This window comes from Schistocerca serialis, chromosome 4, assembly GCF_023864345.2.
Source record: "Schistocerca serialis cubense isolate TAMUIC-IGC-003099 chromosome 4, iqSchSeri2.2, whole genome shotgun sequence".
In the NCBI taxonomy this organism is placed as follows: domain Eukaryota; kingdom Metazoa; phylum Arthropoda; class Insecta; order Orthoptera; family Acrididae; genus Schistocerca; species Schistocerca serialis.
In genome coordinates, this window is record NC_064641.1 from 266,345,092 (window position 1) to 266,489,270 (window position 144,179).

The 144,179-nt window shown below is 41.6% G+C and overlaps 1 protein-coding gene across 1 annotated transcript; it reads right to left on the reverse strand.

Moving 5' to 3' along the window:
• Nucleotides 1-25,298: 25,298 nt before the first annotated feature.
• Nucleotides 25,299-71,064, reverse strand: LOC126473795 (uncharacterized). Its single transcript, XM_050101072.1, has 6 exons — nt 70,985-71,064; nt 58,374-58,509; nt 56,286-56,423; nt 45,967-46,077; nt 34,430-34,588; nt 25,299-25,774 (listed from the first exon to the last, which is right to left on the reverse strand). Exons 2-6 carry the CDS (start codon nt 58,506-58,508, stop codon nt 25,502-25,504), a joined length of 816 nt encoding a protein of 271 aa, XP_049957029.1. The 5' UTR covers nt 58,509; nt 70,985-71,064; the 3' UTR covers nt 25,299-25,501.
• Between the last annotated feature and the right edge of the window lie 73,115 nt (nt 71,065-144,179).

Below are 144,179 nucleotides of genomic sequence, written 5' to 3' on the forward strand. Positions count from 1 at the left end.
ACCGAACGATTTGCAGCGGCGGCACATTTAAAAAATTGTTCCGCTAAGAATAATTAACCAAACCCGTAAATCGGGAGCAGATAAAAATTAGCAGTGAATTAAGAAAACGTTTTTCTTTTACAGCGATCCTGAGACTGACGGAATTTATTACTAGTTTCACATTTGTGCATTCATAGGCGGACAGTTAACGTTGAAATTTAACAATTTGTTGGTTCTTTCAAATAACTTAAATGTATAGTGAAGTGTGTTTTATCAATGATAATTAAACGTCAACTTGGCAATATTTAACCATTTTCTGCTAATAGAGACAGTCTTGTGTTCCATAGCTAACGCCGGGAAAGAATTCAGTAAATATTTAAAAAAAAAAACCACTGCATTTAGAAAATGTGTGCCAAGGCCGAATTATGTAAAGGATTTAATTCTCAACTAAATATTCTTAGTCAGTTAATATGAATTTATCAGCATGAGAGGGTTCATTAAGTTCACGTAATTTTAAATGTACTTAATTCTGTCTAAATTAATTTTTGTTACCACACGTAAATAAGGGGTTCTACAACAAAGTTCGTACTGAAAGAAAGAAGGAAATAATAAAAAAAACATTATAAAAAAGGTAACAATTTAAATTTTTTTTAAAATTTAATTTCATTAAATTGGCGCCCAATGACATGGGGCCCGAATATGCAGTGGCCACAAAATACTCATGAGATAACTAGGGAATTATTGTAGTCGAACTTTGTTGGAGAACAATTAATAATTTTTTCATGTATTGTATGTATTGCCTAACCAATATTGTGTGGTAATACCTGTATATGATTTTTTGCATGAGAACGCTATATACCCAGAGGCAAGCTGAAGAAGAGAGCTCATTATGTCAAAAAATTAATTACCTACCACAATACCAGGGGGCAGCTGCACCCAAGATAGATCACCAAAAGGTAAAGCTACAGTGTAGTTGTCCTGTGGGTAGTAAAGAAGCCTCAGTGCAGTGTTCTCGGATCATTAGTAGTGTGCTTGTTGTTAGTGTTCTTTTTTTTAAAAAAATAACAGGACATTTGAGTAGTTAGTCATTGTAGTATATAATAGGTGTGTTTCAACAAATGACCATTTCTTGTGTGATTATGTCAGTGAAACCTGAGTGTTAGGATATTTAGTTCAGATTTTGTTTCTTTTGTTGACTATGGTTAGATTGCGTAGTCAGAAAGATATAAACATGGATAATGAGCAACAGTTAGCAAGCAGTGATACCGAGTTAGAAAGTGGGGCACAAAGAAATGTTAGTGGCGTAGTTCAGGAAGTACAATGTGAGAATCTGGGGGCAGAAGGGCAAGAAGTGTTGCCACTGCCAGCCAGTGATTCAGTTGATAGTAGAAATACTGTACCACCCACAAGCTCTAGACATGGACCAGAGAGTGGTGAGGTGTTAGAAGTGCAGTCATTAAGGGTTATGTTCGAGCGCATGCTCAATTTCCAAGCTGAATTTGCACGTATGCAAGCAGAACGCGAAAGAGAACGTGATGCTAAACAAGCAGAGCGTGATCGACGCCAGCATGAGAGAGATTTGCAGTTAATGCAATCTTTGGAAGCTATGCAAAGTGAGATTGTTAGTTTGAGACAAAACTATGAAACCATACCCAAAGCGGTGAAAGAACTGAGCGAAAGAGTAGATAATATCCAAGTGGTTAACGCCAGTATCGTGTGTGAAATCAGTGTACTGGCTAACAGGATGGAACAATTAGAAATTGACACAAGCCAAATAATTGATCAGAAAATGTCGGAACAAGTGCACTTAATTGAAAACGAATTTTTAAATCAATAGCCGAGAGGGTGCACGCCGCGATTGAAGCCAAAGACGTGGGCTCCAATGCGGAGGTGCAGGGCCTAAGGGGGGCGGTGCACACCGACATTCCGCTGTGGCAGCGGGATGTCAACCGTAGTCTTGCGGATCTGGAAAACAGCTGGCTGCACAGCGATGCACAGGCATGTGCCACGCCAGCCAGGTGCAACAATGATAGGCTTATAACTACATCAGTGAAAAGTTGCGACTGCGAGACAGAACAGGCAACCAATGTTAGCGAAACAAACAAATGTCACTCCAAAATAGTGATTGAAGAAAGCCTGATTAAAAACCGACAGTTTCAGATCTTTACAACGGAGAAGAAATCTGTTCACCCTGTAGTGTTTATTAAGGGATTTAGAAACATTTTGCCTAGCGTTTGGAGTCATACACAGAAAATACAGTTCGTTATGTCTTACATACAAGGAGATGCTGCATTATGGGCAACCGAAGCAGCTGACAGTTGCGACACATATGAGCAATTTGAAAAGTCATTCTTGGCCAAATATTGGTCAACATGTATTCAGGAGAGATTACGGAAAGAGGTATATAATCCAGAGCCGTATTCTCCACGATTAGGCAATTTGCGAAAATATTTTGAGAGATACATTAATACGACCCGTTACTGGGACGAGCAGATTTCATCCCGGGATTTGATCAGACTTTTGAAATGACACTTGCCGATACACGTAAAGGAAAAACTTATACACGTACCGGAGAACGACATGGAACATTTCTTGTCTGTTCTGGACTCAATTGACCTGATTCAGGAGGATGTTAAGGCAGCCTCTGAACAGGCTAGAAGTAACGGAAACGGTTACAGAAATGGTCGAAACAACACGCCTCCACCAAATAATGGAAACGGCGGAGGTAACAACAGGAGACAAGATTATGTACAAAACGGGAATAGAGGTAGGGACCGGAACGGCAATAGTCCGCCGGTGAATAATGACCGGAAAAGGAGGTCTGATGACCGATATGAAACAGACCCACCAAGCAATAGTAGATGGAAAATGCCAGGGGGCCGTGGAACACTAATACCTATAACGATGCAATCCGAACTTGACCACAGAACCAGAGGCCCAGTCCGGACCGGCAAAACAGTGAAAGATATGACAATAACCGACCGCCACCACAAAATGCGCCAATTGCGCAACCGTGGCGGCCGACGCAACACAACTTACACATAGTGGAGGTCAGCGAAACAAAGCAGCCACACCCATCCACCAGTAATAATCCAACAAACTAGATTCAGCCGAGATACGCTCTCCATAGTCGGCTGAGGTTTGGAGTGAGAGCAGCTCGACACCGAACAATACATCGGGAATCTGTATCCTCAGGTATAATGACGGGGTACAGATGGGACATGAATTAATAACTGAACCACCCACGTGCATAAAGGAGCACAAACACAAAGTACAAGCGATAATAGAGATCAAAATTAACAATATTGATGTGCAAGCAATCGTAGATACATGTGCCACTGTCAGTGTCATGAGTATGGACTTATTCAGAGTACTGGGGAAAGAAAAGCGTATGCTGACTTTTCCTGTGAACAATTGCAAAGTCACTGGAGCCATCAGTGCACAGCGACAAATAATTAAACTCCAAGTGCGGGTAGAGATGTATATAGGGGGAGAAGCCATAGCGTGCTCATTCCTGGTAGTAAAGGGTTTAAAAGTAGCCTGCATTTTGGGGGTAGATTTTTTGAGAGAAAGGGACGCAGTAATCGACCTTTCTCGGGGAAAATTAAGTTTGATGAACGCGGCTAGGAGGATAGAATTGTCCATGCTCAGATCTGAAGAGGTACCTGTGCCTAATTGTAATGCTATTAACATTAAATGTAGGAATCAGTGGATACTACATTTAGACAATCATTCTCTAGGACAAAATCTCTATTATCCAGACCTACAAAGTGATCAATTAAAAGGAAATGTGGACGCACTTGTGAACAAAGTATCACAGTCCGAAAATTTGAACTCAATGCAACAGCAGGATTTGGTACAGTTATTATCTAACTATGCAGATGTATTTTCAGAACGACCAGGAATTGTTAAGAGGTATCAATACAGTATCGAAGTGAAGCCTCACTAAACCTACTGTCGAGCCTCATACTCCATTCCTTAGTCCAAGAAGGAAATAGTAGCTATCTCTTAGCAGATCCCCACTCAGGGAGAGTACGGGGACTGTATCCGCGTAAGGATGTGAAAATATTCCTACAGTAAATGACTAATAGTCCTATGTGTTATGTGTAAAAAAAAGGGACACCATTCTTTTGAAAATGAATGAACATTAATGATGTGTGATCTGTAGAGATAATGTACTAGTGTAGAAGTATTTAGTTATAAGAATATGATTGACTTTCTCTTTTGTTTATGAATATTTGTGTTATGTCTTCTTTTAATTAGTGTTAGCTTATACATGCTCTAAATGTCTGCACAGATAACCTGATTAGTGCAATTATTTATAGCGTTAAACTGTGACAGAGATCAGTCAGAAGGAACATTTTAGTAGTGATTAGTTTGCGTACTGCATAATATTCTATATGTGTGTCAAACTTGAAATATTTCTTGGTACAATCTTTTCTATTGTATATATATATATATATATATATATATATATATATATATATATATATATATATGTGTGTGTGTGTGTGTGTGTGTGTGTGTGTGTGTGTGTGTGTGTAGCTGTCAGATTGACAGATTCGAACCTAGAATAATATCAAGAATATGAGACCCTGAGAACTTTATTTTCAAACCAGTGTTATCAAAGAGAATAATGCACCCAGTAGTGACCCGAGGGCACCTTGGGAGGCAAACTTATTGCAAATTTAAGTAGCGCAAGGTTACGCACAAAGACGCTTCAATTGAAGCATGTGCAGATCCAATCAGTAAAAAGGAGCTAGCCTGATACAGTCCAAGTCAATTTTAGCCTACAGAGACTACACTGTAGTAACGTAGGACCCTGCAAGTAAAGTGAGACATAATTTCAAAGGAGTTATTGAACAATACGCCTGAATCCGGCTGGAATGCACAAATAAAATCTACTCGAACATAAATATAGATGATTTTTGGGCAAACTAATGCGAAATTTTAATATTTGTTACCATGTGCGCAAATATCACACACCTTGGTAAAGAGCGAACAAAGAAGTTACGAATGTGCTGTTACAAAAATTGCACAACGGACATTGTAAATGAAAAAACTTAAACAAAAGTGCAGTATTGTGTGGCAGAAACAGACAGTGACTGTTAAACCTGCAGCAATACGTCACGAGGTTGTTTTGAACAAGCAATAAGAAACTGTATCATCGCCGTGTGTGCAAGTGGACAAGGAACTAGCACGACACGAACAATGAGCCGATAACAGACGGTGGACCAAGTTAGTGTCAAACTATAACTCTTTGTGTGCCAAGGGACGCTAGGAAAGCGCATTGACTACAGAGATACGTTTTGTCCTATGGCGAAAACTTGCGTGTGACTAATGACAAGTCATGACATGGTGAAAAAATATTGTGTGCCCATAAAACGTGTTACTGTGACAACGAAACATTGTGCAAACCAGACTAGTGAAGGCCTACTGAATAATAACTGCCAATAACTGTATGCGTTCTTTCCCACAGCAGGAAAAATGCCCATAAGTATAGTACACTGTTTGTGAACTTGTTGCATGTTTGCTGGAGCACTGCAAGAAGATGTCTCACGGGCGAGCTGATATACAACGCGCATCCGGCTACCTCAGCCATGCAGCGGCCGCAGCATCCCGTAGCAGGCCAGACAGCCACACGCCTCTCCGCGCCGTAGCTGTCAACACCGTGGTCGGTGACCTACACGGAGCCGACGCGCAGCGCCGAGCGCCGCTCAACAATCACTCCGCACCGCCCACCATCTACAGCATTATTGACATATTCCAAAATATTTACACAAACTGCATAACATGTCAATGAACTCGATTTTTGATAAACATTGAACATTTATTATGTATACCCGTAAATTGACAAGAGAAAATGAACACTAACAAGTGTAGGAGATGGATTTGTAACACGTAGGTAGTGGGAACATTATGAAAAGTGACGTTGTGCTAAATGATTTCAAAAAACTAAGTGATATATCCTAGGACAAGTGACCTTGCAGTATATCGCAAAAATAATAATAACGAGTTGTTAATCACACACAACAAACTTTCGTTGAACTGTATGTGACTGTGATATTATGTAACCGTTGATAACAAACTGCTAAATCAATTCAAAAGAATGACTGTTAAAGAGACAAGATTAATCATGAACCAACTGGGATGGCTGGGCTCCGGCACAGTTTTGCCCAGGTTTCCTGTCTGCCTTCGCCCAAATGGGGGAGCCATGAACATATATAACCCTGGGACTAATTAAAAGAGCCATTCCATAAAAAAATACAGAATTGTAAAGAACGTTACTGGCACCATTGTGTCAAAGTATAGAAACTCTTTGCCAAATGCTGCCAGGTGGCAATTTAACGTTCCCTGTCAACACTCACACTATTAATAAACTAAAATATAATTGTACTATATACGCCGCTATGGAGCAATTTGTATATACTGTAATTATTTAACAGAAAATATTATTTAATTTTGTGTAAAGGACATTCGTTATTATTGTAATATTTTCTGTAGTAATATTCTCGATGTATTTATGATTGTAATATTTCTATACTCATAATGTAATTGCGAAATGTGTCAATATCTGCGATAGCAAAAATGTAAAATTCAGCCACAGAGGAAAATAATGTTGTAAGATTACAAAGAGATGTTAATGGTCAGCAATAATACAAATAACACTGCATGGTGTGCGTTCTTTGTCGTCTTCCTCGAGAGCTGAGAGAGAGAGGAACCTGTAGCGTAGCATTTTATGAATGGGTAGACTTCATTTGTCTGTATCTAGATTTAGCCGCCATTAGAGGAGAAATTACAAACCAATGTAAGTTGAATTATTGTTGTGGTCTAAATACATTATAATTTATCAAAAGTGTGTATTACTAATGTAAATTAGCTTGCCCATGTGATCTATAATATTTCTTTAAAGAATTTTCAGCATTTTTAGCAATGATCGCTGGTGTGGCTGGACAGTGCCGCGACCGAACGATTTGCAGCGGCGGCACATTTAAAAAATTGTTCCGCTCAGAAAAATTAACCAAACCCGTAAATCGGGAGCAGATAAAAATTAGCAGTGAATTAAGAAAACGTTTTTCTTTTACAGCGATCCTGAGACTGACGGAATTTATTACTAGTTTCAGATTTGTGCATTCATAGGCGGATAGTTAACGTTGAAATTTAACAATTTGTTGGTTCTTTCAAATAACTTAAATGTATAGTGAAGTGTGTTTTATCAATGATAATTAAACGTCGGCTTGGCAATATTTAACCATTTTCTGCTAATAGAGACAGTCTTGTGTTCCATAGCTAACGCTGGGAAAGAATTCAGTAAATATTAAAAAAAAACACTGCATTTAGAAAATGTGTACCAAGGCCGAATTATGTAAAGGATTTAATTCTCAACTAAATATTCTTAATCAGTTAATATGAATTTATCAGTATGAGAGGGTTCAGTAAGTTCACGTAATTTTAAATGTACTTAATTCTGTCTAAATGAATTTTTATTACCACACGTAAATAAGGGGTTCTACAACAAAGTTCGTACTGAAAGAAAGAAGGAAATAAAAAAAAATTATAAAAAAAGGTAACTATTTACTTTATTTTTTTAATTTAATTTCATTAAAGACGGAAAGTCATCGAGTAAAACAGAGGTAATATCCGGCGTTCCCCAAAGAAGTGTTATACGCCCTCTATTGTTCGTGATCTATATCAACGACATAGGAAACAATCTGAGTAACCGTCTTAGATTGATTGCAGATGATGCTGTCATTTTTCTTCTTGTAAAGTCATCAGATGATCAAAACGACTTGCAAAATGATTTAGATAAAATATCTGTATGGTTCGAAAAGTGCAATTGACCCTGAATAACGAAAAGTGTGAAGTTATTCACATGAGTACTAAAAGAAATCAGCTAAATTTCTATTACTGGGTAAGTCACACAAATCTGAAGACTGTAAATTCAACTAAATACTTAGGGATTACAATTACAAATAACTTGAATTGTAAAGGTCAAATATATAATATTGTGGGTAGAGCAAACCAAAGACTGCGATTCATTGGCAGAAGACTTGGAAGGTGCAACAGGTCTACTAAAGAGACTACCTACATCACGCTTGTGCGCCCTATTCTGGAGTATTGCTGAGCGGTGGGACTGACGGATGACATCGAAAAAATACAAAGAATGGCAGCTCGTTTTGTATTATCGCGAAATAGGGGAGATAGTGGCACAGATATGATACGTGAATTGGAGTGACAATCATTAAAACAAAGGCGTTTCTCGTTGCGACGGAATCTTCCCATGAAATTTCAATCACCAGTTTTCTCCTCCGATTGCGAAAACATTCTGTTGGCACCCACCTACATAGGAAGAAATGATCATCACGATAAAATAAGAGAAATCAGGGCTCGCACAGAAAAAATTAAGTGCTCGTTTTTCCCGCATGCCGTTCGAGAGTGGAACGGTAAAGACAGTTTGAAGGTGGTTCATTGAACCCTCTGCCAGACACTTTATTGTGAATAGCAGAGGAATCACGTAGATGTAGATGTAGACAGATAATATTTAAGTAATTTTTATTTTGCTTTTACTCAGAGACATTACACGATCAGGCAAGCATCTTCAATGAAAGGTGTCCTACAGAATCTCTCCTTACGAACTCGGCCACACAAATCATGTGGTCTATGCTGAAGCAGTGAAAAGGCTTCAAGTCACATCTCGTTGGCAGATTTGCTTATACTTCTCTGTTTTCAAAACTACAGAAAGAAATGATAAGATGACTGAAACATCGACTGTAAAAAATTATTTATTTACTAGGATTAAAACTGTCTTCCAGTGCAGTTTCGTCGTCATAGTCTTCTTCGATATCCGATGTGAATATGATAATGTACAGATTCCTGTACATGACATCCTCGCTCTTATATTTTCACATAAAGGGCTCCATACTCTATGGGAATAAACTCGACGGAGAAGCGAGGACATGAGACCACTCAATGGCTTTCTCAAGCGATGGCCCTCAGCCCACTGTTCTATACTGTGTATACTGCTGAGACTGACACCTTACAGCCACCTATTTCTGAAGTAGCACACTATTCACATAAAATGGACCTCTACTAAGAGTCCATCTTTTTGAGAAATACACCAGACCTTGCTTTCACAGTGCTGGACTGTCAGCTGTTAAAAAAAAGACTGACAAGCCAAAACATTATGACCACTGCCAACCGCGACGTTGGATGCCGCCTGCTGGCTTTTCGGGCACGTGACGTGGTAACAAAAGTTAGTAAGCGGCGCAGACACGGACGGGGGATCATCTTAGCGAAAATACGGGCTGCAAATGGGGAAATCTATTGAGGGAAACTACTTTGACAAAGGGAAGCTGGTCGACTGTTCTATGAAGTACTGTCAGCGGGCCATTTATGTGTGAAAACGTGTCTGCCAGGCGGGAATTAAAAGTCACTCAAAATATTATAGTACATTTGAACTCTTCTTTTGTTAGTCCGTGTCTGCGAAAACAAAAAAATCTGGGATTGTGGGTTTCCCTGGTGCAAAACACTTTTTGTCTTTTTTTTTAAATTCCACCGTCTTCAGCGAGTTTCTTTATTCTAAAGCATGAAAAACAAACAGTAAAACATATAATAACGCTTTTCGAAATGTCGTGTAACGATGCAAATTTTTCATATTTTAGAGTAAAGAAACCCACTGAAGACAGTAATAATCCACAAAAGCTAGTTTGGGAATTTAAAAAACAGAATTTGCATCAAGGTGGAAGCTAACTGTCATACTGAACGTGAAAAGTTTTCACATCGATGACGGCCTTTCAGCCCAGAAGTGTCAACTGAAGTGAAGCCTATAACATGAATCCACAACACACGAAAGTATTCAGCAGTGGCAGTGGGAAACATGGTATCTCTGAAGTTTTCTCAGAATACTTGGAATGTACGAGAACCTAGGCGTACTGTCGCCTCTAAGACAGTCCTTTAATGTGGTAGGACTGCTACGTTCGTCTTACGATCACAATGTAAAAAGTGTTTCAGTTACAGTGATATGTTTGATATCGTTCAGAAGAACGATGTACCATGGCAGTGTTGGTACCTTGCGATGTATCCGTAAGTGAGTCAAGACGCTGCCAGAAACAACACGACCAGGAGACTTTCCATACGCCACCGCATCATCTCTCTCACTTACGTCCGAGCGCGGTGCCGATCAGCCCATTCAGCAATCATCGCCGAAGACGACAGCATCGTATCTCTACCGAGCCAGCACTACTAAAATTACATTAGAGCTATGCATAAAAGTTTACCGTCAGTTGTACTCTACAGTAGGAGACTAGTATATTATTCAGTACCAAGTGATACGCTAATGTTCAGGAACATGAATAAATACTTACTACATACCTATGGACATGGAATGTTACAAAGTTAAGTATTTATCCAAGTTGTAACGACTCGATTTGATGTTTTATATGTCGGAGTGTCAGCTCAACACCTCCATGAGTAAATCTAAGAACCCACCATTTTACTGACGAGTGTTATTTCGTTCGGTACAACGGTAAGTAATTTCAGACTTCTTCAGGGTTACAGCTGTTTAAAATATCCAGTAGAGTGAGTACATGGATCTCCCCAAAAGGAGCAAAATGCACTCCGGTCACTTTATTAACCCGTTTTGGATCCATTGTTCGTGCCATCAGTTCACATTTTTACAGACCGGAAAAGCATCTGGCAGGACTTGAAGCTTTCTGGCAGATTAAGACTGTGCGTGGGTTGGGTTTGAAACCGGGGTCGTTTGGGTTTCACGGACAAGTGTTCTGTTGACTGAGTTATACAGGAACGTCTGACGGCTCAAATGGCTCTGAGCACTATGGGACTTAACATCTGAGGTCATCAGTCCCCTAGAACTAAGACCTCCTTAAACCTAACTAACCTAAGGACATCGCACATAACCATGCCCGAGGCAGGATTCGAACCTGCGACCATAACAGTCACACGGTTCCGGACTGAAACGCCTAGAACCGCTCGGCCACCGCGGCCGGGTCAGACGACTCGCCCTAACAGCTTCACTTCCGCCAGTTTCCCAATTTCCTTAAGCGTATACTGTGCCGCAGAATGAAAATACTTTCTGGAATCAATGCCCTAGTCTACGGCTCAGCCATTTCACCACAGTATTCTTTATTCCAGGAATCCTAGTCCCGCAAGGTATGCAGGAGAACTTCTGTGAAGTTCTGGAGGGAGGAGGTGAGATGATGGGGGAAGTGAAGCTGTGAGTTCTGGTTGTGAGGCTCGTCGGTGCAGTACTTGCCCGTGAAAATCGACGGCACTAAACTCGAATCGCAACCACATCCTCAGTTGTAATCTTCCAGGTGGATTCAAATCACCGCACACTCCGATGCAGAATGAAAATTCAATACGTGACTTGGATGGGATGTTGTTGGCATCATGTGTTAATTCGTGGGATATAGGTCAAAGTAACAGCAATGAACGAGATGTCGCTTTTGACAGAAGTGTCTGTAGAAAAAAAGTTGGATCTCTTAGCCAAAAGCTACTGGACAACACAATTAAACCATCACTTTTTCGAAACCATCTAACTCTATCCCATTAGGAACCCCAAGTTTGAAATTAGGCTCAAAGGTGCCTCGTGCCTCCCTCTATAATGGTACAAAAGCGTGGAAGACATATGGAATCGGAGTATGTCTAGCAGTTGTCTGTGGTCTGTGAGCAGGCACCTATAACTACTTTGCAGACTGTCTCTGTAAAGGCATATTTTTAAAGTTCTTAATAAAGGTGGACGGTTGCAACCGAGGGTGTTGGCGACACAAGGGAGGGTTCTTCGAGGGATCCTTTGATGTTTTATACAAGCATGTGTCACTCAAATAATATCTTTCAACCCCCCTTCCTCGTAATGACCTCACAGGAGTGCCGAAAATGCCTAAGCATCCTTTGCTGCTTTGGGTCACGTTCATAATACGTCAAATGGTTTTGATTGGTCCCTAATGGTTACAGCCCGTACACGATAGTAAAAATTACGGTCACGCTGCACCCAAAAGAGGTACTATCACATTCAATGGGACGCAACCCCTCAATGTTGTTAGAGAAGGGTTGAAACGTCTCCGGGTGTCAGAAGTTTCACACATTGTCAAGAATGTCTTCCTGTTGCTCACAACACTGCCAACTGTCGTTTGTGATCGCGAAATGTGTGGGAATCAACACCCCAAGGAAAAGGAAGGTTTCATTGATGCCATTTACGTCATCCTCTGAGATCTGTTTTGTGTCCATTCTGTGAGGCGGTGTGTCTGAAATGTTTTCCTCGGCCACACATACGAAAATAGCGTTATTTCAACGTAGGGCGTCGTGGTTTTGATATCCACATCAAAGGCTTCAAAACAAGGAGTGAAATATGGATAAGAGAGCCAATGTGATATCATTGTCCCGTCTTACAGGTCAGATGAACTTCACAGTTGTAGTCCCCATTTTTTTTTTTTTTTTTTTTTTTTTTTTACCGACACTGCTGTTTCAAGCGCTGTCGTGTCTGTGGGTGACGTCGCAGGGTGCCACACTTTTGCACCTTTACAGTGGGAGGTTACTGTAACCTTTAATAAAATTTCAAACTTCTATGTCGCAAAGGAAAGTAGCTACGGCGTTCCGAAAAAGTGATCCTTTAATTTGTTGCTCAGTGTATTTCCCACCTGTTATTGGCACGTTTTTCTGTTATAACATACCGAAGTGGTATTTTTTGTATTGCGACACGTATTATCAGGTGACATGTGGCACAGCAATCGATTCCAAACTATAGCCAGCCTCCACAGTGCATTATGAAGAACAAGCTCTGTACTCCAGGACGTTTCGTCCGTCTTGTTTACTGCATTTAAAATATCTTCTTCAAATGGCTTCAGGCTACTTCTACAGGGAGCTTACAATTAAACTTTCGCCGTTTGAGAGGACCCCCACGAAACACGAGAGATCGTAGGACAATGAAACTTAGCCGAAACACTTGTAAGGACGTGGGGAAGAGAAATAACGAATGAACCATTCAAAGGATCACATTTTAATTTCTACGTGAGAGCAATATTTTTTCGTTGCGTAATGTGATTAAGTTCCAGGTTACAACAACTGGTCAAAGTGACGACCACCTCCATCCACGACAGCCTGTAATGGCACTACAGATCGTTCTTCGTTTGCCGAAAACATCTCAGTTCCTTCCTCTTAATGCATACCTTCAACCACCAACATGAACTAGTCTCCAGTTGATAAATTCTGTCCTTCCGGTAACGGCACGTACAGAAATCACTCAGGCTCAAATCTGGAGACATTGGTGCCCATGCAGTTTTGAATGATCGGCCAATGAATTGGTTTTCTCCAAATGTGCTACGGAGTAACCGAGTGACCTCACGAGTGATGCGTCGATACTCGCGCAGAGCAGGAGCGCTGGTGCTTTTGTTTTGATAAAACAGCTTCATGAGTAAAGTTCATCTTTCCCAGACTCATGTGGGCTGTCTTCAGTGTAATGGGCACTGAAGCTTGTGTCTTATCCCCACGTCGCCAAACCAACAGCAGGGCCTAACAGCAAATCATGGCACTCGCACTACTAACAACGCAAATCCTGCACCACACCAGACTACACGACAGACGGAAAATAAGCAAATAACAGTCGTAAGACCGACAGTGAAACTAAACTTTTCTCTACGTCCAGAGGCACAGAATGGGAGGACAGATAGCGAGTTTTCATGTAATCACTGCTCGAATTACGTTCCTGTTCTTTCACTCATGTTGTTTTCACTGTTTCCTTCCTTGTCTACAGTAGCCATCGGAGCGAACTGCACCAGATCCGTCACTGAATACGAATTTTTGATTGAGGCACATGGGTAACAGCAGGTATTAAGAAGTCCTCCCAAACACATGAGTAGCTCAGTTCCATGAAAAAGAGGCGCAGTGATCCAGAATTCTTAAATTTCCATCATAGATACAAAAAGATTTATAGGCAGGTGATGATTGCTGCAAAAAAGTTATTTAATGACAAAATAATATATAATGCAGAGAATAAAAGCGAAGCAGTCTGAAACGTTATAACAGAAGGAAACGGGGAGAGGCAAACAAACGCAGAATAACATATTGCTAAGGCAGGGTGATAAGGTAATAAATGATCCACAGCATTTAGTAAACTATGTAAACGAGCATTTTTCAAGAATTGCAGAGAAGTTCCAGCAAAAATTCACCAAATCAAATGTAACACCTGAAAATAATGCTGCAATAAATACAGTGATGTTACTTCTAATCACAGAGAATGAAATCAAAAAAACTGTTCAAAAAATAAAAAGTCAGCAGGCTTAGATGAAGTACCAATATGTGTACTGAAACAATTCATAGAGATTATATAAGGCCCCTTTAACAAGTATAATAAATGAATCCTTCACATCAGGGACTTTTCCAGGGCAGTTAGAACAGGCAAGCGTTGTGCCTTTACTTAAGAACGGTAATGCAGAAAACATAGAAAATTACCAGCCCATTTGCCTGCTGTCACCAGCCTCAAAAAAAAAAAATAGAAGCAATTATGAAAGACAGACTAATGAATTACCTGAATAACTACAATCTTTTAAGCGAATAACAGTTTGGTTTCCAAAGTGGCAAAAATACGGTGTCCGCTATAGTAAAATTCACAAAAGTTGTGCTTGATGGTCATGGCAAAGATGAGTGTGTCACAGGCATATTTTGCTACCTTTCTAAGGCCTTTAATACATACGTTCACAAGATTCCATTAAATATATTAAAACCATTAAGAATAAGAGGGGTAGCCAATGACTGGTTTCGATCATACCTAGGATAAAGGGCACAAAGGGTAGAGATAATACTTCAAATAGATATGAACATTTAGTAAAAGATTTATCAGAACCAAAATACATTAATGTAGGGGTTCATCACGGTAGCATATTAGGACCAATACCGTTACTAATATACATCAATGGCTTTCCCAGTAGTGTTACTCATGGTGAAAAAAGTCTCTTCGCTGATGACAGCAATATTATAGTCACTGAGAAAACAAGAGAACTCCTTGCAGAGAAAGCAAATGAAGCTCTCAAGGAAGTTTACGACTGGTCAATAAGCAATAAAGTGACACTGAACATAAAGAAAACTAATGCCATGAATTTCAGTTTGAAGAGGGAAAATGACAATCTTAAATTAAATGTAGATGGCATCTCTATAGAGTGTGTAGAAAGTGCAAAATTTCTCGGAATCAATATTTCTTTTCCGTTGGAGTGGTGTGAACACGCATAGGTACTTGCAAACGCAATGTCATCAGCATGTTATGCCCCTAGAATCCTATCATCAGTGTGAAACATGCAATGTATGCTATGTACATACTATTCATATGCACACTCAATTCTTAGCTATGGCATTCTGCTTTGGGGAACAAATGCACAAAATATGTATCTAATTTTCAAACTCCAGAAAAGAGCCATGAGAATAATAAACAAAAATAGTAGTTGAGCTTATTGTAACGATCTGTTCAAAACACTGGGGATACATTTACGAGTCAGCTGTACACATCAAAAATAACATTGGTAATTACTACACAAACAGCTCTATCCATAATGAGATTTTCACTCTGCAGCGGAGTGTGCGCTGATATGAAACTTCCCGGCAGATTAAAATTGTGTGCGCACACTCCGCTGCAGAGTGAAAATCTCATTCTAGAAACATCCCCCAGGCTGTGGCTAAGCCATGTCTCCGCAATATCCGTTCTTTCAGGAGTGCTAGTTCTGCAAGGTTCGCAGGAGAGCTTCTGTAAAGTTTGGAAGGTAGGAGACGAGGTACTGGCAGAAGTAAAGCTGTGAGCACGGGGCATGAGTCGTGCTTGGGTAGCTCAGTTGGTAGAGCACTTGCCCGCGAAAGGCAAAGGTCCCGAGTTCGAGTCTCGGTCCGGCACACAGTTTTCATCTGCCAGGAAGTTTCAGCTCTATCCATGATAGTGGGATAAGAGCTAGACTCAACTTACATTTGCCAAGAAAAAATAAACATAAAACTCAAAACAGCATTTTCTACCAATAAATAAAACTGTACAATAAATTACCAAAAGAGATAGAAGAAATTGCAAAAATACACTTACTTAAAAAGGCAACAAAGAGTACCTGTTATGCAATACATTTTATACATTGAAGAATTGCTTAGATAAAGCAGAGTAGGGGTTTGGTAAAAAAAGTGTTACACAAATAAATAATAATAATGATTATAAAACATCTAAAATTCCACATAACACCTTCAGACTATGTTTTTTCCATATTTTTTCCTTTTTCGAAAAAGGGTACGCGTAGCACAACACTAACACTTCTTCCTCTTTCTGAGCCCAACGTCTCACTCATTATAGAGGGATGCTGACTCAGTTTTTCAGGATAACAAATAGAAAACTGTGGTACAGAAAATGGCCCAAAGATCACCAGTGTGTGTAGTGTGTGTGTGTGTGTGTGTGTGTGTGTGTGTGTGTGTGTTTGTGTTAGTGCAAATGCAAATAGGAAATTGCGGTACAGAAAATGGCCCAGAGATCGCCAGTGTGTTTGTGAGTGTGCGTGTGTGTGTGTGTGTGTGTATGTGTGTGTGTGTGTGTGTGTGTGTGTGTGTATGTGTGTGTGTGTTAGTGTGTATAGTGAGTGAAGTGTTATGAAACAATGTGCGTATAGTGTGTGCAGTGACTCGTAATGAGATATGCGTGAGCAGTGTGTCATTACAATTTTTTATAAGTTATTTGTAAAAGTAGTATTGTATACCAGGAGTATATCTAATTATTGCCTCTAACTAGAAGTCTGTAAATGTATGTGTACATGAAACTGCTTATTTTAAATTGATCTAATCTTGCAGATTCTTTGTCATGTCCTATATCCTTTTAAACGAAGATCTACAGATGAATAAAGCTACTATTACTTTTGCTGCTTCTACTATTAGACCAGGTGCATGGTCACCGATGTACGAGTGCGTGCAGCGGCGTGTTGCAACGTAGTGCTTCCGAGTTTTTATGTGTAAATTCTTAAATATTTTTAAATACAACAATCGTAACTAAAATTCTACATCGTTATTCTCCATGTGTACGTATTTACAGCCTGTAGAGGACTCCGAATTGTAGAATCTAACATGTGCGCTGTGTAACGTAATTACGTCGGTGCGTGAAAAACAGCATGCTGTATTCGAGTTCGGAATTCGAAGAGTTCATCCGCATGTGGAACATCCACTCCTTCGGCGTGACGTTGCCAGTCCACAAATGAGCAATGCGACACCTGCAACAATCTCACACCTGCGGTTCTCTGTCATCGATCATCCTCCATACAGTCCTGACTTGACCGCATCCACTTTTCATCTGTTTCCCTAGCTTTAAGAACACGTTCGAGGATTACATTTTGATAGTGATGAAGCGGTGCAAGCAGAGGTGAGGTTGTGGCTTCGTCAGCAAAGTCAAACGTTCCACAGTGAAGGTAATAACAAACTGGTCTCTTGTTATGAGAAATGTGTTCGTCACTAGGGCAACTATGCTGAGAAATAAAAATGTAGACATGAAGAATGAAGATGTAGAATTTTAATAACGTTTCTTTTATTTAAAAAGCTTTAAGCATTTTCGCATAAGAAATTGGGAGGCTCTACTTTTCAGCACGCCCTCGAAAAAGACTGTCGTATTGCGTAGTCCACCTGAGAAACTGAATTATATTTTTGTGTATTTCATTATTAGGTATTTAAGACGTGAATACACTCACCATTTGTGTGTTTCAAATGTTTAAGCTGCAGTCCTACGCACTTCTATGTGCGTGAGATTGACACCTAGAAAGGTAATAGTGGTAAAATGCTAAGGACGTTTATTAAGTAATACAACACATTTTCCTCTGGCATTGGCGCGTGGGGTACTCTTGTCACGGTCCGCGCGGCTCCCCCCTTCGGAGGTTCGAGTACTGCCTTGGGCATGGGTGTGCTTGTCACGCATAGCGTAAGTTTGTTTAAGTTAGATTAAGTAGTGTGTAAGCTTAGGGACCGATGACGTCAGCAGTTTGGTCCCTTAAGTCCTTACCACAAATTTCCAATTTCTCCGCCAATTTCGGTTGAAAACATGCAGGATTTATTGTGGGACGTAGTGTAATGTTCCTGTTTCAGCCTCTACGTTCAGGAAGTTCCGATGGGTAGTGGCGCTATACGTAGCCCTCGAAACGACGTCTGTAACGGAGATGTGTTCCAAGCGGAAAGCTGTCGTTGACTTCTTATGGTGGAAAACCAGGCATCGCAGATATTCACAGGTGCTTGGAGAATGTCTACGGAGGCCTGGCAGTGAACAAAAGCACGGTGAGTCATTGGACAAAGTGTGTGTCTCCATCGCAACAAGCTTGTGCAAACCTGTCCAATCTCCAATATGCAGGCATAACACAAACATCTGTGCTACTCGCCGAAATTAAAGAAAGAACTTCACCGTGGTCATCACAAAAATGGAAACTAACTTCTACTTGTACATGACAAAGGAAGGCCTCACACCAGCCTGCGCACCCGAGAATAGCTGACAAAACTTCATTGCACTGTTCTTCCACATCCACCCTACAGATCGGACTTCCATCTGTTTGGCCAATGAAGGGTGCACTACGAGAGAGCAGTACTTGGGTGAAGGGACGATTATTGATGCAGCAAAATGTTGGCTTCGAGGTCGATAAATAAAGTGGTTCCATGCGGGAATAAAGGTCATCCCAGTAAGGTTGTGTAAGGCCGTCGTATTGAACGGAGTTTATGTTGAAAAATAGGTTTTTGTAACCAAAAAATGTTGAGAGTAAATGGTACATTGGAATCCTGAATAGAAGCAAACTGCTTAAAAAAAAAAAAGAAAAAAATTCAAACTTTTTCATCATTATTTGCAATAAACTGGGCTTGACGTAACATTTTTTTGATATCATTGCGAAATGCAACTGTAATTGACGTAATTTAATTCCATATTTATTATATTCATTTTTATTTTCGCGGACGTTGCACAGTGCAAAGAGCATATTTTCCAGTCCTTAACTCACATTAGAGGTGCTCAATAGTGTTTGTTACTCCCCAAATGTCAGTAGGTACATGCTATTAACTGACGTCACTGACACGAATTGCCAGGGAATGCGCGGCACCAGCCCGCTTCGGAGATATATTTATTTAGTTGCCTCCCTGCAGGCGCAAACAAATCCTATGGGAGAAAATGGAAGGGCTGAGCTCTCTACCCGTATAGGCACCCTCTGGAAACATGCCGTAATGGGCAGCGCAGTTCGAAACTTGAAGAGATGCTCTATTCAGTGGTATGTGTGATTTCTCTTTTCTACCGGTAGTTTCCGCACAATATTCTTCTGAAACATAGGCGGACAATGAAAGACATTTAGTCTTTCATCGTCAATATGTGTGGTACTCAATGTCTCTATACCATACAACGCCAGTGGAAATACACTATCCAGTCACCTTAATGTGACTCTGTGTTTAAAGCATGAATAACCACCTTTTGTACCTCAGAGCGCTGCGAGATGTGCAGGAAATGAGTCAATGAGGTTGTGGAAGTTACCGACAGAGATGTGGATTCATGCTGACTCCAGAGCCTAGGCCAGTTGTGCTTGAGTTGTCGGTTCAGAATCCCTTGCGCGAGCAGCCTAATTGAGATGATCCCACAGATTCCCAATTGAGTTTAAACCCGGGGAGTTTGACGGCCAGGGAAGTACGATAAATTCATCCTGGTGTTCTTCAAACCACGCACGTATATTGCGAACTTCGTAACATGTTACACTGTCTTGCTGGTATATTTCATTGCTCCGAGGAAAAACAAACTACATGTAAGGGTGGACATAGTCCCCAAGGATAGATGGAAATGGAAATGAGTGTTTGGCGTCATTGGCTGGAAGGCCCTTTGGGGAGCAGGTCCGGCCGCCGTGGTACAGGTCTTATTACATTCGACGCCACATTGGGCGACCTGCGCGCCGAATGGGGATGATATGATGATGAAGACAACACCCAGTCACTGAGCAGAGAAAATTCCCCAGCCTAGCCGGGAATCGAACCCGGGCCCGTAGGACTGCAATCCGTCACGCTGACCACGCAGCTATAGGGCGGACCTCAAGGATAGATGAATACTTGTGATGGTCCACTATGCCCTCCAGAATTACGAAATCACCCAAAGAATGCCACGAAAACATTCCTCAGACCACAAAACTGAGTCCTCCAGCCTGCACACATCCGATTGGTTACGGGGTGTTTGCTTTCAGACGTTTCACGTCTTATATACCAGCGCCCATTTGTCATCTAAAAGGCCACATGTCACCAATTAGTAGACGTCCAGTTGTGGTTTTGGCGTTCAAATCCTAGCCATCGTAGCCGATCAACAGCAGTCAGCTTGCGGGCGTGAAACAAGCGCCTACTGCCGTGTACCATAAGCAGCAATTTCTCTGGAAGGCCACTGAGCCCCTTGTCTCATCTGGGCGGTCAGTTGCTTAACATTTGCACGTCTATTCACCCGTAAACATATCCGCAGCCATTGTTCATCTCTGTCTCCTATAGCCCATGGTGCACCACTGTTATCTCAGCACCAATTTTGGTTAGCGCTGCTTTGCCATGCACAGTACACTTTAACCTTGACGACACACAAGCAGCTTACAAATTTAGCCGTTTCGCAAATTTCTCACCCTTGGTCGGATAGCCAATTATCATGCTGTTTTGGACGTAAGATAAATCACTCCATTTCCACAATACGACAACGATAGCACTATTATCCGCGTCCCCCGACACGCCTTATATAACTTCCACTTCTAGTGCTACTACCTGCCGTCTGTGAGTGCTCATTTCACGTTGACGCCGAACATAGATGGTCGTCACATTAATGTGACTGGACCAGGTAGTATTGAATTATATACCTTGAATCTGGTTAAGCTCGAGAGAATGTTTGAACTCATCATCTGTTTAATGCTCAATTTTAAGCATTAATTATTATCTTCAGTTGAAAGTTTCTGTGGCAGTTAAATTAGGAACCCAGGTATTTCAAGTTTTTTTCTTTGGTCACACTCAGATCTCCAACTTGAAACGGAACGCATTGAATGGGAATCCTCGAGTAAGGTTTTCCACCCAGTATATGTCGAGAATGGCCTTGCCGCAGTGGATACACCGGTTCCCGTGAGATCACCAAAGTTAAGTGCTGTCGGGCGTGGCCGGCACTTGGATGGGTGACCATCCAGCCGCCATGCGCTGTTGCCATTTTTCGGGGTGCACTCAGCCTCGTGATGCCAATTGATGAGCTACTCGACCGAATAGTAGCGGCTCCGATCAAAGAAAACCATCATAACGACCGGGAGCGCGGTGTGCTGACCACACGCCCCTCCTATCCGCATCCTCAACTGAGGATGACACGGCGGTCGGATGGTCCCGATGGGCCACTTGTAGCATGAAGACGGAGTGCTTTATATGTCGAGACCTTAAGGAACAGCAAGTACTACGGACTATATGAAATGAAGTAGCAGCAAATCACTGTGCTGAAAATGAAAGCTATAAGACTTCAGTGAGCAGTGCATGTGGTTCGCATAGTCAATCACTGTAGAGCCAAAGTAGTGCTGGTGGGACGATCTGAAGGATAACGTCTACGTACCAGCCACTGGAGGCACATTGTGAGGTCAGCACATAATCTTAAAGGTCGAGGAGGGCCGGATAAATATGTAAGTACCGACCATCTACAAATTAAAAAGTGACTATCTTCGGTAATGAGCACATAAAAGTTCCTTGTAACAATAAACGTTATGAAAGATACCAGAAGATTCGCATTTTACGCCGTACAGTATTTTCAAGTCAAATATCATCTCATTAAAGCCAAATATTTGTCATAATGGTTCAAATGGCTCTGAGCACTATGGGACTCAACTGCTGTGGTCATGTCCCCTAGAACTTAGAACTACTTAAACCTAACTAACCTAGACATCACACACATCCATGCCCGAGGCAGGATTCGAACCTGCGACCGTAGCAGTCGCACGGTTCCGGACTGCGCGCCTAGAACCGCGAGACCACCGCGGCCGGCATTTGTCATACTTATTCATAGTATTTGCCACGGCTGTCAAGAAAAGAATTTCACAGTTTATTGTCAGCATATTGTACAATATTCAACCGTTGTTAAGCTGAAGTTCTAACACTCAACCATTGTTACGCTAAAGTTCTAACACTTTGCAGAAAAGTTGTAAGAACTTTACAGTGCTTGTTAGTGTGTCAGCTTTGTCAACAAGAAAAAACGGTTGCATACTTCTTAACTAGAACGAAATTCACAGTCATAAATGAATGGATTACTTATCATTCTATTCTACTCGGCAATTGGTCGACCATTATGAAACAATGCAGAAAAATGGCCATACACATAGTATGCTTCACCATATGCTTAATGCTCTTATTTCCTTATTTAACTTCCAGGGCTCACAAAAATTCACGAAAATGATTACGACAGTTACGCTGGGTTAATGTATTGCTCGATCCACCGAATATTTTGCAGAACAGCTAGCTGCACGAACTGCACATCGTCTCCATTAGGTCTCACTGGTTAATAGGAGTACAATAATAGTTTCTTTCACACTGTTGAATCAAAGCTGTACGTGAGACATTTACAAACAACAGGCCATGAAAGATGAAATGTGTTTGTAATTTAATGATCACTGTGACGTCTATTCATGTTGAGAAAGTCAGAGATTTGTGAGAGAGTGAGACTAAACCAGCTGATCATCACCTACAACAGAGACTTTTCTCGCCCACAATTAGTTAGTTACTTAGTTACGTGTTCCACTGATCAACCTCACGGTAACAGATACAATGTGTAACATGTCAAGTGCATAAGAAATACACACATGAATGAAGTTTTTTTTTCTTTTTTTAAGCTTAAAAGTTTTATTACCTCCCCATTCCCTTAAATTGCACAATATTCTTATATTATACCTATATATTTATTTATTCCTATTCAAGAATTCATCTACGGTATGGAGAGAATTATCAAGGAGATATGATTTCAGTTTATTTTCAAAACTGTTGCTGCTGTCTTTCAGACATATCATTTCATCTGGTAATTTAACGAAAAGTTTCACAGCAGCATATTTTACTCCTTTCCGTGCAAGAGATAGGTTAAGCAGAGGCTAGTGTAAGTCTTTCTTTCTTCTTTTATTACAATCATGAATATCACTGTCATTTTTAAACTGGTCCATGTTGTTGAGAAGAAAGTGGTTGAGGGAAAAACACCGAAAAATTACATTTGGTCGGCGAGAGACCAGATCCTCGCGAAGTCCAAAACAACTGCAAAGCTTTGCTCGATTGCCTGTATATGTTAATTTAATTTATCGCCGGCCGAAGTGGCCGTGCGGTTCTAGGCGCTGCAGTCTGGAAACGCGAGACCGCTACGATCGCAGGTTCGAATCCTGCCTCGGGCATGGATGTGTGTGATGTCCTTAGTTAGGTTTAACTAGTTCTAAGTTCTAGGGGACTAATGACCTCAGAAGTTGAGTCCCATAGTGCTCAGAGCCATTTGAACCATTTTTTTAAATTTATCTTTTATATGTTGAAACATTGAGAGGTTCATGGATGACATGTGTCAGTAATTTATTACTTTTTATGGTTATTATTTAACGTTGAACTTTTATAGCTTTAACAGTGATTTTGTGGAAGAATGTCGGCTATTGATATATGCGTTATTATATTTCGAGTATACATTTAGCTAATGGGAATGTACTTGGACATCATCATATAAGGAAACATACAGTACTTTTCTATGGAATAGAATAGGATATTTCGGTACAGACTATTGTGTTAAATTAGCTGCTAATTTCGTCTTCTGTTTTGCAAATTAGAAAATGGGTACCATACACAGATTTCTTATTGACTTAAATTTAACTTATGGGTCAGTCCTAATATTTTGCCCTCTTCTAGATTGCCACACTACAAATATCAGTCAGTCCTGAATTACCGTCTAAAAAAAGTTAACTAAATGTCATGTTATGGAAAGGAATAAACCGTTCCTTACATAAAAGTATCCGTCAGAGACGCCCAGTGTAACGATCACATAACAACTAAAACCGTATTTCCTCAAAAAATTAAGAAACTAAGAATAAAAATTTATTAATTTAAGACGAGAAGTATTTCCACATGAAAACAATGTCCACGAGTAGAGAGATGTATGGAGGAAGATTACAGTGTTTTTGAATTATTTTCCTAGTCAGTGCTTTACAATTTGAATATAAGTCTACAATTATTGACGACCATTTGTGGACATTTATAGAAATATCCAAATAGTGCTTTCCTGTCAGTAAAAGTGGAAATCACAAGCATAAAATAACTGTAATAAGGAAGATAGTTTAAGGAACTGGTATTAGTCTATCATTATGTTTATTAAAGTAATTTGGGAAAATCACAGTAAATCTGAATGTGTGGCACTTTTGGGATCAGAAACAGGCCCTCTGTGAATTCAAATACAGTGTCCTATAGTTGCAACACTCACTTGGTTGATGTAATGTGAATGCACAGTGAACTGTCATGGATCTCTCAAACTGTTCACCGGAATGTTGACAATTCTGGAAAACAATAGAGCTTTATTTACAAATTATGTAAAACTTATTCATGTACAATCCCATATACAGATGCGCTTTATCACTGCGCTCAACTGAAATTCGCAAGATACAGGGACATTAACTATTAACGACACAAACTAAATTCCTTTTTATCGTATGAACGAACTTTTCTGTCACATGACGATGATATGCCTTTTATTGATGCATTCACTTTTCAACTTAAAACTAAATGTGTTAAAAAATAACGGACTGTATTTTACTTAACAATAACTTTTTTTCCAAAATTCATAATACATTTGAGACCATAACATATACATACATAAATATATCATTTATCGTAATATCTTAAGTTCGCTTAGTATTATCTGTCACCACACCCAGACTAAAGTAAAATACTTGCTCTGATTGCTCAAAAAATCGAATCTGATTCTTAGTTGACTGGCAAGTTAGTATCACAAAAGTTTCTTCACATACCTTCCAGCCGATCATGACATGGATGACTTTTCCGAAAGGACAGTCAGAAGTTTCTTACCAACCGCCTCTAACAGTGATACTGACTGGGACATTTCAAATCCAACATTTACAGATTTTTGTGTAGGAACTTCCATTTAGCACCCATTATGTTGTGATAAGAAACTGAAAGAACTGCTATTCTGATGGGATTTGTGTGAAAATTAACAAAAAGTGAGTAAAATCTTTACGTATTTTATAGGTGAATGAACTGTTAAGTTTTCTGAAGTGGTAGTCTGACGTATGGTGTATCCTCTCTCTCTCTCTCCCCCCCATATATATATATATATATATATATATATATATATATATATATATATATATGGGAAAAACTTGCATTTATTTCAGTATGACTTGCACCCTGAAATTAATAAACAGTAATTTTCCATGACTGCTATCTAAAACGTAAAGAAAATATTTCAGATTTCTGAAGACAGCTGCAGATTTAAGGAGAGCAGGAACAAAAGGAACGGAAACGCCGATGATGAGAAGAAGGTCTACCCAGATCGCTCTATTCTGTTTGCGGATTCGTCTTCCATGGAAGAAGAAGACGGTGAGGAAGAGGAGGAGGATGAGGAGGAGGTTGAGGAGGAAGAGGAGTTGTTTGCCGCCCCGTTTGATGACTCTCCGCCGAGAGGTGGACCAACACGTGGCACCAGAAGCTCGATGGGTTCTGTCGTGCTCACTGGAGCGTTGATGTCCAGCCGCAGTTTGGCAGCAACGAATGGCTTGGCGGCTTCCACAAGCTGCTGCTTCCTCTCTGCTGCGTTCTGTGGGCGTACGAGAAACAACAATACTATGTTTAGTCGATGAAACAGCAGATCAGTCTCAGGCGACAGACGAGTTCAACTGTCAGTTGAAGAGATGCTGTAAGATAAGTGTCAACAGAAGTAAAACAATGGTTGTGGAGCGCAGAAGAATAACTCTTAATTATTAAATCAATTAATGCTGACGCAACCAGATTAACATATTAGACACTAGCAAATAAGTGGTGCTACTTGGGTAGAAATGGAACTGACGATGGCAGAAATAAAGAAGGTATAAAATGCAGGCTTGGCATTTCAAGAAATTTATTTTCTGAGAGTTAGAAATATCTTAATAATGAATATAAATTTAAGTGTGACGAATTCGTTTCTGAAAGTATTAATAATTCTAATGGAACGTCTTTCGCTACATATAGAACCTCTTAATGCAGTTAAGAAATGGACTACCCAATACACTTTATAAATTTTTTCATACAAAACAAAAAAATTCAGAATTATTATGACTTCACCTTTCATATAGTTTTAATAACATAAATAATGTGATATTCGTTATTTTCAAATAACTTCATTATTTCTCATTGTTTGGGTTTATTTCGAAATGTGTTCATTTAATATTTCCATTTGAAGTCATTAATCGTTAGTTATAAACTTTAGAATAACATCAAACAGGATTATAAATGAGTACGTCATTTGTTATGTAAAATACTTTGTTTGAGATACACACAACCTTAGTTAGTATGTACGGTGGTGGCAGAAACAAGACGTAATTGTTGGTGCATACTACCGTATAGAAGACTTCTAATTTCATGACTTTATTCGTGAGATTTAATTCAGATGATTCTTTCTGATGAAATTTGCGAGACACATTGGTGTCTTGCTTTATTGTAACATCCAACCATAACTTAATTAAAACATTCATCTGTGTACAGAGCCCCGTGTACAAAGCTAAGAAACAGTTAGTACGTTTTTATACAACCCCTATAGGATTTACGCACCTCAATTATTTTATTTGATGTTCATTTATTCGATGTCTTCTTCTACGTGTTCCGGTGTTTGCATGTGAGCGAACAGGACGGAATCCACCATTGTTCTGCATTATTATTAGACGTAGAATTTAAGGGATTGTAGCTATTATACGAGGGCCGTTCAGAAAGTAACCTCAGGTTGATTTAAAAAAATACACTAAGTTAAATAAAAATATTTTAATATATACATCTTACAACTACATCTTTGCACTATTTTTCTACATAGTCTCCATAGCGATTGAGGCACTTATCGTATCTCTTCACAAGCTTTGGAATTCCTTCTGCATAAAAATCACCCGCTTGTGTCTGGAGCCAGCCTGTGACCGCATCTTTGAGCTCTTCGTCGTCATCAAACCGCTGTGACCCGAGCCATTTCTTCAAATGCATGAAGAGGTGATAATCACTTGGCGCCAGGTCTGGGCTGTAAGGTGGATGGTTGATAACGTCCCACTTGAAGGACTCAAGAAGGGCCGTTGTTCAGCGAGCAGAGTGAGGACGGGCGTTATCGTGCAAAAAAACGATACCGGAAGTCAGCATACCACGGCGTTTGTTCTGTATAGCCCGTCGTAACTTTTTTATTGTTTCACAGTACACGTCTTGATTAATGGTCGTACCACGTTCCATGAATTCAACCAACAACACCCCTTTGGCATCCCAAAACACCGTTGCCATCAGTTTTCTGGCAGAAAAATCTTGCGAGGCTTTTCTTGGTTTGGTAGGCGAATTTGAATGTGCCCACATCTTTGATTGTTCTTTTGTCTCAGGGTTCACGTACTTAATCCAGGTTTCGTCACCGGTCACGATTCTGTTTAACAATGGTTCTCCTTCGTCCTCATAACGTGACAGAAAGTCTAATGCAGAGACCATTCTTTGAGTTTTGTGGTGGTCGGTAAGAATTTTGGGCACCCATCGTGCACAGAACTTACGGTAACCCAATCTTGCTGTCACTATCTCGTACAAGAGAGTCTTAGAAATCTGTGGAAAACCAGTAGACAACTCCGACATTGAGAAACGTCGATTTTCACGAACTTTTGCATCAACTGTCTGAACGAGTTCATCAGTCACCAATGATGGTCTACCACTCCTCTCTTCATCATGAACGTTTTCTCGTCCACTTTTAAATAAACATACTCATTCAGGGACAACTCCTTCACTCATAACTCTTGGTCCGTACACGGCACAAAGCTCACGATGAATAGCTGCTGCAGAATATCCTTTGGCTGTAAAAAACCTCATGACAGCACGCACTTCACATTTGGCGGGGTTTTCTATTGCAGCACACATTTCAAACTGCCACAAAAACTAAACTAGCGCAGGCACGACGTTCACTCGACCACGGCTTGATGCCGACTGACCTGTTGAGTGCGTGAACGCACAGATGGCGTCGCTACTCCCCCCACAACCCGCACTGTGACCAATCGGAGGTTACTTTCTGAACCACCCTCGTATTAAAAGCCAAGGCGCAGCGATGTACCTATATACTATCGAATGCAATCACGAAAAAGTAATGTGAGATGTAAGGTAAATAATTGTATATATTACGTGTTAATATTTAAGTTTCCAAAGAATGAATTCAAAATTTTGTGTATTTGAATGTGTTTAAGGAAAGATGTACAAATTTTGTGGCTGTCTGCTTGTATTCCTAGAGGCGTAGACTTCAACTAAGATGATCTGCTATACTAAAAAACAAGCATCTGTAGACTGTTAATTGCTGATACCTTGAGATAGGCAACTAGCAGTCTCCAGTGACCTAACCTTTTGACTCTTAGTTGCTTGAGTCATTCTTAACATTTACGGAGAATAATAGTTATAACGAAAAAGGTCTCAAACAGTTTTTCCATTAGTAGCAAAAACCTTATGAACTTTAATTCTATTATCGCATGTAATACCGTCTTGTTTAAAAATTATTCTTCCAATGAGCCACGCTTTCGTCGAGGAGCTACTATAACAAGACGAGTAATGAGATTTTTATTCCGTGATCTTCCTTCTCACTCATTTTGACTGCTGTACACTAGTTTCCTCATTGCTAAAAAATGCAGTTGATTCGAAAAACAATTAACAACATTTTTCAAGTTCAAACACATAATTTTTTTATGCATTAATAGAAGGGAGAGTCGTCACATAGTCCTATACGGAAGCGAAACATTAATGATAAACAGTATGCGCAAAGAGAGAAAAAAAGCTTTAGAAACACTAAAGAAGAATGCTAAAGACCCGATTTTTATTGAGTCGACGCCCGGAGAAAATAATTGTTAGTATAATTTGTCCTAAACAAGCGATTCATCCATACGACAAATTCTGTGGATTCAAGGAATAATTAATGGGATAATGTGGGGGATGCAAAAGTTTTAGACAAAGTGTAGAGCTTAAACAAAGCAAGCAGGTTCAACTGGATATACGTTGCAGTAAAAATATGTAGAGATAAAGGGAATGCAAAAACAGACTATTGCACTGCATTGAAGCAGTCTTCGCATTGAACATCACAATAACAAAAAAAAGAAGTAGGCATTACTTTCTGACTAATTGTTCGTACACTGGTGCTTCAAAGGTCTTAGCGCAGATAAGTTTTATAGTCCCGATCACTTCAGCTGAAAAATTTGCCATGAGTACCCTAGACCAAATTCGATGAACGTAGGTAACGAATTTATATACGTTTTTATAGATTCTGCCAATTGAATGGAATTGCTGTTTCCTTAGAGTATAGCTCAACTTCAAAGGTCTTAGTGCAGATAAGTTTTATAGTCACGATCACTTCAGCTGAAAAATTTGCCATCAGTACCCTAGACCAAATTCGATGAACGTAGGTAACGAACTTATATACGTTTTTATAGATTCTGCCAGTTGAATTGAATTGCTGTTTCCTTAGAGTATAGCTCAACTTCTTCCCTTACACGTACTTTAGTTCAGGCTGACAGATTGGTTTCGTAAGAGTATGAGTCTTACTAATTTTCTCAGAGCAAAGTTTCTGTAGACCGTCATTAGAGAAACATCTTTTGCAATTATGTAGGTTCTTTCGCAGGATTGGTACGCGTTCCTTGATACAGGGCAGGATCGCCATAATTTCATCGTAGTTTCGGTAATAAAAGATAATAGAAATTTAGAGAAAGTTCAAAGGTTTACTTTAAATTAGGTTTACTCATACAGTGAAAGCGTTAGGGAAATTAGAGCTCAAGTTGCAGGTGTTAAGTCCAAATTTTTGATACCATTTAACTTGACAGTTACATATAAAACACTCTGTGCGTGAAAATAATGCCAAAATGCACTTAATTTGGAATTAGGTACTGAATTGTAAGTTTTCCGTAAGAACAAGGTAATTTATTTCGTAGATAGAAGAGAAACATGAGTACCATCATTAAAATTATCCTATTAGGAATTCATTATGTTCTCTACTCCAACTGCACAAAACCTGCACTGCTAGGTATTAAATTTTTAGCAAGAAGAATACAAAATATCAAAAATTCACTTACTATGGGTATACAGTGTAGCATGGAGAATGCGAGATTTTTAGGTGATATGGGAGTTCATGAAGTACTAAATTCAGTACACAGAGCTGCCACCTCTGGCAGGAGCAACGGCCTCGCGTCTAATTGAGCTTGGATGACTCAGTCGAGAATGTCATTCACGATAGTTGAACTTAATGGCAAGAGATCGTCATCGTAGCGACTGGCAAATGCTCGCATGCCAAACTCTCGGCAACCCACGACCAAATTTTTCCAGTTGTGGACAACGTGCTGGACAAGGCAGCAATCGAACACCCTCTGTTCAAAAATGGTTCAAATGGCTCTGAGCACTATGGGACTCGACTTCTGAGGTCATCAGTCCCCTAGAACTTAGAACTACTTAAACCTAATTAAACTAAGGACATCACACACATCCAAGCCAGGATTCGAACCTGCGACCGTAGCGGTCACGCGGTTCAGACTGTAGCGCCTAGAACCGCTCGGCCACACCGGCAGGCGAGCACCCTATGTATCGCAGTAGTTCTGTACAGCTTGGGAAACGTGCGGTCTTGCATTATTTTTTTGAAAGAAAACGTTAGAGACATAAACAGCTTCTGGGTACCTGCTCCGACAAGCTGCATGTTAAGTGCCCCTCTTTCGCCAGATGGTCACCACTACATATGCAGCCGTCATATAATATACGAAATGAGAACGAAATATGGTGTTCCATACATAGGTCGCTGCTTGGAAATTGCTGCAATTTTGATACCCTAGGTGTTCACAACAATTTGTAGGTCTTTAATATTGCTAATAACGACGGTGTTATATAGAAGTTGTGCCGATTACACAGAACCTCTATGGCTTTCTTACGTCACATGTTTTGAGTCAGCTGCCCAGTAACGAAAAATACCTGTAGTCTTGAAAGCAGTATTCAAAACTGTCTGTGGTGTAAGGTCGTGAACTTCGTGCGGGTCGCTGTTTCAGCGTGTCAGAATTCAGATTCTGCAGTCCATGTACTAAATACCCAATGGGATTTTTTATTGCTAATATGGATGTTCAAAACCAAATAATAAGTGCGCTGAGTGAACACTAGCATGAAAAACTAGTTTCACTTCGTTAACTGTTGTACAACAGAATTTATTTTTAGTAGCTTTTCTGGTAGTTAAAACGCTCCCAAAACATCAGAGGTCCATCTTCGGCCGAACTACACTCCCCACAAAGCGCAGGTTATCTCATCATCTGGTCATCTGTACACTGGGTGCCTTGCAGCATTTGAAAAGAGGTAAATCGACACCCGTCGGACAACACTGTATTCCTCCAGTCGGTTATATCCAGTTTCTCAATTGTTTGGTCTACTGAAGATGAGCAGCATGAAAAATGGCGCTCTGCGAGATATCCGACTCGAAATGTCCATTGCATATAGTTTTCTTAAGAAATGTTCACTTGGAAAGTGGTTGAGATGGACCTGTATTCACTGACAGCAACAATGCCTGCATTGTTTGAAGCCATTTGTCATTGACAAGGCGTGATAGTCGTCTGTTGTCCCTGTCGATTAATATTATGCAGTGACTGACTTTCTGTGAAGCGTATAGCGACTTGCTCTACAATTAAGGATCTTCGGCTCACACCGTCTCACGCAACCTAATGAAAAAATTAAGACAAAATTTAATTGATGTCATCTTTTATCACCTCCGGTGAGAGGGGCCGTGCAGTCCGTGAAATGACGACTTAAACCACGCTGCTCATTATCAGAAACACCATCTTATTACAATAGTAACATGTCGAAAAGTCATATGTCGTCCATTTTCGCCACCTGTACATCTCAAGGAGAACCGCAGCAAGTCACATACAGAAGCATTCATAAACATAGGATAAAAGGCACACTAAAGTTACATTTACCAATAGCAATTAAGCGTAAAAAACACAAACCTGGTCAATAAAGTGTTCAAAGAGAATAAAGAGATGGATAAAATCTAAATATGTACAGTTAGCTGAAGCATACTGATTAAACATTTCACACTCATAAGTCAAAGATTGTTTGGATAACAGAGGGTAGGGAGTAGTAAAAAATGTACATTATTGAATAATAAAAAGGTGTCTGTCGGTGGTAAATTGTAATATTTCAATAAATCTTATTGTAAAATTCCAGCAGCGAAAGAATGCTCTTATCAGAGCACAAAAAACTCTGATGTCCTACTTTTTTTTTTAGAAAACTCTGACTCTTAAATGTGGTGCCAGCTGCCTCATTTTAGAGTCCTCAGTATCTTTAAAAATTTTCACAAAATTTTGACATGCAAACAAATTTATGGTCTTTTCAACATGCAACTCACCTCTCACTCCCACAAGTTCCCCAAACTGTAACTCACTCACACCTACTAACCCATCATAGCATGTCACCCATACCCAACCACTCCGACTTGCCTATTCTGACTCACTCATTCAGTCCAATTCATTGCCGTTATTCTTTGTGTAGCTCTAACTGACACTGTCCTCTGTCCCGAAGGGCCACAGTCTCCCTCATCCTGTCCTACTAATATCACTGTCTCCCTTTTGCTGTCTCTTACTACTACTATCTCTCACTGCTGCTGTCTCTTCTCATTGACACTATTATCCTCGTTATCACTGCCAGAGATTCTGTCTCTCATTATCACTGGCTCTCACCCCCTTCCACATTGTCCTCCTTTTTATTTCTGGCACTGTCTCCTTCACTCTTTTTCTGGTACTGCTCTCTCACTGTCAACTATGTTGCACTGCCACTGTATCCCTCTCTTACTCTAACACTGCCATTGTCTCTTTCGTGCTCACTGCCACTGTATCCCTCTCTTACTCTAACACTGCCATTGTTTCTTTCGTGCTTTCTACATCACGACCGTAGTCTACCATCTTCCAGTGTTTTTTTTAATTTTCAGTCTTTTCTCCACTGCCAGTGTCTCGTGTCGAGTATTTTTGTATGCCAAAATTTTTAGGGCATATGACTCAACTGAATGACGTTATGGCTCGATCCAATTTTGATAGTTTACTTATATGAAATTGTAATAACTGAGGTGTGTGTAATTATACAGTCAGAACCGATTTCGTATGCACAAAAATTTTACATATGCTACAGAAAAATGTGTTTGCAGAACCCCTCTGATGATAACGTGACACTTTACAGCATATTTGTCTGTGCTTTTGAACCTACGTTTTTCCTCACACTGACTTGTACGTGCGTGTTTCACGTGTAATAGTAGTGTAACTTTGAACCTCTGTATCTCGGAAACGGATAAAGATATCAAGAAAATTTTCAAGGCTGTTCGAGATTGTGATCTTAAAAATTTCAGCCACGTTTCAATCATTTGCTGTGCATAGCCGTCTCGGAATTCGCGGCTCGGTTGTGGTACCGAAAAAAAATGTTCTTGGGCTTTTTTTTGGGGGGGGGGGGGGGGGTGGGAAGGGACCGCCCATGAACCGAATGATGCCTCCATAAGCACCTTAAGGCACCGAAGACCTCATCTAAAGCAAAACTAACCAGCCGATTTGCTCCACTTGCCTTAGCTGGAGGAAGTGTGAAATGTTCAAATTTTGACCCTTACTGCAAGATAGTTACAGAAAGATGATTCTTCTCTTGAATATAAAAAATGTGTGTGAAACCTGCTAAGGTCATCAGTCCCTAAGCTTACACACTACTTAACCTAAATTATCTTAAGCACAAACACACACCCATGCCCGAGGGAGGACTCTTGAACATAAAAATATTCCCTAGCCAAAGGGCTATCCAAAATATTTGTCCCTACCTTTCTATCACCAACAGACCTCGACGTATGAGCCACTGAAAAATCCCATTTTGATCCATGGTGTTATGGAGTATAAGAGGTACACATGTTGCAGCATGCGTACTAATGCTCAGGATCTGTGATGAACAGTTCTAACCTCTTCAATTTTCCTGAGTTTTACCACTCATTAATTGTGTTGAGGTGCTGATTCAGCCTTTAAGTATATATGAAACAATAAAAAACTAACTATGTAACTGATTAGCTAACTGATGTCAGATGAACGAATTGTACGACCTGTTACTTCAGTAATACTTCTTTAAAATGATTCTTGACATTTGAAACGAGTAGACTGTTAGAAGTTAGCCATTGCAATCGAGACAACTGTGGACAGACTGTGATCCAGTTTAGCGTTGTAACCTCTCATTAAGAAACGGTTTAACGTACCGTAATGAGGCTGCCGGCAATCTTTGAGATGTTGGTGATGAGACTGAAGCTGCCGCCGAACAGCTCGTCTGGAATCATGAGGCTGACGCGGGTGCGGGGAAACTCGGGAACCTCGTCGGGCGTGGTGGAGCGCGGCGGAGCAGCGGTGCCCCTGCCGTCCTGCAACACGCAACACTCACGTCAGCTCAGCCGGTGGTCAGTAACGCGGAGTTTTCAAGTCTTAAATCAGGATAACTGAGAAAGCGACACTGACTTCGATTATTCTGAATCATGCTTACTTACTTTAGAAGTGAAGGAAAAAAGTAAACAATACAGATACCACAGATAAAGATATCAACGTATGAAACACATAAACGGAGGTGTCGAACAGCGTAGAAGGGAGATATACGAGTGGACTGGAGATTTCGCTATAATTAGGAAAGAATCATGTTATATCTGTAAGCAACGTATATCTGGAGACACTTGGAAATTTACAATCGGAAATGAAGTGCGTAACTGTGCCTGTTTTGAAGGAGTTGTAGGAACACACGGCCTACGAAATTGAAAGCTGATTAAATTAGATATAGTTATTGTTCAATATCTAGTCAATCTAAAATGTGCCGAGATTGATTCTCTTCCTTGCCTAAAAGCAACCTCAGTGCAGTATCTATGGTGGCAACTCGAACATACATCTGCAAACAACAGGTGTGTCTTCGACCCGTGGTGAGCAGTGTGAGCAGGCATTGGTAAGTAGTGGACATGCGAATGTAGGATGACAACATTGTTGTGCCACAAATCTCAGTGAAGTTACATCTCTAAATCACGTGCTTTACACTTTCTTTAGAGTGATCTGAAGAAGAGAAAGGTTTGTGCAAAAAATTTTTCCCGTACACCTTGATTCGCGAAACAAAAGTAGTGAGATGTGCATGCCACCAAGGCTTGGCTGAAATGGAAATCGTGGACAGTTCACTTCTGGAAAACCGACCACGGGTGACGAGACTTGCTGTCTTCAATATTACTCTGCCACAAATAACGAAGTGTAGAAATCCACATCAAGAGTCAATGACCGAGCGAGGTGGCGCAGTAGTTAGCACACTGGACTCGCATTCGGGAGGACGACGGTTCAATCCCGCGTCCGGCCATCCTGATTTAGGTTTTCCGTGATTTCCCTAAATCGCTCCAGGCAAATGCCGGGATGGTTCCTTTCAAAGGGCACGGCCGATTTCCTTCCCCATCCGCCCCTAATCCGATGAGACCGATGACCTCGCTATCTGGTCTCCTCCCCCAAAAACCAACCAACCAAGAGTCAATGTTTTGACGACATAGCCAACATTGAAGCCAATGTGATGCGTGGGTTGGACTACATCACGAAGAATTGGTTTTGTGACAGTATCACATGGTTGTATGAGCATTCTGAGTAGCAGAAACCTTTCTGCGCCAAGGAAAGTGACTTTAAATCTTTATGTAGAGTATTGGTACTTTTAGTATGACTACACTGGACGAAAAACTTCGCTTTAGTTCCCTTATGTAGATATCCTGTGAATATTTCTTATGAGCTACAAATATCAATACCATGTCTTTCTAAGAGAAATGGAACTTCCACATATGAACTATGGTTTCATAGGACTACGTGACAAATGTTAAATTACACGCATGCTGATACCAAAGGCGTGTTTCTAAAATATAGAAGTAATAAAATGCATAATTCTTTGTCAACCAAAATAAAACTGAGAAGGTTATTAATTTCATGTTTACATAACAGTGGACCCGTCGTTGCAGGCCACAAGGGAGATATTGCAGAAATGCGGCACAAACAACAGTTCAGATTCCTAGATGTGTGTCACTTCTGTTGTATCAACGTTTATTTCATAGTAGTTTCAATAATTACTATACACGTATTTTCAGTCGTACTTTCATTTTTATAACTGTTTCATCTCTTAGCAAACTTTCAGGCTGGAAAACTAAATGCACTGATTTTCAATTATGCTAACAGAGCTACGTTGTTCTATTAACACTTGAATCAAACATATAGGAGCTGTGAAAAATATCGAGGAATTGTTAATTAAGGAGAAAATGTAAATACGATATATAGACGATTTGTTGCACTGGCTGGAAATATACGGTACTCACTACTAAATAACCATATGGCCGCACACTTTTGCAATCAAGCAGTTAACATAGGAGATGGAGATGCAGCAATGTGGAGATCTTACAATCAATAAAAACTAGTAAAAGACTTCTCTGCCCTACCTATCTGGGTCACCAGTGTTACTGTAAGAGTGGGCAGCTATTTGCTCAGTTACATTACTGCTCATTCGTATCTGATGGACCTTGCATTCTCTGTGTCGTATTAAGAACTACATAATCGTTTTGCTTAAGACGCAAATTGATACCCTTTCATAACTTATAGGGTTTCAACATCTGCTGCCCACGTAACGTCGAAGAAAAGACTAATTGCAAATACCACTCAAGATGTTCGCATGGTACTCAAAACTAGTTGGAAATAAACATTACTATCGAGGGTGAAGATCAAAAAGTTATACCGAGACTTTCAGAAAAGAAGAATGTAACAAAATCACTGTTTCTAAAATCAGATTTCCCAGGGTTGACAAACAGTCTAACAAGCGAATTATTTTTTAAATAAGAAAATGAAGCATTTGCTACTTGTAGCTCGATTAATACTGCAACAGTGAGGAGAATGTAATTATAATCAAGATTTTTATTATCTAGTTCATTGACTATCTTCGTTATTTACAGCTTATTCTGATTATACGAACGTATATTTTAGTGTGGAGGAAGTGAAAATTAGACGTTTCATTATTGCAAGCGTTGTTACTAAAAAGTACGCACCTGTAAGGTAATAACTGTCTGATTAAATTCACATACAGTTTGTTTTGAAATCTAGTCTGCAGCTGTTTGCACTTTACCTACTCGGAAGGACCTAAAAGTTTTTATCGCTGATAAGATTTGTTTCTCATTGTTGATGCAGCCTTTTTTATCGAAATTTCATTATGGTTCTACACGTACAGTGGTAAAACAAGTGTTAAACGCCTAATTCAAAATACCATTCGTTCCCATCTTGTAATACATTTGTGCTTCGGAAATACGATGATGGTGGTGGAGCAGAGATTTGCGCCCGTCAGTCTCATGATTTTGTAGCAGACTGTAACTTACATACGGATTTAATTTTTGGTATTTTGTTCGGGAGCATGCACTCTGTGCCAGAAAAACTAAACCTGACCTTTTACCTAACTGCATTCGCAGAATTACAAATATATGTATTTCAAAAATTAGAATGTTTGCTTTTCCAATCCGTCATGGCATATTAAACTTCTGCTCTGGATCAGCTCTCTAACCAGGAATCGTGCCTTCCATGTCCAATCATCTTACCAACTGCGTTGTAAAAGCAAAACTCCCAATCCGAGCTCATAGCTTCATTCTTGGAAACAAAGCTCCCTCTGTAGCAAGGTAATTTCCTTATGGTATCCTTTCTTACAAGAATGCTAATCCACCTAGTTATCCAGGGAAAAACCTACGAAGTTCGGAGAGTATGGGAGAGGTACTGGGAGAACTGCAGTTATGAGCTGGTCATAGGTGGTGACTTCATAGCTCAATGGATAAAGATTGCTCGCGGAAGGCAGATCTTTGCTTCGAATTCCGGTTTGACACACAGCTTTAATGTCAGGAAGTTCCAATGACCTCATTGCCTCATAACTTGAAAAATTCATAAAATAGCGACAATTTTTTAATATCAATTTTCATGCTGCCATAGTCAAATTTGTATCACGAAAAGTAAGAAGGTTACCGAAGTCATTTGGTCAGCGGCGCCCTGTTACATCACACGTCACAGTATCCAGGAAACCAGTTTTTTTTTTTGTTATTATTTCACGTTAGCCTGCTGCTGGATCAGATCCTTTGTATTCCTTTGGTCTTTTTGTAGAAAATACGGCAAACGTAATTTCATCAGTTTTTCGTAGTGTTCTTATATGAGACAGAATTACGATGACTGTAGTCGTAGGTGTGACGATTAGGTCCTTACATCCTTGTCCAATCCATAACGTCGTTTGTACGGCTGAAAATACCTGTTTGTTAAGTGATGTTATTCTGATGTCACGCTCTATGTGAGTAGATCTGTCTCGTCTCGTTTATTTTGCCACCAATGTATAGTGATAATCCAATAATTTGTACCCGAATAGTTATCATCGTTTCACTAAGCTTCGGAGACGACATGCCATTCAACAGACTCCTCAGAAGCCAAATTTATCTTCCGACACCACGGCACATCTTTTAGAGATAAGTAGGGTATGAAACCCTTTCATGTACACCAAAACATTATTTACAGTGGCGCAACTGTGCTTTTTGTTCGAGCTGGACATATGGGCTGGAGGAGATGGGAAGGTACGGTGAGGTTGGGTACAGTTGAATGAATCTGTGGACCATATCGTAACTATCAAACAAAAGAGGTCTTAACTCTGGATTCAAATGAGAAGAAATCCACTAATTCGTAAAATTTGGGAACGGGAGTAGCACAATATTTCTCCTTAGAAGACCAAAAGCTAGCCTTTTTAGGGGAACAGAGAGTATCATGACATATGCCAGTTTCTCGTTTTTGTTTGTGAGCAATTTTAGAGCCTATGGCTGGTTCTGGAAATGAGTAATAAGAATTAGATGTATTATTGGCTCCGTAGATCCTCAGTGAGCATGTGGACAATATTAGATAAACAAATATACGTAATGCAAAATTTCAAATGACTTGAAACTATAATATTTCTACCACACATTCTAAGACAGCTGATTCTCAAGCATTTTTTTTTACGTCATGCTGTAGAACAACTTCTTCTAAAAACCAGGTACGGTAGACTAAATCATTGCCCTATACTGAAGTAATTGTAGTTATGACATTTTTATTGTTGTGTCTAGGCAAGACAGCCTAGACACAATGAGAGGAAGCCGAAAGGCACGCGCTTAAACTCAGGCAGGCTGGCGTGAGGTCTGAAACAGGATACGTAATGAATGCTATAAAGAAAAGCACGTAGCTTCTGGAATACTTAACTTTAATCCACATTTGTAGAACATCGCTCTTGATGATACATTAATAGAATCTCAATATCAATTGAATACGGCGCCTTGCTAGGTCGTAGCAAATGTAGCTGAAAGCTATGCTAACTATCGTCTCGGCAAATGAGAGCGTATATGTCAGCGAACCGTTCCTTGCAAAGTCGGCTGTACAACTGGGGCGAGTGCTAGTAAGTCGCTCTAGACCTGCCGTGTGGCGGCGCTCAGTCTGCAATTACTGACATTGGCGACACGCGGGTCCGCCGTATACTAACGGACCGCGGCCGATTTAAAGGCTACCACCTAGCAAGTGTGGTGTCTGGCGGTGACACCACATTTATCACGTGAAAACGCAGTGCCTTACGCTTAATACAAACCACCTACAGTATGATTGAGAATTACCACTCATTTACCGGAACCAAAAGCGTTATAAGGTACAAGAATCTATTAAATATGAAACTCACACTGAATACTTTTTATTGCCACGAAGTGTGTAAATGGGTTATTTACTATGACGCTGTGATGTGCGAAATTTCTCTCACTGTTACTGAACTGGCATTCTGAAACACTGGCGTTCAAATCCCTGACCGGATATCCAAATTTAAGGTCCTTGGTGTCTTCACATCGCTCCAGACAATAGTGAATGGTTTCTCTGAATAAACTACTAATAGTTTCTTTGCCCATACTTGTCCACTTATGTAAGGGTGTTTAATAAAATGTATAGCAGTTGTGTTAAAAATACGCCCCTGAAGGTGCAATTAATGGTTGTGAGTTGACAGTTATATTTCAGCAACAGGAAATAAAGCAAGACTTACGTTTTATATGGACTGTAATTTGTTGGGAATAATCTGAAGCTTGCATCAAAGTAGGCACAAGAAACTGGTTTCTGAGTGAGGAAAAGCTTTAAGAGGAAAGTACATTTTCCGAATCATGAATGTTACTGAAATTGCAGCTAATCTTGGAGAGGAGTTCTACATTGCATCTACAGTAAGCAAACAAATGAAGTTAACCTGCATCCTGCCTGTACGTTTTGAACTTGAGTGTTGGTGCTGAGTGACCTTCTAGTGGAGGATGGTATACCATTGAGCGTCTTCAGTGTACCTACGAGAGATATATAAAGACTAGTTGTATAGTGGTTGCGCTTGTATATATAATCATGTAAATGAAACACAGAAGTAGATACATAGCTAGTTGTTCTTTCGAGCCACTCTGATGTCGACTAAATGTCCCCATGTGGCAGATGCATTAGAATTTACAGTAATTTATGCAGTGGTTCTATCGACAAAATGAAGTTGAACTGATACCTCATGCAAGTTTGACAAGATGAGCATACAAATAACAACATAGAGGCCTCGGAAACTCGTAAGTCTCAGTAGTAGGTGTAAAAATTAGTATAATGAAATATACTCCCAATATGTTGCGAGGCCTAATGCTTGAAATAGATGTGGGTGATGTTGATCATGATTATTAAGCTGTCACTCCGCAAGACACTATGAAGGTAAGGACTGTCCTTGAGTATAATGTTTCAGCGATCTACGTCTGAAACGCGTGGATACAAAACAATGGACAAGTATCAAAAAATGCCACAAATACATTTGCATAATCGCTGCGCTAGTGCAAAAATGAAGCGTGAGTTCACTCAGTGAAAGCTACTATATTTTTCAATGAATTCCAGCTATCTACAGTGTCGTTATAATTAAACTTTCGCTGCTTCAGCCAGTATAGACGGAAATCTATTTACCGTAGGCGTAAGCAACTTTATAGGAATGATGTTCAGACTGTGCGCTGCAGGATTTGCGTTGTTAACACCGTTACTGTCATGAATTGTCGTTAGGCGCTGATACTGGTGGGGCGCGCTTGGTTGAAACACAGGTATCAGTGTGCATTACAGCTGGAGACAATCATCAGCGGTCTGGACAAGGTGAACAGGTCTTTACTCACAAAGCTGTTTCATCCAAACAATAACAATACTGCTCTGCTCTTCACGAATATCGACGTATTAAAGAAATATGAAGAAGCTATATTTCTGCACTTCAAGAACATGATTCGAAGTTCGCATTAACTGGTGAATTGGAAATTGCTGTAGGGAGAAGCCAAAGGCCCATTCCACCACAGATCGTCGAAGAATTTACTATTTCTATGGCTGGGAATGCTGGAGACAATGTGCAGTCTTCAAAAAGAAGATGAACATAGTGAAAGGTGTAGCCAACATCCCGTCTGTGACATTTCTGCCTCCAGTTGAGCAATCTCGAGTGCTGATCCAGACCGTCGTGGATACTGATAGTTGTCACACTGAGTGACGTTCGTAACGTGGAACGTAAACATAGTACGCAGTTTAAAAATGTTAGCCTCTCATGTGGAAATTAAAATGTGTTTCTTTCAACAGTTTATTCGTTATTTCTCTTCTGCATGTCCTTAGAAACGTTTCCACAAAGTTTCACTGTCCTACTATTACTCATTTTTCGTGGGGGCCCTCTCAAACAGAGAAACTTTAATTATCACCACCCTGAATATCGTTGTCATTTTTAACGTAAAATTTCTTCATCACATCTGTATGTGCAACTAGCAATAGCTACTTGCGCCTGTATACAGTACTGTTCATAAACGGCTGTATGATGATCAGGTGTCACCTTTTATGACGAAGTCAGATATTAATTTCTTTATGCCTAGGTACCAATTGAAATGGAACGATCTATCCTCTTCACCCTTTGAATCCACATTTTACATTCGTGTAAAATTATTTTAGGGCCAGCAAATATGAGGAGCATAAGCTTTGTGGGTGCCACCAAAAAATAACTTGCTTACACCATTTCAATAAAACAAAGCTGCTGCCGCTAACTGTTATGAAAGGTCGATAAGTCTTGCTATTTTCCTTTTACAAATATAAAAAAAGCGTGCCATATTGCTTCAGAAACTGACTGAAAGGTACATGGGGGTTATTAGTTATTAAATAACTACCCGTAAAGAACTAAAAATACAGGGTTTTCTTCTTTGGGGCCACAAATATATTGCCATAGCTGAGGAACTTCCGTAACTGTCAGGAAATCCCTCTTCTTAAATATTGCGATGTATTGTGGTACACCAAATTCCGTAACGCGAGTGTCTGAGTGCGTTTCTATTGCTGCTGAACATATTTATTCTACTGCCAAGAACCATCCACTACAGACATATTCGTAAGTTTGGAATAGAAAAGGGGAGAAGAAAATAAAATTCGTGCAGTTTTATAGAAAACACAAGATTCTAAAAGTTGCATCCCAAAATAAAGATGACATAATCGGAGGATGAATGTCATGCTGCCAATATCTTACGTTCTCAAACGTTTTTCTAACAACGACCGTTTAAGTGGTAGGAGATACATACCTTGAAATAACGTCGTTAGACTTACAGAATTTGCTTACAAAATTATTTAGGCTTGCAAAATTTCTATTCTGGTAACGAGCTGACATTTTGTGTTCTTGAAACAAACGTAGTGATCTGATTCGTTCTCATCTCTACAGACTAAATTCGTCGATTAACTCTCTAATATCTTGCTTCGCGTTTCGTGTTTTGTGAGGTATTTTGATTCTTTTACGATTTTTATCTGTTTGCTAAATAGGATAAAAATGAACTTAACTAAATAAAGTTATATTGATAATCATGTTTAGAAAGTAACGATATCGTATGACGATAAATGTAACATATTGTTTCAAGACTTGGTTTTAGTTCCAATTTGCAGAAAAAGGAAGGAAGGAAGATGAGGGTTCAAAATGGTTCAAATGGCTTTGAGCACTATGGGACTTAACATCTGAGGTCATCAATCCCATAGAACTTAGAACTACTTAAACCTAACTAACCTAACGACATTACACGCATCCATGCCCGAGGTACGATTCGAACCTGTTGCCGAAGGGGTCGCGTGGTTCCAGACTGAAGTGTCTAGAACGGCTCGGCCACACCGGCCGGCCTGAAGATTAGGGTTTAACTTTCCGTCGACAACGAAGTCATTAGAGACGGAGCACTAGCTGGGATTGTTTTAAGTTTGGAGAAGTAAATCAGTGAAGGATTTATGAAAACAAAGTGAAAAAATTATTGTGTTTTTAAATATCTATTTGACTCGGACAGGTATAGGAAAGAGAAAAGAGGGCTACATGAAACTTAATGTTTCCCTTTTGCAACAACTTTCTCTAAGAAGAAACTGCATGTGCCAAGCTATTCAAAGACAGACCTAAGATATTTTAAGTTTCGTGTTTCACGTAAAGATGAATACAAAATACAAAGGAGCAGGTTTTATGTTTGCATTACTGGAGGACAAATACAATCCTTACGGGTTAGTTGGCACAACATAATATTGATTCTGATTTCACAGTTTTATTCTTAAATAAATACGAGCTTCAGTACAGTCTTATTACAACATGGTACAAAATGTCTTAGTCTAAGGCATATATTTTGATCTTTCTTGAATACAAAAAAGTTTCTTCATAAAAATGTATTGCTGAATGATTATGACTGATGGTTTTTGAAGAGAGAATAGTAGTAACTTATTCACTAGGCAAGATTGATAGGAATCAGTGACAGGACATGATAGTCATGGTTTTACAAGACTATGCAAGAAATATGAATAAGAGAAACATATTTGAGAAGAAATCATACGGTCCTTTTACAGTTTTGTGTGTGTGTGTGTGTGTGTGTGTGTGTGTGTGTGTGTGTGTGTGCTGCGGACCTAGAACGTACTTTACACCACTGCTGTCCATGTATATGTGAATTTACTGTGTGTGCAAAAGGGCCAACAAGTTCTTCTTGGTCGTCTCGAGACTCCTGATATTTACAGGCTTTTTCTGCTCCGCTTTCTTCTTTTGCTAAGGGGCAAATATATGGAGCCGTGTCAAACTAAATACGCCTTACCAACTTACTCTTTTGTATAAAAAATCAAGAGACTTGCAGCAGACCATCTTTCTAATTGCTGAAGTGCTATAATCGTTAACTGATTTTTTTCAGACTACTAGCTGTTCACCATCTAGGACTATACCGTGCGCAGTTGATTTAGTACTATTACTGACATAAAAATAGAAAACAAGGTTTTCTGTCGGTGTGAACTGTTCGAGAAGAGGGCAAACAACCACGAATAGTTTTAGAAGGCCTTATTTTATGGCATTACTGATTTAGGGCTATCATTTCTATGTTCAAAGGCCTATACAAGGTGTGTCAGGAGAACAGGCACATGCTTTGAGGGGTGATAGTTCAGTGATTCTGAACAAAAAGTTCATACGTACAATTCTGAATGGTTGCCGAAATAGTATATATTTAATTTACGCTATTATTTATTTTCTTTATTATGCACATAGTGCCACTGTTTACAACGTACAACAGTAGTGTAAAGGAAATTAAGACGCACAATTTGATACTGCACACTTCTGGTCTATCAGTTTGGGAAGCTATCTCGAAATGTCCTACAGAAAGTAAGCCACAGCGTTACTATGCACGTTCTCGCTGGAGGGCGAGGGCGTCGTTGTCGAGTTATTCCAGAAAAAAGTACGTAAGGTTTTTTTTTTTTATTTTTTGAATCGCTAATACTATCACCCCTCGAAGCATGTGCCTTCCCTCCTGCCTCCCGCGTATTTATGAGGAATATTATGAAGTGTTTGTTTGCGACAATCGATTGTTTAGAATACATGGACATGCACTGTGGACTGTAACACTTGTTCCGCCAGCCTAAAAAGGCATAACGACCAAAGTAAGACGAGAGGCCGTCGACTGTTAAGTATATAAGTGTATTACTCTCTCAATATCCTATCCAATGCTAGCACTTTAGCATGTTTTTGCTATCTTTATGAATATAAAGCAGCTTTAAACCCGCGAATTCTCTTATGCAGGGAAGGAGCTTGTGACATAGATTTGACGAATACCTCACTGGAAGTGTAAAAATTAGCCACCTTCAGATGGGCATGATATCCCGAAAACAGTAATGGCATTAAATGATCTTTCAAAACTAATTGTGGATGGTAGCTTTTCCGCCAAAAATCCTTAACTGCGCAGAATTCAACAAGGTCATGGTTAAAATAAGATTGATATTTTTTTGTTAATATTCGTTTCTGTTATGACACGTTGCTGTGTGCCTGGTGTGGTATAATAGCTCCTGAATATAGAAAGTGGCGGTGTGAACATCATGAGGCTTAATCAGGTCCGTCACCAAATGTGACCGTGGCTGTCGTGCTGAAAACTGCTGTCACGCTTCCTGAAATGTATTCTAGCTATTGCTACTGCTAGGCAAAGTACACTAGAAAACCAAGAAGAGCACATATCAGGATTCGCCATGTTGAGAAAAAGAGCAGAGTGATAGAGGTAACAGGATGCAGCTGAATGTGCTGACAACAGACAGTGAGTCGCGAGACGGGTCTTAGAGGAATAGCGGACAGTGTGGAGAAGAGTGGGAGAGAAAGGCAGAGTTATCCGAAGAGGCCGGCGCCGAAGGAGGCGGAGAGGCCGGCTCCCGCCCCCGCGCCGCCGCCGCTGCCGGAGGAGCCTACCGAGCAGGGGCCGCAGGGCACGCCGATGCCGAAGGCGCGGTTCTTGGCCACGTTCAGGCGGTCCAGCTGCGACACCTTGCGTGTCCCAAGATCCAGCGCCTGGTTTATCTTCTGCAAGCAAAACACAGCGCATTCCGCCGTCAGTCACGTCCTTTGTCAGCTGACCAATTTGTAGCACCAGTCGTTTACACAATAGACACTGTAACAATAACACTTTTGTGCCAAGCAGCTATATATTGATTTGTTATTATTATGCATCTATTTTTCTCATTCAGTGTAATTAATAGCTATACAGTGATGTGAAAAAAGTCATTACAAGCGATAAGCACATATACAGGTGACAGTATCGCGTTCACAAGTGTTAAATGGCAGTGCATTCTCGGAACTGTCATTTGTACCCAGATAACACAGGCCAAGGAAAACTTTCCTTACTTTGATAGCTGATCTTTATAGGTTTTTATGAGCTGAATCCAAATGTAGCCTTAGTTTTTTTGTATCACCAGTAGTTTTCCAGAAATATGCTTTTTACTATATACTACAAAAAACCTGTGTTACACGGTAAACGGAGAAATTAATGAAACGCTTTGTTACAACACGACAATGGTTTTATATTTACAGTAAGCTACTTAAAACAATGATATGTGTTAGTAAAGGTTTCACTTGTCAGTTGGAATTGGTTTGTATTTTCTTTCTCTTTTTTTTCTTTGAAGCTACATGTGTAGCTTTTTCTATGATGAGTCGCTTGTTGAACTTCTCGGTGAAGCGACCAACATTAGTCCCCCATACTGATGGTGTTCCAGCAGCCTTGGTTGCGTTTCTCCATCACTAGTTCTGGATGAATCAATAAGCAGCCTCCAGTCCTCCTTTTTGTATTCAATACCAAACTCATTCATCAGACTGGGACCGTCTGAGCAGTACACTAAAGCACATTCTTGTTGAAAAAACTTGGAAAATTGCTGAACTCTCTTTCTATATATATATATGCTGCCTCCAACTGCAAATAACTTCTTTTCTTTTAATCTAGAGCTTTTCCTTTCGTTACGCCTAGATACCAAACCAAATCGTTAAGGTCGGCTTGAGTAAACAATGTGGGCTCTAGACTTTCTGTATTACAGTGGAATTCATCATCATCTGGTTCATCTAAATCAGATTGTACATCAGAAAATACTTCTGTTGGAATAGAATTTAAATCATCTGGCGGTTCAGGAACCGGAAAATCTACGCCATGCCCTACTGGTCGGATGGCGGACGGAAGGTTACGGTAGGGTAGCTTATTACCTTCTTGGTTTTCGAATTATGACCAGTCATATCAACATTTCAAAAGTAGCAATCATCGGAATGATTTCTTGGCTCCCTCCATATCATAGGAACAGCAAATCTAAAGGCTTTTTCTCCTTTCTGGACCATTTTCTCAGATCTTCAAAACACACATAACATACCATATGCTCCGTCCAAGATTTATCTTGATCACCAATTTTAGATCCAAAGTATGATAGACAAACCTTTTTCACAAAGTTTTTGAAGTTTCGTTGGTGTTTTTTAATCACAGATTCACCACAAATATAGCAAAAACTGTCAACAGAGTTTTTACACCCACGATTATACATTGTACTGAGCACATGCACATCTTTAACAGATGGTGTTTTGTTTACTGCCAACCTAACCTCACTTTCCCATTTCCTGTGCATGTGCTCAGTACAATGTATAATCGTGGTTGTAAAAACTCTGCTGACAGTTTTTGCTATATTTGTGGTGAATCTGTGATTCGACCGTTTTGGCAAGCATATGTTTTTCAGCAGTGCTAACAACGTCATCTACATTCATTACACCTCCTTTATAAACTGTTTTAACTATATAATAGCTGTTAAATTCTTTAAAAAAGTGCTTAATCTAATACATTCAACTGCAAAATGTGAAGAAATTGTCGGTGATACAGATTTTTAATATCATATTTGGATATCCCACCCTAAAAAATATAAGAAAGAGATATTTTCAGCAAAAGAGTTTATCCATCGTTGGCCTGTGTAATTAATGTGAAAATGTTTCCGATATGATTATGGTCATAAGAAGGTAATTAACAGACTTTTGATGCTGAGTGGCGGATGGAGCTAGACGCGTGGGACATTCAGTTTGCAAAATCTACAAGGAATTCTATACTCCGATATCCACAGTGTCAAGAGTGCGCCGAGAAAACAAACTTTCAGGCATTACCTCTCACCACGGATAATGCAGTTGCTGACAGCCTTCACTTAACCAGCAAGATCGGCGGCGATTGCGCAGAGTAGTCTGTGCTAAAAGACGTTCAACACAGCATTTAACAACAGCTTAAATAAAGAACAAATAACGTATCTGCTAGAACAGTGCAGCGAAATTTGACGGTACGGGGTATGGCAGCAGTCTACAGACGCGAGCGCCTCTACTAACAACACAACGTTGCCTGTATCTCCTCTCCTGGTCTCGTCACCATATCAGCTGGACCCTAGACCACTGGAAAACAGTGGCCTGGTCAGATGAGTTCCGATTTCATCTGCTAAGAGCTGATGGTAGGGTCCGAGTGTGGCGCAGACCCCACGAAGCCATGGGTACAATTTGTCAACAAGGCACTGTGCAAGCTGGTGGCAGCTCCAAAATGGTGTTGGCTGTATTTACATGGAACGGACTGAGTCCTCTGGCCCTACTGAACCGACTGTAGACAGGAAATTGTTACATTCGGCTACCTGGAGACCTTTTTCAGCTGTTCGTGGACTTCATGTTCCTAAACATGCGACTGGGCCACAAATGTTAGCAAGTGGTTTGAAGAACATTATAGACTATTTGAGCGAACTATTTGGCCACTCCGATCGTTCGAAATGAATTCCATCTAAGATTTATGGGACATAATCAAAAGGTCAGTTTGTGCACAAAATCCTGCACCAGCAATATTTTTCATTAATCGACGGATGTAGATGCAGCATGGCTCAATATCCCATCAATTCAAAGACATGTTGAGTCCCTGCCAAGTCGAACTGCTGCGTTTCTCCCTTTAAAAGCAGGTCAGAAACTATATTAGAAAGTATTCTAATAGGGAAGGGAAGATGTAGATGAGTACTTGTATCCTTCGTAGCTGTTAGCCAGCCAAAGGAAAAGACACGAGGGTGCCGACTTAGCACGTCTTGAGGACTTCAGCGAGTCAAGTGCTAGCTGCCGAAGAGTGAGCATCCCGGGGTGGAAACTGAAGCGAATTATTTCATCATTTTTACTAGAGTGCTTCTGATGGAACTACTATCTGCAGAGTGCAACGTGACATAGTGTGGAGTGCTCAACGATGTCTCACAGTGAAAGGAAGAAGTTTAATAGACCACTTCTTATGAAGAGACACAGTTATCTAATACTTTCCAGGACCATTGACTCTCACCCCAAAATTTTCTGATTATCCAAAAATTTGAAGTTAATTGCTTTTTCAATAATTAGTAATTAAAGTGTTCAGACACATGATTCAAATTATCAAATCAATAAAAAAGGTACTGAAGTTCATTAAATGCTCCACGTGACGTGAAAATCAAATTGATGCAGGAAATAGTTGGTTTCAGTTTGCATACTAGACTGAAATTTCTTTTGCTTCAATCAATGACAGAAAATATAACATGTGCGTTATGCATCTCCGTGCATGAAGAGTGCTACTGAAAGTGATCTTGAATGGCATAGTAGCTCTAGGGTAGGCATACACGAGAAATTGTTTTGATTAGTGACTGATTAAGTTTCGTTAAAGAGGTACTTTGGTTTATTAATGTGTTTGGTTTGTAATCGTTATAGTGTGGGAAGTTTTATTGTATTTTTCATGCTTGACGGTAGCGAACTATATAGAAGCTGTAAGTGATTGATGATGCTAACTAGTTCCCATCTAAATACAATGTTAAGAGTTTGCGTTTTGTTTGTAAATTGTGAACGTCAAGAAAGAATACGTTACTGACACCTACGCTGAAATTACGGTTTGAACTGGCAACCGTTTATGTTTATCTGGTCAAACACTATTCCTATTTCTTAACGAACCTAGGTTCGAATCCTGTTCAAGTTTTATTCTCTTTTGTAGTAGTATACTATCTTTGGGAAAGAAGTTAAAAGTCCGATTAGTTTATCCCTTTACACACACGATCAGGGTCACTAATTTGTATTTCGTAAGAGAGATGTTATAAGCTGGCCACTACAGCTACTAGTTAAGACGCCGTTGTCTATCTCAGCTAATTGAACTGTTCAAATTCTCTAGAATTTCCAGCCGAGTGAGCTAGTCTAAATGCCGTGACGTTTCAACTAGTGTCACTCTATCAGCTCCTGGTCAAATATCGAGGCGTCCTGGTTATTCACAAAAAGGCGCTGCGGCTCAGTGCTCCCCCTCCCTCGCCTTAGGACTAGTTTTAGTCTCATAAACAGAGATGGTACCCTACAAGCACTGCTTGGGACCAGTTTCTGATCACTATACGAAAGAATCCGTACGGCACGTGAGATGGAGTTTTGCAACGTACTTTGTCAAGTAACGGGTTCCAAGCAGATACTAATCAGTAGTAGCATTCTGTTAATGAGGCCATCATTTGTCCTAAGGGGAGCGTGCGAGACGCCGCACTGTATCTACTGTTAAGGATGACCAAGACACTCACCTCGACACATCGCCAGAAGATGATGGGCGTGACACTCGTCAAACGTCGCACCTTTCCGACGTACTCTCTCGGCTGGAAACCCGAGAGCTTTATATCGGCACAGACACTGTTTTTGTCCGAAGTGCCTTCTATCAGTACACGTGCCTACTTGCGGGTATACGCATGTATGTATTTGGGTTTAACACGTGTATGAAGGGCAAGCTGGAAAGAGGGTTCTGGTATACTGAAATGAACGTCAGAGTGGCAAGTAAATCAGTTGTTTTAATTAATTGTAAATAACCTTGTGCAAAAAATGAGACACAAGCGAATGTTTAGCTGTTTGTTTTTTTATGCTTTTCTGGAGTGCATTAGACATTTGGACACATTGGGAAGACATTTGTGGGATCAGGAAATGATAAGAAGTATAAATTAGGTTATTGTATGATCAAAAACTCTGAAAATTTAAATGTATTCAGCATCACAATTAACTGGACTCATCCTTTCCGTTTATCAGTTTTGGATCGATTAAGTAAAGTACGAGATACATTTAGTTTAGTTTTTCATGCTACTCTTGGAATTTTTTCTGTTTTATGTCAAGTAAAGTGCGGCTCACGATGTAATTTTCTAGTCGAGCATTCCTTTCTAGATCCTGTAGTGCCTCCCTTACTGTCGAAGCAAAAGGTCCTAAACCACTAACTAGAATTTTTGACGCTACAACATGGTTTCCTGTAGACTTAATTTTCAGTATTTTTGAGACTGGTTCATATAATTTTTCACCCATCCACTTAATTGATGATGGTTGTTGTTGTGCTCTCCGAGCTACTCTATTCCGAACAAGCCTCTTCATCTCCAAGTGATCACTGCATTTTACATCCACATGAACCTGATTTATACAGACAAGCCTAGGTTTCCCTCCACAATTTTTGCACCACACATTTCCCTCCATTATCGGATAGACAGTTCTTGGATGTCCCTAGACGCGTACTTCCAATAAATCCTTTCTTTCAGTCAAATTGTGCCATAAGTTTATTTCCTCCAAACTAATTCTGTAGCTCTTCGTTAGTTATCCGATTTACCTATCTACTTTTCAATATTCTTCTGTAGCATAATATTTCAAAAGCTTATATTCTTTTCTTGTCTGAGCTGTTAATCACCCAAATTTCATTACTACACATGAGAATTACCTTCATAGAAGACCAACACCTTCAGAAAAGACTCACTAACTCTTATACTTGTATTAAATGTTAACAAATTTCTCTCTTCCAGAAAAAAATTGCTGCTGCTGTCAGTCCGTCCTTAGTCTTCATTTTGCTGAAGTAGTAGCAAAACTCATCTACTGCTCCTACTGTCTCGTTTCGTAATTTAATGATTTGAGCACCACCTCATTTATTTTGACTAATTTCCTTTATCTTTCCACTTTTGTTGATATCCATTGCATTATCTCTTTTCAAGACACAGTCAGCTTCGTTCAGATCATTGCCTATGTACCTATCTGTCTTTGACAGGATCACAAAATCATCGCCAATCCTCAAAGATTTTATTTATTCTCCATTTCCAAATTCCTCATTGATTTCCTGTTACTTCTTGCTTAATGTACATTAATGGCATGGGGATAGGGTTCTGAAATTTCTAGTCCTTCGATTCTTGTAACTGAAGTCTTGTTACGGCACAAATTATAGATACCCTTCGCTCCCTGCATTTTATCCCTGCTTCCTTTAGAAAGTCAAAGAATGAATTTCAGTCAGTACAAGCTCTAGGTTGCAAAATCGTTTGTATTAATTCTGATGCAATTTTTCAATGGAAAAGTTCTGTCTTCTGATTTCTACGTTTTCGATTGTTTTGGTACTCTTTTGTCAACATGTGTTTATATTTGAGATGAAACCATTTTACGTATTAGAGACATCGGTGAACCCCTTAAATGCATTGTACAGCCTAATTCTTCATCTACAACCTCATCATTGCAATGTAAGGTCTTTATGAATACCTTTAATGTCTTTAAACTGCTGAACAGTGGTCACTGATCACGTTTTGCGTTTGTATGAAGTAATAGTCATACAGTAAATTTCCTTCGGTTTTAAATTTTTCTTAGTCATCAATATTTCGTTTGGTTTGATATTGTTCCCCATTTTTCAATCTTTTCTGCTATTCTTTTCATCTCTATGTAATTACTACTCTCAGCACTCTCAGCTGTCAGTTTTGCTTTTCGTCGCATGAATGCAGGAATTTCTTTTGGTAAGAGCCTCCGTGATATTTCCATTTTTTCTGAGAAAATATACTTATGGGTCTGTAACTGATAATAAAACAGGAGATATCTTTTCTACAGCTACATTTTATTTATTTATTTTAAGATTGCTGCTTCATTATGAAATCATGACTGCTGAACCCAGACATTAGTTGAGTAGGATGGCAAGTAATGTCTAGCTCCAATGACGGTGGGTGGCTGATGTTCAGAGTTCGACGTTGAAACTGGTTGTGCCGAAATAAGTAGAGATATAAATTATAGCTTTGCAAGAGTTATTTTCTGACGTAGCTCATAAATCACAGAGAGAACGTCGCGATTTGACGTGTGTTGTAGAGGACATGTAATGACTGAATATCCATTTAATAATCTATGTCACAGGTTTACCAGAAGGTATGGAACAGTGAAATAGATACTTTTCATATGGGGTTAATATAATTTCTACACTTAATGTAAATAGTGGGTAGGGAATAACCAAGTACGAGGGGCAGACAACTTTCAATTGAATAATGTTGCGAAGTTATTTTTGTTTTGTATATTTGAGGGTGGGTGTCTGCAGTGAGGGTACTCTGGTATCTAGGAAACAATTAAGTACAAGGGGTAAACAAAACCTAAATTACCACCTTAGAAAAATAACGCTGCGTAGCAATTTTTGTTTATTCGAAGGTGGGTGACTGCAGTTTGGGTACACACTGAAATCCCTCCGCCACCCTACCATAGCACGCAACTAGAAGAGACAATACATAATGGGGCAAGCATTCTCCCATTTTTCAGTTAAGTTACCTTTTTTCGCTGTATTATTATTATTATTAGTGACGTGCCCCACTAGATGTAGTGTTACTCCATGTGCCAGTTTACGTAACTGGTGTGGACACAAATATATATTTTGAATATTTTATAACTATTCTTAATACTGGTTATTGTCTTAAAATTAGTACAGAGTTTGTTTTTCCATTGGTAACTCAAATTCATACATCTGTAAACCCTACTGAACTACAGAATTTCTAGAAGTCTTTTAATAAGGGTTGCGCTAGTTCATTATTGCTAGTTGGCTAATTTCCACCTTTCATTACTCTACTTTTCAGTAATATCTGTCCATACTTTTCCAAGATGCTACATTACTGTAACATGTCGTCCGCGGTTTGAGATGGCTTGTTGGTTATTCTGGATCGGTTATAGAAGGTGTCCGAGTAATGTTGCGAGAAATTTCGAGAGGTTGTGGAGGGTGCCTTGAGGAACGAATTGACGATAGGAATCCGTTTTCGGGAACGTCATACAACGACGCTACAGAAAGCGAAATTATATACTGAGTAAGCTGCTGCGTAGAATGGCCTTGTCTCATATGAATGCTATACTCTTTTGCCTCGGTGGATGACGGTTTCGCACACGGGATCTGCAGTTTACTTTTCTCCTGTATACCGAAAACCATTGGACATTTTAGAGGATTCCAGAGGGAAAATAAACTGCAGATTAAAACCCGTGTCCGAAACCTTATCCACCGAGGAAGCAGAGATATGTTTCACAGTAACGAAGTGGCATGGCATTCGTAGGAGACAAGGCTTTTCTACACAGAAGTTAGCTCCAGCTTCTCCACTGATGATAGTGGCAACCAGGCGCGATCACTAAATAACAGACAACATTTCTAGACGTTTCATCTACGGTCCGTGAGCGTGCGTTTGCTGCCTTATAGGCGGCATAGAAGCGGGCGTCGGCACCTATAATTTCGACATTCTGTAGCATCGTTGTATGATGTATCCGGACACGGGTATCTGTAATAGCTTTCTTTCTCTGGACACCCTCTATAAGTGTGTCGCTACATTTCTGGGACACCCTTTAGTAAGACTTCAGTTTTGCCTCTTTAACATAGCTGTGAAATTAAGAGAGATCGGTAATATGATCACCCGTCTTTGCTGAATATTCTTTTGTAATGTTTCCTTTTGTGGTCTTTTGCCACTTCTTCCCTAGTCTTGCAAGGATGCTTTTTGTGACATTCATTTCACTAAGATTTTGAGATGTTTGGTAAAACTAACTTCCTCTTGTGACGTGAATGCCTGTTCAGCCAGCTGGTCTGCAAGCTGATTTTCGTGTATTCTTGTGTGACGTTTAATCCATGTGACGACTATTGTCCATTTCTTGCTTTTCAACATTCTAATCTGTTTTGTTATTCTTTAACTGAACACCTTTGATGATTTAGTTTCGATAAAGAACGTAATGTTACCCTACTCTCGGTCTGTATTAGTGTCGTTCTTCGTAAGCCATATAACGTTTCTTAGCCTTTCTAGAGCCTGTAAAATGGGAAAGCGCTGTGCTTGATCGTTTGAACATTCATTTCTCAGTTTATATACTGCCTGAGAAAAAAATTAAACACTCAAGAGGCAGAAGAAAACGAAATGAAATTTCACTGGTTGAGAGTATGTGATGTTATTTTAGTGATTGCAATACAGAGCTAAATTTAGAAAGAACGTGGAAGTGTGAGTCTTCTTATCAGAATAAAGTTGGACCCACTCTATCCTGAATGCACACAGTGAGTCGATTCGGAAGGGTGTCAAAGCAGTCGCTTCCACACCTGAGGCTAGCTGGCCTACGACCGTTACAACTGGTAGTTGATATCCTCGATACTGGCGATGAGACGTGGTGGACGTCCGAGTTGGTCTCCCACACGTCTTATGAGGGACGAATGTGAGGGTTCTGCTAGCCACGTAAGTGTCTCACCATCACGCAGAATATTGATACGGACTCGACTCGTCGGTGGACGAGCATCAACCTTCAGAAAGACGGCACCACAATATGCCGCATGAGAGGTAACACATGAGGACGCAGGATGTCCTTGATGTACTGTTGTGTCAAAAGATTACCATCAACCATTACCAGCTGTGACCTGAAATCATACCCAATGATTCGCCCACCATGACGCCAGGTGTACCACTGGTACGACTCTCTTGAACTCTGGAAGAATGAGCCCAATCCCTAGGTCACCGCTATACTAGCCGTCGATGGTCACCTGGGGTGAACAGCGATTCACCGGTGAACACAGTGCAACGCCATTCATCAGCAGTGCACGCTTCAAATTCGCGGCACTATTTCAGATACAAAGTTTGTTTTGTGATGTTAAAGGTAGCTTTGTTACCCTGCATTAATTCCATGGCCCAGCTGCTGCTAATCTCAGACTCAGAATGTTGCAGGTAACCTATTACTTCGAGACACGTACAGAGCTACAGCGACATACCACTACGTCTTCTGGGTACATCAGTTGTTTATCAGGCAATATCTTTTATGAGACAGATTGACTCTACTCCTGGTACAGAAACTTTATGACTACCCGTCATAGACCACATCTTTTGGCGAATATTTCTATACACAACATAGCTGGCAGTTATTGAATGATGATGTAGGCCACTTTTGCAGGTGCTATGAATACCACGTCAATACGACGTTGCTGGGGAGCAGCGAGCTCGTGTGGGACGACTTACCCCGAAGATGAGGTCGATCAGGAAGTGCTTGACGCCGAAGCCGGCTCCCAGCTTCAGCTCGAGGATCTTGCGCTTCTCGCGGTCCAGCGGAGTGTCGTCGCTCTCCGCAGCTGCGGCCGCCTCAGGAGACAGCTCGGGCTGCAACACAGGCCAGCACCACGGCGTTACACTCGCTCAGTACGGGGCTCCTTTTACAAGCGCCGCAGGGCCCTCTGCTTGGACAAGTACCTACCACCGACAGCTTTCTAGTATTCAACAATTATGTTTCACTAAGGACCTACTTCAAGCAATGTATCACTACAGATTAGCTGTAATCACTCTGTCTTGGGCCACACTGATCAATTTTGAGTGGGCTGAAGAAAGTTTGATCATTACGTGGGGGCATGTACGGAACATTTTCAAATGGATCCACGTATAATGAATGGAACTGACCATGAACAACCCTATCCTGACACTTATTAGTGGACATAACTATGAGGTGCCCCTCACACTTCTCCTTTATGACGGTTCGAACTCTGTTGGCATACCTTTAATGAGACTCTGATGGAAAGGCAGCCCATGCTTGTTCAAGAGCCGAAACCTGCAGACGTTGGACGCTGGAGTCCTGGAGCGGAGTCGACGTTATAACTCATCCCGGAGGTGCTCCATTTGGTTCGGATAGGGTTTAATGGGCAGGCCAATCCACTATAGGAATGTTGTCCAAAACCAATTTCCTCACAGATGCTGCTCTACAGCTTGTCTCTCCTAAGAGTCATCAGTCGCATTGTCTCTGGTGTTTCATCAGATATTTGCAATTTCGCTTTCGCATTGTGTAGCTGGAGTCAGCCCTGACAAATAGTGCTAATTAAGTCTTTCACGAGACTCCTAGTCGTGACGGAAAGCGCCAGATTGTTTCCCGTTACAAACAAAATTAATTTTAAAGTGCAATTCTACGTGTGTAATCGATATAGCGATTAGTCTTGTGCGATGTTTGGCTATCTGTTAATAGGGACAGCTCGAAGAATAACCAGTACTGCAGTAGTGGAAGCACTACGCTGGCCCGCGCCAACAGCTACCGTCAAGCATGCAGCCCTGCTGAGTCGCTGCTGGATTCCTGCTTATTCTTCGTATTTTCCTGCCCCTGTTAACACATATTGATAAAACGAATATCGAACTAGAGTAATTTCGGAGTGCTCTACCTAATAGGCAAGTAAAATTCCAATTCGCAAACCAACGCTTTCTGTTCACGCAAGGCGTCACGTGAGAGACGTGACGAGCTGTGAAAACGCGCCTGACGACTCTTAGGAGAAACATCCGGTATGACAGAATTCATTGCCATGCTGATACAATTATCGTCTCCCAACGGTTCCTCCATTGTACACAGTACATAGTACTGTAAAATTTGTTCACATCCTTCCGCAGTTAGCGCTTTCTTAAGCGCTCGAAGGGTTCCAGAGCCCAACCATGAAAAACGCCCTCATTATTTTTATTACGACATTTTACCTGAGCTCAACGATACCTTGACAAGGAAAAACAGTGGCTGGACGTATGTTTCGTAAGTGTGTCTACCTATACTTGGCCTTCTTTGTCTCTTGTCTATCCTTTCGCTGAAGTAAATACTCTGCTACACGGAGATACCTCCTCGCCTCATAAGGAATCGGAGGCTAAAGCGTTTCTAGCGGCAACATTAAAAATAACAGATAAGACTTTTAACTTTCAATGCAGTTTTACATTCCAAACTGGAGTACACGATGTATCTCGCCTCGCAAAATCCTTTTTTATCCACAACTTACTTTGCGACATTTGGCTGACATACGACAGTAGGCGTATTTCGACTCTTATGAGTCATCAGAAGCAACTGTACCTTGTTTTGAAAGCAATACACAGTTGTTGACACTTAAAAACATCTCATTGCGATTATTTGATTTTAAGAGACTATGATGAGCAATAGATGCCTATTTGGCGTGTTACTTTCGTAAGATGATAATTACACATAATAATCGAAATCTGTGAACTGCCAAGTTAAGTCAGCGTCATCGAGACAGCTGTGAGGAAACAATTACATATCAAACGACGAAGAACGAGAGTGGAGAAGCGCCTGAGACTGACCTGCACCTGCAGCGCTGCGTCTTCCTGCAGCTGCAGCTGCAGCAGCTGCCGGGATGATCCAGGGGCAGCTGTCGCAGCTGCCAGACACGCAGATACCGCCAGCGCCACCAGCGCCCACCTCGCTGATCCCGTCATGCTGCAACACAAACACACACACCACCGCGTCATACACTGTGATGCTTGCTGCCACACGACGTCTCGAGCTGTCTACGTAACACGTCAGTACTGTCAATGGGATAGTGTTCTGGACAGTTTTTGTTTATTATTAATTGTCTTACAGTACTCATGCGTCATGTCTTTCAACGTACTTAGAGTCAAAATCACTTCCCATCCCCCATATTAATTCTTTACATTGTTTATATACTACTAGTTGAGTACCCGGCGTTGTCTGGATACGTATTTCTTCCAATATTCTTTTAGTCCAACTCCTTCTTCCCCCTGTGTCCATGTACTCCTCCCTCCCCCCTCCCCTCACTCTCTGTCACGAAAATTCATTTCCTGTTCCCACACTAAGTTCGTCTTCTCAATCCCTCGAAGTCTGTCTTCTCCCCCTCCCTCCCTCTATCCTTCTCCCCTTCTCTCTATCACTCCTCTCATCACTCCTCTCTGTCCATCTCCTTCTCTCCGTGTCCATCTCCTCCTCCTCCCTTTCTCTGTCCATCTCAACCTATTCGCCCTTTCTCTCAATTTCCTCTTCCCCCTTTCTTTGTCCATCTCTTCATCTCTCGCCCTTTGTCCACCTCCTCTTCTCCCTATCTGTGTACCTCTCCTCCTTCTCCTTTTCTATCTGCTCCACTTCAACTTCCCTCACCGAGAATAAGTTTCTCAAAGGTTTTAAATTATGTGTAAAGCTCGTTGCAAGTCACGAACTGTTCTCATTCTCAGATAATGCGTGAATAAAGTCTCGTAATTTGCTTGTAGTCCGATACATTTATTTTTCACCCCCCTACCCCTTTGATAGGTACAGTATGTGGTTCATACACCCACAGCGATTCTTTCCAGACCATACGTGATACACGTACCAAGTTTGGCTGAAATTGGTTCAGTGGTTCAGGAGGAGATGTGTAACACACATTCATAGATGTAAACGTACATCTATTTTTGTAATATATGTGGATACTGGTCGATGCTCCTTCTTTGACAACACAGTCGCCTTAATTTTTAGCTCGGGTTTAATAAAGGCTATTACGGACGTTTGCATAGGGACCAATTCTGATTACAACTACCTAAAACAGCTAAAGCTTATCACAAATCAGAGAGTGTATCGAGTATTCGGCTATCTCTGATGGTGAATGAACCGTAAAAATGAAAATACTCGTATGGCATTGTTGGCTGAGAGACACTGTGTGGGGTTGTTCGACTGCTTGGTACAATTCCTTCTATTTGACGCCACTTTGGGGACTTGTGAGTCTTTGAGATGAAGATGAGATGAGAAGATCCGGACAACAGAAGCACCCACTGCCCGAGTGAAGAATATCTCCGACTCGGCCTGGAATCGAAATTGGAACTATGCGATCTAGTGGCGTCGGCGCTAACCACTAGAACACGCTCTGCGGACTGTATAGACGGCCGTGACGGGTAAGAGTTATTACGGTGCAAATGTACATGTTGAAGTGTGTAAGCGCCATGAGAGTACATTAGCTTTCAGAACGAAATCCAGTCGCCTGTTGTAAATATATTTTTATTTTGTTTCACCAGTTTCAACAAATTAATTCCTCATCTTCAGAAGCCCACACAATTAGAAGTGTATTTACAGTAGCTTACTTAGTGTTGGTTTAGCTTTCCAGTATAAGAAGTGTATTACATAAACGTAATTACTGCAGGTTTAGCTTTCCATAAGCGTATAACCAAAGCCTGAAGATTTGTAATATCCCTAACTTTGTAGGCTTCTGAAATTGACAAATTAATTTTGTCTAAACAGGTAAAGCGAAATAAAAATATAATTGCATCTGACAACTGAATTTTAATCTGAAATATATCCTTCAGTTGCTGAAAATTATAATCATGGATCATGTAACTAGTTACCTTTAGTTTTGTAAACCTTAAATACACTCTCAGCCTTTAGTTATCACCACCTCTGTTCTTTATTTTCTCAGAAGGGAAGCTTTATGACATTGGGGGAGAGTAGGAAGTGTCAACCACTTGGTCCTTGTAATCAGAACAATACAGCGACAAATGGTTCAAATGGCTCTGAGCACTATGGGACTTAACATCTGAGGTCATCAGCCCCCTAGAACTTAGAACTACTTAAACCTAACTAACCTAAGGACATCACACACATCCAGGATTCGAACCTGCGACCGTAGCAGTCGCGCGGTTCCGGAATGAAGCACCTAGAACCGCACTGACACTCCAGCCGGCGATACTGCGACAGAAACCGGATTTATTCACGTAACATTTTGGACAGTATTCTGAAGTAAAATCAACAGATATCATAAAAAGGATAGGCTGAGTCGAAATTGGCTCCCCAGCTTCTTGCAAACATAGGTCCACTCGTCGACCGTATAATTGTACTGTTTATTGCCCATGTTCTACCTCACTCAATGGTTTTTCCGTGTCTTTTAACTTCTTACGCATTTCAAATAGGTATTTCAGTTTCGTCAAAATGGTGCAAATGGCTCTGAGCTCTATGGGACTCAACTTCCCAGGTCATCAGTCCCCTAGAACTTAGAACTATTTAAACCTAACTAACCTAATGACATCACACACATCCATGGCAGAGGCAGTATTCGAACCTGCGACCGTAGCGTTCGCGCTGTTCCAGACTGAAGCGCCTAGAACCGCTCGGCCACAGAGGCCGGCTTTAGCAAGAGACACAGAGCACTTTCCATATCAGTTCACCATTATTAAGTTACCATTGAGTACCATCCAGGTAAATCTTATTATTTACAGCGTTTAATGTGAAGAATAGTACTATGAAAAGCGGAAAAGATGGGTGAGTGCGGTGCTAAGTGGGCGAAGGCCGGGGGCGGCGTTAGCAGCGTCGTCCTGCAACAGGTGGGCGGGGTAGCGGTTGCGCAACTCGCAGTGGTGCAATACGCGCAGCTCATACGGACTCTTACGACAGCGCCATCTACGGCTTTCCCTTTCTTGCCAACTGCACGTCAGTTCTTCCTCAGGACAAGCAACTTTCACACATGCGAGCATAACGTACTCTTCAGTCTTTTATTCTTCTCGTTGGTGTTAACCAGTAGTATTTAGGATCCCATTTCTTTGAAACGACTGACCTGGTCATTAAATAAGTCCTCGACAATATAGAAGCCTCTGGGCCACTGAGTCTGCACCGGAATGTTTACGATGACGGGAGATTCTCTCTGTTCCTTACGGAGGCCACAACTAAAAAAAATCTCCATGATCCACGGGATGTCGAGCGGCTGCAGTGTTGTCCTCAACCACGTGGCGTCAGGCGTTTGCGGTATGGAGGGCCACGGTGTCATGACACCACTATCCCGGTCGTTGCAGGCTTTCCACACGTAAGAGCCGCTAGTTCTTATACAAGTGTCCCATCAGTTGATATTATTAGGCGATGTACGCATCGTTCCACTCTTACTGCTGTGGACAAATCCCTGGCAGTGCCGGTAACTATGTTCCAGTCAGTGGCGGTGACCATTCGGCTACAAAGACGAAAAGGCTACTGATCACTGTGATGACTCGGACAAAAGCTTTCCGTCTCTCTCTGTCCCTCGAAAATTTATATATAAAAAAAGTCTCTTAACCGGAAGTTGACGAAGAGTGATTTTCGATATTTTTGCACGAAATGTCGTTATGCATCAACAGTGTGACTATCTCTGTATACATCTGAAAAGCTTTCGATTTTTCTCAAATTCCTAGTAATCTGCATTCTGATCTATCTCTCTGTATAAAGTCCTAAGGAATGAGAAAACAAATCTTTGGTATCATTAGATGCTAATACCTTAGCACACTTCTGAAAGGATCACCAAGCGTTTGCATGTGTTTATCTCCAGTCATTGCTGCTGTGACCGTTGTATTTATTCCTGAATATGGGTTGGAGGGACAATTGAAAGTGAATTTCAATTATCTTCAGAGCGTGGTGATGATCTCCCGTCTTCAGGCCACGAGTGGTCTACCGGGACCATCCGACCGCCGGGTCATCCTCAAGTGGTGGATGCGGATAGGAGGGGCGTGGGGTCAGCATACCGCTGTCCCGGTCGTTATGATGGAATTCCTGACCGAAGCCGCTACTATTCGGTCGAGTAGCTCCTCAATTGGCATCACGGGGCTGAGTGCACCCCGAAAAATGGCAACAGTGCATGGCGGCCTGGATGGTCACCCACCCAAGTGCCGACCCCGCCAGACAGCGCTGAAGTTCGGTGATCTCACGGGAACCGGTCTATCCACTGTGGCAAGGCCGTTGCCCAATTAAACTCAAGAGAAACATAATTTCTGGGTTCCTTTTGTCAGTGTATGAAATACGACGACGTGCTGGACAGTAATGCCTCGGAATTTTTTGTGAGAAAGCTCTTAAATAATTTTAATTAACACAAACGTCAATAACATTCAACATCTTTGTTCTTTATGTCTACCTATTAGGCTCCCTCAGCCACTGGACTGCTCCGAATTGCAGAGTGTAGCTTGGCAGTGAGTAACGTGCATGAGAAACGGCGTACCATAAGCGAATTTCCAATTCGGAAAATTTGTCCACACATGAAACAGCGTGTCCTTCAGCATGACAATGCCAGACCACACACGTACGCTGCGACATCTGCAACAGAGCGTCGCCTTGGGTCCACTGTCATCGATCATCCGCCCTACAGCCCCCACTTGCTCCCATTCGATTTTCATCTACTTCCAAAACTTAAAGAGAACTTTCGAGGATTTCATTTTGATAGTGATGAAGCGGTGCAAGCAGAGGTGACGTTGTGCCTCCGTCAACAAATTCTAACATTCTGCAGTGCGGTGTCAACAAACTGGTCACTCGTTGGAAGATATGGTTCGTTGCTAGGGTGCCTATATTGAGAAATAATTGTGTAGACTTGAAGAATTAAGACACAGAATGTTAGTAACGTTGTTTTATTTAAAAATCATTAAGAATTTTCGCATAAAATTCGAAGGCACTACTTTTCAGCAAGCCGTCGTAAATAATAGCGTGGTCGACAACGAGGCCATTCTAGACTGTTCGCTAAATAAATTAGACGACGATGACTTACCGAGAGACTTTGAAGATGTGAGCGTGACGTTTGTCCGAAGTGGTTTACAGGACTCACTCAGTGCCCACATCAAAACAGTCTGACACGGATCTGAACATAGCTTCTCCATAGCGCCAACCCACTGTATTAACTACAGAACAACCTAGCACTGTCCTTTAAGCAAAATGCAGCCTCTGTGAACTCAGACTCTCTGTATCACAAAGACCTCTCCCTACGCTGAGGAGGCGGTGGTTGCATTAACTGCGTATCTGTGCCAGGAAGTTCATTGTTCGCCTCTTTCACGTTATCTTCTCAGGGAATGGCTTCTCTACGAGTCTGCTTTTTTGTTCCTGGGCGGAGTGACGACAGCAGAGGAACTACAAGATAAATTTGTTCGAAACTGCTCTTGGGAAAGCGGCGGGAAATGATGAATGAGTAGTGCCACGTTACGAACTGCTGTCAGGGCATACGAATCCTTTCGCTCATATAATAAGCACCAGAAGAAGGGTCTCTCTGCCTTGTAACATACCAAGCGGAAGTAGCCCACGAGGCGACAGAAAGTCACTGCTAGTCTTCCTTCTCGTGCTGTTACTTGGTCATCATCACATACGAGGGGCGTTCAGAAAGTAAGCTCCGATCGGTCGCGGAATGGAAACGACTATGAAAATCCGATAAAGCTTTGCACAGATGTGTTGGGTAGTGTCTCTAGTATAACCCCAGTTAGCATCACGTCGCTCTTCTCATTTCTGAGCTCGCAGTGAGTGCGTAAAGATGTCTAGAAAATAGTGTCTGCCGCCAAGTACGAGGGCCTGGTGAGAAATTTCGCCTGAAGCTATGCAGCTAACATTACATAACTGTCGTGCTGTTTCGTCTTCACGACAATTCTCAGCCGCATTCTGCAGGGGCAATGAAGATGCTCCTGCATCGTTTTCAAATGGAAATGTTAGATTACCCACAATGCAGTCCGCAATTGTCTCCCCCTGAGTTTCATCTCTGGTCACATGAACCGCTGTCTTTGAAGACAACATTTTGACACAGACAACGAGGTGTAGGCCACCGTGGAGAATTGGCGGAAAGCACTGGCGGCTGCCTTCTATGATGAGGCTATTGAAAAGTTGATACAACGCTATGACAAAAGTCTAAGTCAGAACGGCGACTACGTAGAGAAGTAGCTGAAAGGTGTAGCTAATTGTTACAAGTAAAACATTTCTGATGTTCACTGTGGTTTCAATTTGGCAATCAATCGGAGCTTACTTTCTGAAAAGGCCTCGTATAAAGCCGTTTGTTCTCAACGATTTTCTATTCCTATCTGTTTACTTTACTTATGATCAGGATATTCTTTCCTTTAGACCCCTCAGTTTTCCATGTTCTTTCTTCTGCTCGTGCTTTTCTCCGCTCCTTTTCTGTCTTAAATGAAAGATTGTTTTTGCAAACTAATTTTTTTCTTACAACGCATCCAACACGTTTCGTCAACAGTTAGCCTAAAAAACCCAGAAAAGTCATTTGGGCGAGCGCTGTTAAAAACCACATCCTGTCGCTCCCCGACGTAGGTTATTTGATGTCCCCGTAATAGGGTTAAAGCTTATGTCGAGGCGTTTCGTTCGGAAAGAACCTGGTTTCGTTGTCCACATTTTCGCAAACTGAGTGTTCGCTCTGAGTCTTCTGATGTCGATGTTGATACGACATTAAAACCTAACTTTTACTTTTCAAAAAAAAATGAAATGAAATGAAAAAAAGAGAACAGGTCTGGCCGACAGTTATTCAGCCATGATGGCACTCGCGACTCGCCAGAGGAAGACCCATAGCTGCTCAGCAAGTGGCAGTGTCGAGAACAGTCTGCAGACAGCCTAGAGCGGATTGTCGTTAACAGAGCCCTGATTTATAACTCAGGCTTCACGAGACTGCGAAGTCGTGGAAAATCCTGCATCAAACACCCGGTCGTGAGTCTGGTTATTTAACGAACTCACTATCTTCCCAAAAGCTCTAACCAAATTTTTATCGTTTGACGTAGTCAGTGACGGAGATAAGCGATCCGTAGTAATTCACTACTAATTTATTTGTCTTCATCGTTGTTTAAAGAACAGATTGGAGTCGTTGAACGACCATTTCCAGATCAAGGAAAAGTAAAAAGATTATTTCCCATTTGTCATTTTATAATAATCGTCCACCTCTTCGCTTGCAATATGAGACTAGTTTAACGCCGATAAAATAAAGTGTTACAGTTAATTTTTTGTTTATTTGCAGTTACATGTTTGCAGACGTGTACCACATTGAAGTTCTGGCGCCAAGAGAATATAAAACGCCGTAAAACGAGTCAACACGAAATAGCACACCCAATTAATAACTGACATTTCCTCCGGTAATTTATTTCTTCGGCGCTTGCGGAAATGTTGCATTTGTGCCAATACACAAGGCATCTGGACAGCCACTGCAAATAACGCAAATTACAGAACGATAATCAACTTTATCAGTAGGCTGCGCCATTTTCTTTCGGTTCGTCTGGTGACGCGCTACGGTACTGCAGAGAGGGAATTTCATTGTTTACTAGGACTGAAAACCTGTGCCTACAAAAACGTTATTGTTTTAGGTGATAGTTAAAACTTTAAGACTTTCTCGAATTTGTTGGATTTGGAAGCACTTGCAGATAGCGCAAAGGGTTGCACTGCGTTCAGTCTCGTGGTAGCTACGTTTCATGCTGACATCGCTTTCAGGCACGTTTTGGCATTTTCCTGTCCGCAGTCCATCCTTACTGCTCCTCACAGTGTATATTGCACTGTGTTCACAAAAGTCATGGCATAGCAATGTGCACATATATAGATGACTGTAGTGTCACGTGCATGAGGCATAAAAGGGCAGGGCATTGGCGGAGCTGTATTTTGTACTCAAGTCATTTGTATGAAAACGTTTCCGATGTGATTGTGGCCGCACGACAGGAACTGACAGACTCTGAACGTGGAATGCTAGACGCATGGGACACTGCATTTCGGAAATCGTAAGGAAATTCAACATTCCGAGATCCATTGTGTCGATCTCACCACGCACGTTTGCAGTAGCCGATGGCCTTCTTTTAACGACCAAGAGCAGCACCGTTAACGTAGCGTTGTCAGTGCTAATAGATAAGTACTGCATGGAAAAACCGCAGAAATCAATGTGGGAAGAACGAGTAATGTATCCGTTAGGGCAGTGCGGTGAAATTTGGCGTTAATGGGCTATGACAGCAGACGACCGACGCGAGTGCCTTTGCTAATACAACATTAACTGCACCGCCGCTCCTGGTCTCGTGACCGCATCGGTTGGACCCTAGACGACTGGAAGACCGTGGCCCGATCACGTGAACCCGACTTCAGTTGGTAAGAGGTCATGGCAGGGTTCGAGTATAGCGCTGATCCGACGAAGCCATGGAGTCAAGCTGTCAACTTGGCACTGTGCAAGCAGATGGTGCCTGCATAAAGGTGTAGGCTATATTTACATGGGAAGGACTGTGGCCTCTGGTCCAACCGAACTGATCCTTGACTAGACATGGTTAGTTCGGATACTTGGACACCACTTTCACGTTCCCAAACAACGATGGAATTTTTATGGAAAATGCACCACACCACCGGGCTGCAATTGATCGCGGTTGGTTGGAATTACATTCAGGACATTTTGAGCGAATGGTTTGGCCACCCAGTTCGCCCGACATGAATCCCATCAAAAGTTTATGCGACATAATATAGAGGTTAGTTCGTGCACAAAATCCTGCACCGCAATTATGGTCGGCTACTGAGGCAGCATGGCTAATTGTTTCTGCTGCGGCCTCCAACGACCCGCTGAGTAAATGTCACGTCGAATTGCTGCAGTATGCCGGGAAGAAGGAGGTCCAAAACGATATTAAGAAGTATCGCACTACTTTTGTCACCTCAGTGAACAACACTAGTGTGGTACGCTATCCTGTGTCATTTTTAATCCCCGAAAATTTTTAACCTTTTTACATCTTGAGCTTTCAGCTGTGTGATTTTATGTTATTGATGATTCTTCCCTTGACTTTTCTTATGTCTTAGATAGTTGTTCAACAACTGAAACCGGTTGTCTGACTGATTTTTTATACTGCGATCACGACCCCAAAAGCCGGCCGGAGTGGCCGAGCGGTTCTAGGCGCTACAGTCTGGAACTGCGCGACCGCTACGGTCGCAGGTTCGAATCCTGCCGCGGGCATGGATGTGTGTGATATCCTTAGGTTAGTTAGGTTTAAGTAGTTCTAAGTTCTAGGGGACTTATGACCTCAGCAGTTGAGTCCCATAGTGCTCAGAGCCATTTGAACCATTTTTTGACCCCCCTCCCCCCCAAAAAATAGTGAGAGCTAGCTGTAGTTTATCACACCACAGAGAACAACCAGTGTCACTGCGAGAATTTTTTGCAGGACTGACACACTACCACCTCTCTGATAGAATCAGGTGGCGCATTTTGTGTCACTGGTCGACGCACTGGCCCTCATGCGCCCCTTACGCTGCTAGTTACCTGGAACGACGCAGTCTTACTTCTGCAACACGCTTTTCCGGAAGCACCGCCAGGTCGCGGTGCGGGACTGCAGAGGTCCTTGGCCGCGCGGAGGAAGCGTTTCCCCCGTGGACTGCTCCTCGCCTCGGCAGCGCCTGCTCGCGTGCGGTTTGCACTCGCGGCTCGGCTGCTGCTTTCGCCGGCGCTGCGCAGCGCCGTGGTCCAGCCGGTTCGTCTGGACAAACCACTTTCATCGGTCGCCCGCGCCCACCTCCGCCGTTCTCCGTTGCACAATTTTGCCACTTAATAACCTCGTTGCGGGTTTCTCGAGACTAGTTCGAAAGCAACCGGCCGAGTTCTGCCAGTGGGGGCTTTCGCCCTCGGGAAATACGAACGACCAAGCGTTTCTTCGCAGTATCAGTTCGATTCCTTAATTATTTCGGCCGTTCAAAGCCTCTGAGCGGTAACCGTGAAACACAGTCGTTAGGTACTCAAGTATGCTACTCTTCCTTCGCAGCGAGTTGTTGCATTGGCTAGGCGAGCGGACTCATAACGTGGAGGAATGGGGGTTTCACATCCCCGCCCGGTCATCCTGATTCGAGTTGCTCGTGGTTTTCCAAAATTATTTTAGGTTCTTCCAAGGACGTACCGGCCGTTTAAGACAATGGGATCTTCATCTGGGGACTAATGTTCTAATCCTTCTCCAGCAGTATTTATTAAAATTTTTGTTCCTCGTGGTCTGCCTAAGCCACTTCACTTTCGTCCAGAGATGTGGCAACCGATTAGCACGAATCTTTATTTGAAGAAAGCGGCTTTTAACACTTTTTCGGCAAATTTAAATTTATGTGTCGCGTTTCTGTTGTTTATTTAAATGATTTTAGTTGATTGGTGGGACGACTCTTCGACAAAGCCATTATCGATCTACTGTACGAAACTTCTCGAACTGAGCCAGGCTAGCACCTTTAGTGATGTCGAGAGGTCATTTCATTCTAACCTTCTTTCTTTTGCTGAAATACACAATCAAACATATTACTACCTACAAGATACTCTAATAGCGTCTAAGATTTTAAAGTGTAACTACTTTATTTTATAATTCGGAGCTATCAGTATCGACTTTTCATGTTTAATATGTTCCACGGCGAAATGCAGTGTAATCGTGTGCGTTCAGCTTCATGAGGTTACATGAACGGTTTCCTCTGAAAAGAATTCCGGATATTAATTCCAAGGGGAACAGAAACGTAAGACATGGATCTTTTCTAGGCCACAGCCCTTTTACTTGACATATAGCCTAGTCTAAGATCCAATGAGTTGTTGAAATTTTTTTAATAAGTGGTTTGGTACGATGAAAACCACAAGTTTACTTTTCTAATGCAAAAAAATGTCTAGGATGTATAACGCCTGGCTTTGTAATTTCATGGTGCCTGCAAAAACAAATCACTTAAATGTATTACTGAGCTGCACATTTCAGTGAAATATTGCGCGTGGCTAACAGAATGCCACAGGCATCACAGAATCACAGGAAGTCGGATGAAAGAGCCTATCATTGACGATTCTGACAATTAGTGGAAAAGATCGCAACTTTCTGCCAGCAAGAAATTGCTCATGATTCCCGACTGCTTAATGGCTGATTAAAATATCTGTTTCCTGACTAACGAATTCTTGTCAACGCATTTCGGCATTAATATTGACTATAAGAGAATGGAAAATATCCACACCACTACAATATCCTCCTTTAATCCTTCAGAAATGAAGCTTTTTATGGAAAGCTTAAGTATTGCGTTTGAAGTAAGTATTGTATTGAAGTTGGTATTGTATTTGAAGTAAATAAGTTACGGAAATGAACTAAGCATGTGAAACACTGACAATACGAAAAGTAAATAACATTCATTGGTTCAAATGGCTCTGAGCACTATGGGACTTAACTGCTGAGGTCATCAGTCCCCTAGAACTTAGAACTACTTAAACCTAACTAACCTAAGGACATCACACACATCCATGCACAAGGCAGGATTCGAACCTGCGACCGTAGCGGTCGCGCGGTTCCAGACTGTAGCGCCTAGAACCGCTCGGCCACTCCGGCCGGCAACATTCATTACAGGAATCCTTGCTACAATATAAAACATAATTCCTGTTGGATTGCAATATACCATCTGACCAATGGGGAGTAGGCGAGGAATTTGGGGGATGGCACATGCAATGGGAACAGTTGATGCATTCATTCTTACCATAAATGGCACATACTCGTTTACCTTAAAATGTTTCAATTTTCGAATACAAAGAATCTTATTAGGTGCTCACATCTTTAAATTTTTGTAGGAAAGTTGGGCACGTTTTGTTATTATATTCCATTAGGAAGGGCTACACTTATTGTACATAACAACTGAAATACTGAAGTAAACTTATGAAAAAATTACAGAATTGATAGTATCTCCTTCTGTGGTACCTCTCCAGATAAAAATTTCTATCGGTCAATTGGGTTTTGATATTTGTCGAAGAAATACTTGCCCAAAATTATGTGGGCCATATAGTAACTTAGACATTTAATGAGAATGAAGGGAAAAAGAAAGTGAAGGAAAAATAACTCTCACTGAAACCTGACCTCCAGTCCGAAAACTGTGAAATGTGTTAATCCCTGATATTAAAGGTAGAATAAAATAATGGCATAAACCCATCCTTTTGTTTCGTATCAAGGGATTTCGATGTGTCTAACACTTAAGTCACAGTAATAATAGGAGGTTATTATTAATATTGCCTGTTAACTCACTAACATACAACAAGAACAGGGCAAGTACTAACACACTTGCTATTATTAAATAGAAAAAAACTATACCTTACAGTTGTCATGAAGTTACACGCTTAAGAGTGGCCGCGATCGTATTTCCGAAGTAGCCTGTAAGGTTTCGCGGTGGTCAGTGCGTGGTTGGGGGGCCAGTAAACAGAGTAGCTGCCGCCGCAGCTCCAGCCCCCGAGCGGCCGCCGGCTACTTACTTGCTGGAGTGGCGTCGCTCGGCTGGAGGAGGCTGCTTGCTGAGACGGCGCGCTCCTGCGTGAGACTGGCGCCGCCTTATTTCAAGCTGCGCGCCGCATCTGGGCCGCGGCTGGACGGCAGGTTTTTCTGCCGCCGTTCCCGGCGCTGCGGACGAATCGCGTAGCTGTGGGTCAAGGAGACGGGCTGCGGGGAGGGGGCGGGCGTTGGCCGCCGGGTGGGGGTGGCTCCGGCCGCGGAGCTAGCCGGCCCGTCTTCCCCAGGACTCAGCAGCTGTGCCCGTCCCAAAGCGTGGCCAGGCCAGAGCCCGGCTCCTCAACCTTGTCTATAAATACACTTCTTTCCTTTTCCCGTTTATCCACGGGGTCGTCGTTATAATATGAGCTGAAGCAATGTTAGTGATAAGATGGTGGTTCCATGCTCTTGCTTCCCTCGGTACAAAAATCTGTATATTCGATCGGCCTGCTTCTAGAATAAACCTATTACTGTTTTTGTTCTGCTAATGTCTTCTTTCTTTCCACTAGTGTTTCATTCTTTCCCTATGTTCTTCTCATCGTTCTTCTGTCCTTACTGACCGTGTCTTTTCCTTTGTTTTCTCCTCGAAACCTTGGAAACTTTTTGCACTACTGGCCATTAAATTTGCTACACCAAGAATAAATGCAGATGATAAACGGGTATTCACTGGACAAATATGTTATACTAGAACTGACATGTGATTATCTTTTCACGCAATTTGGGTGCATAAATCCTGAGAAGTCAGTACCCACAACAACCACCTCTGGCCGTAATAACGGCCTTGATACGCCTGGGCATTGAGTCAAACAGAGCTTGGATGGCGAGTGCAGGTACAGCTGCCCATGCAGCTTCAATGCGATACCACAGTTCATCAAGAGTAGTGATTGGCGTATTGTGACGAGCCAGTTGCTCGGCCACTACTGACCAGACGTTTTCAATTGGCGAGAGATCTGGAGAATGTGCTGGCCACGGCAGCAGTCGAACATTTTCTGTATCCAGAAAGGCCCGTACAGGACCTGCAACATGCGGTCGTGCATTATCCTGCTGAAATGTAGGGTTTCGCAGGGATCGAATGAAGGGTAGAGCCACGGTCGTAACACATCTGAAATGTATCGTCGTTGAGTACACCATCGTAGGCGCCCCTGTTCGTGATGGAACGTCAAGGGTAACCGTAGCCATGGTCTCCGAGCTAATAGTCCATGCTGCTGCAAACGTCGTCGAACTGTTCGTGCAGATGGTTGTTGCCTTGAAAACGTTCCCATCTGTTGACTCAGGGATCGAGACGTGGCTGCACGATCCGTTACAGCCATGCGGATAAGATGCCTGTCATCTCGACTGCTAGTGATACGAGGCCGTTGGGATCCAGCACGGCGTTCCGTAATACCCTCCTGAACCCACCGATTTCATATTCTGCTAATAGTCATAGGATCTCGACCAACGCGAGCAGCAATGTCGTGATACGATAAACCGCAATCGCGATAGGCTACAATCCGACCTTTATCAAAGTTGGAAACGTGATCGTACGCATTTCTCCTCCTTACACGAGGCATCAAAACAACGTTTCACCAGACAACGCCGGTCAACTGCTGCTTGTGTATGAGAAATCGTTTGGAAACTTTCCTCGTGTCAGCACGTTGTAGGTGTCGCCACCGGCGCCAACCTTGTGTGAATGCTCTGAAAAGCTAATCATTTGCATATCACAGCATCTTCCTCGTGTCGGTTAAATTTCGCGTCTGTAGCACGTCATCTTCGTGGTGTAGCAATTTCAATGGCCAGTAGTGTAGAGCCTGTTCGGCATTAGTGACTTGTTCAATAATTTGGCGGCAATCAAATGTGCAGGAGGCATAGAAGAGCTTGTGAAGAGTTACGGCTAATGTTTAAAGTTGATAGGGGACTACCTGCAAACATGTCAGAATATACTATAAAGTAAATTTTCCTTCATTGTCTCGAATAAAAATGTTCAGGAGGAACGATAGTTATTTACGTTGAACTTCGTAGATCTATTATCTATTTCGTATTACCCTCCTGAACCCATCGATTCCATATTCTGCTAACAGACATTGGATCTCGATTAACCCGAGCAGCAATGTCGCGATACGATAAACCGCAATCGCGATAGACTACAAGCCGACCTTTATCGAAGTCGGAAACGTGATGGTACGCATTTCTCCTCCTTACACGAGGCATCACAACAACGTTCCACCAGGGAACGCTGGTCAACTGCTATTTGTGTATGGGAAATGTCTTGGAAACTTTCCTCATGTCACCATGTTGTAGGTGTCGCCACCGGCGCCAACCTTGTGTGAATGCTCTGAAAACCTAATCATTTACATATCACAGCATCTTCTTCCTGACGGTGAAATTTCGCGTATGCAGCACGTCATCTTATTTATGTAGCATTTTTAATGGCCAGTAGCGTACTTTTGTTTTGAACTTTTTTCTCTTTCTCACATTTCTTGTTCCATTATTTCCATCCCTCTCAGATCTCCATTAATTTATTTTGTCCATGTCATTGATGTATTTTGATTTCATGGCACTGATGTTTCTCGATTTCTGTCAAAAACTCCACTGTAGTCGGTACCAAGACCGGTTGAGAAAAGAAAAGGGAGAGGAGTAACACTTCTATAGGAAACCTTGGTTCCTCTGTCCCAGGTGGTAGTACCTCGTGAGGGGCCCTCGCCAGGGCAAATGGTGAAAATCTCTACGTCAGCGGAGACGAATATCTTCGTCACAGAGGAATAGGCAACACTGATTCTAGGAATAGCACAAGAGCCACACATTAAAATACAAATCTGTCTGGTCCCGCATTAGGTGGCATTTGATCAGCATCTGTACCCCATGTGAGGGGCGGCTGAAATAACACACTCTTCGACTTACAAAATCGATTTTAAATTTGAACTGGAGTGCACCAGTTCCCCTGCAAGAATACCATATAGCTTATGCATGATGTAAATCTATTATATTCGCTATTGTTATCCTTATTATTATTATAATCACGCGGCCTACTCAAAAAGTAACTTGCGTTTTGGTGTAGCTCGCGTATAAATAGAAAAAGAGGCGCCGCTCTTACGGTGCAATGCACCTTCAACCAGAATGCTGTGAGCAGTGGAGAATCAAGGTCTCTGCTTCTCTACGTGCCACTTGCTTTCAAAATGTGTGCTGCAGTCACAAACCCAGTCAGTTGTGAGCTATGTTCTGTAATAGCGTTTCCCATAGCAAAATCTCCAGAGCTGGTGATATCGAGCGCGAAATTTGTGAAGTTTATAGGCCAAACGTAACGACTGAAGGTACTCAAGGAGAATGGTGCTATGTATGGGCTGTCCAATGTCCGTGATAAAAAGGAAAGCCGACGGACGAGTATTGTGAGCGCAGATCTGATTCGTTTGGTTGAAGAAAGGGTTAAAGAAAGTCACACATTCCCCATCTCGGTGCTTTGAGTTCATTTTCCATAGATTATTCGTACTTTTGTGTACTAAGTGATTACCGAACATTTGGGCTACGCAAATGGGTAACGAAACTTAGATAGTATTGTAAAACAAACGGTTTCTTCCTTCTTTTCTTCAGAACGGGCACAGGGCACAATATTTTGGGCGATCAGACATGTTGCCGTCGTCAACGTGCGCTGACAATCGAGCTGCTGAGGGTCCACAGTTCGTCAGCGCACCTGGCAACGGCGACTTGTCCGGCAGGCGAAATACTTTAATACTCCCGTTAGACACTATGGACCTCCAGAACACCCATGGATTGTTCGATCAACAAGTACGCCGGGAGACACGGAACAATCGCAATCGCCGTCTTATTATCATTATTATTTTATTTTTTGTCGTAGGACAATCAACATCACTTTAGAGATACAAATTAAATATGTACATGATTTACAAGTTTCCAGACATATTATTATTTGCGTATTTAATCACATCTACTGTAGTGTCCCAGAGGTCCCTGGGATTTCCATGTTACGAATTTTGAGAACAGTCTTCAGCAGGGTGTCTGGCAGCTTGTCTTAAAAATCTACACGTGCACTTAGCAGTTGTAGTCTTCCCCCATCTGTATAACGGGTCACCACAGCTCTCACGGTTATTCCGGATCCTGTTAGTGTACTCTGTGGCCTCTTGGGCATATCAAGCTCCCCTAGTTTGCTGCTGGCTTGGAGAAATCTATCGACCTCTGTTTAAGTGTTATTATACCATTCTTGCGTCCAGGCTTCATGGAGCATGAAACTATGGTCCACCAAGTTGCTCGGTGTTCTGAGTGGCCGACATCTGCAGAAGAATCTGTTGATTCGGATAGCACATATCTGTAGCTACTGGTTGTTGCAGATTTTCCTATATTCCCTCAGGAAAATGTTCTTTCTCCTCAATTTAGAACGTGGGATGCGGGTTAGGGCAGGTAGCCATTACTGGAGAGCACTTGATTGTGCCGCTATTAATCCACATTGTTTGATAATGTTGCGTATCAGCCAGCCCTGTGTGACTGCTGTTTATCCAGACAGGGCCGCTATGTCTGCCCCTGTGCAGACAAGGCCAAGGGCAGATGATCTTAAGGTCGTAGCCGCAAAATCCAGTGTTGTACCACATCTGTTTTGAACAATGTAATCTGTTGACCTCAACTTAGCGGCACTCCTTGTTAAATGCTGTTTAAACCGATGTTCAAATGTGAGAAAGTTGTATAAATGTTTACGTTGCTCGTATATCAGGCGGAACGTGGGTACCAGCCCAGTATTTATCTTGTCGGATGCAGGAAACCGCCTAATAACGGCATCCACGTTGCCTGCCCCAGCAGTCTGAGTCGCTAGTCCACGAGGCGATCTCGCCAGGAGCAGGCCCTGTCTCCCCAAATCCTGGAAGCGGCGCGTAACGCTCTCGACTACTCGGTCTTATCTTATGTTCACTGTTGGGCATTAAAATGCAACGGCAGGGAAGATAGCAGGTACCGAAAATTTCCTTATTGTCCCTACACAGTATAGGGAGAAGAATGCGTGATTTAATTGCAAGATAATTCTGGACTGTACAGGATGCAAAATTTCGTATACAAAGCTGATATTTCTGTCAGCAACAGTGGCTCTAACCCTAATGGGCTTGGAGTCGAGCCGGCCGCGGTGGTCTAGCGGTTCTAGGCGCTCAGTCCGGAACCGCGGGACTGCTACGGTCGCAGGTTTGAATCCTGCCTCGGGCATGGATGTGTGTGATGTCCTTAGGTTAGTTAGGTTGAAGTAGTTCTAAGTTCTAGGGGACTGATGACCAAAGATGTTAAGTCCCATAGTGCTCAGAGCCATTTGAACCATTTTTGGAGTCGAGCTAGGATGACTGATAAGGATATGTCGTTTGTTGCAGCTTGAAGACCGTGAATTCATCAGTCATAGTTTGGTTCAAGGGGCTGCTATTGAAGATAACTAGAGTTATCAAACGCAAACATCCACTTTAGTAAAAAATTATTAGGTTCAAGGATAGGAAAATCAAGATTTCACTTAGCGGCACCAACAGCCAAGAGCATGGTTCGGAAAGACGGCCTGCCTCAGGGTGCTTCTTTTCAGTCTGTACATGGCTCAAACACAGACACCAGTTCACGTAAATATGCATCCGCAGACGACTTGGCCATCACATAAATGGCAAAAATATTTATGAGCTAGACAAAATATTGAAGGTAGATCGGGAAGCATTGAACACCTACAACCCTATCAAACTGACCAGCACGGTAATGCACTTAAAAAATATAAATGTTGTTGTCGTTTTTGTGGTATTCAGTCAGAAGACTGGTTTGAATCAGACCTCCACGGAAGTCTATCCTGGTCAAGCCTCTTCATCTCCGAATAGTACGAGAGACACTCAGTAAGTAATGTAACACTCTTTTTTTCTAGGCTAATTTCGACTGGAAAAATGCGGAATTTGCTGTGGGAGATCATGGAATATTTTCCCATCAGACTCTATATTCTCATGAAGTTACAATACGTAGCGGTGCTACACGTAGCCTTCAAAATACACTCCTGGAAATGGAAAAAAGAACACATTGACACCGGTGTGTCAGACCCACCATACTTGCTCCGGACACTGCGAGAGGGCTGTACAAGCAATGATCACACGCACGGCACAGCGGACACACCAGGAACCGCGGTGTTGGCCGTCGAATGGCGCTAGCTGCGCAGCATTTGTGCACCGCCGCCGTCAGTGTCAGCCAGTTTGCCGTGGCATACGGAGCTCCATCGCAGTCTTTAACACTGGTAGCATGCCGCGACAGCGTGGACGTGAACCGTATGTGCAGTTGACGGACTTTGAGCGAGGGCGTATAGTGGGCATGCGGGAGGCCGGGTGGACGTACCGCCGTATTGCTCAACACGTGGGGCGTGAGGTCTCCACAGTACATCGATGTTGTCGCCAGTGGTCGGCGGAAGGTGCACGTGTCCGTCGACCTGGGACCGGACCGCAGCGACGCACGGATGCACGCCAAGACCGTAGGATCCTACGCAGTGCCGTAGGGGACCGCACCGCCACTTCCCAGCAAATTAGGGACACTGTTGCTCCTGGGGTATCGGCGAGGACCATTCGCAACCGTCTCCATGAAGCTGGGCTACGGTCACGCACACCGTTAGGCCGTCTTCCGCTCACGCCCCAACATCGTGCAGCCCGCCTCCAGTGGTGTCGCGACAGGCGTGAATGGAGGGACGAATGGAGACGTGTCGTCTTCAGCGATGAGAGTCGCTTCTGCCTTGGTGCCAATGATCGTCGTATTCGTGTTTGGCGCCGTGCAGGTGAGCGCCACAATCAGGACTGCATACGACCGAGGCACACAGGGCCAACACCCGGCATCATGGTGTGGGGAGCGATCTCCTACACTGGCCGTACACCACTGGTGATCGTCGAGGGGACACTGAATAGTGCACGGTACATCCAAACCGTCATCGAACCCATCGTTCTACCATTCCTAGACCGGCAAGGGAACTTGCTGTTCCAACAGGACAATGCACGTCCGCATGTATCCCGTGCCACCCAATGTGCTCTAGAAGGTGTAAGTCAACTACCCTGGCCAGCAAGATCTCCGGATCTGTCCCCCATTGAGCATGTTTGGGACTGGATGAAGCGTCGTCTCACGCGGTCTGCACGTCCAGCACGAACGCTGGTCCAACTGAGGCGCCAGGTGGAAATGGCATGGCAAGCCGTTCCACAGGACTACATCCAGCATCTCTACGATCGTCTCCATGGGAGAATAGCAGCCTGCATTGCTGCGAAAGGTGGATATACACTGTACTAGTGCCGACATTGTGCATGCTCTGTTGCCTGTGTCTATGTGCCTGTGGTTCTGTCAGTGTGATCATGTGATGTATCTGACCCCAGGAATGTGTCAATAAAGTTTCCCCTTCCTGGGACAATGAATTCACGGTGTTCTTATTTCAATTTCCAGGAGTGTAGTATCAATAACGGAGGCGCGTTCCGAGCAGAGAGCTGTCATTTAATTTCTTCTCGCGTAAAACCAGAGCATCCCAGATATTCAAAGACGCTTACAGAGTGTCTACGGACACCCGGTAGTGAACAAAAGCATGGTAACTCGGTGGGCGTGGTATTTGTCATCATCATTACAAGGTCGCGCAAACCTATCCGACCTCCCACAAACCGGCGGACCGCACACAGCTGTGACTCCTGCACATGTTGGAACGTACGAACAGTCTCATTCGAGGTGATCGACGGATTATAATGAAACACCTCGCTGCTCAACTGCATGTCTTTCCTAGTTTTTGTGACAGTAGTTCTGGTCCTCAACAGTGTGTGCCTGCTGGGTTTCTCGCCAACTAACAGAAGACCTTGAAGATCAACAAAGGACTATCTGTATGGAATGTTTGACCGTTACGAGGCTGATCGTGACACTTTTCGAGGGACATTCCTCATAAAATTTCATGAGACTGTTGTTCCTCGTACACCCTACAGGCCGGATGTCACACCTTCCGACTTCCATCTATGTGCCCCATTGAAGGATGCTCGTTATTGATGCAACAAGACTTTGGCTCTGACATCAACCAGTCGAGTGGTACCATGCAGGTATATCGGCCCTCCCAATAAGGTGCCGTCAGCCGTCACACTGAATGGAGATTATGGTGAAAATCAGGGTTTTGTAGTAAAAAAAAAGTGGGGAATAAAACCAACCTGCTTCCAGAAAAACATCAGTTGCCTTACATACAAACAGAAAATTCATTAAGCATGACGATAAGCCAAAATACTTTTGGGGTGAAACTAAATTTCACTCTAACGTATTGCTCACATCTGTGAGATGACCCTTATACAATTCTCGCAACGTTACCATGTCAAAAGTGGCTGGAGTTACGTGGGGTTGTGGGGAAATCACAATGACGACTTCAGCAATGGTCCCAATTTATAGGGAGGCTGAATATTATTCATCAGTCTGAATGAGATGTGCACCCATAGCTAAAATGGACGTCCGATTGAAGGATACAATGCGGATAATCTCTAGAACACCTTGGGTCACCCTATGTGTCTGTTACCCCTCCTGGCAAACACAGAGCGCTCTGGAATTAAGTGACCACCGTTAGCCACAAACATCTACATCTACATCTACATCTACATTGATACTCCGCAAGCCACCCAACGGTGTGTGGCGGAGGGCACTTTACGTGCCACTGTCATTACCTCCCTTTCCTGTTCCAGTCGCGTATGGTTTGCGGGAAGAACGACTGTCTGAAAGCCTCCGTGCGCGCTCTAATCTCTCTAATTTTAAATTCGTGATCTCCTCGGGAAGTATAAGTAGGGGGAAGCAATATATTCGATACCTCATCCAGAAACGCACCCTCTCGAAACCTGGCGAGCAAGCTACACCGCGATGCAGAGCGCCTCTCTTGCAGAGTCTGCCACTTGAGTTTATTAAACATCTCCGTAACGCTATCACGGTTACCAAATAACCCTGTGACGAAACGCGCCGCTCTTCTTTGGATCTTCTCTATCTCCTCCGTCAACCCGACCTGGTACGGATCCCACACTGATGAGCAATACTCAAGTATAGGTCGAACGAGTGTTTTGTAAGCCACCTCCTTTGTTGATGGACTACATTTTCTAAGCACTCTCCCAATGAATCTCAACCTGGTACCCGCCTTACCAACAATTAATTTTATATGATCATTCCACTTCAAATCGTTCCGTACGCATACTCCCAGATATTTTACAGAAGTAACTGCTACCAGTGTTTGTTCCGCTATCATATAATCATACAATAAAGGATCCTTCTTTCTATGTATTCGCAATACATTACATTTGTCTATGTTAAGGGTCAGTTGCCACTCCCTGCACCAAGTGCCTATCCGCTGCAGATCTTCCTGTATTTCGCTACAATTTTCTAATGCAGCAACTTCTCTGTATACTACAGCATCATCCGCGAAAAGCCGCACGGAACTTCCGACACTATCTACTAAGTCATTTATATATATTGTGAAAAGCAATGGTCCCATAACACTCCCCTGTGGCACGCCAGAGGTTACTTTAACGTCTGTAGACGTCTCTCCATTGATAACAACATGCTGTGTTCTGTTTGCTAAAAACTCTTCAATCCAGCCACACAGCTGGTCTGATATTCCGTAGGCTCTTACTTTGTTTATCAGGCGACAGTGCGGAACTGTATCGAACGCCTTCCGGAAGTCAAGAAAAATAGCATCTACCTGAGAGCCTGTATCTAATATTTTCTGGGTCTCATGAACAAATAAGGCGATTTGGGTCTCACACGATCGCTGTTTCCGGAATCCATGTTGATTCCTACATAGTAGATTCTGGGTTTCCAGAAATGACATGACACGCGAGCAAAAAACATGTTCTAAAATTCTACAAGAGATCGACGTAAGAGATATAGGTCTATAGTTTTGCGCATCTGCTCGACGACCCTTCTTGAAGACTGGGACTATCTGTGCTCTTTTCCAATCATTTGGAACCCTCCGTTCCTCTAGAGACTTGCGGTACACGGCTGTTAGAAGGGGGGCAAGTTCTTTCGCGTACTCTGTGTAGAATCGAATTGGTATGTGGACTTTCCTCTATTGAGTGATTCCAGTTGCTTTTCTATTCCTTGGACACTTATTTCGATGTCAGCCATTTTTTCGTTTGTGCGAGGATTTAGAGAAGGAACTGCAGTGCGGTCTTCCTCTGTGAAACAGCTTTGGAAAAAGGTGTTTAGTATTTCAGCTTTACGCGTGTCATCCTCTGTTTCAATGCCATCATCATCCCGTAGTGTCTGGATATGCTGCTTCGAGCCACTTACTGATTTAACGTAAGACCAGAACTTCCCAGGATTTTCTGTCAAGTCGGTACATAGAATTTTACTTTCGAATTCAATGAACGCTTCACGCATAGCCCTCCTTACGCTAACTTTGACATCGTTTAGCTTCTGTTTGTCTGAGAGGTTTTGGCTGCGTTTAAACTTGGAGTGGAGCTCTCTTTGCTTTCGCAGTAGTTTCCTAACTTTGTTGTTGTACCACGGTGGGTTTTTCCCGTCCCTCACAGTTTTACTCGGCACGTACCTGTCTAAAACGCATTTTACGATTGCCTTGAACTTTTTCCATAAACACTCAACATTGTCAGTGTCGGAACAGAAATTTTCGTTTTGATCTGTTAGGTAGTCTGAAATCTGCCTTCTATTACTCTTGCTAAACAGATAAACCTTCCTCCCTTTTTTTATGTTCCTATTAACTTCCATATTCAGGGATGCTGCAACGGCCTTATGATCACTGATTCCCTGTTCTGTACATACAGAGTCGAAAAGTTCGGGTCTGTTTGTTATCAGTAGGTCCAATATGTTATCTCCACGAGTCGGTTCTCTGTTTAATTGCTCGAGGTAATTTTCGGATAGTGCTCTCAGTATAATGTCACTCGATGCTCTGTCCCTACCACCCGTCCTAAACATCTGAGTGTCCCAGTCTATATCTGGTAAATTGAAATCTCCACCTAAGACTATAACATGCTGAGAAAATTTATGTGAAATGTATTCCAAATTTTCTCTCAGTTGTTCTGCCACTAATGCTGCTGAGTCGGGAGGTCGGTAAAAGGAGCCAATTATTAACCTAGTTCGGTTGTTTAGTGTAACCTCCACCCATAATAATTCACAGGAACTATCCACTTCTACTTCACTACAGGATAAACTACTACTAACAGCGATGAACACTCCACCACCGGTTGCATGCAATCTATCCTTTCTAAACACCGTCTGTACCTTTGTAAAAATTTCGGCAGAATTTATCTCTGGCTTAAGCCAGCTTTCTGTATGTAAAATACTATAAAACGCAGAACTCCCTTACACCAAGATCTTAGACCTACAGACTTAAAATCTAGGTCACCTTTATGGAAAATCAGCAAAAAATTGCGAGGTTTCGACTCGAAGACAGCTTGAAGAGAACTATGGGCTATAAGTGGACACAAGAACCAAAATTTTGTGGATCAGCCCAACAAAAGAGCGAAGTGTTCAGCATTCCGAAGAAACTGTCGACCACTTCGAATTGTGGCAAAATAACTGTTGGTAGACCTAAACAACTGATGACATGTATTTTCGACAACATATCGAGGCTATAATTGTATGAGTCGGGTACGTGTTTGAAATCAAACACAAGTTTTCTCTGAACATTTCAGAAATCGTATAGTATGAATTGGGAGGTCGGTAAAAGGATCCATTTATTATTTTATTTAGGCTGCCGACAATGACCTCTGCCCATACTAACTCACGAGAATTATCTGCTTCCATTTCGCTACAAGGTAAACCACTCCTAATAGCAGCAAACACACCACCACAAACTGTGTTTACCCTACCCTTTGGGAACACCGTTAGGTTCTCCGCAAAAATTTCGGCTGATCTTGTTAATATAGCTTATCCACTGTCCGCGTGCACGCTTCTCTTTCCGTAAGCAAGCCCATTCCGTGTTTCAACGCAAATGAAACGGCTGTGCAATCCTGCACGGCCGAGCAAGCGATGTGTCCCTCATGCCGGCCGCTGGTCGTGCATCATTTAATTACATATTCGCACAATAGTCTTGGGATCCAAACCAACGCGACATTATCGTGGAACGGTAAGAGCAGTCTCGAGACCTCGATGCTGCTGCTATCGACTTCCCGCACGTGCTAGGCAACGCTTCTCCTTATTACACGAGCTATAATGTCAACTTCTGACAAACTAACAAAACCCCAATGCCATTTTCTTAATGAGTAATCTGTTCATTTAACTCTCCTTATACACATACTGTTGATGGCGCTTCTCCTACTTTGTAAGGCTGCGCTGAAATGATAATCGTTTACGTATCCATGCGAGTAGTACACATCATGCCAATTTGTTTCATGCTACCTTCGTCATGTTCCAGTTCTAATGACCAGCGGTGTAGATTTGGATCCCAGTAAACTCCTGCGTGCGTTCATTGTTAAACCACTCACGTTTACTAAAGAGAAGTTGTTAACAAAGGTAATAATAGGAAATTTGTGATTCCACTGAGGATTCGATGTAGGGAGGGTGCAACATGTTGATTGGCCAAATATCGACAGATGTATAAGTAACTTCAGGCGTGTCCAAGAGAGTTGTGATAGCACCTTTACCATTTAAGTTCTGTACTGATGACCTGGCAGACAGTACGAACAGCGATCTCGGACCTTTTCCATATGATGTAGTAATGTATCATTATAATTAAACTGCAGCTACTCACACATGTACAGTACGAGCTGTAAATATCGTATGACAGCGAAACTTTGTAGACTTTCCAATGCGTTAGAGCATAACCGATCTACGCTGAAAAAAATTGTTCCAATTTTGGCCACTAGGTGCAAATCTGGCACGGTGAATATATAGAAATGTTTCCATATGTAATGGATTAGGAACGGTACGTGGGCAGGAAAGATTAAACAATTGAGAAAGACTGGTGGTCAAAATTGGAACTTTTTTTCAGCGTAAATCGCTTTCGCGTTAATGCAATAGAATATCTACCAAGTTTCACCACACCGAACCTCCCTGAGAAGCTGCAGTTCAATTATATCCACCCAGAACTATCTGAAAAATCATATGTCAACTTGATACATTTCAAAGTAATATATACATTGGGAGCTTGCTGTAAATAGACAGAACTGGAAATTTTTGAACTTAACAAATATATAAACTACACTATTATAATACGTGTCATCTACAGTAAGTCAACTCATTCAATTTCCTGTGTGCAACAATTTGTAGGGATACAAACTGAATAGATTACGCAGCATCGTTCGTAGATAAAGCAGCTGGTGCACTCTTGTTCATTGGCAGGATACTGAGAAAATGTAATCATCCTACAAAGGAAATTCCTTATAAAACTCGTTAGATCTATTCTAGAATATTGTATCTTTGATACATAAGAAATACAATCATCAGGTGATGTTAAACATTCACAAAAAAGTGGTGAACAAATGATCACAGATTTGTTTGATTCACGGCAGAGCATCAAAGAAATCTGAAAAACATAAACTGGAAGACGTTTGAAGAGCGACGCCAATTATGTCGCGAAAACCTACTTACCAAGTTTCAAAATTAGTATTAAGTAAGGAATTAATGAGTATGCTACAATGCTCTACGTATACACAAGCCTCTCTCAGGGACTCGCATATTGAATCTGCTGTAGAGTAGCATCGAGAAGTGAAACAGTTATTTATGCAAATGATACAGCAATAGCTGTCAGAGGTAAGACTTCTGTGGAGGTGAAGATAAAGCTGATAAGAGCTCTCGAAGACCTGGCCAGTCACTACATTGATAATCATTTAAAGTTAAATCCTGGGATAGCACTAGTTTTTGCTAAAAAATGGGGAAGCTAAATCTGAACTGAACATCACTTGGAGAAGATATTAGCTATTCCACTATAATACTCCCAAATACCTTAGAGTAAAGATAGACCGTTTCAAAGCTCATTACGAAGAAGTAAAGGACGAAGTGTCTGCACAGACAAAAATCGTCTGCAAACTTGTAGGAACCACTTGAGGTGCTGAACCAAAAGTACTTCGAATATTTGCCCTGACACTATGTTTCTCCGGAACAGGAGGGAAGCCGGCCGCTGTGGCCGAGCGGTTCTAGGCGCTTCAGCCCAGAACCGCGCTGCTGCTACGCTCGCAGTTTCGAATCCTGCCTCAGGCATGGCTGTGTGTGGTCTCCTTAGGTTAGTTAGGTTTAAGTAGTTCTAAATCTCGCCGTCTGATGACCTCAGATGTTAAGTACCATAGTGATTAGAGCCATTTTAACTATTTTTTGAACAGGAGGGGAGCGGAAAAGCGGGAAAAATTACAACTCGCGGGCTTGGTCTAATGTTGTCGGTGTTGCTTATACAGTATTTCTTTTTATTTAACCATTAGTGAACGATGTGGTTTTTTTTAATACTGACTTTTTTTTTTAATTTTATGTCAACGCCTCACGTGTGATCACTTTTAGGGGGATAGTTATCCACCCGGCATTCACCTATCACTCAGTCAAAATTCCCTAGACCTAAGTAAGTCAAAATACAATCTTAATATGTGTCGTCGAACTGTTTCTGGTCTAATTGTTGAAGAATCCTTTTATTAGGTGCTGTATCGGTTGGTATCCGTGAATGTTCTAATCTGTTGCCGTTTTCTTACGTAGTTTAATAGTTTGCGTTCAGTTCGATTATGCATTCCCATAATAGATTGTACCTTCCTCAGTTACAATGAATGTGTTATTTTGGATTCTTGCTCCATAAGCGCAATGTCTGGCTTTGACTCAACACTGGGTTCAAGTCTCTACGTTCGCGAGACACTATGGTTAACTGCTGGCCTAGTGAAAGAGTACGTCAGTTTTAAAATCTTCCTTTCTATTGTCAATAGTTTCACCACGAGAGTATTTCCTGTAAACTGGGTGCAGAAGCTTCACCCTCGTTCGACCATAGGTAGACGTATTAGCGTGTTATTTCCTTGTTAAGTTCTCTGTACGATATCTTTAAGGTGACATTTCCAACTCAGAAGTTTATCGTTTTCAGTGTCCCCTGAATTCATAAATTCCAGGAACACGTTCGTCAGAGCAACTATTTATACGCCCCCTTATGTGTTGTCCCTGTAGGAAGTGACCTTTCCGGCCGGGGTGGCCGAGCGGTTCTAGGCGTTACAGTCTGGAACCGTGCGACCACTACGGTCGCAGGTTCGAATCCTGCCTCGGGCATGGATGTGTGTGATGTCCTTAGGTTACTTAGGTTTAAGTAGTTCTAAGTTCTAGGGGACTGATGACCTCAGATGTTAAGTCCCATAGTGCTCAGAGCCATTTGAACCATTTGAAGTAATGCTCTACTAGTGCAAAATATTGCCCTTATGAAGATGTTCATCGATACTTTTCCCTAAGTTTCGATCCCTTTACATGTGGCATCTACCGGGACGGCAAACTAAGGACGTGCTGCATCAAAGAGTCGTCGCCTATGATTGGTGACCGTCATCAGGATAGTACTATGTACTGGTTCCAATGATACAATATTTGTGCTGACAGTGATTACGGCTCGAAAAACCAGGCTGCTAAATTGACTACCTTTGTAAGATGCTCCTCGAAACTACGTCATGATCAGAAAAACATCAACGAGCGAATAGAGACATACGGATTTTTAACAACATATGATTCCAAAGTAAGGGATGCATTTCAAAATTGCAAGAGTGTGAAGCGCTAAAAAATTGAATGTTTTTATCAACTGTTGTTGGATAAAGGTTTATGGCGGTAATGAGTGATATAAGTACATGCTGGTGGTTACTAATTAGGAATTACATACTACGTTTACCCTCAATCCTGCGTGTTTGTGATTTGCTCAGTAGTGTCCAGTACTATATTTCGCTAAGATAGGATGTTTCAGGAAATGACTCCATTACTTTTATGTTCGTACTAAAAGTATTAGAATCAATTATGCATCAAAAACAGGTAATTTAATTGTATTTCCCACACCCACAGATAGTCCACTAGAGTAAATACTCCAGCAGAATGGCTGTGCCAAATTTGGAACATTTTCACCGATCTTGAACCCTGTTGCCAGCGCACCACGGTGCTCAGGACCGTACACGTGGCACGACATACGCAGGTTGCATAAATGCACGAGTCAGCACAGAATTTTTCACTCAGTTTCGTCACCAAAAATTCTGCCTCGTGAGAAGAGAAATTTTTTATAAGTAAATTTAATGTCACATGTGCACACGCTTCCCAAAAATTACGTAATCGTTGCTTGTGGCCTGTATTCAAAGTATCACGATAATCTCTAAGTTGGCGAAAGATTCAAGACTAGTCCCCCGTCCCGATCTTCGGGAGTGGACTGCCAAGCAGGAAATTGCCTTGACAAAAAGACTGATTAACTGACGAAGGGTGATTTTCTACGAGTTGAAGTGTGGAATGTCAGAACTTTTAATGTTATTAGGAAGCTACAAAACCTGAAAGGGAAATTCTAAGGCTCAATCTAGACATACTGTTGGTTAATGAAGTGAAATGAAAAGACGAATAAAAGGTAATATCAACAACAGCAGATAATGGTATTACGGAAGTAGCATTCGTTATCAGTACGAAGATAGGACTTACTGTAAGCAGTTCAGTGGTATAGTTGTTCTCATCATAATCGGCAGCAACAATAATTCAGATGGGCCTATACATGCAAACGTTGCAAGCAGAAGACGAAGAGATAAAGAAACTACATGTGAGTACTGAACGGGTACCTGAGTACGTAAAGGAGGATGATTTTCTAATAGTAATGGGGGATTCCTATGCGGTTACAGGGGAAGGTGCCGAAAAAGATGTAAAGGGAGAATATGGGCTTGGCAGAAGAACGAGAGAGGACAAAGACTGCTTGATTTCATCAATAAATTTCAGTAAATTCTCTGCTCAAGAATTACTGGAGGAGAAGTTGGATTTGGAAAAGGCCGGGACATTTCGGAATATTCCAGCTACATTACATCACGGCCAGGTAGAGATTCTGAAATCAGGTACTGGATTTTAAGACGTACTCAGGAGCAGATATAGCCTCAGATCAAAATTATGTAATAATGAAGAGCAGGCTGAAGTATAAGAAACTAGTCAAGAAGAATCAATGAGCTGAAAAGAGGAATACTGAAATACTAAGGAATGAAAAGACACGCTTGAAATTGTCTGAGACTGTAGATACTGTGATAATGGACAACTCAGTGGCAATGCAGTTGAAGATAAATGGACATCTCTAAAAAAGGCAACCACAGTTGGAAAGAAACACATAGGTACGAGGACGGTACTTATCAGGAACGCACGGGTAATGGAGGCAATAGTTCAGTTAATCGAGGAAAGAAGGAAGTACAAAAAAGTTCAGAGAAAGCCGGGAATACAGAAATACACGTCACGTAGGAATGAAATAAACAGGGAGCTCAGTGAAGCTAAGGTGTAAACGGCTGCATGAAAAATGCGAAGAAATCGAACAACAAATCCTTGCCGGAAGGACTAACTCAACACACAGGTATGTCAAAACAACCTTCCTTGGAATTAAAAGTAAGGGTGGTAATATTAAAAGTAGATTGTGAATTCCACTGTTAAATGCAGAAGAGACAGAGGATAGGTGGAAAAAATATATTGAAAGCTTCTAGGGAGGAGGGGGAGGGGGGAATTATCTGATGACGTAATGGAAGAAGAAAGAGGAATCGACAGGGAAGAGAGAGGAAAGCCAGCGTTAGAATCAGAATTTAAAAGATCTTTGGACGACTTAAAGTCAGATGAGGCTGATCGGAATCTCAAAAATCAATGACGAAAGTGCCGACAAACGACTATTGACGATGGTGTGTAGAAGGTATGAGACTGGCGATGTACCGACAGCCTTTCGGAAAAATTTCGTCCATACGATTCCGAAGAGAGGAAGAGCCGACTAGTGCGAGAATTATTGCGCAATCAGCTTAACAGCTCTATCAGTCAAGTTGCTGACAAGAATAACATGGAGAAGAATGAAGAAGAATATGGAGGATACGTTATATGACGATTAGTTTGGCGTAGCAAAGGTGAAGACACCGAAGAGGCAGTTCCGATGTTGCGGTTGATAATAGAACCAAGACTGAAGGACAATCAAGACACATTCACAGTATTTGTTCAAACTGACAACACACAGTTCCCACATCGTGGACCAATACCTTCAACAGAAAGACATTTTTGATATTCTCTCAGGGGAATTTTGTTCCGTACAATCTTTCTGATTAAGATTCTCTCCTCACTGAGAGTGGTTCGTCAAGTCGCATGACACCGTTATGAATGGCGCTCCTAGCCAGTAAAAAAAAAACATCACGAATCGCTCTAAGTACTGTATTTCTACTTAAGGTAACTGAACAAATAATGATATTCATTGCCGTTTACATAATTGATACAAGCATTTTGAACGATTTGGTCATGTTCTGCATCTGTTAATTGCCTGTAACTGGGTTTGCGATTTAAGTATGTCATATGTATTTACATTTCGGTTACATTTTATTGGATTTGAAACATAACTTTTTGGATGTAGCATAATTTCTATGTAATTACTAACACAGAGGAATGCACTATTAGTGAAATTTATAATCAGTTTAACACCCCTGATAGTGCCTTAATGGGTTATTGGGCAGTGAGCATACATAAAAAACCTAATAAGTCTAAGTGCGTTTTTTATATACGCAGATATAGAAGATTTAGTAAAATATTTTTTATTTCCTTACTAAGACATGACTTCATTTTCTTTTTCTTTTTTTTTTTTTTTTTTTTTTTTTTTTGCTACACTTGTGCTGTGTATCTTTTGATTCCGTTGACTTAGAAGCTTATAATTTTACACCATCGAGGAACCATAGGCCTTAATATGGGTATAAATATGAACGTGACAGTCTAACCGTTCCTGAGCACAGACAGATAGACAGCAAAATGATCCCACAAAGGTTTCGTTTTTACAGACTGAGGCACGGGAGACTAAAAATGTCAAGAGGCTCTACATTACCGAAAATGAATCTCTCTGTAATGGGAACTTACGTTATTAAAGTTAATAACCAAGTTTGCGGTCGGCAGTTCCATTCTGAAATGCCATTGTTGTGGTCTTCAGTCCTGAGACTGGTTTGATGCAGCTCTCCATGCTACTCTATCCTGTGCAAGCTTCTTCATCTCCCAATACCTACTGCAACCTACATCCTTCTGAATCTGCTTAGTGTATTGTTCTCTTGGTCTCCCTCTACGATTTTTATCCTCCACGCTGCCCTCCAATGCTAAATTTGTGATCCCTTGATGCCTCAAAACATGTCCTACCAACCGATCCCTTCTTCTAGTCAAGTTGTGCCACAAACTTCTCTTCTCCCCAATCCTATTCAATACCTCCTCATTAGTTACGTGATCTAACCACCTTATCTTCAGCATTCTTCTGTAGCACCACATTTCGAAAGCTTCTATTCTCTTCTTGTCCAAACTGGTTATCGTCCATGTTTCACTTCCATACGTGGCTACACTCCATACAAATACTTTCAGAAACGACTTCCTGACACTTAAATCTATACTCGATGTTAACAAATTTCTCTTCTTCAGAAAAGATTTCCTTGCCATTGCCAGTCTACATTTTATATCCTCTCTACTTCGACCATCATCAGTTATTTTACTCCCTAAATAGCAAAACTCCTTTACTACTTTAAGTGTCTCATTTCCTAATCTAAGCCCCTCAGCCTCACCCGATTTAATTTGACTACATTCCATTATCCTCGTTTTGCTTTTGTTGATCTTCATCTCATATCCTCCTTTCAAGACACTGTCCGTTCCGTTCAACTGCTCTTCCGAGTCCTTTGCTGTCTCTGACAGAATTACAATGTCATCGGTGAACCTCAAAGTTTTTACTTCTTCTCCATGAATTTTAATACCTACTCCGAATTTTTCTTTTGTTTCCTTTACTGCTTGCTCAATATACAGATTGAATAACATCGGGGAGAGGCTACAACCCTGTCTCACTCCTTTCCCAACCACTGCTTCCCTTTCATGCCCCTCGACTCTTATAACCGCCATCTGGTTTCTGTACAAATTGTAAATAGCCTTTCGCTCCCAGTATTTTACCCCTGCCACCTTCAGAATTTGAAAGAGAGTATTCCAGTTAACGTTGTCAAAAGCTTTCTCTAAGTCTACAAATGCTAGAAACGTAGGTTTGCCTTTTCTTAATCTTTCTTCTAAGATAAGTCGTAAGGTTAGTATTGCCTCACGTGTTCCAACATTTCTAGAGAATCCAAACTGATCTTCCCCGAGGTCCGCTTCTACCAGTTTTTCCATTCGTCTGTATAGAATTCGCGTTAGTATTTTGCAGCCGTGACTTATTAAACTGATAGTTCGGTAATTTTCACATCTTTCAACACCTGCTTTCTTTGGGATTGGAATTATTATATTCTTCTTGAAGTCTGTGGGTATTTCGCCTGTCTCATACATCTTGCTCACCAGATGATAGAGTTTTGTCAGGGCTGGCTCTCCCAAGGCCATCAGTAGTTCTAATGGAATGTTGTCTACTCCCGGAGCCTTGTTTCGACTCAGGTCTTTCAGTGCTCTGTCAAACTCTTCACGCAGTATCTTATCTCCCATTTCATCTTCATCTACATCCTCTTCCATTTCCATAATATTGTCCTCAAGTACATCGCTCTTGTATAAACCCTCTATATACTCCTTCCACCTTTCTGCCTTCCCTTCTTTGCTTAGAACTGGGTTTCCATCTGAGCTCTTGATATTCATACAAGTGGTTCTGTTCTCTCCAAAGGTCTCTCCAATTTTCCTGTAGGCAGTATCTATCTTACCCCTAGTGAGACAAGCCTCTACATCCTTACATTTGTCCTCTAGCCATCCCTGCTTAGCCATTTTGCACTTCCTGTCGATCTCATTTTTGAGACGTTTGTATTTCTTTTTGCCTGCTTCATTTACTGCATTTTTATATTTTCTCCTTTCATCAATTAAATTCAATATTTCTTCTGTTACCCAAGGGTTTCTATCAGCCCTCGTCTTTTTACCTACTTGATCCTCTGCTGCCTTCACTACTTCATCCCTCAGAGCTACCCATTCTTCTTCTACTGTATTTCTTTCCCCCATTCCTGTCAATTGTTCCCATATGCTCTCGCTGAAACTCTCTACAACCTCTGGTTTTTTCAGTTTATCCAGGTCCCATCTCCTTAAATTCCCGCCTTTTTGCAGTTTCTCCCGTTTCAATCTGCAGTTCATAACCAATAGATTGTGGTCAGAATTCACATCTGCCCCTGGAAATGTGTTACAATTTAAAACCTGGTTCCTAAATCTCTGTCTTACCATTATATAATCTATCTGATGCCTTTCCACAAGATTTCGGGATTGCAGCCGGATGTCATCGACTTCTTTCCACGATATTTCGGCTGACAACCTTACAGCAATCTTCAGGCGAGTGTTTGACACTGGAGATTGCTAGTGCAAGTCGCTCTATTTATACGTAAAAGTGCCGCAGGCGCGCATGCGCAAGTTACCGTAGCATGCGCGCCACCTGTCGATCTCCAGTGTCAAACACTCGCCTGAAGATGGCTGTAAGGTTGTCAGCCGAAATATCGTGGAAAGAAGTCGATGAGATCAGGCTGCAATCCCGAAATCTTGTGGAATATTCGATACGCCGGGAAAACTTCAAGGGTCATATCTGATACCTTTTAGTATCTCCAGGATTCTTCTAGGTATACAACCTTCTTTCATGATTCTTGAACCAAGTGTTAGCTATTATTAAGTTATGCTCTGTGCAAAATTCTACAAGGCGGCTTCCTCTTTCATTTCTTCCCCCCAATCCATATTCACCTACTATGTTTCCTTCTCTCCCTTTTCCTACTGACGAATTCCAGTCACCCATGACTATTAAATTTTCGTCTCCCTTCACTACCTGAATAATTTCTATTATCTCGTCATACATTTCATCAATTTCTTCATCATTTGCAGAGCTAGTTGGCATATAAACTTGTACTACTGTAGTAGGCATGGGCTTTGTGTCTATCTTGGCCACAATAATGCGTTCACTATGCTGTTTGTAGTAGCTAACCCGCACTCCTATTTTTTTATTCATTATTAAACCTACTCCTGCATTACCCCTATTTGATTTTGTATTTATAAACCTGTAATCACCTGACCAAAAGTCTTGTTCCTCCTGCCACCGAACTTCACTAATTCCCACTATATCTAACTTTAACCTATCCATTTCCCTTTTTAAATTTTCTAACCTACCTGCCCGATTAAGGGATCTGACATTCCACGCTCCGATCCATAGAATGCCAGTTTTCTTTCTCCTGATAACGACGTCCTCTTGAGTAGTCCCCGCCCGGAGATCCGAATGGGGGACTATTTTACCTCCGGAATATTTTACCCAAGAGGACGCCACCATCATTTAATCATACAGTAAAGCTATACACAACATATACTAGCGACGTTTAGTCGTCTTCAAGCTTAATAACATCCAGCAAAGCCGAACATGAGCTCATAGACCATTGTAAAATGGTCACGTCAGGCTTTCGTGCGAATCATCTGCGCAGCAACAGGGATTCACGATATCCAGTTTTATGGCGCTATACGACAAGCTCGTTGATTCGAAAAAAGCGTATTGGGCCTGAAGATGGCAAAATGAATTGACCAACCTGGTTGCTTTCGAAATAAAATAAAATACACCATGTGATCAAAAGTACTCTGACACGTGGCTGAAAATGACTTACAACTTCGTGGCGCCCTCCATCGGTAATGCTGGAATTCAATATGGTGTTGGCCCACCATTAGCCTTGATGACGGCTTCCACTGTCGCAGGCCTACGTTCAGTCAGGTACTGGAAGGTTTCTCGGGTAATGGTAGCCCATTCTTCACGGAGTGCTGCACTGAGGGGAGGTATCGATGTCGGTCGGTGAGGCCTGGCACGAAGTCGGCGTTCCAAAATATCCCAAAGGTGTTCTATAGGATTCAGGTTTGGATTTTGTGCAGGAGTCCATTACAGGGATGTTATTGTCGTGTAACCACTCCGCCACAGCTCGTGCATTATGAACAGGTGCTCTATCATGTTGAAAGATGCAATCGCCATCCCCGAGCTACTCTCCAACAGTGGGAAGCAAAAAGGTGCTTAAAACGTCGGTGCCACGCAAAACAACCTAGGGCGCAAGCCCCCTCCACGAAGAAAACGACCACACCGTAACACCACCACCTCCAAATTTTACTGTTGACACTACACACGTTGGAAGATGACGTTCACAGGGTATTCTCTATACCCACACCCTGCCATCGGATCGCCACATTGTGTACCCTGTTTCGTCACTCCACACAACGTTTTTCCACTGTTCAATCATCCTTGCATTAAGCGAGGAGTTGTTTGGCATTTACCGGCGTGTGTGTGGCTTATGAGCAGCTGCTGGACCATGAAATCCAAGTTTTCTCACCTCCCGCCTATCTGTCATAGTACTTGCAGTGGATCATGATGCAGTTTGGAATTCCTCTATGATGGTGTGGATAGATGTCTGCCTGTAACACATTACGACCCTCTTCAAATGTCGGCGGTCTCTGTCAGTCGACAGACGAGGTCAGCCTGTACGGTTTTGTGCTGTACGTCCTCTTCACGTTTCCACTTCACTATCATATCGGAAACAGTGGACCTAGAGATGTTTAGGAGTGTGGAAGTCTCGCGTGCAGAGACACAAGTGACACCCAATCACCAGAGCACATTCGAAGCCCGTGAGTACCGCGGGGCGTCCCATTCTGCTCTCTCACGATGTCTAATGACAACTGAGGTTGCTGATATGGAGCACCTGGCAGTAGGTGGCAGCAATATGGAAAACTTATGTTTTTGGGGGTGTCAGAATATTTTTTACCACATAGTGTATCTTAAAGTGTACGGCTGTTGCTAAATTTATTGAATTCAAAAATGAATGGATGCAGGTGATCAGACATGATGCTTAGGTACGTTTCAGCTGTCAGAGTCGTATCTAATGTATTAGGGGCTTCATGTCCCTCCAACTGCACACCACTCACATCGTTACAGAGCCTCCTCCAGCTTGAACAGTTCGCCTGCTGACGTGCAAGGTCCTTGGATTCACGAGGTTGTCTCCATCCGCTCTATACAATTTGAAACGAGACTCCTCCGGCAAGGCAATATGTTTTTTGTCATCAACAGTCTAATGTCGGTGTTGGCGGCCACAGATGAGGCGTAAAATTTGGCTTGCAGTCATCAAGGTGCACGATTGGGCCTTCGTCTCCGAAAGCCTATACCGTTTATGTTTTTGAACGTTTCGCACGCTGACACTTGTTGATGGCCCAGCACTGAAATCTGCAGCAGTTTGCAGACGGATCGCACTTCTGTCACATTGAGCGATTCTCTTCAGTCATCTTTGGTCCCGTTCTTGCAGTAGTGACGTAGGAGATTTTATGTTTTACCTGATTTCTGATATTCACGGTACACTCGCGAAATGGTTTTACGCGAAAATCCCCACTTCATCGGCATTTCGGAGTTGCTGTGACCCATCGCTCGTGCGCCGGATCCTAATACCACGTTCAAACTCACTTAAATCTTGATGACATGCCATTGTAGCAGCAGTAACTGCGCCTGAAACTTATTGTCTTATTCGACGTTGCCGACCGCAGAGCCGTTTTCTGCCAATTTACATATCCTTGTGTCTGATACGCGTGCCTATGCTAGTTCCTTTAGCGTTTCACTGTAGATTGCTCCGCAGAACTTAAGGACTAGATAGATAAAATAACATAACATACAAACTGTTTAATGGAAATAAATAAAATTACCGGAGCATGTTGCCAGAGGTCTCCTAGTCGTACAGAGAAAGTTCGATTTCATTTCGATTTCATATGGCGTGAGGGCAGCGTGACTATAGTGCAATACGGGCCTCGACCTGCAGCACGAGGCAGTTGAAGTAGTTGAAAAAGGTAGTGTGTGTCAATCAGCGAGTACTTATGGCGCACTATGGTGGTGTTCTTCAAAACAACATGGAAAAGAGACGACATTTAGATCACTTCACGTGGGGAAGAAGCACCGGAAACTGGAAGAAGGACAGTTTGGTACTGCTCATTGTTTCACGTGCATGGAGAATGCTACGAACAACAGGAACTGTGCTGCCCGAAAGTGAGCACGTGGTAGACCACGGTTAACAATGGCAGCAGACCACCGCTACATTGTGTGACAGTGCGACAGGCAAGAAGAAACGCACCTCAAACAGCAGGGTTAATTGTGACCTGATTTAACAGGACTCCAACGCACGTAATCTCTCTCTCTCCACAGTGGCACAGCCACAGCAAGAATGTGTTTGCTTTGCTTGATGACCAGGACGTTGTGCTTCTTTGACACCCGCACACCGGCGGCAACGTTTGCGATGGTGTCAAGAGTATGGAGACTCGACCAATGAGGAGTGGAGTCACGCGCTCTACTCAGATGAGAGCTTATTCAGTCTGAGTTATGATTTTGAACGTACCATCGAGAGATGGTGAGGCGTGGAACACGTAATGCACCCGGGAACACTGTCGTACATGTCGTTTTGGTGATTTGAGTGTTATGGTGTGGGGAAACTTATGTAAGGTCGTACTGATCTGCGAATCCTTGAACACCGTACACTCACCGGTCATAATTACTGAGACACTGTACTCCTTCCCCATCTGCGTATTTTCAGGGGTACATTCTGCCCTGACTTCATTTTTACGAATGAAAATGCGCGACCGCATCCAACTGCACAAGCGGAGGAGCTCTTGAAACTAAAGGAAATTCGACGAATTGACTGCCTGACCATTCCGCAAACTTAAATTCCTTCCACTACGTGTGGCAAGCGGTGGGAAAACGTACTGCAGCACGTTCGCATGCACCAACGACCATCCATCAGTTGTTAAGTGCGTTGGTAGAGGAATTGATCGCCTTACAACGAAAATTCGTTATCAACCTCATGGCCAGCAGTGGAGTACATGACGGAGCTTGCGTTGCTGTCCTTGGTGATCACACATCTTGTTAAGGTCAATGTGCCCCCTTTTGTAACGTCTGAAGAATCGTCATTAATCACGGTGACTTCTGTGTGATTGTTGTGTTTGAAGAAAAGTATCATTTCTGTTCGTTTCACTGTGTATTTCTTGCAGTTACCTTCCGTACTATACTGTAGCAGTTCCTCCTATGTGTGATCCCATTTGTATTGTGCTATGTTGCCTGGCAGTGGCACATAATGTGAAAGATACTTTCATCTTTAATATTTTTCTGTACGGTATGTTTCAATGGTTCTTCGCGACTGGCTGATTGTAAGGCGTAAGTAACACAAATAAAAACAAATACTACCCGACGATAGTAAACTCACAGCAACACTTATGTCCAATTGCTCATTTTTAAGACATTTCCCGAAGTTAGGCATCATATAGCTTACGCTCTCCTTAGTTGGTTCAACAAGGACATGGTTGATTTTCTTCTCATTCATGAGTAAGTTCTCCACCTTTAACACGTCACCATCAATTAGGCTATAAATCCCCAGTCTATCTTCATTCTTTGTACAACGCTAGGAAGAGCTTTAAAGATGTATCTGTATTACTACACGGGAGAGTGGTAACTCTTTTTCCTTTCTGCAGATGCTAACAGTGTTATTTCGTGCATGAAATGCCATCAGTAACTTCTTATCGTCTTCTGTGACTGGGATAGTAATTGTCATTAATACGGCAGCTAGTGCTGAAAGTGGTAGCTTTGACCTCTGATGGTGCAGAAGTGGTGTGACGGCGCTCAGAGATAAATTTCACTTAATCGCACGCTGACAAACGTAATGAATTCACTGTAGATGGTAATGCGTACATCGGATGTAGACTTTACTCTGGATTTCTGAAGTTCGTTGCAGTCTAGAACACTAAGTTATTATCAGCAAGCCTCATTCTGTTCTTCGTCCTCGATCAACAACAATGTAGGGCCAACATTACGTTGTGCACCCACTCGTCGTAGTCATCTACTCCATACGGTTAGACACGTGACCTCTGAAACACGAAACCTGCCGACCTGTAGTCTAGCCGAAAGTGGAACATCAGAGAAGGAGCCAAAGAAAATAAACAATTTGCTGTAGCACGTGTTTCAAGACAATAAAGAGATAAAAGCAATAAGCAGATGTAAGGGTGAAAATTCCGAATACTCTGTGAGTTTATATAAGAGGTAATAAGCAGTTTTGTAACATGAAAAGCTCCTCCACGTCTAACTGTGCCAACTGCCGTGCAACGTCAGTGACAACTCTGTCCTCTCACAATGTGTTGCAATGAGGTTCACTAACAACCGCAACTTTCGTAGAACGCCTTCGGTGTGTGCTGCTGAAATTGCTTCTGACAAATGCTTTCACCCCGAGTAACATCTCATTATGAGCGTTACTGCAAACATTACACACGAGCGAAAAGGAAAACCAGTAGAAAAGAAAAACAATCGTCATGAGAGCAGTAAACCACTATCACCAACACCACCGCCACAACCACTACCAAGGCACGCAAAGTTTGCATCACGTGCAGAATATGTGACAACGTCCCCTTGGGTGTAGCTAGCTCATGCAGTGCAGATTCTCTACTTGTTCTTCTTTCCTCCAACGCGCTACAAGTAGATTGTATCTTTTCCTATAAAATCTCATCTTCACCTATTTTCTCTTCTCTTTCTATATTGTCCTCAAGTTTGTTCCCATTATGTAGGTCTTCTATATATTCCTTCACCTTTCAACTCCCCCCCCCCTCATTTTTTTTTATTTTATTTTATTTATTTATTTATTTTTTTTTAGCCCTGGTTTTCCATCTGAGTTCTTGATGTTTATACAGCTGCTTCTCTTTTCTCCTCAAGTCTACTGAATTTTTCTGTAGATGAGTCTATCTTTCCCTTAGTTATACATACTTCTACAGCCTTGGATTTGTCTTCTAGCCATTACTGCTTAGCCATTTTGCACTCTCTCACAATGTCACATTTTAGACATCTGTATTCCCTTTCGCTTTCTTCATTTGTTGTATTTTTATATTTTCTCCTCTCCTCATTTAAATCAATTAAATTCAGAATCTCTTGAGTCATCCCAGGTATTCCTTTCTCCTATTTCAGTCCAACGTTCCCTAATCCTCTCTCTGAAACTCTCAGCAACATTTGGTTCCTTCAATTTATTCAGGTCACATCTCCTTCATTTCCTATATTTCTGTAATTTCCTCAGTTTCGATCTATTCGGTCTACAGTTCACAACTAGTAACTTACAGTGAGAGCCTACTTCTGCCACCTGGAATGTCTTACCGTTTCAAATCTAGTTTCGTAATCACTGTCTTACGATTCTATAACTAATCAATCTGAAACCTTCAAGTGTTGCAAGTCTCTTTCGGGAGCATAACCGTCTTTCATGATTCTTAAACCAATTGTCAGTGATGATTAAATTATGCAATGAACAAAATTCTACCAGGCAGCTTGCTCTGCCATAACTTTCCCCTCGTTCCTGTTCTCCCACGGTTTTTAATACTCTGCCTTTTCATACTATCGAATTCCAATCACCCATCACAATTAAATTTTCCTTTCCCTTAACTATCTGAATAACTTCTTTTATCTCATCATCTTTCAATGTTTTCGTCAGCTTAAGAGCTATTTGACATATAAACTCCTACCACAGTGGTGGGTTTTGGTTTACTACGCTCTTCGTAATATCTTACCCGCATTCGTATTTTCTTATTCATTATTAGGTGTACTTGTTGATTATCCCTCTTTGATTTCATGTTGATAATCTCCACTCATTTTGACAAGACTCCTGTTCTTCCACCCACTTCACTCATTTCCAATACACCTGACTCCAAATTATATATTTCCATTTTTAAATTTTCTAACTTACTGACATGGTTGAGGGGTTCGCATTCTGACCCGTAGAACGTCAGTCTTACTTTTCCTGACGATGACATCTTCCTGAGTAGTCCGTCCCCAGATATGCATATGGAGGACTATTTTACTTGCGGAATATTTTATTCAAGAGGATGCCATCATCGTTAAGCCGTACAGCAGAGCTGCATGCACTCGGGAAAAAATTACGTTTATAGTTTCGCTTTGCTCTCGGCCATTCGAAGAACCAGCACATCAATACAAAACTGTTCCACCTGTCGCTCTTCAGGAACCACTAGCTAGTCTGGCCTCTCCACAGATACTCTACGTTGTGGTTGCACATACGTTAAGCCTCTCTGTGTGTGAAGCTGATGAATAACGGTCTATTACAAATACAATTGAATAAATAAACTCATTTAAACATATAAGTTCAGGGCTAAGATACTGTAATTCACTTTTCGAATTTATCACAGTAAAATTAAAATTATCGTTTTAAATTAGTTATTTTGTGTGGATTTGTATCAATATTTTCCTTAAGGCAACTATTAGACGTGACTTTAATATGGCTTAAGACGATATTGCTCATATTGGTACCCCACGACTACCACTTTCAAAGGAAACAATACTAGTAGAACACACATCTTAAAGCGACACTTAGATTTGCGTTCAGTATGGTCTAGTACTGTACTGTTGAAAATAATACCCTACGAATACCACTCTGAAATAAAAGAATAATAATGGAATACATAACTGGCCAACATTCATCAAAAATAAGCCAGCTGCTAAATATTTTAAAACCACTAATTCCTATATGATATGCGTTTATAGTATTGCGATTACTGCTCCTGGTATCACACTTTCAGCGAATTAATACATTAAAATACTTTACTGTTGTCACACTGCCGGCCAGAGTGGCCGAGCGGTTCTAGGCGCTACAGTCTGGAGCCGCGTGACCGCTACTGTCGCAGCTTCGAATCCTGCCTCGGGCATGGATGTGTGTGATGTCCTAAGGTTAGTTAGGTTTAAGTAGTTCCAAGTTATAGGGGACTGATGATCTCACAAGTTAAGTCCCATAGTGCTCAGAGCCATTTTTTTGTTGTCACACTAATAATTCAGATTTAAAAATACCAGAAATCAATAGTTCCAAATTACATATATTTTGTAACTTTCTCAGGTTAAGAATTATTGGGACGGTACAGGATCCTCAACAAATATTCCGAACTGAGGAAACAATGGCTGTAGATGAATATTTCAAGCGGTACTCGGTGCTGATTGGGCAGTGCGTGAGAGGCGAGTGTTTGTTGACTGCTCACGTTGCTGCACCGTCGTTGGTGACGCTACTTCGACAGACTGTGCACAGTGTTCTGTCATCTGTCCACAGTGCATTCCTTGCTATAGCAGTACAGTAAGTCAATGTATGGATCCACTGTGCAAACTGAAGAGAAACTGTTTGGCAGTACGATTTTGCTGCCTATATATTGGATAAGGGGCTGTCAAATTAAAACTGAACATCCACCATGGAATGGTTCCAGTCCAAACTAATCAAAAATGGTTCAAATGGTTCTGAGCACTATGGGACTTAACATCTTAGGTCATCAGTCCCCTAGAACTTAGAACTAATTAAACCTAACTAACCTAAGGACATCACACACATCCATGCCCGAGGCAGAATTCGAACCTGCGACCGTAGCAGTCGCGCAGTTCCGGACTGAGCGCCTAGAACCGCGAGACCACCGCGGCCGGCAAAACTAATCCTCACAAGCGTTAAGATATTTATCCCACTGGAAGAAGAAATGTTCAGTTCCTGTTTCGTAGAGCGCAGTCGGTCGCTGAGGGGTTCACAACTGCATCCACTCTTGCAGTTACTCGTCCGAATGAAAGTGACGTCCACGCATGTCATTCTTCAGGTCGCAATATATGGAAATCACACGGTGGAAGATCTGGGCTGCAAGGGGATGCTGCAGGGTTTCCCAACCAAATCACTGAAACGTGGACTTGTATGTGCGAATTGTATGTTGGCAGATTCCCTAAATTTTCTCAATAGTATTCCTCGGAAGGAACGCCACCTTCCCTTCAGGGATTCCCATTTGAATTACCAAAGCGTCTACGTAACACTTGTTTGCTGATTGAACCTACCGGTAGCCGGCCGTTGTGACCAAGCAGTTCTAGGCGCTTCACTCCTGAACCGTGCTGCTGCTACGGTCGCGGGTTCGAATCCTGCCTCGGGCATGGATGTGTGTCATGTCCTTAAATTAGGGGACTGATGACCTCAGATGTTAAGTCTCATAGTGCTCAGAGCCATTTGAACCATTTGAACCTACTGGTAACAAGTCTAGCAGCCCGTCTCTGAATTGATTCAACGTATTTCTTTCCTATTACCTGATGCGCATCCCAAACACTCCAGCAGTATTCAAGAATAGATCACAGTAGCGTCCTATACACGGTACCCTTTACAGATAAACCACACTTTCCCTAAATTCTCCCAATAGATTGAACTCGACCATTCGCCTTCCTTTTCACAATTCCCATATGCTAGTTCCATTTCTTAATGCTTTGCAACGCTACACCTTGACACAAGCTTTTCGGTCTCTAGAAACTCATTATATTTGAACTCAGAATGTATTCAAGAATTCTGCAGCAAATCAACGTTAAGGGTATTGGTCAGTAATTTTGCGGATCCGGTTCTTTATCATTCGTACACACAAGAGTCACCTGCGCTTTTTTCCGAGACAAACAACGAAGTGCTCGGATTAAAAAGATTTTAAGACGGGGATATAGTCTTTCTCCCTACTTTCAATTTGAACATCGAAGAAGCGATAAGGGAATTAAAGGAAACGTTCTGGAATGTAGCCAAAATTGAAGGTGAAACTATATCAATGATACGGAGAGTGCATGAAGTGCAAACAATGTTATAGTAGAACAAATCCCTCAGCTGACTTCTTTCATTAAAAATTATCAGTGTCTTTAGAGGTAATGCCTTAGTTAACCAGTAAAAAAAGCCTTTAATGTAAGTTAATATGAAAATATAAAGACACGATACTGAAAACTGAAACTTCAAAAGCATCAAGGAATTATTAAGCCTATGGTAGACAAATATTTAATTCTTCTCTTTCTGCAGCCGTATACGACTTTAACGAAGAGTTGGACATTAGCATTCCAATTGTCACTGGTCTGAATATACTTAACATCGCCTGCAATAACACAAGGAAATTTTTGTTGATACAAATATTCTAATGTCATTCGCAAGTCAACAGTAACATTGCATTAGAATAGTGTCAAAGCCAAGTTTGAAATTGTTAACGATGTCATTGTCGTCTGTTTGGCCACTCATCGGCTATTTGAGCAAAGTTCCTTTCTGAGACTGAGCAGTCTCGTAATAAACAGGTACACTGAAGTACTAGAGGTCGTTTAAAAGGCGAGGCAAAAGGAGAAATGTAGTACTGCCGTTGGGAAACTGTTTCTGGTGACGGAGGAATTTTAGCGACCAACGGCATAAAAATACATAAAGCACTGAAACCCATGCGATTAATGTGGCTCTGTGTGTGTGTGTGTGTGTGTGTGTGTGTGTGTGTGTGTGTGTGTGTGTTTTACATTTGTGTAAAAATATGCACAAGCCTGTGCATTTACTTGCGTAGTGACAAGGATTGCTTGAATCCCATCTATACAAATCGTACCAACTTACCTCATTCTCATTTTAAAAAAACCCTCATGTTGCGCACAAACAAATTTTACGTCATTATACTTCGCACACGAATGTCAAAAAGCTATTACATCTGTCACTTTTAGATGTTGTTCGGTTAAGATAATAAAAAATTACAGTTTACAGTTAATTAGAGAGTTCAAATTTATTCCTGTGCCACACACCTTACTGTTGTGACAGATAAAATATGTGGATGCGTGCAGATGAGCTTTGTAGCCTTTAGATGTAGATGATTGTCACATCCATACGAAAACCAAATGCAAAATGTCCGAAGGATTTCAAACGGCAAACCTAATTATTCAGTCTGCAGCAACATCCTCGTAAAGAATCAGAAGTATAAAAATAAATTCATGATGGATGAAAGACACAAAGAATATGTAAAACACTGTCAGTTGACAACAGACGGAGACGTGAAACAGAAATATGTCTCGAAACCGTGCAAAGTAGTCTGAAATTCAAAGTGAAATGAAAGCCACAACACTGTAAAATATGTGTAATAGAAATTCATAACTTGTGAAAATACCCAGTACTTAAAGGCTCTCAGTTCACAGCGTCAGGCAGCACAAAGAGGATAGTCCGATAGAAAAGATGTGGGAAAAAATCCACTGAGAGCTGCGAATACTAAACTGCTATTTATACATGAAAGGCATCTTAGCAGTAACGAATGATATGCATATGAAAATAAGTGGTGCGGGAGATAAAACCCCAGCACAAAGAATTAAGAACAGAGTGTTTAAATTAAGAAACTATTTGGGTGAACTAAGAACTGTATGAAGTAAGTTTCAAGGTAGTAAAACGATGTGGCATGCCATGAAACACAACATGAATAATTGACGTCAAACAGTTAATGTCTTTAAAAGAATGAGCGGTCATATAAAATGGATGTGCACTGAAAGCAGTAGCGAAAGGCGTGAACTATCCAGTTGCTAGCTACGTGAGAGAGGCTGTTGCGGAACTAGTGCAGGAACATAGCAATTACGTAGGAAAAAAAAAGAAGGAGGCTAATGTGAAATCAGGACACAGATAGTATCGTTGTCTGTTATTCGCTTTGTGCTATGATATTTGAACATAAATTATGCCTGTAATGGGTATTCGGTACTTCAAGACTTACTGACATTACAGTCGACTATGGAAGGCATTCTCTTTCTGGATCAGAAAATTTCTGTGAAGTACATGTATAAAATACTATTACAGAGAAAGCTTAACCTTCACGCTACCAAAGAAAGCATGAAAAGACACATCCGGTCACTTAGGACAAGAGAAATTGCAATTATAAGTTGTTTATCGGTATATTGTAGAAACTATATATTGGGAAAAGATCAATTTGCATCGGCAGAAATAACTTTTATGCTTATCACAGTCATAAAGGAAAAACGAAGATGCTTTCGCTGCGCTCGTGGACAACCAGTCATCATTCCCATTCCTATAGTGAATTTGAATTATCTGGTCGATAGTGAAAAATCGATATAACCAAGTGGTAAATGTAGAAGGCGCAAAGATGATAATTTGATAGTACAAAATACTCAGGAAGTATATTGGCGCAGCAAATATATATCTTACTGCAGCTAACGGTGTCTGAAAAAATTGTTTACAACTGCGGAATAAAATTCTGTAAGTGTATTAATAAAGAACTGTACTGCATGGAAGTGAAATGGAGACCACTGCATAGTTCGCCTAAGAAATATATATCTTACAAAACATTCGTTCCACAGATTATAGGGTATTTTTAATCAAACTAGGAGCCTTACCAGGCCGGAGCAGCACATTTTGTCACGGGTTGATTTATCAGTCACTAAGGCGTTACGGAGATGTTCATTCACTTACAGTGTCTGATCTAAAACATAGACACTGCGTGTCACTCAGAGGTTTATAGCTAGAGTTATAAATACATCCATTCTAAGAAGAGTCAGCAACATACACTGCCGGCAAAAAGATGCAACAGCCTCAAGGACGTCATTTTATTGGCGAGTGAGGTGACAAGTAGTTCATCGCTGTAGAAATTTAGACCAAACGGAACACACGTGTCACAGTAAAGCGTCCCGTAACTGTCACATCAATTCACTGTACCCCTCTCCAGTCTCGACACAGATGTGAATTATGACATGCAAACGACCGTAAAGGTGCAGAATAGCATCCTCTAATAGAGTGCCTCAAGCATCTTGTGCCTTTTGTATTCGTTCGAGAATTATTGTTGCTGGTCCTGGAGAAGGGCGAGAGATTTGGTGATCTTGTTGGCCAGGGCAGTTATTGTGTACCAAAAGGGTCATGTTGGGTCGCAGCAGTCCTGTGTCGACGTGCATTGTCCTGCGAATGTGCACATCACCTTTCTGTCGCAGAAATGACTGTAGCGTGTCGTAAACAGCTTGTGCAATGTGCAGCAGTCACTGGGTACTTCATCCTGCAGTAACATCAAATGTGTCGGCGAGTTGTAAATCACAGCCCCAAAACCCTGAAGCCTGGGATGGGGCCTGAGTGTCGTGTGAGTGAATGCAGTCTGGAATAGGCCGCTCACCAGTTCTACGCCACACTCTTATAGCTCCATCGCTATCATATAGACAGAACATATTCTCATCATTGAAGAGAACAGAGTGCCATTCCACTCTCCAGTGAATTCTTTCACGAGACAAGAGCAGTCTTGCTTGACATTGTCATGGTGCCAGCGGTGACCTCGCTGGAAGCACACGAGATTATAAGCCCACTGCAAGCAGACGATTCCCAATGGTCCCCGATGACACAGCCGGTGCAACATATGTCCGTATTTCGTCTCTGGATGATGACTGGTCGGCCACCGCTGCTTGCACAGTGTGTCGGACTTGCTGTACGTCTGTACTACGCGGACATCAAGAACCTGGTCTACGACAGTGAAAAGATCCCACAGAACATTGATAACAGTAACGACGCACAAACGATGCGTTGTGCCCAGCATGTGCTGAATTCATCGATATGTCTACCCATCTTCCCGCAGGCTCACAGTTCGACCCCGTTCAAAAGACTGAAGCTGTTCAACAGGAGTACATATTCGTAGGCAGGAGACGGTTGTAGCCCAGAATGAATGTTGCAAACACTGTTCACCTCTGAACTCAGCGCATTTACTGCTCGCAGAAACAGAGCGGAACGTGCACAGGCAGGCCTCGTAAGAGTAATCTGATAGTCGATGACCGGAACAAATGCATCAACAACTCCACAACTGCACAGTATGCCATATTGTATCCTGGTGTTACAACCGACAGTCCCTAAGGGTGTTGCATTTTTCTCTAGCGGTATGTTATTCCTCACCATATGTTATTCTATACCAGAGTCATCGCGTGAGATGACTAAGGCAGTAAAATCAGAGACGCTCAATCTCATCTGGAGACTTATTATCAGCAGTTATCCCTGTGCATCATCTGCTAAAGATGTAAGGAAGGAGGTTTGTGGACCCATGGTTAATGGATGATTTTACTTCCATTATCGTATACTTGGGTTGGATAAAAAGTAATGGTAACACTATTATAATTCACACCAGACTTTACTGAAAGACATTCACTTTATTACAGAACCTCCATACAATCGCCTAACATCTCGATCATCTTCCTCCACAGAGATGATGCATTGTACAACTTCATTGTGTCTCTCCTTGTCGATGTCTCACAAGGACTAACAGGACATAATCGCACTGACTCATACCGGGTGAACACAGTGGATATTCCAATACATCCCACCCCCAAGTATGCAGGAGCTCCTGCACGGGCATCGTGATGTCTCACAATGGATAATGGGTGCCACAATGTTCCACCGCTTTCTTCTCAGTGCGGGGCAAAGGTGGTGTCGCAAGAAATTCCAGCAGTAGACTGCGGCGATGTTCTGCTCCTGCAGTACAATGTAATGCAGGATTAACCCATGGATATCATAAACTGCAGTAACCATCATTTTGGTACCAGTCGGTTCATGGCGCACGTTCTGTGGGTGAGAAGAAAACGAGCTTTTCCAATCGTTGGGCTGAAACTTTAATCGCGGTTCTTATAACCAAGCTCACGTTTCACCCGTAGTTACGATCCTTCCAAGGGAGTATTCACCGTACCCGTGGTAGAAATTGAGCAATTCCTCTGCAAATGTATAAAGATGCTACTGTTGCACCTCAGTCACTGTACGCGGTGCCAAACGTGCTGTAATTCTGCACAACTCAAGAATTTCGTGTAAAATGTCGAGCACTGTTTTGTGGCACACGCCTACCTTTGTTGCTAACTCACATTCAGTCCATCGGCGATACACATCCAGCAGGGAGACAAGAAGCTCAATTGCCTTATTGACCTTGGTGGGTCGACCTGAATGGGGCCAGTCTTAAACGACATCCCAGCCATCCTGAAACACTTCCATCCTTCTCCGTCCTGTACGATATGGCAGTGCTGCATCAACTCACACCTCACGAAGTCCCTGAAAACATTTTTGTGCATACCGACGACATGCTACTCCAATACTGATCCACACATGTTGTCTGTGTTTCCTAAACATATTGTTATGACATTTTTAAAGGCCTACCTATCTTTCAGACAGTACACACTGCTACTGACTGAAAGACAGCCATCGCCACTCAAACTGACCTGCCACTATCAGCTAAAGAAAGCCCAGGTACCATTTCACTCACTACTTTTTACCCAACCCTAGTACTTTTATCGATGTTAGTTTTCGCAGCATTCTGTATAAATTCTTCACAGCTCCACTACGAACTGATGTGTTATGTTATGTATAATATAGTTAAGAAATATGTAGTATCTCATTGAGACACAAAAGAATTGACACTTTGGCCAATAAATGTTGCCAAAAGTTACATGCAAGACACATAATGCAGACCTCAACTGCCATAGAAAAGGTAACGACACTGCCTCAAAGAAAAATTTTAATTCGTCCTTTTCGCATATTAATGTACGTTAGACAATACGTACAAAGTGCGTCTGTAAATTTCGATGAATTCCCTCAGAAAATTAAGGAATCAAGAGTTAGAAACAAAATACCTTTACTGATCTTGAAAGTAGTCACCATTACATATAACAAACTTCTAACATCAGTCGTAAAGCTGTCGAAAACTGTCGTCACACTTGTCTTGTGGGACTGTTTGAAGCGCCTTCGTCAGGCATTGTTGGGCATCCGCATCATTACAGGAGGTGAGACCTGGTGTTAGCAGTACGATTCGGATACCAAGCGGCGGTCAGTGGCATAGTGTTCATCGACTCCCAGTCCTCCAAAAAAAGTTGGCTAACAAAGTCCCAGTTGAAGACTATGTTGGTCGTCTTTTTCGACACATGATGAACTTCGACCTGGGGGAACAGGGGAAGATGTTGAACATCTTTCTAAGCATACAGATCATACTGACAGCTCGAGGTCGCTGTGATGATGTGGATATCCAACATCGAATGTCCATAGCGCTTCGGGGGATTCCACAAGAAGCGTTTGCTGACCGTTTACAGTAGCTTTACAGCCGATGTCAGAAGTCTGTTACAGCTAATGGTGATTATTTCCAAGGGCAGTAAAGTTATTTTGTTTTGTAATTACTGTTTCCTTAGTTTCCCGAGATGCACATTGTATGATATTAAATAGTGGAAACGTCAAAATTGTAAAGGTACAGATATCGATACTGCTACTACATACCGAATTTATCGTTACCTACCTCTGCTCGGCTACTTGTGGTGAGATGATGCCCCATTAACAAACACATTAAAGTGAAATGCAAAAAAAAAGTGAAAGTGATTACCTGTGTGGTGTCACCGCCAGACACCACACTTGCTAGGTGGTAGACTTTAAATCGGCCGCGGTCCATTAGTATACGCAGGACCCGCGTGTCGCCACTGTCAGTCATAGCAGACCGAGCGCCACCACACGGCAGGTCTAGAGAGACGTCCTGGCACTCGCCCCAGTTGTACAGCCGACGTTGCTAGCCATGGTTCACTGACAATCACGCTCTCATTTGCCGAGACGATAGCATAGCCTTCAGTTAAGTCATTTGCTGCGACCTAGCAAGGCGCCATCACCAAGTATATTGAAATGGAGATTATACCTGTACAAGAGTGATGTTATACAATTATGGATTAAAGTTAAGTATTCCAGAAGCTACGTACTTTTCTTTATAGCATTCATTACGTATCCTGTTTCAGACCTCACGCCAGCGTGCGTGAGTTTAAGCGCGTGCCTTTCGGCTTCCTCTCATTGTGTCTAGGCTGTCTTGTCTAGACACAACAACCTGTATTGGCCTATTTGTGCTGGACAAACTCTACATTGTATCTGGCAATGTCTGCGTCATACCTTACTCGGTCTCAGACACTGGCTCGTATGAAAACATTTATCCTGTATCCTTAGATGGCTCTGAGCACTATGGTACTTAACTGCTGTGGTCATCAGTCCCCTAGAACTTAGAACTACATCCATGCCCGAGGCCGGATTCGAACCTGCGACCGTAGCGGTCGCGCGGTTCCAGACTGTAGCGCCTAGAACCGCTCGTCCACCCCGGCCGGCTGTATCTTTAGATCCTTTCGTGATTATATACACAGAATCTGAAATGTGACTATTAAATCAGTGGAAATAGATAGTTGTTGATCGTCCAACAAATATCTGCCATGCTTTTTAAAATCTCTCTCTGATAACTCTGACAGATCACCTGTTGGCTCACAAGGCGACAACTGGCAGTAAAATCTGCATAACACCTGCCTCCTCGCCGACGACTGACAACTGAGTGACAACATCCATAATTCAGTGCATCCTTAATAACGTGGCTACCTCGCAGTGCGTGAAATACAAAGACCGGTAGTAGATTGTTTCTGTACCATTTCGAATTTTGAAATACTTCCAGAACCTCTTAGTCATCGTTCACAGCACTATCTCCTTACTCTTTCCTGTTTAGTATTAATTATAATGATAAATTCTAATAAATACAGCGTCATATGGAGTCTTCTTCATATTTACCTTCCAACGTTCATACAAAAATCAGTATATCATAGGAGAAAATTAATGTGAAGCAGCTTTATGAGAAAATAATCCGTGACTGCACACCTCCTTTTCAAAGCAGCTGCAGAGGGAAATTACCTAGTGTCATGTGAATGCCACATTATTTTGAGCTCCAGTAAAATGTGACTTTCTTGAGTTAATTCCTTTGCCCCTATGGGGGCATAGGGCATTAAGGAGAACTCGCAAACCCTCTCTGATTTTGGCCATTTGCCTCAATTCTGCCCAGGTCTTGCCAACTCTTTTTGCTTTCCCTTCCATTGTCCTCTCCATGTGCCCCTAGGTCATCCTCTCTTCCTTGTTGCCTGGGGATTCCACTCCAATGCTTTTTCTCGATGGCTCCATCTGGTTTTCTCAATGGGTGTCACAACCACCACCACTTTCTCTTTCTTATCTGTTCTTCTATAGGTATCTGGTTTGTTATTCGCCAGAGCTCCTCATTACATTTTTTTCTGGCCACCAGATATTCATGGTGCGTTGGAGACATCTATTTATGAAGCTTTGTAACTGGGATGTTATCTTTTTATCCTTTTTCCAGCTTTCACTGAAGTGTAGAAGGACAGCCTTCACATTTGTATTAAAAATGCGGATTATTATTTTGTACCTGTTATTTCTATTTTTCCATATTTGATACAATTGTATGAAGGAAGCATTTGCCTTTTTAATACGGTTTCTCACGTCATCTCCAGCTCCACCGTCTTCCGTCACTATGCTACCCAGATACAGGAATGTGTTGACAGTCTCCACCCGCTCCTCCCCTATTAACAGTGGCACCTGCATGTTCCCTGAATTTACTCTCATTTCCTTTCTTTTGCTTATAATTATCTTGAGGCCAGCAGTCTCTGCTTCTTCTTTCAGAAAGTTTAATTTAGCTGGCATATCAATCAGCCTTTGAGCTACTGTCATATCTCCTTTGTGGAGTACGCAACATTTGTAGCCATTCTATAGATCTTTTATGATGTTTAAGATCTTCTGTGGTATGATACACTTCGGCAACACCTGCCAGAGCACTTTAGGTTTCACGGAATCGAAGGCCTTTTGAAAATCAATAAATTGAGGTACATGGTTGCCTGAAATTCTTTGCTTTGCTCTAAAATGATCCCAAGAGTGTTAATAAGATCAACACAAGTACGTCATGTCCTACAACCGGCCTGTTCTTTACGCAGTCGCTTTTCAAGAGACTCTTTAATCAAGTTTAAAATAATTCTGGTGAGGACCTTACTGGGCACTGATAACAATGTAATACCAAGCCAGCTGTTACAGTTTGACAAATTTCCCTTTTTTGGGAGCTTTACCACCAATCCATTTTTCCAGTCCTTTGGAGATTTCTCTTGAGCCAAATATGCTTCAGCAAGGGATGGAGCATTTTAACAGTACTTTCAATATTGGCTTTTAAGAGTTCCGGTGCTATGTTGCTTGGAGCCTTTGCATTCTTTAGGGTTTTCAAAGCAACCCTAATGTCGTCCATTGTGGGGCACTGTCGATTTACGTTCGTATCCTGATCTTCTTCGACTTCCTCTGGGACGTCTCTTACCTGTTCCTCTTGGTTGTCTTCACAATTTAACAGTTTCTTGAAGTGCTCCTCCCATTTCTGTAGCTGTGCCTGTTGAGTTGTAAGCATTACCCCATCCTTGTTCTTAACTGGTCCTTCACGTCTGAAGGTCTTCATTGACAACCGTTTGGTTATATTGTAGAGCTGTTTCATATTTCCTTGTCTTGCTGCCTCTTCTGCTAACTTTGCTTGATGATCTATCTATTTCCTTTTATCTCGACGTAGCCGTATTTTCACTTTATTGTTCGCCTCCGTGTATTCTTTATGCGCTTCTCTCTTCTGCGCTCGTGTCTTACAAAAATTTAACTTAAGTTTTAGTTCTTTCCTGTGGCTGATTTCATTCCATGTATCATCGGAGATCCACTCCTTTCTTCAATGTGCCTTAAATCTTAACATTTTTTTCTCCCACATGTAAATAACTGTCTTTGAGTTTTTGCCAACCTATTTCGATTCCCTCTTCCATAAAGTTTTCTCCAGACAGAACCTGGAATCTGTTTTGTAGTTCAAGGGCAAATGTTTCCTTGATCTGTTGGTCCTCTAATCTTGCCATATATATTTTCTTGCTCCTGTGATTGAGCTTGGTTCTATTTACCACTGTTTTCAGTCTAAATTCCTCCAAAACTAGGTGATGATCACTTCCAACGTCTGCTCCTCTTCTGTTTCTGACATGTAACAGAGAGTTTCGAAACTTGCGGCTTATGACTATGTGGTCTATTTGATTTTCGGTAACGCAGTCTGGAGAAACCCACGTTAGTTATGGTGTGGAAACAATGTGCCTCCAGTGACTAGGTCATGTTCAGCTCATGTATCATTCAACAGTTCACCATTTACATTTCTGATCCCCATACCATGCACACGCATGATATGTTCAAGCCCTTCATTTTCTGAACCAACTTTGGCGTTCAAGTCACCCATTAAAATTTTGACGTCCCTAGAATTTGTCTGTCTAAGGACTCAGTTAAGCTCAGTATAAAATGCATCTTTTAGTTCTCCTTTAGCTAATTCAGTAGGTGCATAGCATTGAATTACAGTGAAATATCGCACACTTGTTTTAAAGTGTGCGGTCATTATCCGTTCTGAGGTTGGTTTCCGCTCCAGTATGCTCTTATTGCTGCTTTTAGACAGTAAGAGCCCTACACCATTCCTATACATCAACTGTCTGACCATCATACAGCAGCGCTCCACCATTTTGTGTTTGGAATTCCCCAAATTCTGGCCATCTCATTTCACGTAGTACCAACATATCTATTTGGTAGTTTTCCATCTCTTTTTCAAACTGTCTTAGCCTTCCTGCCTCTCTCAACGTCCTTACATTCCAAAAACCAATACGGGGTTTCCTTTTCCAACCATGCTCCGTTTTCGCAAGATTCACAGATGGATACAGACTTAAGATCCATCCGGCTGTTTCTCCTTTTAGTTTGTGTGGTATGTGTGCGGGTTATCAGCCCACAGCCCCCGAGTGTCTTGGTGGGGCTGCCACCTCAGGGCCTGGACACCTGCCAAGATTTTATTTTCGGCCCTTACTCCTTAGATAGCTTCGCTTCACCGCCAGTGCAGAATGCTATCCATCCCTTCGCTGTAAGGCGTACGTACATCACCTTTGTCCTGGTTTCCAAGGAGCTTCCTCTGTCCACGTTGTGGGAATGGGCCTGCTGCCACGCAATCACAAAGAGGAAAAGGAAAGGATAGGATGGGATAGGATAGTATAGGAAAGGACATGACAGGACACTAGACGGGACGTTGAGAGACACACTTTGTCTGGATACTCTATGGAGACCTCTATGGCTTGTGAGGCCCTGCCTGTAGTTACAGTACCGCCGCTATAGCCCTCCACTTCATTGGAGCACACAAACCATCTAGCCCACACGGACAGTGTTTCGTTAACGCGGTGTCTCCTGAGGGGGCCAATAAAATGTGGTCTAACCTTATTATCGTGTTATACTGATAAATCAGACACCAGACGAACGACGAGCTAAGAATCTGGCTACGAACTGAGAAAGAGAAGATTGGAAGTGACTAACACCTTTGCCAGTATCACCTGCGTAAAGTGATTTCAAATGTTTGCGGTGGGGCGTTTACAGAGAAAATCTGGGACTGATGTAGCGTATTCCAAACAGTTGTGAGAAATGGGCTGAGAATCGCTGAAGATACTGCGAATAAAATTGTGGAATATTTCTGTGAATCTTGCGAAAACAGAGCACCTGTGTGAAACCACTATTCTGGTCAGGACATGTACAAGGTGACCACGATTAAACTTTAACTACCTGATGCCGGTCCCTATGTCCGAGCGGTTCTAGGCGCTTCAGTACGGAAACGCGCTGCTGCTACGGTCGCAGATTCGAATCCTGCCTCGGGCATGGATGTGTGTGCTGTCCTTAAGTTAGTTAGGTTTAAGTAGTTCTGAGTCCAGGCGACTGATGACCTCAGATGTTAAGTCCCATAGTGCTTAGAGCCGTTTGCATTTTAACTACCTGAGCTAGTGTAAACGGCAAACTATTTATCGTATGGGTACCTAATTTTATAGGAATGATGTTCATACCGTGTGCTGAAGGATTTGCTTCGCTAGTGGTGTTAGTGTCGTGACTTGCCATTAAGCGCCAGCAATAGTTACGGTGACAGAGGGGTGAACCCACAAGCATCAGTGTGCATAACAGTTGTAGATAGTCAACAGGGGTCTGGACACGGTGAGCAGAGTTTTACCTAAAAAAACAGGGTTATCAAAACTACAGCAACAGTGTTGCTGCTCTTCGTGAGCATCTTGCATTAAAACAAGGCCAGCATTTTGCGCGTCAGATGGTATGCATGCCGGACGTGGAACGCACGTGTGTGGCGAGGCTCGGCCTGTCTCGGTTTCGCTCGTTGCTTCTCGCAAGTACGCGGTAGGGTGGGTCATTTTATTTAATAATGCGCTGTGGCATTTTTCGGTCGGTGCAACGCTCTTCAGTTGGGCAGACTCGTGGTCCCAGCGCCGTTTACCCTTCGCTGTTTGTCTGTGGTATGATGAATGTTCAGAGGTCCAAGTGACTGCGCAAAAAGAGGCAGTCTAGCGATCTATCGTCACATGTCTTTAAGACCGAATAGGAATTATGGAAGACAGGGATGAGAATTCTCTATACGTATTATGTAGTCGCATGATCGATGGGTATTGCCAACTTGCTACGAAACGGCATTACAGTACCATGCAGAATTTTTTTGGCAATGAAAGAGCAAAAAGTTTTTATGAGTGACAGGTGTTATTTAAATTTCTGTACATCAAGAAGCACTTTGTGCTAAATTTGCAGGCATACAGTACGAACTAAAGTTTGTGGTACAAATAGCAAATTTTCTGAAGCTGTACAAATAATTACAGTCAGCGATAACAGTTTTTGATGGAATTAAACGAAGAGCATGAAGTACTTGTTTTGTAAATAAAACTGGCTTTCCTTGTTGCAACTCTGCAACTTATTTTACTTTTCCCAGTCGCGTTTCGCCGTTTTATTACTCTAATCCATCTTCAGTGGGTTTTAGAACGATACAGTTTTGTAGTTTACGACTATCAAACAATTCACGTTGGATTTTTTTTTTACGTAAATAAGTAATTAATTACAGTTTGTTGGCATCTGCGTTTCCTCCCATCTGGTCTGGACGCCGCACTACCACTTCATTTCTGAAAAGCAAGTACCAGATGAGAGGAAACGCAGATGCCAACAAACTGTAAGTAATTACTTATTTACATAAAAACGCATAGAGAGCTGTGTTGATAATCTAAAAATAACAAAACCGTATCACTCTAGATGCCTTAGAATAAGAAAACGGGGAAATGCGTCTGGGAAAAATAAATTAATTGCAGCAAGAAAAGGCGCTTTTATTGACAAAAGAAATATTTCTGTGCTTGCTGCGGAGGAGGAATACGCAAACAAACCTGTGAAAAGCACGAAGAGTTTTTGTGTTACTGCAAAGTACTTTAGTTAAATCATAGGGTATGCCTGGAACGATTTTTCCATTTAAGAGCCGCTATTGTCGAATTTCTAAAGTAAAAAGAAAAGCAGGAACGAAAATTAGATCATCTGGAATGGGTTCCAAACTTCGTATTTTAACTGGAACTGAGTACACTCTGCCCACAATAAGACGTTTCAAAGCAAGAAACAACTGATTTTTGATTTGATGGGGATGCATTTAAAAAGAAAATCCCATTGTGGAAGGAGCAAATTCCAACGAAAAACATCACCCTTTTCCCAAAACTTACTGACGTTAAAGAAACCTCAAATTCAGAAGAATGAAAGAATTAAAATGGTAGTTTTCTAAAAGTGTTGATGACACTACCAGACTTACATCTGTTTTCGAGACCATTTCAGTTGAGAGCGCCCCTGTGCCTATGCAGATGTAACTGAGTGATCTGCAGTGTAACTCCTGTTTTACAAAGATAAATCCTGTTTCATCAAAATTATCCGGACATATACATTGTTTCTCTCATGTAGAGTTTTCTGGTCTCCGTAAATTGCAAAAGAGTTACAATATCTCGATCAATACATATGTGTGAAAGACGTTTTTTTGGACACTGAAACTACAGAAGTCACGAGTGCGAAAATCTCTGAAATTTTCTGCCTCCGTCCGTATGTTAGCAGTTTGCACCAGACAAAAATTATGTCTTGAGGGTGTCAAAAATAATTAAATAATACTGGACAATTGTTTTGTTTGTGCTCTGTGTGGTTAAGAAACGTAAGATATAAAAGCAAGTCACATGCAGGACGACTGCATTGCCATGTAAATGCAGAGCATTCCCAGCTTCCCCCCCCCCCTTCCACCCTCCTCATGCTGAGGCATTTTACTGAGTGAGTCGAATTTTTGAGCGCCACTGCATTATAGGTATATGGTCAGCTTCTCTTCCTGCACTGGGGTTGAAGAAAATGATTCGGAAGTTAGAATTAACTTTCGATTTGGAAATTGCTCCAAGGAGAGCCACAAATTGTTGAAAAAGTTACTGTTGCCATGGCTGAGAATGCTGGACGCAATGTGCAACCTTGTTCAGTTCCAAGCTACTGTGGAGGCATATAGTCGTCAAATTAAGCGACGGTTGTGACCATCGACGTAAACATGGCACATAATTAAAAAAATTTATCCTCATGTGAAAATTAAAATGTGTTTCTCTCAATGGTTTATTCGTTCTCTTTCGCAAGTCTTTACAAAAGTTTCCACAAAGTTTCACTCACCTCTGACCATTTGCTCTTAGTGAAGGCCCTCTCAAGTAGCGAATGTTTAATATAACCACGCTGTCTGCTGATATAATGTGTTCTAACTCACACGACGCGCAAATAGCATTATCGTTCCTGATAAGAGTATTGAGTTCGTAATACACTCTTCCCACTTTGCAGTAGTCCTTTTCTTCGTCTTTATTCAACGAAAACTTAAAATTTACGGAAACTTGTGGAAAATAAATTAATGTTCTGCTGGAAGAATAATATAGTGTTGTGAGAGAAGCAGTAGTGTGACAGAATACACTTTTGAATCTGTCTACTTTAAAATATGAGTATAAAGGATATAGGTGAGGAGCTGCCTAGACGAAAGCTACACCAACAAAATTTATGAAAGGATTATGAAAAATCTCATGCTTTCTCTTCTAAGAGCATATTACGTCTTAGCTATTAGTTTTTGTGTGGTAGCTGCATGTATAAAATAGAGCTGCGTTTGTTTTCTTTACGACGATTAGGGAGAGAAATAAAGAGACAGAGAGAGTTGAAAATGGTATTTACTTTCTCGTTGCAACATGCCTTCATTCATCTAGGGCGATATTTTCGCTGGCCAGAATGTCAGATTCCTGAAGGCGCCTTTATTATCACAGCAGCTAAATAACCATCGCAAACCCTATTGTTCTTCTCAGAGATCTATTTAGTCGCTCCCACCATTGTACAACGAAACTGAAGTAGTGGAACGACGTGTGATAGGACCCGCTAAATGTCCTCATTCACAGGCCAAGAGCTACAGTCCATAAGCTCAGCGATACTGTCTCGCAACGTCTAACGTACATTTTCCTGAAACTCATCTGAATGTTGCCTCTAGAAGATAATTACTACATGAACCCATATATTCCACTATATGCGAGATTACAATATAAATTCGAAATATTCATGCTTGAGATAAAATAGGAAAAAAATCCGTTCCTGCGAGTAAATTTCGTTGTTTTTACTCTGTCCAACCGAGATTGCCATTTACCTTCTATGACATCGTTTTCGGAACAGCTGAAACTCAGTTTCGCACTTTACTTGCAGATACTGTTACATGTTTTCTGTCTTTTTAGGACGTAGTTAAAAAAATTCTTTTCAAGTTGTTGCCATGCTTCTCTCGTTACATTATTTTTTATTACTGTAATATTAACCTTCATATTGTAAACGCATTGCTTTTACAGGGTAAAAAATTTGCTAAGAAAACGAAAAAGTAATATACGCTTATTTAAACCCAGCAAACCACTGTCTGTCTCTTGGCAACGACTAGCGTGGGTTTCTTTCGTACTGATTTTTTAATTAGAAACAGAAAAACATTTATTTGTGTAGAATATAAGCAATATAATTTAGCACAGGATAAGAGGTACCGCAAAAACCTGCTGCACTTAAAAAGAGAAGCTCATTGTTTTTATTTTAGGAATTCACTTTCTAAACATCAGATACTGTGAATCATATTGCAATCAGCATGAATTACATATTCGAACGGATCGTCCTGATTTAAACTGTGCGCTGTATCCAGGATTCGAAACTGGACCATTGCTAGGTTCCTGGTTCTAATACTTATGCACCATGCACCTCTAGACTGTCAGGATGTTTCACTACATCGTGCATTCACTGCATAATGGAATATTCATTCGACATGCCTTTTTATTATTTCCGAAGTCAACTAACGACGTGTTGCGAAAAGTTATGAGTCTGTCTATGTTCAAAGGACAAGTATTTTCCCATGTTTATGTGCTTTGTTGTAACAGTCCAGTCTGTAGACTCTAATGTGTATGTGATTTGTATGTAAAGAGCTCCTGCAAATATGATATCGTAGTCACTGATAATTATCATTGAGTGATGTTGGTACTACCAGCTGAGATAAACATTAAAAGCGAACATAACAGGAGACTGTGAACAATGACGGGCGCTACTTGTTCACTGCGTAAGTCGCTGACAGTACAACAGCCCTAGCTAAAATGTCACATTATCTCCATGAAAAATTTATATCTTCAATCACACAAACAAATTAAGGACTTTCATTAGTTCCAGGTGAAAGACGGAGTTTAATTTAACGCTGGAACACCTCCTACAAGGAATCCATAGTTTTGCTGGTCTAGGAAGCATCAAAATCGTGAGTTACAAAAATATGAATTAAGTTATGTGTTTTATTAGTTGTATTATAACGAGTCTGCTCAGTTGCAAAACAACGTTACAAGGTCTTAGCTGCCTATACTTTCACTACTGACAGCGAAATATCCCATTAGCGAAGGACGACGAGTTGAGTGTTGCTTTCACCATATCGAATCTGTTACAACATGCACTTCAAATGGTTTATAAATAATGTTACTCAAGCGGCTGTAACTTCCTTCACTATTTATGAATTAACCGTGGGCGTTGTTATCAGTAAAGAATAAGGACTACAGTTAATAATGAGCAGCTTCTCCACCAATAATTCAGTTTAATTTAATTTCAGAAAATAGTTAATTATTTTACATTTTCTACGTATAGTCAACTGATCGCAGTGTTATCCTCAGTAATATAATACATCACTGTTCTTGTCTCGGCAATGTAATCGGAATACTATTTCCTCTTGAAACAGAACAGGACTATTTCAATAAAATTACCTTTACTCAGGTGTGTATTACCTATCAAACGACTGGACGAACTTACACACAAGATATACATGTTACTACGATAATGTCTAGGACCAGCTCCTACGTGAATCCTCATTTCCTTTCAAACCGAGGCTTTGCCTGTTCAGTATACCTTTCTCATTAAACATACTATGATGAGGAGGATTCTTCGAACTAAACAAACTGTATTTATTATGGCTTCAGTCCATAAAAATGCTTCCTATGTCGACCGAAGAAGTCACTTATTTAAAATGAATGCACACAGTACTGCCATTATTTATTTATTTGCAATGTTTATGTTACAATATTTCTAATACTATATGTATGTACTGTGTGTGCGTGCGTGCGTATGTATGTATGTATGTATGTACGTATGTGTGTGTGTGTGTGTGTGTGTGTGTGACGTGTGTGTGTGTGTGTGTGTGTGTGTGTGTGTGTGTCTGTATGTTTGTTTGCGTTGTATGATGATGTTGATGATGATGATGAGAGAAGGGAGAGGGTCAAAACCTTGTGCCGGCACACAGCCTGCTCCTCGCAAATAGCACCAAGGGGCCACCGAGTTTAACGGATCCAACAGACGGATCACCACCAACATTGTCACATATCCCGAAGAAGTTTGGTATTTCAGCCAGGACATTGGCGCAAAGTCAACCGAAAACAGTAGAGAGCGCATAACCAGCAACAGTCGATTCGTAGACCAGAAAATAAAAAGTGATGTGCGCCCATTGCCAGAAAATATCAAAACTTCTAAGAATAATCACATAGTGGTCTGGGTATATTTCGCCGAACCTAGAAGCTTTACTATTGTTAACATTGTAAAGGGCCACACTGCTTTTATATTGTCTCAATTCGCGTTTGGAGCTGACATGAAGCAGACGCTTAGGCTCTGCCAGTGTACCGATTTCTCATACGTGATTCTTGTAGTTGCTAAATGACAAGCGTGCTTATCTAAAGTCGTTACTAGAATTTATTCTCAGTTAGCAACTCTGTTTCTGAGTATGATATTGTCTCGTAACTGATTGAAAAGAACCATGTTTCCGTAATAAGAACGATCTATAACATCCCGCTCAATACTCCTTCTAGCGGACAATGAAAAGTGCAACAAAAATTTAATAAGTGTTTACTACTTTGAGCTATACTATCAGTCGAAATTTAAAGAAAACGTTTGGGCTAAATTGTAACGAATCAGTTGTACTATTTCCGTCAGGGCCATACCGACTAAAACTGTGTAATACTAAGCTAACCGGACAAAAATTGGCCACGTGATAACAATACAAGCATAGTTTAATACCGTGTGATTTTTCCCTGCACTTGATAATACCCTGGACTCGGTAGGAAGTGAGTTCACAAGATGGCCAGGTACGTCGCATCCGGGCTAAGCCATCCGCTAAGGATCTGACTGCACTACTCCACCAATCTGCAGGGATGCTGATGTCGGCATTTCACCCGTTGGTCCAACACGACCCACTGATGTTCTACGGGGTGATACTCAGGTGATTTTGTAGGTCAGCCGAGATGCAGCAGAGAGGAGACGTATTCAAAAACCCAGTCACACACTTTTCCAGCACTATAAAGTGGCTCTGAGTACTATGAGACTTAACTTCTGAGGTCATCAGTCCCCGAGAACTTAGAACTACTTAAGCCTAAATTACCTAAGGACATAACACACATCCATGCCCGAGGCAGGATTCGAACCTGCGACCACAGCGGTCGCGCCGTTCCAGACTGTAGCGCCTAAAACCGCCCGATAAACATTGCTGTTGTATTTCGGAGACGTCCCCTGGCTGAGACTAAGTCATGCTTCCTTAATTTCCCTCCTTCCAGGAGTGCTAGTTTTGAACATTTCGCAAAAGAACTTCTGTGAACTTCGGAAGGTAGGAGACGAGGTCGCGGCGGAAGTAAAGCTGCGAGGACGGGTCGTGAGTTGTGACTGGGTATCTCAGAAGGGATGTCGTGTGACGTCCGCCGAGTCCAAATGACGACAACAATAACGAACAAAATGGACCAACGATGGAAAAAGGTCGGTAGAGCATTGCCCGAGAAAGGCGAAGGACCGGATTTCGAGTCTCAGTCCAGCACGCAGTTGAAATCTACCAGGAAGTTGCAGACTGAAAATTTCTTTCTGAGATCTTTCCTCTTGTCGTCTTTATGTGGTTGTGTGAACAATGACCTCTTGTGAGGTGATCGACTCCAAATGTTCGGTCGCAGGTTCGAATCCTGCCTCGGACATGGATGTGTGTGATGTCCTTAGGTTAGTTAGGTTTAAGTAGTTCTAAGCTCTAGGGGACTGATGACCTCTGCAGTTAAGTCCCATAATGCCCAGAGCCATTTTTTTTCAAATGTTCACTGCAGGCATTCCCGCCGCAATGACCTCTCGCTAAAAGTTGGGGAAGGATCTTCATTCGATGCCTGCAGCAATTTCTGCCTGGTTTGGAAGCGACTTTGATTCAAAAGCAACGAAATACGCCTTCGATCCCTCTCAGTCAGGATCTTTCTCCGACCACAATTCTAACGATGTGTTTCGTGGCCACACGTGTTGCAGCATTGCTCGGAAACACGTTGAACAAGCGGCCACTAAGCACCAACAAATCCAGCAACTTCACACGCTGTATGACCTTTCGCATGGTCAAACACTATTGCTCCTTTTAACCATTCTGTCACCCGTGTTTATGTACTACGTCCGCTTGAAACACAAATGTATCATTGATCGCTACTGCCTTATGCTCACTCACAGGCAGTATGCTATAGGTAGAGATCGTAACTCGATCAGTAAAGGTTTAGCAATTCACCTGTGAGTGGGCACTTAAGTGTCTAAGTTTTTGTCCAGTGAGCTCACTATAGTGTAATACCAGTTTAGTGTTACATTACATACAAGCGGCCCAGTCATGTTAACGTCACCACCTGTCAAGAGCTTTAACAACGACCTTTTGCAACGCGGACGTGTAGCAAGATAGTGAGGTTCCGGAATGTACGGACAGACATGTGGAACCATACCTACTCTAGTGCCGTAGCCATCTATGGTAGGTAGCATCGATGGCGCGAACAGCCTGATCGAGGTAGTCCCAGAGATTCTCGATTGGGTTTAAAGCCGGTTAGTTTGGTGGCCAGGGGGTACGGTAAATTCATCCTGCTGCTCTTCAAACCATATACATATACTGCGAGTTGTTGACGCATTGTATTGTCCTGCTGATAGAAGTTATCGTGCAGAGACTGGAGGGGGGGGGGGGGGGGAATATGCTTCCCAAGGATAGATGCACCCTTGTGTTGATCTATTCTGCCTTCCAGAATGACGGTATTATCCAGGAAATGCCACGAAAACATTCTCTCTCTCCCTCCTCCAGACTGGATCCTTCCGTCAATTGTTGCAATGCCGTACACGCCGACAGTCATCTGTCCGATGGAGCATAAGACGTGATTCATCTGAAAAGGCCACCTGTCGCCACTCACTGGACGTCCAATAGCGTTACTGGTGTGCAAATTCCATCCTTCGTCGTCAATGAACAGTAGTCACCATAGATGCGCGATCCAGGTGCCTGCTGCGGAGGCTCGTAAGCAGCAAAGTCCGCTGAACGGTTGTTGAGGAGACACTGTTGGTACCTATTGGTTCATCTGGCACTCAGTTGTTCAACAGTTGCACGTCTATTCGCCCATATACATCTCCGCACCCGTCGTTCACCCATATAATCTACGAACGGTGGTGCCCCACAGTTTTCCCTCCGGTTTTGGATACGGCCATTTTGCCGTGCACGCTATACTTTAAAAAATTTTGCAGGTGGACAGTTTACAAACTTAGCCGTTTCGGAAATGCTTCCAACTTTGGCCTGAAACATGATGACCATGTCTTTTCGGACGTAAGATAAATCACTGCGTTTCTGCTTTACGACAACGGCTGTAATGTTTTCTCAGTCTCCCCCCTCCCCCCTTCCAACCACCAAGCGACAAGCTTTATATAGCTTCCACTTCTAGTGTTGTCACCTGCCGTCAGTGAGTAGTTATTGCAAGTTAACGTCGAACGTAGATGGTGTTGTCTTAGTTGGGGTAACTTTGACTTAACTAGCACAGTCATTCGGTACAATTTAGCTCAAGAATTTTTCTTTGAAGTTCAGTTGAAAACTTATGCACCACTATATTTAACTGTGAACTGTGTGATCACAGGATAGTGACGTTCACAATTATGGTAACTTCGCGCTGCTGCAACGAATTGAACTTCTTATTGACCACACAACGACAGTTTTAAGCACAAGACAACGCCAATATATGTATATATTCTATCGCAATGTTTACTTGATAGAGCCCAAGAACATCGAGAACCTAAAATACCAAGCAGGCCTTAGCCCAAACAGATAATGTCAGGAAGAGATGCTTAATTTAAAAGTAATTATTACGCAGCAAAGCATTTCTGGTAACAATACTGTATGCACATTTGAGGATTTTAAAAAGGGCTACGACTCGGTTGATCGTGAATAACTTTTCCACATTTTCAAGGGACAAGAGCTAGATAGTAAAACTCTAATACTGATTAAGGAAACATTAACCGACACTAGCTCTAAACCTAATTCATGAAAGAAATCTCTGAACCATTTGCTGTAAGGACTGGTGTTAGAGAGGGTGATGTAGTCTCCCTATTACTGTTAACCTGTGTTTTGGAAAAGGTAATTACAAAATTGGGACAGCAAAAGTCGAGTCAAAATAGTGACCAGTCAATCAATTTAGGTAGAAGTCATAATATAGTAGACTGCTTTGTCTTTGCAGATGAGCTGGCAATCTTACCTAGAGATATTACATCTCAAGAACAAACTGAAATTCTTAAAGAAGGAAATGCAGGACTACAAATACCACTAGAAAAAACGGAATATATGACATACAACAAATAAGTATCAAAGTTTCTGAACACGAAATATGGAAAAATAAGAAGGGTTTTTCATTTTAAATAGATGAAAATCGCGCAACAAACTGGTTTGCAGCATGCTGTAAACGAACATCGCTGTCAAAAAACGGCAAATGCATTCAGATTTACACAAAACACTTATAATAAAAATCACTTTCTATATTCAATAAACCTAGGCATTTCAGCACTGTAATCGAACCTGAATGTCTTTATGGAGCAAAAACTTTAATTTTAAATAGAAAGAGGTATTTTGAAGAATTTCAGAAGAATGAAAGGCCACAAAACTACTGATGGAGAAACTTATAGGTTGAGACGTAATAAGGAAATGAAGAATACACTGACATACTCGGTGACATGAGAAAACGGAAACTTAAAATTTTATGGGCACATTAAAAGAATGGCACCCACTAGGTTGACAAAACAAATACTAGAATTCTACGAAAACAGAAGTAAGGCCCAAACTAAACCCATTAAATGCGATTAAGGAGGATCTTAAAATAGCCGGTATAACCCAGGCAGACGTCACAAATAGAAAAACATTCAGAGAAAAGATATTTGACTGGAAATTTGGTCAGAGGAAAATTAGAAAACGGACTGGAACACTGTGGTCTGATGAAAGGAAGAAACTTCATTCTGAAAGGATGAAACACATTTGGACAGAAATAAAGGCCAAGCATCAAAAGTGACAATGATGGATTGTTCATCGCGTGGTCCTATTGGAACCATACGTAAATAAGGAAACATCCGAATTTACTTGCTGTACCACTGTTATCTCTGGAGTCATGTTCTCGGAGATATATACAAAGAGTGACTGTTTTATTTGCAACTATACGTCATCTATGTGTGGCCGTCTGATTTTGCAGAAGTTGTACAGGGTGTTAAGTTTTGCTAAACTGGTTGACACTTTACAGGCTGCATCGGTTGGAAAGCCACGGCGCTAATTAAGTGCCTGTGTCAAGTTCCGGACCGTGCACCGTGGATGAACGACTTAGAGATAGTATCGTTCGACGCAGAGAGCAGCATTCCCAGACACAGGACGGACACCTGCGGCGAGTGGACCACGCTTTCGAGAGGACACAGGCATGCGAATACGGTCTCAGTAATGATACTTTCCTGGAAGCAGGTGAGAAAAGAACGAAAAGTGGACCGAAATCTGTAGTCCCGTTGTTAGCGTGGCAGTTTTGCTATGTTCGATGTATATAATGATGTATTCATCTCTTACGTTTTTGCCCTTGTGCTCGGTAAAAATAGCACTCAATATTTTTGCGAAAAATTTCGCTTCAGATGTTAAAAAACTTCTATGAGTGTGTTCTTTGTATGCTTAAACAGTAAATGGCGTTAAAAAAAGTACAGACATTCCCACTGACTATTAGGCTTTAGGCTGACTGCTACCTACGAAGCAGTACGAGGAGCGATCTATGGTAGTGGGACGTGTGGTCAGTATGTCCCCAGTCCCTCCAGCCGTTATTGCCGCTGGATGAAGCCTGGTGAGGCCTCCAGCGCTTTTATTCAGGCAGCCCGTTATCTGGCCTTATCAGACTGAGTGTTCTCATTTCCATACCTCCCAACCTCAATAAAATCCTAGCAGGTACCGGAAATCGAACCCGCGATCTTTCCCCACCAAAGGTGGCGTCGCTGTCCGTTCGGCTACTCAAGCTACAGGGGTTTCTTAAATGGATCTTTTTTTGATCGTCCATTAAAAAATAAAAATTTCAGATATTGATCATAAAACAAAACGTATACTATTTTATGTTTATCCATTACGGATATTTTAGAACCGTGACTGTATATTAAATGTAAATAAGTTATACACAACTGCAACCAGTCACTTTTTTCAATAATAATGCTTTATTACACGAACCGGTTTTCGAACCCTTTCAGATTCATCTTCAGATGATTTCGGGAGGATCCGGGAAGTTACATCATTACTGGTAGTAGCATAATGCTGGGTGCTGGTTCTATGGCAGAAAGATGGGTCACACTTTAATGTATCGCCATGTCTATAGCTTATCTGTCGATATGGATGTAAATTTACTTTTTACTTACTGCGACAGTATAAGCTTTTTTCGTATCTGTGTGCCTCCATTTTGATGTCCAGAACACTTTCACACGAACTATATTACTTTACACTTTGACAGTGACACTTTACCAGCATACAGCATGCGCTTTACAACTGTTGCTTGTAACAAAGATCTTGACAGAGAGATATGGCATAAGCCTACTTTGTACAGAGATGTAATTTGTTGTTCTTTACATGTGTTAAAGTCGATATAAGGGCAAGTTTTTTTATCAGAATGGCGATAACATGAGAGCACTAGATAAAATAATAATAAATTACTACAAGAACAAATTTAAGGTGATCTGATATGTTATTTCTACTTTTATGTTACAGGCAGTTTTTTTATACTATTTTGCCTATTATCGCTTGCCCAAAACAGTGTTTCAGAACACTAATTCAATTGCGGAATCTGAAATGCTTATACACTGAATTTAGATAAAACTAATTTAAACGTGAACTCAACAGAGAAAATTGCGGAGATTAAATTACTTCTACAGGCGAATTAAGTTTCATGAATGATTAATAAGTTAAAACTTCCTGCGAGATTAAAATTGTGCCGGCCCGGGACTCGAACGTAGTACCTTTGGCTTTCGCGGCAAGCGCTCTACAGATTTTTTACCTTTTTCATTCTGTCTACCTGTTTCTTCGTCATCTTTCGTCAACTGTTCTGTGCGGAGGTCGCATGACACCTCTCACATTTCATAAGTGAAAACTTCACTTATATTATTTTTTATTCATTTATTTGATTTTTACAGCAGAAGCCGCCATCAACTAAGAAATCCAAGCACGACTCACGACCTGCCCTGACCGCTTTACGTCCGTCAGTAGCTCATTCCCTACTTCCAAAGTTCTGCTGCACACATCTATACAGTTGCAATTCTGTGAAGTCTGGAATCTAGGAAGTGAGTTACTGGTGGAAGCAAAGCTATGACGAGGGGTTGGGATGAGTCATGGTCGGGTAGCTCATTCGTTAGAGGACTTGCCGCGGACAATCAAATATGACAGGTTCGACTACCGGTCCAGCATACGATTGTAATGTGCTAGGAAGTTTCAGATCAGCGCACACTCAACTGCTAAGTGGAGTTTCATTCTGATTTTAGGGGCCGTTCGTCTACAACTACATATAATTCTACGTGATTACTCTGCTATTCACAATTAAGTGCCTGGCAGAGGGTTTAATGAACCACCCTCAAGCTGTCTCTCAATCTCGAACGGCGAGCGGGAAGAACGAGCTCTTACATTTTTCTGTGCAAGCCCTGATTTCTCTTATTTTATCGTGATGATAATTTCTCCCTATGTAGGTGGGTGTCAACAGAATGGTTTCGCAATCGGAGGAGAAAACTGGTGATCGAAATTTCATGGGAAGATCCCGTCGCAACGAAAAACGCCTATGTTTTAATGATTGCCACTTCTAACAACCCTACCACAACAAAGGTCAGCATTTAATAACGATTGTGGTGTTGCTCACGCTGCTAAATACTGCATTTTCGGGCAACAACAGTCATATTATGTGGCAGGTGTCATTAGAGCACAGTTAATAAAGTTATTTCATGTAATAATCAAAAAACTAGGCACTCATCTTTTTGTGTTTCCCACGCTGGTCTCGTCGTAAATTCATGGCTCAATCGTTGAAAATCTAGGTGGTTATGATTCCAAGCTCGGATGCAAAGAGGCCTAGGTTTTATTCTGCTATATTCAAAAGTTTTGTAGATGCGCTTCACAAAACATTCTTGAAGATTAAACCTTTCAATGTTAGCACAATGGTAATGTAAAAAAATAATCAACACTCCGAATTTGAGTTACACTTCCTTTTAATTGCAATATCACGTAAACACAAAACATCACTTCACAATACAAGACATACTTGAAAATATTTTCCTCACAGTCACTGTTAAAGTTCACATTTTATAAGCGGACTACAATACGCGTCTTTCCAACATGATGACCGAGACTTGAGTTTTTCAAGGTCCGACTCTCTAACAAGTCAACAACTAACTAACTACCGCTTACGCGCCCAAAAATCAGAGTTACAAGTACGTCAAAGATCATAGTGGCAAAAGAAAGAATGCACATAAGAATAATATCATTACAATATAAACATATCGATGTATCAAAAGTGAAATCAAATCTGAATGTTGTCTCAGAAATACACTCCTGGAAATGGAAAAAAGAACACATTGACACCGGTGTGTCAGACCCACCATACTTGCTCCGTACACTGCGAGAGGGCTGTACGAGCAATGATCACACGCACGGCACAGTGGACACACCAGGAACCGCGGTGTTGGCCGTCGAATGGCGCTAGCTGCGCAGCATTTGTGCACCGCCGCCGGCAGTGTCAGCCAGTTTGCCGTGGCATACGGAGCTCCATCGCAGTCTTTAACACTGGTAGCATGCCGCGACAGCGTGGACGTGAACCGTATGTGCAGTTGACGGACTTTGAGCGAGGGCGTATAGTGGGCATGCGGGAGGCCGGGTGGACGTACCGCCGAATTGCTCAACACGTGGGGCGTGAGGTCTCCACAGTACATCGATGTTGTCGCCAGTGGTCGGCGGAAGGTGCACGTGCCCGTCGACCTGGGACCGGACCGCAGCGACGCACGGATGCACGCCAAGACCGTTGGATCCTACGCAGTGCCCTAGGGGACCGCACCGCCACTTCCCAGCAAATTAGGGACACTGTTGCTCCTGGGGTATCAGCGAGGACCATTCGCAACCGTCTCCATGAAGCTGGGCTACGGTCCCGCACACCGTTAGGCCGTCTTCCGCTCACGCCCCAACATCGTGCAGCCCGCCTCCAGTGGTGTCGCGACAGGCGTGAATGGAGGGACGAATGGAGACGTGTCGTCTTCAGCGATGAGAGTTGCTTCTGCCTTGGTGCCAATGATGGTCGTATGCGTGTTTGGCGCTGTGCAGGTGAGCGCCACAATCGGGACTGAATACGACCGAGGCACACAGGGCCAACACCCGGCATCATGGTGTGGGGAGCGATCTCCTACACTGGCCGTACACCACTGGTGATCGTCGAGGGGACACTGAATAGTGCACGGTACATCCAAACCGTCATCGAACCCATCGTTCTACCATTCCTAGACCGGCAAGGGAACTTGCTGTTCCAACAGGACAATGCACGTCCGCATGTATCCCGTGCCACCCAACGTGCTCTAGAAGGTGTAAGTCAACTACCCTGGCCAGCAAGATCTCCGGATCTGTCCCCCATTGAGCATGTTTGGGACTGGATGAAGCGTCGTCTCACGCGGTCTGCACGTCCAGCACGAACGCTGGTCCAACTGAGGCGCCAGGTGGAAATGGCATGGCAAGCCGTTCCACAGGACTACATCCAGCATCTCTACGATTGTCTCCATGGGAGAATAGCAGCCTGCATTCCTGCGAAAGGTGGATATACACTGTACTAGTGCCGACATTGTGCATGCTCTGTTGCCTGTGTCTATGTGCCTGTGGTTCTGTCAGTGTGATCATGTGATGTATCTGACCCCAGGAATGTGTCAATAAAGTTTCCCCTTCCTGGGACAATGAATTCACGGTGTTCTTATTTCAATTTCCAGGAGTGTATGTTAAGTAGTTAACAGAAATACAGTAGAATATTACTGGTGTCGAGAGGTTCAGGTGAGGTACCATAATGGTTACGCAATTCAAGTACCATTACACACTGCAATTCGCGTATCATGTCTGTGGCACTATCTCCCCTATTTCGCGATAACACAAATCGAGCCGCCCTTCTTTCAACTTTTTCGATGTCATCCGTCAGTCCCACCTGATGCGGATCCCACACCGCACAGAAAAACCCCAGAATAGGACGGACAAGTGTAGTGTAAACAGTCTCTTTGGTAGATCTGTTGCACCTTTTAAGTGTTCTGCCAATGAATAGCAGTCTTTGATTTGCTCTACCCACAACATTATCTATGTGATCTTTCCAATTTAGGTTATATGCAATGGTAATCCCTAAGTATTTAGTTGAATGTACAGCCTTCAGATTTGTGTGACATCGCGTAATCGAAATTTAGCGGATTTCTTTAGCACTCATATGAATAAACTTCACACTTTTCTTTATCCAGGCTCAATTGCCACTTTTCGCACCACACAGATATCTTATCTAAATTATTTTGTAATTCGTTTTGTTCATCTGATGACTTAACAAGATGGTAAATGACAGCATCATCTCCAAATAATCTAAGAGGGCTACTCAGATTGTCTCGTATGTCGTTAATATAGATAAGAAACAATAGAGGGCCTATAACACTTCCTTAGGGAACGCCGGATATTATTTCTGTTTTACTCGATGACTTTCCGACAAGCAATCACGAATCCAATCACACAAATGAGCGGTGTTCCATAGACACGCAGTTTGATTAGAAAACGATTGTGATGAACGGTGTCGAAAGCCTTTTGGAAATCTAAAAATATGGTATCAGTTTGATGTCTCCTGTTGATAGCACTCATTACCTCATGAGCATAAAGAGCTAGTTGTGTTTCACAAGAACGATGTTCCCTGAACCCGTGCTGATTATGTGTAAATAAATCGTTTTCTTCGAGATAATTCATAATGTTCGAGCACAGTATATGTTCCAAAACCCTACTGCAAATCGACGCCAGTGATATGGGCCTCTAATTTAGCGGATTAGATTACTCCTATTTCCATTTTTGGTTATTAATGTGACTTGAGCAATTTTCCAGTCTTTAGGTACGGAATCTTCTGTGAGCAAGCGGTTGTATATAATTGCTAAATATGGAGCTATTGCATCAGGAACCAGACAGGTATACAATCTGGACCAGTGGCCTTGCCTCTATTAAGTGATTTAAGCTGCTTTGCTACACGGAGGATATCAAAAATTGTTCAAACGGCTCTGAGCACTATGGCACTTAACATCTGAGGTCATCAGTCCCCTAGAACTTATAACTACTTAAACCTCACTAAACTAAGGACATCACACACATCCATGGCCGAGGCAGGATTCGAACCTGCGACCGTAGCAATCGCGCGGTTCCGAACTGAAGCACCTAGAACCGTTCGGCCACCGCGGTCGGCTCGGAGGATATCTACGTCTATGTTTCTTATCTTCACAGTTGTTCTTGATTGGTATTCAGGAATATTTACTTTGCCTTCTTTGGTGAAGCAATTTCGGAAAACCGCGTTTAATAACTCTGCTTTAGTGTCAGTGACATCAGTGACTTCACCGTTGTTATCACGCAGCGAAGGTATTGATTGCGTCTTGCCACTGGTGTGCTTTATATATGACCAGAATCTCTTTGTGTTTTCTGCCAGATTCCGAGACAGATTTTGTTATGGAAATTATTAAAAGCATCTCGGATTGAATCCCGCGCTATATTTCGAACTTTTGCAAAACTTTGCCAGTCTTGGGGGATTTTTCGTTCCTTTACATTTGGCATGCTTTTTTCGTTGCTTCTGCAACAGTGATCTGACCCGTTTTGTGTACCATGGGGATCAGCACCATCACTTATTAATTTATGCGGTATGTATCTCTCAACTGCCGTCGATACTATCTCTTTGAAATCAATCCACACCTTTTCTACCCTTACGTGATTAGATCGGAAGGTGTGCAGGCTGACTCTTAACAAGGCTTTAAGACCATTTTTATCAACTTTTTTTAAATAGATGTACTTTGCGTTTCTTTTTGATGGTTGTGGGTGTTATGGTATTCAGCCTGGCAGAAACTACCTTGTGGTCGCTAATCGCTGTATTCGTCATGATACTCCTGTTTCGAAATACCTTAATTTTAAGGTCAGTGAAGAACTAGTGCTCTACGTAATTGGAAGAATTGAAAGGGTATACCAAAGTAAACTTCTTTTGAACAGCTACGACGCATTATAGATTACATATAATTTTATGTTTAAAACAAACTGTTTCGCCTACCGCTATTTATAGAACACCCTAAAACATGATTCGCCAACTTCTTCGTGTGCAAGAAGTGTTCCGCATATCTTGAGTGGCTACTGGTTGGGCGAGTCAGCGACTATACGGCGATCTCTGAAGTGATGTGTGGTACTTACTAGACGACATGGAGCGATGTCACACTTTCACTGGAAGTGAATGCAAAGGTCAATACGAGTGGCGATGCTTGAAATGAAAGCGAACCACTTAGCAGAGCTGCGAGACTTCCGCAGAACAGACGGGTGATAGCTGCCCCTGTGAGCTGCTGCCATCTGTAGCGCAGGGAAAGCTGTTTGCAGACCTACATCCAGTGCGAAATGCACACAGACAGGTTCGCGGCTGCATATGCGTCACGTGTGTGTCGGCAGAAAGCTTGGTACTCTGTTCATACTGTGAGACAGTGGGGTGTCACACAGACGCCCTACCTTAATTTTGTAAATAATTTCTGTTAGATAATTACAAAGCATTTCCAGTGATAGCCTAGAACTAGGCTTGAAAACCTGGAATCAACGTTTGTTCTGAGCACAGCAGGTGTATCACTAAATCGTCACTTGCTTCGTACATAACAAGGAACATTTCCCATACAATAAAAAGCAATAAAGTATGAACGTTATATCTGAATATAAACGGAAAAATGGCCTTTAAAGGGGTTTTCCATTGTTTGAACCTTATTTTATGCTCATTTTCAGTACTATTTTGTTCTTCAAAGGATTATTGTTTCACACACATCTTCATTAACAAACAAAAGTAGATGCTTTAAACACCATCTAAATAATTTTTGGGCAAGATATTGATGAGCGTATGCAACGGCCGAAATACCATGCACGAATTGTGCAACTAAACGGTTCGCACGATTGAGGGTAACGTATCCGGCTGCAATCACAACTAAACACATTTACATTATCAGAATTAAATTCTCTTTGGCGTGAACCTCGAAAATCAAATTTACTGAAGTGAATTTTAAAATATCGGACATTTGGAAACGTAGGTACTAAAAAGCGACCTATGGTTTTGCCTGTAAATGTAAATGAATAACAAACATTAAGAAAAACCTATTTTTTCTGATGTTGTTGTTGTTGTGGTCTTCAGTCCTGAGACTGGTTTGATGCAACTCTCCATGCTACTCTATCCTGCGCAAGCTTCTTCATCTCCCAGTACCTACCGCAACCTACATCCTTCTGAATCTGCTTAGTGTATTGATCTCTTGGTCTCCCTCTACGATTTTTACCCTCCTCGCTGCCCTCCAATGCTAAATTTGTGATCCCTTGATGCCTCAAAACATGTCCTATCAACCGATCCCTTCTTCTAGTCAAGTTGTGCCACAAACTTCTCTTCTCCCCAATCCTATTCAATACCTCCTCATTAGTTATGTGATCCACCCACCTTATCTTCAGCATTCTTCTGTAGCACCACATTTCGAAAGCTTCTATTCTCTTCTTGTCCAAACTGGTTTTCGTCCATGTTTCACTTCCATACATGGCTACACTCTATACAAATACTTTCAGAAACGACTTCCTGACACTTAAATCTATACTCGATGTTAACAAACTTCCCTTCTTCAGAAACGATTTCCTTGCCATTGCCAGTCTACATTTTATATCCTCTCTACTTCGACCATCATCAGTTATTTTACTCCCTAAATAGCAAAACCCCTTTACTACTTTAAGTGCCTCATTTCCTAATCTAATCCCCTCAGCATCACCCGATTTAATTTGACTACATTCCATTATCCTCGTTTTGCTTTTGTTGATCTTCATCTTATATCCTCCTTTCAAGACACTGTCCATTCCGTTCAACTGCTCTTCCAAGTCATTTGCTGTCTCTGACAGAATTACAATGTCATCGGCAAACCTCAAAGTTTTTACTTCTTCTCCATGAATTTTAATACCTACTCCGAATTTTTCTTTTGTTTCCTTTACTGCTTGCTCAATATACAGATTGAATAACATCGGGGAGAGGCTACAACCCTGTCTCACTCCTTTCTCAACCACTGCTTCCCTTTCATGGCCCTCGACTCTTATAACTGCCATCTGCTTTCTGTACAAATTGTAAATAGCCTTTCGCTCCTTGTATTTTACCCCTGCCACCTTCAGAATTTGAAAGAGAGTATTCCAGTTAACGTTGTCAAAAGCTTTCTCTAAGTCTACAAATGCTAGAAACGTAGGTTTGCCTTTTCTTAATCTTTCTTCTAAGATAAGTCGTAAGGTTAGTATTGCCTCACGTGTTCCAACATTTCTACGGAATCCAAACTGATCTTCCCCGAGGTCCGCTTCTACCAGTTTTTCCGTTCGCCTGTAAAGAATTCGCGTTAGTATTTTGCAGCTGTGACTTATTAAACTGATATTTCGGTAATTTTCACATCTGTCAACACCTGCTTTCTTTGGGATTGGAATTATTATATTCTTCTTGAAGTCTGAGGGTATTTCGCCTGTCTCATACATGTTGCTCACCAGATGGTAGAGTTTTGTCAGGACTGGCTCTCCCAAGGCCATCAGTAGTTCTAATGGAATGTTGTCTACTCCCGGGGCCTTGTTTCGACTCAGGTCTTTCAGTGCTCTGTCAAACTCTTCACGCAGTATCTTATCTCCCATTTCGTCTTCATCTACATCCTCTTCCGTTTCTATAATATTGTCCTCGAGTACACCACCCTTGTATAAACCCTCTATATACTCCTTCCACCTTTCTGCCTTCCCTTCTTTGCTTAGAACTGGGTTGCCATCTGAGCTCTTGATATTCATACAAGTGGTTCTCTTCTCTCCAAAGGTCTCTTTAATTTTCCTGTAGGCAGTATCTATCTTACCCCTAGTGAGACAAGCCTCTACATCCTTACATTTGCCCTCTAGCCATCCCTGCTTAGCCATTTTGCACTTCCTGTCGATCTCATTTTTGAGACGTTTGTATTCTTTTTTGCCTGCTTCATTTACTGCATTTTTATATTTTCTCCTTTCATCAATTAAATTCAATATTTCTTCTGTTACCCAAGGGTTTCTATCAGCCCTCGTCTTTTTACCTACTTGATCCTCTGCTGCCTTCACTACTTCATCCCTCAGAGCTACCCATTCTTCTTCTACTGTATTTCTTTCCCCCATTCCTGTCAATTGTCCCCTTATGCTCTCCCTGAAACTCTGTACAACCTCTGGTTCTTTCAGTTTATCCAGGTCCCATCTCCTTAAATTCCCACCTTTTTGCAGTTTCTTCAGTTTCAATCTGCAGTTCATAACCAATAGATTGTGGTCAGAATCCACATCTGCCCCTGGAAATGTCTTACAATTTAAAACCTGGTTCCTAAATCTCTGTCTTACCATTATATAATCTATCTGATACCTTTTAGTATCTCCAGGATTCTTCCAGGTATACAACCGTCTTTTATGATTCTTGAACCAAGTGTTAGCTATGATTAAATTATGCTCTGTGCAAAATTCTACAAGGCGGCTTCCTCTTTCATTTCTTCCCCCCAGTCCATATTCACCTACTATGTTTCCTTCTCTCCCTTTTCCTACTGACGAATTCCAGTCACCCATGACTATTAAATTTTCGTCTCCCTTCACTACCTGAATAATTTCTTTTATCTCGTCATACATTTCATCAATTTCTTCATCATCTGCAGAGCTAGTTGGCATATAAACTTGTACTACTGTAGTAGGCATGGGCTTTGTGTCTATCTTGGCCACAATAATGCGTTCACTATGCTGTTTGTAGTAGCTTACCCGTATTCCTATTTTCCTATTCATTATTAAACCTACTCCTGCATTACCCCTATTTGATTTTGTATTTATAACCCTGTAATCACCTGACCAAAAGTCTTGTTCCTCCTGCCACCGAACTTCACTAATTCCCACTATATCTAACTTTAACCTATCCATTTCCCTTTTTAAATTTTCTAACCTACCTGCCCGATTAAGGGATCTGACATTCCACGCTCCGATCCGTAGAATGCCAGTTTTCTTTCTCCTGATAACGACGTCCTCTTGAGTAGTCCCCGCCCGGAGATCCGAATGGGAGACTATTTTACCTCCGGAATATTTTACCCAAGAGGATGCCATCATCATTTAATCATACAGTAAAGCTGCATGTCCTCGGGAAAAATTACGGCTGTAGTTTCCCCTTGCTTTCAGCCGTTCGCAGTACCAGCACAGCAAGGCCGTTTTGGTTAATGTTACAAGGCCAGATCAGTCAATCATCCAGACTGTTGCCCCTGCAACTACTGAAAAGGCTGCTGCCCCTCTTCAGGAACCACATGTTTGTCTGGCCTCTCAACAGATACCCCTCCGTTGTGGTTGCACCTACGGTACGGCCATCTGTATCGCTGAGGCACGCAAGCCTCCCCACCAACGGCAAGGTCCATGGTTCATGGGGGAAGTTTTTTCTGATAGCCACGCCAAAATCTATAAATATCGATTTTATATACTCTGATGGAAAAAAACGAAAGTTGGCAGCAGTGTTTCTACATGCGAAAGGTTATGTTTATTCAGTTTTCGCGCCAGTCACATGAGAGTGGTGCTAGTAGGATGTGAGGATGCAAATCAGATTTGCTTTGATTACACGCTGTAACGGCTGTGAGCCTTAGTTACCTTTGAGATTGGACGTGGTGAACTGATGTTAGTAAAGGATGCCTGCAAGGTCGTGTAATATGGCTACGAGAAGCTGGATGTTCTTTCTACGATACTGCGGTACTATGTTCAGACCATCCTATGATCAAAAAAATATCACAGTACATAATTAAAATAATAATGTGAGAAACATTTACGTAACATTTACACTCTAGAGCGACAAACTTATGGTATTAAGTGCAACCTTAAAATATGTAGGGACCCTTCTTACTCCTGGCACGCAATTGTCACGCTTGCTGCATCAAAAACTAGAAGTCGACGCTAAGCTTCAAATAGCTGCAAACTGCTGCCAGCAGTGATGAGAATGTCACCTACGTACAGAACGAGTCACAATGTAAAAACTCTCAAAAGAACAGAAAATATGAATTGACAAAATTAATAAGTTCAGATACGTCCAAATCCGTAATTTTGATGTTTACGACTCGTGTGGATCAGCACGGCCAACAACTTTTGACAATGACATGCTAAGGGTGGAAGTGGAGGTAAACCCGCCTCAAACAGTCGAAGGACTGTCACTCTTAACCAGCCTTGGTCGATCATCCAAGAACATTTATAGCAGACTAGTGAAGACAAAGTTAACCAATCCACCATATGTAACTAACTGCATCAGTGACATAACACAGAAACGTTTTTCGATCACTTCATCGCTGGATCGAAAATGGGTCCTCTATGTTAATCCAAAACGCAACAGGCACTGTCTGTTTCGGAACGAGTCGACACGATGTACCACTAACTCAGGTTTACATTCCAAAAATTCCCTTTTCGTGTTTAGTGCAATATTTGCAGGGTTCTTGTTTCTGAAGTTCAGAAACATGGACGAACTGTCAGTGCAGTCATTTACTGTCAACTGTTGCGCCTAATAAATCAGTCTTTAATTGATGAGTGCCCAGCCACAGTTATCAGTAAAGGCATTATTCCTCAACACGATAATGCAAGACTCGTCCGATACTGCACCATCGGATTTCCATTTATTCCAAATACCACAACATTTTCATAGTGGCAAAAAGTGTGAAACTTTGGACGATGTCAAAAATTCCATCTCCAGATATTTTGCTCAATAACCAGTTGATTTTTATCGCTCCCTCATTGATAATTTACACACTAGATGAAAAAATGTTGTTGCTAACGAGGATGATTATATCACTGATTAAAAATAAAAACATTTTAACAGTTTATCTGTCGAATTTATTGCACAAGAATGACATTGCTTCCAGGTCCGCCAAATACGTCTGACGGCGTGAAATGAATTCCTGAAGACACCACGCTTCCGTCTCATGCACGAGTGTCGGTAATGCGATCTAAATAGTTAGAATTATATATTAATACATTCAGCTGCTGACGGGCGTTGATATACGAGGGGGACAGGTGACGATGTGTGCCCCGACAGGGACTCGAACCCGGGATCTCATGCTTACTTGGCAGACGCTCTATCCATCTCGGCCACCGAGGGCAAAGAGGATAGTGCGACTGCAGATACTATCTCTCGCACGCCTCCCGCGAGACCCACATTCTCACCTTATACGTCCACACACTACATTCGTCGAATCCCTACCCAACACACTCATTACTCTTGGAAGAGATTCTTACCAAGTCCCGTAAGAGTTCGGGTAATATGTGTGCATCCGCACAGAAGAAGAAGGTAATGGCCGGTATTACCAAAACTATATACTTATATGGATATGGTGTCTGAAAAAATATCAGAAAAGAGCTTTACGCACAGTCATTGATGAAATAGGAAAATAAAATTCCATCACAGATTCATTACGTATTTTCTCCACTGCCGCATTACTAAAATTGTTTAATCATCTCATATGAGAGAACAATTTCTAATGAGTCATTCTTGCTTTCACTGCCACTAAAAATAAATAAAAAAATTAAAAAAACATCCGGACTGGGTTGAGCCCTAGCTCGTTTTTTCACCTCAAACATAGTACTTACGTTCTTGTTAAGGTTATTGAATGAAATGGGTACGTTACAGTACAATAAATATACCAATTCGTATCTTACATCGATATCTCTGTGTGCATAAACCTTCATATGAGCAGAATATGCTCGAAACGCGCAGTATAGTGCTAAGTGAACAGAAGGAATACATAAATGTGACTGTCAGTAGTACAACGCAAAAAACTTATTTCATAAAGACACAGTCTCTACAGTTAGCCACTTCAACCACGATTAATAATGATATTATACTATTCAAATCTGACAGTCAATCTTTTTATATACAGCTTATTAGACAGACAGTACACATTTTCATATGGGTACTATTAATGCAAATTTATAGCTCATCTGCAGATCAGAATTGTACTGTGATTACACTCTTGAAACAACAAAATTCAAATGCTTCTTAGTATCTTACAAGGAAAGCAAAGTCATAATTTTTATTATGAAGTTAAAAGTAAATTAATTACTTTTCCAGAAGTCGTTTATTATTAATGCAGAACTTATTCATTTCTGATGGAGAGCAATGTACTGTACACAATTTAATTATAAGCAATGAACAGTGACAAGTTTATTAACCACATAGTGGAGGTATTCATTCGCCATAATCTAATACCGCATTAGTTCCTTCACATTCGTGGTGTAATACTTTCGACGTGGTGAAAGTAATACTGCGCTCGCTGTCCTTCGATAATAAGATATTTCGCTGTAGTGAAAGTATTGGCAGCTATCACTTTATAACGATGTTTCGCTGCAAAGTAGTTTTATTTTAAGACGACTTGTGAAACTTACTTCATTGTCCTCTGCTTGTCATCATACACGTATGAAACTAACAATGTTAATACTTCATAGAATAACTAAACTACAGATCCGTTTTCTTCCTAGGAGGTATTTCAGCACTAAAATAAACTCAGTTTTCGACGTGAAACAAATGCGCTTCAAGTGTACGTCTTTAATTTGTCTTTACAATTGAAGATTTTTAGTTAGCACTATTGTATTACAGGGCTAGCACATGGCGCCCGTCACGTCCCATAGCTTTTTTTTTTTTTTCCTCAACTCAAATTTTTTACCTATGCTGTTAGTATTGTAACGTTAACATGTTTGCAAAAGCTCTTTGCATATGATTTAGGTACATATTAGTATGAGGTATCGCTCAGTTAAAGAAAATCACATAAAACAGTAAACGATGGTTGTATTTATGAACAGACTTACTTTTAACAGCATGCAGTATTCGTTGATTTTGGAAACATACATAGAATGAAGTATAAGAGCGATGTAATGAAACTTTATAGCACACTAACGTCATATTCTGTTTATGTTTTCGAATCATTAATCTTGCATCTTCCACCTTCGGATCCTGGATCCGATACAGAATTTAATTCAGGAGGGTTAGCTCGAGACTGTAATTCATGCTGACGAAAATATGATACGCAGTATCTGTTTATTAGAAGCTGTCCCTTTATAACAAAGGCAATGCTCTCTCATTAGTCCGTACTGCAGTTCTACGCAGTGCTTCAAAGTTTTCCCTTGTATTGTGTAGAACATACAGTTTACTTTTTTCGTGTTTTTACGCTCGATAATGAACTATCTACATATGCTCTCGTTCCATGATGGAGTTTGGTTTAGCTTATGTGGTCCTTTGAATAAAAAAAATAGAATGGCATTAAAATCACTCTGGACGAAAACTGCAAGCAAGCAAGTGCTTGATATTTATGTCTTAAGTGTCTGTCCACCTCGTTCTGTCCGGTCAAGATGAACCTGCGTGGTTCTTGACTTATACATAAACGAAAAAAAAATGTCATAACTTTCCGACGTCGCGTTTTATGGTATACAGCTAGAATTCAACTTCGCTTATTCTTTTTCTCCGTCTCTTTTCAGCCAACATGCCTCACATGCGTCGATGTAACAAAATTACATACGGAGCCCTTGCCTACAGTAACGCAACTGCGCAGAAAGACATAATTCATTCAGAAAAGTCGCCTATTCGTGTCTGCTCAGATATATCTTCATTATGCGACAACGTCTGATGTCTCGAGTTAATAGCCATCATCGAACCTATTTGACAGTAAACAGTCATTGTTCCTCAACAATTCTTTGCAAGGACGCTCAAAGGCCACTGCACTTCCTAAGGTTGTGTTGCGAACCCGTAATTCTAACAATTACATGGCATCTCCATTTTACGTCATTTGAATAACGTTACATTTTCCCATGACTCCAGTGCATATTCCTATGTGCAGTTGTGAACCTATGTACAGTATTTTATCTATAGTACTCATTGATTGATTCTTTTAAGCAGTGTCGAAATAATTACAGATATTAACTGGCTAAGAGAAGAACAGGAATAACTGGGACGCCGCACCGAAATTTTCATTTTGAAGTATTACTTGAAGAAACAAAGCTCTTTTTAAATATGAAAATAATTCATAATGATTTTCTTGCACGAATGTGCGCTCTTTTCTTAAGGGGCTCCGGAACGCCCTATACTTGCAATGTTAAAATAACGCTTATAAATTACATCTTTCCTCACAAAGTATTTGAGATAGGAAGTTGAACTTCTTACAGATTATTTATTGGAATATGGGCTACAACTTAACACAGGGATTTTACAAAATTTTTGTTCAGTTATTAAAGATGATTTTTTTTCAATTGTAATGAAAATTCACAACACTTTTTTGCAATTTTTTATTTATATATTCAGAAATATACAGTTTTTTGGAAAAAGGCTGTGTTAAATTATGCAGAAGGTACTGTGTAACATTTACTGAAAGTTTGAAACAAATATGTTTGGAAGATCCTTAGAAAACATGTAATTAGTATGAGAAAATAAAAGTTATGGGAATCGAGCGACAAAGATTGGATTAAATTTTTAGTGAATTCCAGGTCCATAGGATGGATTATCTTCATCCTCTGCAAACACCTCCTCCAGCTTCCTCTTGTTCCTCCTCCTGTTTACTCTTGCTTGTATTTCTAGACTCTTTACAGCCCTGTCTGCAGCTCGAAGGCGTTCCTTGTCTAAAGCAAACATCGCTCGTTGTTGTGTTCGTAGATTTTGCTACCATTTTCTTCAGTTGCAGTTACTGCAGCAGTGCTCCAAAAGGTGGTCATGTATGAACACTTATCACATTTCAGTTGTATTTCACTAGCAAGTCCTACGTGCTTTATTATGGAGAGTTCCAGACCAACTTCACTACAATGAATACATCTTACACGGTTTGAAAAAATTCCTTTGAGAACCGACATATCAAATATTTCATTCACATCCGATTCGCCCATAAAACATTCATAGTTTTCACTCATTGAACCAAGCTTCTTCTGTGAAGTATTTTCTTTCCCACTTTGACTGCTATGGGCAGGTGTACTTGAGAGGTTAGGTTCACTCACTTGGTTATCGTCTTTATTGTTTCGAGTAATAACACATACCTTTGGCTTTCCAACATTTCTCCTTTTCTTAAAAGCCTTCAGAGGATTTCTAATAACTTTACTTTTACTCATTATTATACTTCAACAAAACAGAGACTCAAGAAACAGAATTAATTACGAATATTTTCGAGATAACAACAGAGTAAATAAACATGAAACAATCGACAATCACACCAGCGATATATATTGAACCATCACAGGTTAGCCACAACACATACTTTATCTCGCATCACTAAAATGTACCTGATGAACACGGACGTTAATAATAACACCATTTGACAGCAGTTTAACAGCGCCACAGTGGGTCACGCCCATGTAGAACACATTTCAAAAAAAATTTAAAAATAGTTGTAGTCTTCGGAATTGAATAAATTATATATCTATTAAAAGGTAATAGTCTGCAGATTCAGAAAACGCAAAAATGTAAAAATTGAACTTTTCATGATTTTGAGCCCTTCCGGAGCCCCTTAAGGAAATGTTCCATGTTGCTGCAAAAAATATAATAAAACGTTTATGAACTGTGAAATCAGATCAAAGATATCAGATAAATCAGGGTGTGGCTGAAGTGAATAGGAAGAATGAGACTTCTTATGTTTTATATGTGTAAAACAAAATGAATCGAGGACCGAGACTCTTCTCGGTGAACTGAACTACTTTATTTCTTGCCTTTGCACACATCAGACACAATGTATAGAAGCCTCTCTTTGTGTTACTAAAAGCTTCTTAATTCGGTTGTATTCCTATTTCACTTTAAAATCAAAGTAATGTTCGCAATTATTAAGTGATACATAGTTTATGATTTTGTAATGTCTGTTACAGAAAATCTAGCTGGAACGGTGGGATCGTGGTGAAGAGACGCAATGTGCTGAGTGCAGTTGACTTCCAATCACTGAATTCATTCTGCTATAAGTAAAGCGCGTTCCTGAGATCATTTAACAGTGACTTGCGATCATTTTGAGCAAGCACAAAATACACGTTATCTGGCCATTGTTTACTGCTTCTCTCTTTTCTGTCAGATACATAAACTACAGAACCGATGGTGGTATCAAATTACTACTACTCTTGTTTTCAAATCAATGCATTCTTTTTAGATGCGTACCTGCTGCAATAGGAAGAACGTGCCACGGTCAGCAATGACTGTTGCTCCAGGCTCTCATTTGTTAATCAGTTGATCTCAGTTTCTATCATCATTTCGGTTTCAAGTTCAGTAGGACCATTTAAAATTAACCCATCAAACTGGTAGCAAGTACGTCCTTGAAACACTTCAGTCCATTGCTGGATGGCGTTACCTTTAATTCAGTTTCTCTCAACTGAACATCTGCTGATTAATCAATGTTTGAGGCTGCTTATGGATAATAGCAGTGCTTGTAAGGATTAAACCAAAGATTCCTATCTAAACATTCCTTCTGTTCTGTTGGTAGTTCCCATGTTACGTCTTGATGAGGCAAGGCGAGATAAGAGGCAAGGCAGTGACTTGGACACCTAGAGCTCCCTCGGGAGCACGGCCTCGCTTTCATTAGACGAAGTGCGAAGGGCTGGGGCGAAGCGCCAACGTGTCACCAAAGGCAGCTAGGAGCG

Coding starts and splice junctions, on each gene's coding strand:
- LOC126473795 (XM_050101072.1), bottom strand. CDS start 58,508: ATGACGGGATCAGCGAGGTGGGCGCTGGTGGCGCTGGCGGTATCTGCG. Junction 56,424..58,373: donor ACGCAGCGCTGCAGGTGCAG/GTCAGTCTCAGG, acceptor CCTGTGTTGCAG/CCCGAGCTGTCTCCTGAGGC. Junction 46,078..56,285: donor TGATCGACCTCATCTTCGGG/GTAAGTCGTCCC, acceptor TTTTGCTTGCAG/AAGATAAACCAGGCGCTGGA.